The sequence below is a fragment of the Anolis carolinensis genome, chromosome 3 (genome assembly GCF_035594765.1).
Source record: "Anolis carolinensis isolate JA03-04 chromosome 3, rAnoCar3.1.pri, whole genome shotgun sequence".
Classification (NCBI taxonomy): domain Eukaryota; kingdom Metazoa; phylum Chordata; class Lepidosauria; order Squamata; family Dactyloidae; genus Anolis; species Anolis carolinensis.
The window spans coordinates 53,888,477-54,024,565 of NC_085843.1; the positions used below are offsets into that span (position 1 = coordinate 53,888,477).

The 136,089-nt window shown below is 39.6% G+C and overlaps 3 protein-coding genes and 1 long non-coding RNA gene across 14 annotated transcripts; 2 read left to right on the forward strand and 2 right to left on the reverse strand.

The window, feature by feature from the left end:
- Positions 1 to 7,036: 7,036 nt before the first annotated feature.
- Positions 7,037 to 57,382, reverse strand: dcaf6 (DDB1 and CUL4 associated factor 6). Of its 7 annotated transcripts, none has more exons than XM_062974926.1 (21): positions 56,917 to 57,382; positions 47,663 to 47,724; positions 45,846 to 45,938; positions 43,779 to 43,964; positions 42,709 to 42,822; positions 41,746 to 41,881; positions 39,049 to 39,263; positions 26,701 to 26,776; positions 26,116 to 26,235; positions 25,681 to 25,926; positions 22,704 to 22,871; positions 16,392 to 16,503; positions 15,494 to 15,609; positions 14,521 to 14,595; positions 13,849 to 14,167; positions 13,114 to 13,296; positions 9,666 to 9,804; positions 8,842 to 8,998; positions 8,433 to 8,521; positions 7,994 to 8,099; positions 7,037 to 7,473 (listed from the first exon to the last, which is right to left on the reverse strand). In XM_062974926.1, the coding sequence occupies exons 1-21, from the start codon at positions 57,008 to 57,010 to the stop codon at positions 7,409 to 7,411; spliced, it is 2,871 nt and encodes a 956-aa protein (XP_062830996.1). In that variant the 5' UTR covers positions 57,011 to 57,382; the 3' UTR covers positions 7,037 to 7,408. The 7 variants fall into 7 exon arrangements, 6 of the variants coding, with proteins under 6 accessions (XP_062830996.1, XP_062830995.1, XP_062830998.1 ...); XM_062974925.1 differs by having other exon boundaries at positions 26,683 to 26,776; XM_062974928.1 differs by lacking the exon at positions 56,917 to 57,382 and adding an exon at positions 48,014 to 48,134 and having other exon boundaries at positions 26,683 to 26,776.
- A 301-nt stretch (positions 57,383 to 57,683) lies between these two features.
- Positions 57,684 to 71,927, forward strand: mpc2 (mitochondrial pyruvate carrier 2). The gene is made up of 5 exons (XM_003219106.4): positions 57,684 to 57,968; positions 67,373 to 67,413; positions 68,709 to 68,793; positions 70,508 to 70,619; positions 71,663 to 71,927. The coding sequence occupies exons 1-5, from the start codon at positions 57,860 to 57,862 to the stop codon at positions 71,706 to 71,708; spliced, it is 393 nt and encodes a 130-aa protein (XP_003219154.1). The 5' UTR covers positions 57,684 to 57,859; the 3' UTR covers positions 71,709 to 71,927.
- A 2,157-nt stretch (positions 71,928 to 74,084) lies between these two features.
- Positions 74,085 to 107,220, reverse strand: LOC100564977 (myelin protein zero-like protein 1). Of its 5 annotated transcripts, none has more exons than XM_008107721.3 (6): positions 106,894 to 107,220; positions 92,250 to 92,410; positions 89,731 to 89,944; positions 87,805 to 87,937; positions 84,277 to 84,382; positions 74,085 to 79,398 (listed from the first exon to the last, which is right to left on the reverse strand). In XM_008107721.3, exons 1-6 carry the CDS (start codon positions 107,069 to 107,071, stop codon positions 79,297 to 79,299), a joined length of 894 nt encoding a protein of 297 aa, XP_008105928.1. In that variant the 5' UTR covers positions 107,072 to 107,220; the 3' UTR covers positions 74,085 to 79,296. The 5 variants fall into 5 exon arrangements, with proteins under 5 accessions (XP_008105928.1, XP_008105927.1, XP_016848023.1 ...); XM_008107720.3 differs by having other exon boundaries at positions 89,716 to 89,944; positions 106,894 to 107,212; XM_016992534.2 differs by lacking the exon at positions 84,277 to 84,382 and adding an exon at positions 86,381 to 86,454 and having other exon boundaries at positions 106,894 to 107,208.
- Positions 107,221 to 107,223: 3 nt separating this feature from the next.
- LOC103278390 (uncharacterized) lies at positions 107,224 to 110,307 on the forward strand. Its single transcript, XR_506015.2, has 2 exons — positions 107,224 to 107,544; positions 110,142 to 110,307. It is a non-coding gene; the product is annotated as an uncharacterized LOC103278390 (long non-coding RNA).
- The last annotated feature ends 25,782 nt before the right edge of the window (positions 110,308 to 136,089 follow it).

Below are 136,089 nucleotides of genomic sequence, written 5' to 3' on the forward strand. Positions count from 1 at the left end.
CTATGTGAGAACTGATGCACAAAGAAAACTGTAACCACCTTTGTTGAGAAAAGAAAGAAAATTCAATGTGTGAATTAGCTCCTCACTTTGATAATTCTATATATTAAAATAATTTTTAATGATTCCAGTAATGATGATGGATCATCAAGTGATGTTCATTTTTAATTAGGTGGTTAATAAAATGACTACAAACTACAGGTTGATTCTGCAATAGTTTCATCTGACCTTTTTTGGGGGGGGGAATAGAAAATAGTGCTGGAACATTATGTATCATTATAAGCTGCTGTTAGAGGAATGGTTAATCTTTTTGTTATACTAATTTCTAAGTTTCCTGTGCCATCAAATAAAAGCAAGTTAATGGACTGTGCTTATGATGGGTTAGTCATTGATTGATCTTGTTTTTCTCCTCTAAATACAAACAATTAAAACTGAACATCTGGCTTTGTACTGACATTAAAATGTTTTCTTAACTTTATCCCTTCACTTTTTACCCATGCAAAGCTCATAATGCTTAGGTTTTAAATATGACATAATAGACTGTCGTGGCTCAACAAACAGAAATACGTAGATCCAAACATCTATTGTTTTTCTTGGAGGCTAGGGGTGGGCAGAGAAATCTTATATCCATGAGAAATTGCTTAATATGTAGTTTCTCCCTGACCTAGGATGCAGGACAGGTGAACAATTTAAAAGCAAAGATGTTTAAAAAAATACATTTGAAGTAATCTGAAATGTAGTTGTTGTTGTTTATTTGTTCAGTCGCTTCCGACTCTTCGTGACCTCATGGACCAGCCCATGTCAGAAATGTCATAACTCTGAAATGTAGAGATATTTTAGAATACCACTCAGTTCAAAAAGCTATTCCGGGAGGAAAACACTTGAGATTACAGAATGACTAAAGCATTAGATATATGAATCAACAAACGTGATTAAGCAATTGCATTTGTGTCTCATATATTTCTGACTCAAAATCACCACCGCAATGGACTATGCTATCTCTATCTCCCCCATAACACTACTCCCAAACACCATTAATTTGTAAGACATAGGAAAGGCCTAGGGGGCTCTGCCATAGAAATTGCTTCTAAAAAGGGCTCTGTGAGTCAAAAAGGTTGGAAAGCACTGTACACTATCTGAACTTAATCTAGTAATCCCTTTGTATCCACAGATTCAACCCTCCATGGCTTGAAAACAACACCTCTCCAACAGACCTGTTGGAGCAGCCATGGGCAAACTTCGGCCTTGATTTTTGCCATTTCACCCAGTGGCTACCAAGGGCCTATTGTATACCAAGATATCAGAGGAGTCCTCTGAAGTATGTACTCATTGACTTACATAGCACAATTCATTTCCAAAGGATTTTACAAATAAGAGATGTGGTGCATCCCTTAGTCCTAGGAGTTTACCAACTAATAATAATAATCAGAAAATGTTGCATTTATAGAAAGACATTATTTTTGGCCATATAATTTATTTATTTTTATTTATTTCCAACATTTACATCCCGCCCTTCTCACCAGAAGGGACTTAGGGTGGCTTACAACAATTAGCAGAAATTCAATAGTACATACAATTAATTAAAACTATTAAAATACAATATAAAAAATTTAAAACATATGATTAGATTCATTCGTCCAAGAAACCTCATGCTTTAGCCATAAATCGGTCCATGTTGTCTATGTCATTTATTCATTAAAAGCCTGAGCACATGACCATGTTTTTAGAGCTCTTCTGAAGCCCAGGAGGCTTGGGGCTTGTTGAATATCTCTGGGGAGGGTGTTCCACAGCCAGGGAGCCACCACTGAGAAGGCCCTGTCCCTTGTTCCCACCAGCCGTGCTTGCGAGGCAGGTGGGACCAAGAGCAGGGCCTCACCAGATGATCTTAGGGATCTTGCTGGCTCATAGGAGGAGATACGTTCGGACAATTAGATTGGGCCAGAACTGTTTAGGGCTTTATAGGTTAAGACCAGCACTTTGAATTGGGCTCAGTAGCATATCGGCAGCCACTGGAGCTGGCCTAGCAGGGGGGTGATACGCTCCCTGTATGCCGCCCCAGTTATTAATCTGGCTGCAGCCCGTTGTAGTAATTGGAGCTTCCAGGCCGTCTTCAAAGGCAAACCCACGTAGAGAGCATTGCAGTAATCCAAGCAGGATGTAACCAGAGCGTGGACCACCATGGCCAAATCAGACTTCCCAAGGTACGGGTGTAGCTGGTGCACAAGTCTTAGTTGTGCAAATGCTCCTCTGGCCACCGCTGAGACCTGGGGCTCCAGGCTCAGCGATTAGTCCAGGAGAACACCCAGACTGTGAACCTGTGTCTTCAGGGGGAGTGCGACCCCGTCCAACACAGGCTGTAACCCTATAGCTTGTTCGGCCCTACGACTGACCAGGAGGACCTCTGTCTTGTCTGGATTCAATTTCAATTTGTTTGCCCTCATCCAATCCGACACAGCGACCAGACACCGGTTCAGGACCTGAACAGCCTCCTTAGTGACAGGTGGGAAGGAGTGACAGAGCTGAACATCATCTGCGTACAGATGACATCTCACCCCGAAACTCCGGATGATCTCTCCCAGCGGCTTCATGTATATGTTGAACAACATGGGGGACAATACTGACCCCTGTGGGACCCCACAAGACAATGGTTGTGGGGCCGAGCAGGTGTCCCCCAGTGACACCATCTGGGAATGCCCCTCCAGAATGGACAGGAGCCCTGCAAAACAGTATCTCTGAGACCCATCCCGGCAAGGCGCCCCAGAAGAATACTGTGATCGACGGTATCGAAGGCCGTTGAGAGGTCCAGCAGAACCAGCAGGGACACACTCCCCCTGTCCAGTTCCTGCCATAGATCATCGACTAAGGTGACCAAGGTTGTCTCGGTACCATGCCCCGGTCTAAAGCCAGACTGTGCCGGATCTAGAAAATCGTTGTCTACCAAGAATGCCTGGAGTTGTGCAGCCACCACACATTCCACGGCCTTGCCCAAAAAAGGGAGATTGGAACTAGGCCAATAGCTGTCCAATTGAGTGGGATCCAGTGATGGCTTCTTCAACAGCAGTTTGATCACAGCCAATTTAAGGCTCTGGCTTCTCTCACCAGCCAGGATGGGCAGGGGTCTAGGATGCATGTGGTAGCACTCACCTCTCTAAGCACCTTGTCCACATCCTCAGGCTGCACCAATAGAAAAGAATCCATCAAAATGGGACAAGCAGGTGCTCTTGCTACATCCTCTGAAGCTGCCGTTAATATGGTGTCAAAGCCAGAGCGGATCAAAGCGACTTTGTCCGCAAAGAATCGAGCAAATGCTCCACAGCGGGCTGCCGAGTTGTCAATGACCCCGTCTTGAGGGACGGGATATAACAAACCTCTGACAACTCAGAACAGCTTCGCCAGACGGTTCTTTGTGGACGCAATATTAGCTGCAAAGGAGTACTTTGCAGCATCTATTGCCGCAGCATATGTCCTAAGATCGGAACATAGCCGTGTTCGGTTTGACTCGTTTGGTTCTGAATGCCATACGCTCTCTAGTTCCCTCTTCTTTCGCTTCATCGCTGCCAGCTCCTCAGAAAACCAAAGAGATGGTTTAGCTCGGGTACTCGAGAGGGGACGTTCCGGAGCAATCGTGTCTATTGCCCTAGCCGGCTCCTTGTTCCAGAGGGCGATCAGAGCATCAACAGGGTCACCAGCCGAGCCGTTAGAAATCCATCCAGACCCATAAGCCTCCTGGGGCGGACCTTTTTAATAGGTTCTCGGCCTTTAGAACTACTTGAAAGGAGACTGCAGCTTCAGGTCCCTTTCCAGCTGGGCGCAGAACATTTCTTGCATTAGGAAATTTTTACAGACTTTACTATTTTGCCATTTTAGTATCTTTTAATCTAGCATTTTAGTATCTTTAATCATACAGTGAGAGCCATTTTTTATAAGGCACAAAGCACACGAGAACTGACCCATTTTGTTAGCCTGAGAATCTTTGAACCAGTAGGATGGTTTCTACAAGGGCCCAGCTACGTAAAGCCTCCACTATGAACACTGTGCCTAACCTAGTTCAGAAGTCAATTCTAGAATACTACGATCCAGCAAACACTGGGAAACAACCAGAAGCAAGTGAACACCAGCTGGATCATGAATTCATGAACTTGACTGCAATGGGCAGAGCGGGCACTTCAAAGACAATTTGTACCACAGCAGAGAAAATGGATGAGGACATGTCTAGTGCTGGAATAGGTTCTCCACCCCTGCGGGAGGTTGGGGGGCACAGTAAGTCTAAACCTGATCAGGTGATGGTCGGTCCATGGCAACGGAGCAATGGTAAGCTCCTCCACACCGCCACCTTCCTCCCATTCCTGGCAGAAAACCAAGTCATAAGTATTTGTGCTCATGAAATGAATTAACCACACAATAATAGTTCATTCATTTTCTCAGCACAAATCCTTATATGGCCAAACGAGACCCACCCACATACAAAAGAAGGGTATTATTCAGCATGGCGAAATGCAGGGTCCTACTAGACATGAAGGGAAAGCATATTTTCAATAATTAATATCTTTCTCCCTTAGAAAAGGATTTCTTTGGAGAAGGAATGGTGTGTGGGTGGAGTGGACCATCCATTAGAACAACCAGAAGAGATTCAACAAGTAAATATGCAGTCTGAATTTAAAACCACAGTAAAGACCTGTCTCTTCAGGCAAGCCTAACCAGATGATTTTGAAATTACACATCTTAAATTATAAATTATAAATGTTAAATTATGTGCGGTCTTTTAAAATATGTGTATGTTCTTTAGATGTTTTGACTGGGTTATATGTTCCAATTGGCTGTATATGTTGTATTTTTTATATGTTGGTGTTCACCACCTCGATCCATGGGGAGATGTGGGTATGAAATATTAACAACAGCAACAACAGCAACTAAAGATTAGCCACTATAACTACTAGCAGAAGCAATTCCCATTTGTAGCTCTATTTTACATAAGTAATCATGGCCCTGTATCACCCTAACTTAATCTTTGTCTTTCTATCTCTTTTATTTAGTCTACCAATTCCTTTGAAGTCATAGCAGCTGCATATTTTCATATATTAAAACAGGAGAAAGGAAATAATTTGGGCTAAGCAGTGTATTTTGCTTCTAAATCTACCATGCTTCCCCATTCTGCTATAGCAAGTCCAATCTTTTACTGATGAATTCATTTCATCCCTAAATCCCCTCCTTTATTTTCTGTATACCAGGCAGCATAGCTAATAGGCAGAGAGAAAACAAACACATGTTTTGGCACTACTATTTTAAAAGAAAATACGCTATTGGAATGTGTTGGGGGCCCTAATCTGGAGATGGCGTGTGAAACCCTACAGAAGAGTACGCTTCTTCCAGAGCTAAATCCTCGAGGCATTTTTTTTACTGCTGAATAAAAATGGATTAACGTGAACTGTGATTGTGAAGCGTTAGTGCCAGCTGCAACTGAATCTGACAACATAATCTTGGCATGTTACTAGGGAGACACAAATATATCTATGTACCAAATGCCCACCATTCTGCCAACAAGCAAGCTTAGCTTCAAATGCTTGGGAGAAAAAGGGCTCATTGGACATAGCTGTGCTGGCACTGTCCCCAGTAAGGACTGTTCCTTCTCACACAATGATTCCTTTAGTCCTGAATTTTCTACAATTGCACTGAAAATTGTTCATACCAAAAACTCTGTATTTGTCGTGTTCACACTATCTTGGTGACTTGAAAGCACACAGCAATAGCCATGACCTAAACAGCTTGGTGAAGTAATCAACATGGCTGAACAAACAATATTAATTGGGTGGGTGGGGGGAATGCACGAATAAACTGAAGTTTTATAAAATCTTGTGGTCACAGCATTCTGTGTGTCATACCTTTGGTTCTATATAGGGTAAAGGTAAAGGTTTTCCCTTGACATTAAGTCTAGTCGTGTCCGACTCTGGGGATTGGTGCTCATCTTTATTTCTAAGCCAAAGAGCCGGCGTTGTTCGTAGACACCTCCAAGATCATGTGGCCAGCATGACTGCATGGAGCACTGTTACCTTCCTACCTACTGATCTCACATTTGCATGTTTCCAAACTGCTAGGTTGGCAGAAACTGGGGCTAAGTTCACCCCGCTCCCGGATTCAAACTGTTGACCTTTTGGTCACCAAGTTCAGCAGCTCAGCGGTTTAATCTAACGGGGCTCCTTGGTTCCACATATATATATATATATATATATATATATATATATATATATATATATATATATACATACATACACACACACACACACATACACACACACACACACACACACACACACACACACACACACTACTGTTTACTCCAGAGCTTTCTAAATTGTGACACAATACGTTTGTATGTTGGCTGTAGTGTGTAGGTGTGCCATGGAACCTTGGAAATGTATGTTATTTTGCAAATCATATATATATTTAAAAATATAAACATACTTTTCTGAAGTCCAAAACTCCTGGAGGGCCAAAGTTAGCCCATGTCTGATCTAAAAACAACTTAAAAAGAAGTGTATACCTTCCTCCAGAGCTATAATTTTCACTTTGCAAGTATAATCTGCAAAGGAATGAGTTCAAAAGATGTATACAATCAACCTACTGAGACAGCAAACATGGGAATTTGCTCTAGCTTTTTACATTGAAGGCCACAAGGAATTATGGCATATGTATAGAGTAGAACTATTTCGTTGAAAAATAACTTAAAAGTAATCCTAATTAAGTAAATAATTCAAAAAAAATGGGGGAGGTAGTCAATGGAGGATTAGTTAGAAAAATTGATATTTTATAGATTGCTTTACAAATAAAACAATGTGATGGTCCCAATATAATTATATTTTTATAAGGCCAAATGTTTTAGACTATTTAAACTACAATCAGTTTCTAAATCCACAGGATCACTCAGTAATAGGATGTAATGAAATGTCCAGTTTTCACTGGAGAATGTGATGTCTTCAGCCAAATAAATAGGCTTGTAAGTTGATTGATCATTGCAGTCATAGTGAAAAGGCAGACACATATGTAAAACAACCACATCTTTTAATAGAAAGCAACAAACATGCAAATAGCAGGTATAGAAATTTATTTGAATCAATGTTTTCTCTATAAGGTAAGTTATATTAAACATCGATCCAACCTCCCATTTTTGCAAGTTAAGGGAAAATATTGCACTTTGCGTTTTCTAGCACCCCTCATCCATGACAAAACATTTTAAAAACGTTTTGCTTATTTTACTTGCACCCTTGCAAGTCATGCACACATTCATTCGAAATCGAAATGTTAGGTTACCCCAAAAGCAAAACCTTAAAATTGCACTAAAGCTTTGTAAGGAAAAATATAATTCATGACGTATACAAATTTCATGACGCCTAGGTGAATTCCATGGAAGAGCCAATCACTCTTCATCTTCATTCTCATTCTCTTGGCCAGACCCTTCAGAACGGTCGCCTTCCAGCCGGTCTGTAAGACACAGATACAATTTTAAAAGAGCCTTTAAACAAATTTCAACAAAAAAATTAAAGCATTTTTCCCACTTTAGAGTACAAAATTACAAAATACTCTGCTCCAACCACAATCCTACACATACTGCCTGGTAAAGGAATGAGTAGAAATACATAAAATGCATCAGGAATACTTTCTATGTAAGAGAAATATAACCAGACTAACAATATGAACTGCAATTACAAATTCTATGCTGAAGTAGCAGGGGACAGCAGCAAGTTAGTATAATTTAACACAGAAGAGAGGAACGTCAACTGAACTATTAATTTTTGAGGGTGGAAGAAAAGCTCACGAAAGATTTTCTTTCCTATGTGACAGTATTTAGACATGTATTTATACTGTGACAGTATTTAGACATGTATTTATACTGTTCTAAGAAGAAAATAGTTTTTTTAAAAGCTAGGAAAATGTAAAATGTGTAAAAATAATGTATTTTGTATTAGAAATCCAGCCACAAGTGGTACCAAAGTCTTCCTACCTGCCCTTATATGGTTCAAAGAGGCCAACATCCTTAACATAAAAGAAGCTGGAACAGTTATTGTGTTTCTGGTTTCTTCCAACATTAATTCATTTCGAGTTATAACCTAAAGCGGGAAAGATCAGAGTTGTTAGTGAGCAAATTTTAATACAGTGTTTCCCCCATTAATCATGTCCAAGTGAAACACTGTTCTTTTCTAAAAGATCAATTACACTTAATGGTGTTTCAAAACATGCCACATACATTTTATAACTAATAATAATGTTCTCTCTATAAACTAGTATTTTCATGATAGGAGATCCTTCCAACCCACACATAGATACTAGTGGTGTAAACAAAACATTAACTTTCTTAAAGTAATCTAAATGTCACCGGGATGACTATATGAAGAAGAAAAACCAGTTAAGAAACAAAAATCAAATGCAAAAGATCAATTTACCTCATCAGCAAGTTTCCGATTAAAAATCTTGGACTCTTCTAGTGGTGACCAAATTTTTATATCATAATCAATACCTGATGAAGCTAGAACTAAACAATAGATTAAAATGAATTAGAAAGCTGGTAAGCTCTACAAATGCAGTAACACTTGATGATTGACATTGTTTATTATATCCCCTCAATTTATCAAAATAATTTCATTTTTTAATTTATTATCATAACCAGCTAAGGACTTCCAATCACTGGCCTGAACCCAACTGCTAGTTTCAACTAGAACAGACTAATCTGAATCAAATGGCTGATTTTTAATGGCATATAATTTTGGTAGATCCTGTGTGAAGCATCCAACATTCAAAGATTTCTCTACAAACTATTTATCAAGATGTGTATTAAAATAGAAACAATCTCACTTGGGTCAAATGGATGTGGCTGCAGACAATTCACTACATGATTATCTGCTTCCAGCAGCATTAGATGTTCAGCAGTGTGCCGATCCCAGATGAAAATATGTCCACAATCGGAGCCACTCATAACAAAATTGGAACCCCAGAAATTGGCTTCTTTTATCTAGAGGAAAACATTTATTTTAAAATGAAAAAATATCTCAAACATATTTTTATTATGGTTGGCATCTATAATTGAGACATGGAAAGTAAGGCTTTCATATTATTTTTTGAAAGACACATTGATTATACTTGATCATAATTCTAGCATATCGATCAGCATGAAGGTGGGTGAAACATGGTCCTGTAGGCAGCACTGGGCTCCCCTCTAAATTCTTATAGCCTGAAAAAATGGGTCCAAAAAGGACAATTGTATTCTCTAAAGCAGTGGTTCCCAATTTTTAGCCCTTCTGATATTTTTGTCTTCTATTCTCAACATTTCTGACCACTGGCCAGACTCTGCAAGCTGGAAATATCTGCAACCTGGAAATCCAAAATATATGGAGATCCAAAGGTCACTTCTCCATTATTACACTATTATTATTCTTTCTTTTTCATTACAAGGATCTGAATCCAAGTGCTACATCCAACCACAACTGGCCCATTGAAACAACTCATGCATAGTCTAAGACAGCAATTACGTATATCACATGGATTCAGTGGGTCTACCCTGGTTGGAACTAGCAACGACATATAAACCAAAGTCAGCATATACTGCTCTCACCTAACCCAGTCCGTGTAACGCATGTTTAGCATAAACTATAATAAAACCTTTGTAACAAATAATTTACCATTGTCCTGGAGTTCCGATGACCTTTATAAACCATTTTTATTAAAGGGCGTCTAATATTCAGTGTTTCCAATTCCTCCATCTCTTTTCTCTCTTTTCTTCGCCTGAAAAGTTCCTGGATGCGAGCAACAGCAGATCGTCTATGGATTATGAATAGAAAGACCATAATTGTTAAAAAATATAATGTGGTCTGCAAACATGTGCACACTTTGCTTAAATCTCACTGAATTTGAGATTTTAGGAGCCTGGATGTGTGAAAAACATTAAAGATTCCTGTCTACCAAAGCAACATGTACCTTTCACACATTATGAAGCAAGTGATTCTATCCTCTCCTGTAAAAAGGGGGTGGATGCTGAGGGCAGAACATGCAGAAGTTTCGCTTTACATTAGGAGTAAGCAACTGAGTGAGCACAATGTTCTGCTTTGACATATTTTAATGCTGCACAGACTGGTGCTGCAGACTGGCAAAATATTTTTTAAAAAATCTAGAAGTGTCTGGAACTCCATTTCTGATTTGAAAAAAAATGTATTTTTTGATCTTGAGTGAAGCTTACAACTTATTTCAAATGTGAATTGCTGCTTAAAGCTTTTAGTAGGGAAAAAGAGTAGCCTATGGAGTTTGCATTAGTCAAGGGACACAAAACAGCCTCAGGTCCCACGGTTTGCCCACTCCTGCTTTAACTCTTACACAAAGTGCCAATAGCCCACTTCAGCATCAGCTAAAATGTGAGATAGCCTGAGCTGCTTTCAAGCACAGTTCTCCTATTAACTGTCTAAAATGTTATAGTTGCATTTACTGAAAATTATTATGATTAATTCTACAGAACCATATTTTTCACATAGAATTAGATATTCCTTCCTCATTTCAGGACTGAGCAGAAGTCAGACTAGAATCTTCTGATAACTCTCCAAATTTGATGTACAGTAATAAGGAATTGATTGCCAACTGTTGATAATGGCAACTACAAAATAACCCTTCCTTGCAATGTATACAACTGGATTTTTTTTTTAAAAATGGGGAAGGGAATGACTAGGAGTTCATTTTTGTGCTTGTATTAATTATATGTACCTTGGATTTATTACAGTAGGATATTGGGACTAGGATGTTGAGCCAAAGCCTTCACAGAAGAGGTGGAATTGTAGGAGAGATTTGGAAAAAAGAATCAAACGTCATTGTGTGAAGGAGTTCCAGGCATCCCACACAATGAGACAGAAAGTGCATAAGCATTTCAAGAAGCAGATGGCAGCTGAAAATGATCGAATTGGATAAGTGAAAGGTATCAGTATGACTGTGATGGGATAATAACAACCGAGAGATGAAGAGGCCAAGTCCATTAAATGCTTTGAAAGTGAGGATGAGAAACTGTGCAGGATTCTGACGTAGACAATATAAGAGTGAAGGGTTTTAAGGAGAGGAACATATGGTAAGAGTGAAAGGAGAGGTAAATAATTGTTGCAGCAACTTAAAAGAAAAACAGAAGCTCAGAAAGAAGAATATTGTACTTGTCAAAAATACAAATGGCCAAGACATACACCAAATTCTTTGCTAAGCAGATGGGAATAAATATCCATTTTTAAACAATGCTATAAAGAGGAAAACAATACATTCTAGTGATTAAATGAACATGTGTAGATAAGAGAAAGGAAGCGAAGTCAAGGAGAAAACAAAGGCTTCATGCCTTACCATAGGATGACTGGTGGCACTGTCCATGGAAGAGGAGAATACAATAGAACAAGGAGTGGAGGGCATTGGAGAAAAGATGAGAAACACAATCTTGGACATATTCAGCTTGAGGTGGTAATACGCATACAATTGGAATTACTTGTGGTGTTATAGGGAGAAAGTTCTGTGTTAAGAGAGACAGATGGGTGTCATCTGCTCGTAGATGATGTTGAAAGCCTAGGATGTGATGAATTACCCAGTGCATTTGCAAACAATAAAAGAGGACCAAGAATTGAGTCCTCCTAGACGCTGCTTCTAACTAAACATAAAGAGCTCTATTCAAATGTCTATGCTGGGATAGTAAACTTTTTTTTTACATAGAGTATAATCTGTATATTGAGAAACTTTCAAAGATGCAATCTTAATGTAAAAAAATTAGTGGTGTCTACTTTATGTGAGAAGACTATGAATGTTTATTCCTGAACAATATTTCTCAGATGATATGGCATATTTCTTAAATCAGAAGCTGGGAGGTTATTCTTGTTCACTATGATCTATGGACCTGTTTTAAACATGAATGTTTATATTATATACAAAGTAGCTTTGAACAAAAACCATGGAATACCTAAATGTTGTTTATTTTATCTTCATGCATGACATGAAAGTGGCTAATTAGGACCAACTGAAAAAGGACCAATATTGACTAATGTATATGTTATGTCTTGGAGTGGTGACAAGAAACCATGGAAGCGCTTATAAAGATGGAAAGGAAGCTTATTTATTATTATTTTTTAAAAATCCAGATTAGTTATTCAGACAGAAAGAAATAAATGGTTAAAAAAGCCCAACACAATATGATTCTAATGAAAGCAAAAAATACAGAAAGAACTGTAAACATTCCTTTTCTAGAGAGGCAAATGTCTAGAAGCATTCAGCTCTTGCTGAAGTACATGAAGTGGAGATTGTCATAATAGCAAACCCTCAATAAAAATATCAGACTGAAATACATCACTGGGGATAGTGAGTTGTCTTTCAATGACACTATTTCACTGACCTATTTGAACTGTTGTCAGCTATGTTCGACAAGCAACACTATTTGTATTTGCATGACTGAAGATGCACTATTTATATTTATATTAATAAACAAGTTGGCTCTATTCATTTTTTTAAAAGCCTATTTCCTGAATTGGACAACATTTGCACAATTACATGATCTAGGGAGAAAGTATACTCATATATCTATGTGATCTTGGAATTGTGTAAACTATTTGAAATAGTCCAAATTGTATAAAACAATATTATAAATAAAAGTGTATGGAGTACCGGGGGGGGGGGGGGGTGATGCCATTACCAACATTGTATCCTCAGTTTTTCTTTAACACATTTTCCCTCCCTTCATTCAAATTCACCATTTACTCCTCAATAACTTCACTCCACACTTGATAAACCTCTTGAAGAAAGTCTTCCGGACCATAAGTTATGAACTCAAAAAGGCCAAAATGTTGAGACTTCCTAATGATCCTGCTATGATGCTGAAAAAAGAACTAGGTTTTCAGTGAAAACACATGGCTTGTAAGTACGCTCTATGTAGGGTTGCCTTTGAAGACTGTTTGGAAGCTTCAAATGGTCCAACGGACGGCAGCCAAATTGCTCACTAGAGCGGCGTGCAGAGAGCATACAACTCCTTAGTTACACCAGCTCCACTGGCTGCTAGTCTGCTGTCGAGCACAATTCAAAGTGCTGATTTTAGCCTATAAAGCCCTAAACAGTTCTGGCTCAGCTTACCTGTCTGAACATATCTCTCCCTGTGAACCATCTCGGAGATTAAGATTGTCCGGGGGAGCCCTGCTTTCAGTCCTGCCCCCCTCGCAGGCACGACTGGTGGGAACAAGAGACAGGGCCTTCTCAGTGGTGGCCCCTTGGCTATGGAACTCCCTCCCCAGTGATATTAAATTAGCCCCCTCCTTCCTAGAAGAAAGATAAAAAACTTGGCTGTGGGATCAGGCTTTTAATCAATAGGGCAGTGCAGTAACAGATCTTGAAAATATGGAATGGACTATGGAAAGGCCTGGATTATGACTATGGATGGTGTGATTTTAATTGTAATTTTTAAAATGTTTAATATTGTCTGTTTTTAATTAATTTAATTTTAACATCTGTATTATATGTTTTAAGGCATTGAATAATTGTCTCCATGTAAGCTGCCTTGAGTCCCTTTCGGGGTAGAGAAAGGCAGGGTAGAAATAAAGCAAATAAATAAATAAATAAATAAATACATGGGTTAGGGAGCAGAATATTACCAGAATGCAGCTCTAAAAGCTTCCAAAGATCTCTGCACAGATGCAGAACAAACCATACATGCAATTCAATGAGACCAAAAAGAATTATCTGTTATATCTGTACTGAATGCAGGTCTCCAGAATTAGAATGCTTAAATGACTGAAACTGCAAGGTTTTCAATATTCTTCTTAAATAACATGAGCACCTGAAGGTAGGGGGAAAGAACAACATAATACTAACCTATGTCCTACTCCTCCACGAAACCGTGCCCCAGGTATAAGGACAGGATCATCATCACTATCATCAGTTTCTTGAAAGGCAGAACTTCTTGTCGATGATTCTTCATGAGAAGCAAGCCCTGAGGAATCAGGCTGGGACTGAAGTTCATTATTTGTATTATTTGGGTTGGCAGTAGACTCAGCACTTTGTTGACTCAAAGTTTCTTGCTCTTCCATATCTTTGTTTGACAAACCTTCCCCTGGAACCTGGCAGGTTAAGTCAAGATGAGGATAATTTCCTTCTTCGATATTACTTTCAGGTTGGTCAGACGTATCAACAACTGATAAAAAAAATAATGACATTAAGTCAATCACTACACAACACTTTATGCTTGAGAGTGTTATTAAAACTTTATGTAAGTGTGTAGGAACACTGCAGAGCTATGGACTGTTCATGAAGAGTTATATTCAAATATTTTGAGAAACTAAGGATAAAGTTTGCTACAGTCAAGTTTTGATTTCTATGCATTCATTTTCACAAATACATTGTATTCCAAGCAATTCACTGCCTAGATAAAATACTACAACAGCCATAATACATTTTAAACGCACTGCAACCAAACAGTGGTAAACAGAGAAGATTAACAGAATACCCTAGGATGGTCTGAAGGCTAACAGCAATTATTTTACATACCAGATTGCGGTGTTACGTTTTCATGTGCAGATGCCAATTCTTCATAATTTTCTTCTTGGGATTCCTCAGGGATTTCTAAAAGTCAAGAGTTTAAAATGTTACACAAATACTGAAGGTGGTCACCAGTAATATTTAGCTTCCTATCATGTAGTTCATTAGGCTTTAGAAAGCTATCTAAATCTGTTATATTTCATACACTGAGTAATAAATATAATGTATCAAAAATGCATCATACCCTGGTTGCAATCTTCAGTCTATTAATGAAGGACAATTTGCATGCACTACTGAAGATAGGAAAATATAGTTTCCTTATTTTGGCCACTTTGAATCTCATTTGGCAGAGGAAAAGCAGGGTATAAATACCAATACTAATACTAGTAATACTTCCTTTGTAGTTGTCATTCCAACAATGTGTTGTAATTGTATTAGAATTGCGTGGTTGGTGAATGAGTGTTTAGTTCAGTTGCAAAAATAAGATGTGAAATGGGAAAAATTAAAATCAAACAGTCACAAAATTATTTACATATCAGAAAAAAGATTTGATACCATTTTTGTACAATTATATTTTTTGGTATATTTAACACGTAAAAATTAACAAGAGATTAATATAAGATTGGTTTTCATATTTCATCCATGGTCTGGATTAACCACAGGATATATAAGACAGCATACAAAAAAATTGAAGACCATTTCTATTATTGAACCACAATTTCCATGTGATGTTTCAAACTAAGCATAATTTCAAAAGAAGGTTGTGCTATAAGAGAAACAGTGATAGTAATATCACTTGGCAAGCAAAAACATATTACATAAATCCTAAAACCTGAACATTTATGCTGATCTCCAGCATGGTGAGCTTTTTAAAACAAAAGCATGGCATGTGAGCCTTGGAGAACCATGAAAACAGATATCGTATGCTACAAAAAGATAAGACACAACCTAGCCACAATGGCAATACATTGCAACATCTTACTTGATTCTTCACTCTCTGGTGTGGGTGCTTCTGAACTCTGGGTTCTTAGGGATTCTTCTGGACCTTCGGTTTTACTGTAATTTCCACTCCCTCTGGAACTTGAAGCTGTGCTGCTCCTGATATAACAACAGGTAATAGATGCATATATGTGCCTTAGGTAATTTTATCTTACTGTTCAAAATTGTTTTTAAGTCAGTGTACAAAGTACAGTTAAAATCTAACTAAACAACTTACAATAACACAAATACAAAAACAAAGCTAAAATTATTAGACAATAAAGCAGAATAAAACACAAACAAGACTAAAAAGTCACAAATAAAATGTCAGTGGGAACAACAAGGGCATCAGTCAGAGCTTAAATCTTATCAGAGTTGGAGTCAGGCAAGATTCTAGAAGACTGCATTTTACAGATATGTTCCATCACAAAGATGGATTTCAAGGCCATGCCAAGAAACATATTTAATTTCCTGAATACTCACTGAATAAAGTGGGTTTTACTTCTGAGCAAACATGCATTAGATTGCAGAAGACATTATACTTATAAACTAATGTGGTTGCATTTGAATAGAAATTTGATGTAAACCTTCCATTATGTAATTAATTGCTTGATACGATTTTACTATATTTTTTGCCCACAATATTATTATTTTTACTTATAACACCTATCAAGGATTTAAAATAAAGTAAGCAATAAATATATAAAATTTAAATTGAAGTAATTCTCATATTTTAGTATAATTCTTTTCTGCACAGACAAGTTCTATTTTCTATAGTTTCTAAAAACAGCAATGTCATCACTATATATAAAGCAGAAAACTATGTGTAAGCTATAAAATTGTAAAATCTAATAGTGTTACAACTTAAGATAATTTACATAGGGAGGGAAAGGAACTCATACCATTCATCAGTGAAGTCCAACTTTATTGTGCTTGTAGTTGTCCCTTCCGTACTGTAATGTAAACTTAAAACGGGTTCACCTGTTCCTGCCCGTGGACTTGCCTTTTCATCATCTGAAAACCAAGTGTTGTTGAACATGAACACATCACATTATTCAGAGAGACTATCAGTGTGAAAGGGATTATCTTTATTCTAGCAACAGCTTCACTGAAAGTATCATTCAATACTAAAGACTGGATTATCCATGCTACTGTATCTCTAGTTTCTTTTTATGGCTGTGAAAGCTGGACAGTGGAGAAAGATGACATGAAGACAATCAATTCATTGAAATGTGCCAGAGAAGGTTTTATGGATACTATGAACTGCTAAAAAGACAAAGAAAATAGTTTCTAGAGCAAATCAAGCCTGAACTCTCCCTAAAAGCCAAGATTACTAAATTGAGATTGCCAGATTTAGGACATATCACAGTAAGACATGACTCACTAGAAAATACAACAGAGTGCTAAGTAGTAAAAATAGGAGAAAAGAATACAATTTAAAATATTTAGTTACTCAGATAATTCAAATGACCTACATGTATCTGGCTATTCTTTAAAAAGATAATTGAGGGCCTCCGATTGGAAATCTTAGAATCCTTAAGTTATGCACGCCGCAACTATGTTAAGGACTGTTCCAGTTGTATTAATCCCATTCTGGGAGGGAGGCATCTGGCATAAATTCCCATTTTTAAAAAGAAAAGGACAAAAATACCTTTTCATTTTTCAAGGCCTCTAAAAATTGCTTCAACCAGCTTCTTGGTGCTGTTTTTATTATGATTTTACCTTTGTTTTTTAATTACTGATGCTGCTTTAGTTGATTCTTTCAATTGCTAACACAGCTGCACTTGCCATCCTTACTTAAGGTAAGGATAATACCCTATATACTCATACATAAATCTAGAAATTTTAGTCAAAAAAATCACCTTGGTCAGCAGTCAATGAGAGTATTGTACCCTAACTCTTATTTAAAAAGGAATAAGCCCCTTCTTTGAGTACGGTGGCAAAAGGAAAGAGCGTAGTCCACTTCAGGAAACCTACCAGAAGCAATGAACCCTTCAACTGTGGCACTGCTTCTTCCTTTTTTGAATGTCTTGGTGGGGAAATAGGGGGTGGCCAGAGGTGGCTGGTTACCTAATATGACTTTGGTGCTTTCCACTCTCTGTGGAATGACCCTCGACTTATCCATGCATCATATCAATATCCATAATTCTTACTTTAAAATCTGTCCTAATGTATAAGCCAACTTATACACAAGTATATATGGTAAATATGAACAGAAGAGTTCACATGCTATTTTGAATTGTTAAATCAGATTTTAACATTACAAGCTAACTAGAAAAGACATCTAATCTAACTGATAAATATCAGGAAAGGGTTCTTATTAAAGAGGGAGAACAAATATAGAAAAAAGAAGCAATGGACCCTGGTGTTTATTCTTCCTCATACTCCCAAGTCTGTGCCCATATTCTGGTTAACTTAACTAAGTCTTCAGTTTCTGAATCAGACACCATCTTGCAGCTGGGTACCAGCTTGCAAATTAGATCTCGTTTTCTACTGCTTTAGAGACTAGGACCTGGTGTAACGGATTCAAATTGCAGGAAAAGAGATTCCATCTGAACATTAGGAAGAACTTCCAGACTACAAGAGCTTTTCAGCAGTGGAATATTCTGCCTCAGATTGTGGTGGAGTCACCTTCTCTGTATGCTTTTAAGCAGAGGCTGGGTGGCCATCTGTTAAGAGTGCTTTGTTTGTATTTTCCTACATGGCATTCCCTTCCAACTCTACGAGGTGGGACTTGGAGGTGGGATCCAAATCCAAGTTGACCAAACAGAGCTCCTATAAAAACCACAAGCCACAGGAATAAGCAGGAAGTTTTCCAAACATTCAGTCTGTTAGGGTTAGAACTACTGCAGAACAATCTCCCCGCCCATATACTAGCCAAATGCTCCATTAATGATAACATGGCTGAGGCTGATTAAATTGTTTTGAATGAATGAGAGGCTCACCAAAACCAACAGCGCACCCTGATCCTAATTCCCATCAGAGATATCTATGATGGTGATCAAAGTTGTTTCTGTTCCAAAAACAGGGGAAAAGATGGGGAAGAGTCCTAATATTCAGACTCATTCAAGAGGGTATAATGCTCCCTTGCTAATTACTCATTCTAGGAAGAGAATACTGGAAATTGGCTACAAATTGTGTTTTAAAAATCCCTTTTCCACCTGGATTCTGCTCCTTCTTCTGTGCTTATTTTTCCATCTGTAATTCAGTAACCTAGTCTTTTACTGCTATTAAAACTGTATCTCACTAACTGATTTTACCTATACTTTTCTCTACCTTCTCCATGAAGCATTAAAATGAATGCTAACTGACACAGTATTCTCACTGTGCTAAACATGTTGGAGAATACAGGGTAGTATCCAGCTTTTTGGACGCTACCAAATTTAACTTTCAATAAATGATTAAGAATTTATTTTAAAGTATTTTTGTTACACTATTTCAGACACATGTTCTTAAAAACAAGCCCCACAGAATTTAATAAGACATATTCCCAAGATACTGCACATAGGGTTGCAGTCATAAAGATGTTAAAACACTCTTTACATAAGTCATAGCAAAGAAGGTACTTTCAGTTTTCATTTTCCTAGGAGTGGAATGTTGATGTGTTAATAATTTCCATTTCACCAAGGGTGACAAAAATCCTTAAATGACAATGATCAAATAAGGATTTTTAAACATGAAATGCAAAGCACTTTCTCATACTGATCACACTATGCAAATGAAATAAAAATGAAATTCACAAACAAAGATAAACCTTAATAACAAAACTGGGTTGGAATACTAGCTTTACATTATGCCGTGATACAATATAAAAAGCCTAATTTACTTGTGGTATACACACGAATCAGTCCAAAGTTTGGTGATGTCACCCACATTCATATACAGCAAAGAAACCTCTCACACCTTAATGTAGTTTTTTATATATTCTCCACTGAACACCAGGAACACCTAAGATTTATGCAAATTATCAAAATCTCTCTGGTTTGGCGATTTCAAAGACTATTTCCTAACCTGAATTGTATCTGCCCTCAAGATTCACTTCTACTGCAATTGCACATAACTCTAACAGGGTACAGTAGAGTCTCGCTTATCCAACATAAATGGGCCGGCAGAACCTTGGATAAGCAAAAATGTTGGATAATAACGAGGGATTAAGGAAAAACCAATTAAATATCAAATTACGTTATGATTTTACAAATGAAGTACCAAAACAACAAATGGTTTACAACAAATGGACAGAAAAAGCAGGTCAATGTACACAGTAATGTTACGTAGTAATTACTGTATTTACAAATTTAGCACCAAAACATCGCAATGTATTGAAAACATTGACTACAAAAACATTGACTACTAAAAGGCAGACTGCATTGGATAATCCAGAAAGTTGGAAAAGCAAAGGTTGGATAAGCGAGACTCTACTGTATTTTGTATTTGCTGATAGTGAAGAAGAGATGTGCTTCCTTAATGTTTTGCTTCTCTTTTTTGCAAAAGAGAATTTTCAGTGAGGCCAAGAGTACCAAACATGTGTAACTGATTGTGAGAAGTATTTATTTCTGATAGAACTCAATTGCAATAGTCCACTGAACTAGTGTATTGTTGTCTTAATAACTTAATGTCGACCTAGATATGAGAAACACAAATCCCACCTATCTATACCGATGAAGACACTGTTATGCATAGAAAACTGACAACCGTACTTTAATATCCAAGATCTGGAAAACAATTATAAAATATTCCCATCAAATGGCTGGGCCGACCGGGCATTGGGGATATCCAGTTGCCAACCCTGGATGGCGAAGTGCTACGCCCGTCTTCACTAGTAAAGAGTCTGGGAGTCCTCTTGGACCCTTCATTGACGATGGAGGCCCAGGTCTCCGCCGTTACCAAAACTGCCTTTTTTCATCTTCGGCAGGCTAGACACTAGCCCCCTATCTATCTAGGGACAACCTGGCTACAGTGATCCAGGCTACAGTCATCTCGAGACTGGATTACTGTAATGCCCTTTACATTGGCCTTCCTGTGTCGGTGATCCGGAAGCTCAAATTGGTGCAAAATGCAGCTGCCCGGCTTCTTGCGGGAGTCCCGATAAGATGCCACATAACACCAATCTTACGGCAGCTGCACTGGTTACCAATTGAGCACCGGATCACTTTCAAAGTGATGGTGCTTACCTTCAAGGCCTTACATGGTCCAGGGCCGATGTACCTGAGGGACCGCCTCACCCCCTACAAACCCCAGAGATCCCTCTGTTCTGAGGACCAAGACCTGCTGGAAGTCCCCAGTTTTAAGACCTTGCGTCTAACTGCAACTAGACGCAGAGCCTTTTCAGTAGTGGCGCCATCTCTGTGGAACACCTTGCCACCTGAAGTCCGTGCCTTGCAGGACTTGTTGGCCTTCCGCAGGGCATGTAAGACACACCTGTTTCGGCAGGCTTTTGAGTTCTGTTGCTGATATTTTAAAAGGTGCTTTTAGGATGTTTTTAAGATTTTTTTAAAAGATGTTTTTAAAATGTTTTTTAAATTGTTGATTTTAGTCGGTTCTTGTAAGCCGCTCCGAGCCCTAGGGGAGTGGCGGCATATAAGTTTGGAAAAAAAAAATTAACCCTAAATGCATTGCCTTTTCTTCACCCATATGAAATTATACATTAGACCATACTATTCATGAAAGACTACAAATCAATGATATACAAATTTGATATATATTCAATGTTAAGCCATATTATTTAGATTATATGTTAAATGCTTTTCCGCTATAACCCCAAATAAGAAAGTTTGGAATTTAAGATGTGCAAATAAATATATGAACAAATAAATCAGAATGCCTCCAAAACAAGGCAATAAAATCTGCAATCCTGAATTTACCAGATAATGAGGCTTCTCAGTGGGTTCCTTCTTTATGCACATACTTACTGTGAATATTATCTGCATATTATTTTACACTGTGCACAGAAGAATACAGAGCAAGCCTTAAGCACACACCTACATCTTCCCCATGATCTCATGGCTCTTCAGCCATATACTGTACATACAAGTCCAACAAAAGTTGGCACTAAAACCACCGACCATTCATTTCCCATAGCATACAATTGAGAGCAGATCCTATCTGCATACTTTTTCACACATTCAGCATTTTAAAACAGTAAAAGCGGGATGGGGAACCTGTAAAATCTATAACCTGTGGCAGAGTAAGTGCCAAATGTCTTTGCTTCTTTTACTTCTGAGGGAAGATTTACATAGCTATGGTAAAGTTTTCTTTTTCACAATCATTACAATACGTTACTATGCTTTATGAACTCTCAGCATACTATTTAAAGAAATTATTTACATTGGCTATTAAAAGAAAAATACAAAGCATGAAGATAACAACTGTCGGGCTTCCTTTTCTTATGAATCAGCTTTTTCTAACAAGTTTGCTAAGCACCAATTTATACAGAAATACAGTTTAATGGACAGGAAGATGAGTTTTTGACTATGAACAAGATTTCCATTCCTGCACAATGGAAATGCTCATGATTTAAAATAATGTTACCTAGTGTAAAGTGAATTTGGTGCCAAAATATCAGATAACTAGAAGCCAAGATGTAGCATACCCATGGAATGATAAAAAGGGGTTGCAAAATATTTTCAGCTTTGGGTTATCTGAGCTCAAAAAACAGGATTATGAAGAAGGGGCCTCAAACCATACAACTATCCTACCCATACATTGCTCTACCAATAGAAAGGCCTCTTCCTTCTGACTAATGTAGAACAGCTGCTTAAAATGTCTCATTTCAGGCAAGACAAGGCAGTTTACTTTTCCTAGCAAAATTGCTAATATGGTTTTTAGACAGGCAAAGCATAGACACCTCCATCACAGGAAATGAATTAAAACCCAGTTAAAGATTGGGAACCACTAAATTAGTTAGTTCTTATAATGCCCTCAAGATGGACAGAATTAAAATCCATATTGCTACAGCTGAATATAAAAGAAGTCCATAATTTTGATTGGATTATATCATTCATTAACTACATTTAAGAAAAAAGTGTTAAGGAACTATTCAGCCAAATATTAGTTAATCTGTAACAGTGTGATGATAAACACCACCAGGTACAAAAAACAGGCAAGCAGCAACTGCATTCACCGTTTTGATCTTAGGGGGAAGCATCTCAGCAAACAATAGCAGCACAAACTATGTAACTACACCAGCTGCTTAATAAACCTTGACAAATGACAACCTGTAGGTTGAGGGTCCTGTGAGGAGCCCTTAGGGGAAGGCTGATCAGAGCTGCAGGACTGTTGTGCTGAACCCTCAGCTAGCTCTCGCTGTCTCTGCTGTTCAGCCTTCTTAAGCCTCAGGCGCTGCAGACCCCTACGGAGTATAGCTAACTCGGGCGCCATTAATTCTGACAGACAGGAAAAAAAGGGTGTAAAAAGAAACAGACATAGAACATAGGATAAAAAGAACATAAAGGCTAAAGTGTGAGGCAACAGATACCAAATAGAGGAATAAAAGCAGCAAATTTTCTTTTTTAAAAAAATAAAAAAACAGGTTACTAATATTCAGCTGGAATACAAAATGTGGGTTTAATTATAGGGATTGTGAAGTTCAATATTTAAGCTTCATAGTTCCACCCAATACACAATCATTTAAACAATTAAGTGAATAAAAATATAAATAAAAAAGCTAGGATGGTGTGAAACACAAGCACATGATGATTTCCTTAAGATCCAATGGATGGCACCTTCTTTTAAAATCTTTATTTGAATTAACTCACTGGTGTGGTAACAGAGAGGGGAGAGACCTGAAGCATGACTAGTAAAGTTCAAAAATGATAACTGATATCGCAGTCCTGTTTTTTTAATTCTAAAGGATAGATTTTCATATAAAAATGTGAATATATCCTCCTTACTTAATAATACAAAATATGTAGCATATAGAGAAGGAATGTATGAAATAAAATTGAAAGAAAGAAGTGATCTTAAGACAAATGCTCAAATAGGAAGCTTTTACACAAAAGTGTTAGGTGAGGGCTGCTTTCTTTCCCCCCAAATATAGGAACAGAAAGGGAGGAATAGGAAAAGTGAGAGAAGCGTCTACTAGCAGCTTATGTGTATACTGTAACTCATTATACAATTTCATTATGCAGAATAAGTACCTAGATTGGGCAATTGCTACACGGATAAGTGACTCAAGCTATACATCTGCAGCTTTCCATTCCACCATTCTTCTCTTGTGGGTACATTAAAACATTAACCCAAGAAGATTATTTTTTGTGGATGGTAGACGTAATGCAGGAAATGATTCAAAGGAAGAGAAATATTGCAGAAAATGAGTTATGCCCAATTTAATTTCCTTAAGTGGAAAATGCTCCTGATCATGCAATTTGAGGTACCCAAATTTTGTAACCATCCTTATCTGTACCAGATCTCTCTTTTAGTTTCAGCCCTCTGACATGTCCCATTCTGTTTCAGACTATCCCAAATCATGGCAGAAATATTTCAGCAGGGGTGAAGGGCCTAACTGCATAGGGATACAAATCACTAAAAACTAGGTGCATCAATTGTTGGATAAGAGAAAGCAAAACGATACAAGTTATTGTATCTCTTGATATAATCCAATATTTTAAACTAATAATCTTTTATTTCTCGCTTTTAAAAGCAGTAGGCTTCTTTAAAAGGTATTATTATTCATTTTACAGAAAACAATGTGATCTACTATATATACTTGCACTTTTGGGGTTTTGATAAACAAATCAAATGCTGCTTTCAGAAAGTATAGACTTAAAATAGTGGACAACAATATGTAGTAACAACTTAACATGTAGAAGTAGCAAGACTAAATGATGTATTTTAAGTTACTAATTTTAATATGCATTCAATTTCAGAGAAAACCAGTTGTTTGACTAACGTAGATATGTGTATGTATGTGTGTGTGTGTGTGTGTGTGTGTGTGTATGTGTATATATATATATATATATATATATATATATATATATATATATTGTTACTTGATTATATCTGCTATGATCTGTTGTTCTGTTATGTACCATAACTCTAATAAACCGTTTGCCTAAAACTTAACTAAAATTCTAACCTCTTTGAGTCTAATCAGGCAAAACAATTTAAGCAAATCTTAAGGACACATATTTTGAAAAGGAATTACTTATCTTTTTAGGAAAAGACTGCATATTATTCAGAAAAGTTTGACTCTAACAGCCACAACACACTGAAATGACTTATTTGAAAGGAATAAATAAAGCTAGAAAAGGAGGAGGGGTGTTTACATGGAGGTGGAACACAGAGAAGAAGTCTGCAATGGGAACAATACTGAACATTTGTGAATACTGAAAAGAGCCAGCTGTAGAACTTTCCAAAGATGATCTGAGTTGGCACAGAGTGCTATATGTGTAAGTCACAGAGACCACAAAGAACCATAACAAAGATAACAGCAATAGCCAAGATCCAAAAAACCAGAGAACTAGTTCTAGCTGTCCAAAGAACTTATGCTCAGATTTCTTAAACAACTATGTCTGCATTCTACATATAAGAAGCCCTAACTCCACTGAACATGCTTGAACCCTCTGAGCATATGTAGAACTGCTCTGATATACTGTTTTGGAATTCAATCAACCTTTCCACTTTCCCTGTAGTATTACAGAGTTTGCAATGTTAATCTCACAAATTTAAGTTATAAAATGAAGTTACTTCAGGTTTAAGAGATTTGATGTGCAAAATAAATCTAACAAAATATGCATGGTCAGGATAATTTCAAGGGATAGCTGTGGCCAAATATTTGGGAAAGAGACAAAAATCAGAACTGTTTTCCCATAACATCCAAAACGTATTTAAAAATTTAGAAAGAGGGGAGAAGAGAACTAAATATTTTGTCCCCTGCCATTTGAGAGACAGAACACAACAGATAACTGTGTTGTGGCAAGTTACAGCTAAACTCTGAGTTTGTTTTTAAAATGTAGTCTTAAAAACTACAAGATAAGTAATACCACTTCAGCTTCTCATCTGGGGATTTCTTAAGAGTCAAATAAACAGATTTGTTGCATATTTATTTGTTGCATTTGTGTGCCATCTAAGAGTGGAACCCAAGGTGGCTTCCAAAACAAGCAACATGCATTCAATTATAGCAAGCATATGACAAACCTATATATGTGAGATATCCAAGGGATACTAAAGGAGACACTTAATATTCTAGCATACCAGACTGTGAGAGTGTAGGTGGTGCAGGGGTCTCCAAGGAAGGTCTCTGTTCGTTATCAGGAGATGACAATAAGGAAGTAGAAGGAGGACTTTCTGTTGAGGAAGATGTTGAGGGAGCTTGAGCTGACACTGTAGATGACGATGACTGCAGCTGTTCAGGACCATCTACTTCCATCTGGGCAACTGCTTCAGCACTTTCCAAGACAGTACCAGAAGCAGCAGCGACATCCGATCTACTAGTTCCACCTTTTAACAAGAGCAGAATTTGCTTATGTTAATAATGAAGACCATTGTGGCATACTACTTCTTTGACTAAGTGTCTTTAGCACACCAGATTAAGAGAACATGACACTTCTAGGCTTGTAGCCTTACAAATATTTTATTATATAAAAATTCCCTTGGCATTTTCTTTTGAAGGCTCTTAAAAGCGTTCACCTCTAGAACGAGACCGTCCTCTTCCTCTGTTGCTCTGTGCAACTTCACTTGCTTCTTCAAACCATCTTGACAACATGTCAGACATCCTTTGCATTAATGAAACATTAGGGCTCTGTTCACCTATATACAAACAGAGAACTTAATGTTTTTATTGCAAAGCAGCACAGTACCTTTTTGCTTCTGCTATCTGAAATTTTGTATATTTATAACACAAAAGGAAAAACAAATATAATGACCCTAAATTGAAATACAGTTGGAGCTTCTAAAATAAAACTTCATCAACTATACTTATTTTAAGGTTTTGTAAACAATATGACATACTATCTCCTAAAACAATTACAACAGCATGGCAACGTGCTTCACTTAAGAACCTACTACCTCTTATACATTTTTCCTAATAGTAAAAAAGAAGGAAAAACACTATATTAAGCTGTGGCCAACTCCTGAACTGCAGAGTATTTCTAAAGAAAAAACCACAGCAGACCAATATAAAATTAATAAAACTGGACAAATCTAACATTCCTATGTATATCAGGAACTAACCCCCACCCCTCCAAAACACATTACCATCTCTCTCTCTCTCACTTTCAGGTCTTGCTCTTGGTCCAGTATCTGACCAGTCTCCTCTTAGTCGCAAACGTTTGACAGGTGGCTGCCGTAACTAGAAAAATAAAAGCAGGGAGTTTTAAAATGAAAGCATCACCACTGTCAGTCACCATCATCACCACAGCCACATTAATTCATCCAGACTTGTTCTCTGCATCTTACAAAAATTAAAACAGATACAGATAAAAGTTCATTTAACAAAAAAGACATAAAAATATTATTAAACTGGTGATTGAATTCAATTTAAAAGCTTTTAATTCAACATTTAAAAGCAGTAAACGTGGAGAATGTATCATTTTGCTGAACACCCTTTTCCCATAAACAGCCAGTTATCAAATACCAGACCAAGCAAAGAAGTCTTTGCTTGCTTTCAGAAGAACCCACTGTGAAGTCTATGCTAGACTCTCAAAGAAAAGATTTTCAGAGACTAGCAATCACATGTATCTGGGAGAGAAAAACTCAAATAGGGAAAACTATATGGTTCCTCAGAAAATCCAAACTTCAGTGCTATCAGTTTGCTCAAGTTGCAAACCTTTGTCTTTGTGGAGAGTCTAACGTCATCCAGCACAGATTGAATCCTCATTTCCCGATTTATTTGAGCATCTCTGTGTTTTCTGGATTAAATTTCAATTTGCTCAATCACATCTACTCCATTACTAATAACTAGTACTAGTTTAGAAATGAAACAATTGCTGGAGTAAGATGGAAATGACTAATGGGCTTGGGCTGTGGCGCAGGCTGGAGAGCAAGCCAGCTGTAACCAGCTGCAATGAATCACTCTGACCAGGAGGTCATGAGTTCGAGGCCCGCTCGGAGCCTATGTTTGTCTTGTCTTTGTTCTATGTTAAAAGGCATTGAATGTTTGCCTATATGTGTAATGTGATCCGCCCTGAGTCCCCTTCGGGGTGAGAAGGGCGGAATAAGAGCTGGCATTGTCCGTAGACTCCTCCAAGGTTATGTGCCATGACTACATGGAGCGCCGTTACCTTCCCACCGGAGCAGTACCTATTCATCTACTCTCATTTGCAAAAGCTGGGGCTAACAGTGGGGGCTCTCTCCGCTCCCCCAATTCAAACCTGTGACCTTTCAGTCCAGAAGTTCAGCAGCTCAGCAGTTTAACACACTGTGCCATCAGGGGATATTATTTCCTAAAGTTTGTGAATATACAATATTTCTGATTGGGGTTTTTTTTTGTCTGTTGGAGGCAAGTATGAATGCTGCAATTAGACAAAATTATTAGCATGTAATGGCCTTGCAGCTTTAAAGCCTGGCTGCTTACTCCCTGAGTGAATTTTTTGTTGGGAGGTATTAGCTGGTCCTGATTGTTTCCTGTCTGGAATTCCCTTGTTTTCAGAGTGGTGTTCTTTGAGATATTTTATGTGCTTCTACTGTCTGTGGCCCTCAGAAAACAGAGGATTTGTCAGACTTTGGTGATGGGAATACTTTGTTGGGAGGTGTTAGCTGGCCCCGATTGTTTCCTGTGTGGAATTCCCCTGTTTTCAGAGTGTTGTTCTTTATTTAGTGTTCTGATTTTAGAGATTGTACTGTTCTGTTTTATTATACCACAGTAATTTTTATATATTCTGATTTTAGTCTTTTTGAATACTTGGAGCCAGATTGTATTCATTTTCACGGTTCACAGCAACACAATAATAATAATAATAATAATAATAGTAATGATAGTAATAACAATAATGACTTTGGTAATACACACTGCTTCTCTCCCATCTGAGCTTCCTTTCTGGAAGAATCCTTTTTTGGGAGGTGTTAGCTGACCTTGATTGTTTCCTTTGTGGATTTCCCAATTTCCCTGCTATCAGAGTGTTCGTCTTTATTTACTGTCCTGGCTTTAGAGATCATATTGTTCTGTATTATTCTACCACAGTAATTATTTCATATTACAGTAGAATCTCACTTATCCAACATTCGCTTATCCAATGTTCTGGATTATCCAACACAGTCTGCCTTTTAGTAGTCAATGTTTTTGTAGTCTGTTTTAAATTCATTGTGATATTTTGGTGGCAAATTTGTAAATACAGTAATTACTACATAGCATTACTGCGCATGGAACTACTTTTTCTGTCAAATTTGTTGTATAACACAATGTTTTGGTGCTTAATTTGTATAATGATTACCTAATTTGATGTTTAATCAGCTTTTCCTGAATTTCTTATTATTATCCAACATATTCACTTATCCAACGTTCTGCCAGCCTGTTTATGTTGGATAAGTGAGACTCTACTGTATATTTATAATCTTATATTATCTGCTTAGAACTGGATTATATGAGGCCCCTTCTATACAGCTGTATAAAATGCACACTGAAGTGGATTATATGGCAGTGTGGAGTCAAGATAATCCAGTTCAAAGCAGATAATGTAAGATTATAAATGGGTTATATAGCTGTGTGGAAGGGCCTTGAGTCTATACTGCCCTATAATCCAGTTAAAATCAAATAATCTGTATTTTATAGGCAGTGTGGAAGAGGCCTAAGTGAGGTCTAACTCTGCCTGTCCCCTGGGTGAGCGGGTTACTAGGAGACCAAGTGTGCGGAGCTTAGCCTTCTAACTGGCAGCAATTGGATAAAAACAATTATTCATCTCCCTCTAATTAGGACTTTATTTTTCTTTTCTTTTTATTGTATGAACGTAGAGGCATGGATGAGGGGTTGTGCTGCCAAGTTTAGTGTTTCTGGGATGTGTAATTTTGTTGTTTTGTTCTAGGCTGAAATTTCATTACCTTTTTATATATATAGATTACTGAGTTTCCATGTGACTTCCTGTTGAGACTTGCCCTCTGGATCAAAAGATGAAATTAAAATATTCTAAACAAATAATAATTATTCACCAAACAATTTAATGAACTAATTCGTAAATGATACAGCCATCAAAATATCGCCCACTGTGTTAGGTAAAAATGAAGAAGAATGTGGGAAAAGTTAGTGCAAAGCGATGCATGACTATTCAAAAGGAAGCCCAAAGAATTCAGCAAAGTATAGCCAGATAGGTGATGTGATGACCCATGGGCCTTGTAGTCCTGCTCAGGACATTGTAATTCCTGATGAAGATGAAAACTTGGGTTTTTTACCTTCCCAGTCTGAACTGGATTCCTCTCAGCCAGATCTTTCCCAGGCAGATCTGGGAACCTTGCACCTGCAAGAAAGTTGTCTCCCAGAAGTATGTCAAACAAGCCCAGAGCCTACTTCTCCCGTATTCTTGCGCCGGGAGTTTTGTAAACAACAGAGAAGTTTGGATTCAGCTTCGCGCAGGAGTGCGAGGATTGCAGCTAAGAATGTGGCCAATTAAGACTGCTTCTCGTGAGAATCTTTGGGGAGTCTCACATCTGGTTTCAGAGTTAGCTTTCGGTTCTGATTCCCAGAGAACTGCTTCGGCGGGAAAGCTAGACTCTATTTAGGTGTTTTACCCGCGTAGTAACTTCGCGGAGTCAATTCGTCAGCCTACGGAGCGAGTTGTGTCTGGACAGCGCGCTCCGGTTCAAGCCTCGCTCCTGCTCAAGCCTTGCCTTGCTATCCAGCCTTCGCCTTGCTTCCCAGCCTTTGTTTATCTACGGACTTTGCCTTGTTTCCCAGGATCAATCCTTGCCTTGTTCCACGGATTTATCAAGTTATTCCACGGACCTTGTTCTTGTTCTTAGTTACCTTGTTCCACGTTCAAGCCTTGTTTCAAGTATCAAGTTATTTCCTAGCCTCGCTCAAGTTTCATGGACTAAAGGACCTTGTCATCTCCCCTCACTTTGCTTGGCAAAGTGAGTGTTTCGGTTATTGGATTACAACTTTGGACCTTAATATTTCTTATTGGACATTGCTTTTTTGGACTAATTCTGACCTTTCCTGAAAGGTCTAATTCTGGACTATTTTCTACACTTGTTTTTATTAACTTTAAATATTCCTACAATAAAGATATTAGATAGATTCTGGCCTCTGTGTATGGTTATTGGTGCTCTGCAGCCTGGGTCGTGACAGTTTGACTCCGCGCCCTAAGCACCAATTAACCTCGGCCAGAATGTCTACCGGAGTCGTACCTGGGCCGAGCGGCCAGCCGATTACCTACACCATCGACAAGGAAGAGGTGGACCGAATCCGTGATAAGCTCAATGCACAGGATGGAGAAATAAGGGGTTTGAAGGAACGCGGAGTTCGTCTTCCGGCCATGGCGTTGCCAACCAAGTTTACTGGAGAAGCTTCTAAGGTTCATGTCTTCCGTCGCCAATGTCAAGCTTATCTGGAGGCCCGTGCTGCCGAGTTTCCCCAAGAAGACATCAAAGTGGCATGGGTTTACAGTCTTCTAGACGGGCCAGCGGCCAGCTGGGCGACGGCACTGTTCGACCAAGCCTCTCCACACCTAAGATCAGCGCAACACTTCTTGGACCACCTCAAGGAGACTTGGGGAATCGAGGACAATTTGGAGGCAGCCGGTCACAAACTCCGTCGCCTTTTCCAAGGAGACAGACCTATGTCTCAGTATATAGCCGAGTTCCGAGTGCTGGCCCACAACACCGGCTGGAACGATGTAGCCCTCAGGGGACAATTCCGGGAGGGTCTCAACATTGAAATGCTGGAAGAAATCTCCAAGGTGGATCCTCCCCAGACCCTCGAGGCACTCATTGATCAATGTTTACGGGCTGAAGTCATGATTGCCAACAGGAAACAGTGGGTTCGAGGCCAGGGCAGTAGAGCCGGGGCAAAACCCCCCGCTCCCGCCAGCGTTCAGCCACGTCCGGTGTGGAGACCCCCACCGCCAACCCCATACCCCAGAGGAGGCGAGGAGGTGCCGATGCAGTTGGGCAATGTGCGTCCCAGACTAGATGCCGCCGAGAAGGCCCGTCGTCAACGCTTAAACCTCTGCTGGTACTGCGGGAACGGGGGCCACTTCGCCAGAGAGTGCCCAGCCAAAGGGAAGCCTGCCGCCCGTCTTGCGGCGGCGTCCTCCACGGAGACGAAGGCGTCTGAGCCGACTGGCACACAGCCGGCGGGGGAAGCCAACGACCGGGTGTAGAGAGGCTCGCCAACCCGGTCAAAAAATCCATCCAAGAGCCGCCAACCGGGGTCCTGTTCCTTCTCGTGGTCACATTATGGTCAGCAAAAAGGGGACCCGTCATGATCCACGCCATGATAGACTCTGGAGCTACCAACAATTTCATCGATAGAGAGTATGCCGACTCTCTGGGATTACAATATCATGATTTCAAGAATGCCCGTGTGGTGCAAGCCATAGACGGCCGTCCCCTCAAGACGGGCCCCGTAAGTCAGTGGTCGGAACCCACCAGGATGTGGATAAGGGAACATATGGAAGAGATTTCCTTCTTTGTTACCGAGGTTCCCCATTTCCCTGTGATTTTGGGAATTCCATGGCTGACTCTCCACGACCCTAACATCTCCTGGTCCAACAGAGAACTGCAGTTTGCTTCACCGTACTGCCAAAACCATTGCCTCGTAGCCAAGGTATGCCATGCCACAGACACCGAGCCCATCATCACCTTGCCAAAGAAGTACTCCGAGTATTGGGATGTATTCAATGAGAAAGAAGCCGAAAAATTACCCCCACATAGACCTTATGACTGTGCCATTGACTTGGTGGAGGGGGCCCCGATCCCGCGAGGGCATCTCTACTCCCTGACTGAACCAGAGCAAGAAGCTCTCAGGGAATTCCTAGAGACAAACCTTCGCAAGGGATTCATCAGACCCTCTCAATCCCCAGCCGCCTCCCCAGTGATGTTTGTGAAGAAGAAGTCAGGGGAACTACGCTTGGTGGTGGACTACAGAGCATTGAACAATATCACCAAGCGGAACAGCTATCCCCTGCCCTTAATCTCGGATCTACTGGATCGGCTTCGAGGAGCCAAGGTTTACACCAAGCTGGATCTTCGGGGGGCTTACAACTTAGTTCGCATCAGGGAAGGGGACGAGTGGAAGACCGCCTTCCAGACCAAATTCGGATTATTTGAGTCCCGAGTTATGAATTTCGGTTTATGCGGAGCCCCCGCAACGTTCCAGCATTTTGTCAATGACATTTTTCAGGACTATCTAGACAGGTTCTTGATAATCTACCTGGACGATTTTTTGGTGTTTTCCAGATCACAATCAGAACATGAGAACCACGTCAAAATGGTGTTACAACGATTGCGGGATCATGGACTTTATGCCAAGCTGGAAAAATGCGCTTTTGATCTACAAGAGGTAGATTTCCTTGGTTACCGCATCTCGCCTCTAGGGCTTTCCATGGATCCAGCCAAAGTTTCAGCAGTATTGGAATGGCGGGCGCCAACTAACAAGAAAGAGGTGCAGCGTTTCTTGGGGTTCGCGAACTACTACCGCAAGTTCATTCCAGATTTTGCCCGCTGGTCCGACCCCATCACTAGCTGCATCCGTGGAAAGCAGCCTTTCCGCTGGACTGATCAAGCAGAGAAAGGGTTCCAGCAACTAAAGAAACTATTCACCTCCCAGCCAATTCTACAGCACCCAAATCCTGGAACCCCTTTTGTGGTGCAAGCGGACGCCTCTGATGTGGCAATTGGGGCTGTACTCTTACAACCGGTGGGAGATCACCTCCACCCCTGTGCCTTTTATTCTCGTCAACTAACCACACCAGAGAGGAATTACACCATTTGGGAAAAAGAACTACTGGCCATAAAGGCAGCCTTTGAAACTTGGAGACATTGGCTAGAAGGGGCCAAATTTCCCATTGAAGTCCACACTGATCATCGTAATCTAGAACATCTAAGAACTGCCCGCAAACTAAATCAGAGGCAGCAACGTTGGGCTTTATTCTTTGAACGTTTCAACTTCCAGATCCATTATGTGACCCCAGCCCAAACCAAGCAAGCAGACGCCCTGTCACGTAAACCGGAATACGCTGCAGGACGCAAGGAGACCTTTGAATCCCAACTGCTACAACCTGAGAACTTTGCCACGCTCACGGTGGGGAACACCAAATCCATTCCCATTGGTTCAACTTCCCCTACTCCAGGACCCATCTGTGCTCAAGAAATCAGGGCTAGTCAGCAAGCAGATGCCTGGGCGCAGGACCAACTTCGCCAAGGTCTGCATTTCCCCTTTTCGCTTAAAGATGGGCTGCTCTGCTATAGAAATCATGTTTATATCCCACCCGGACCGGGCAGGGAAAAAGCGCTTCGTCTGTGTCATGACTGCAAACCAGCAGGACACTTCGGACTATTTAAAACTATGCATTTGATCCTAAGGGATTTTTGGTGGCCCAAGATCCGCAAGGATGTGGAAAAATATGTCAACACCTGCCCAGTATGCCAGCGCTCCAAGATACGAAGGGAGAAGCCCTCAGGGCTTTTACACCCCCTTCCTACCCCATCTCGCCCATGGGAAATAATTTCCGCGGATTTCATCACTGACCTACCACCTTCCTGTGGATTCACCACGATCTTAGTGGTGGTGGACCTATTCACCAAGTTAGCCCATTTCATTCCCTGCGAAGGCCTCCCCACGGCCAAGGAAACTGCGGATCTATTTCTTCAACATGTTTTCAGACTACATGGATTGCCCAAGAGTTTAGTCACAGACCGTGGATCTCAATTCACCTCTCGTTTTTAGAAGGCACTACAAAAACTATTGGGCATAGACTCTCGCTTATCTTCAGCTCATCATCCCCAAACAGATGGGCAAACGGAGCGCACCAATGCCACTTTGGAGCAGTATCTTCGCTGTTATGTAAACTATCAACAGGACAATTGGGCTTCTCTGTTACCACTGTCTGAGTTTGCCTACAACAATGGAGTTCAAGCTTCTACAAAAGAAACGCCGTTCTTTGCAAACTACGGCTTCCATCCACGTTTCTTTCCCCCTGTCATTGAAACTTCAGAGGTTCCCGCAGCAGAGGATTGGCTGCAGGAACTCACAGCGGTGCAACAACTTTTGCTCCAGCAACTGGACCAAGCCAAGGAGGACTATAAACGCCACGCTGACAAACATCGCCAGCCGGGCCCTGAAATCAAGGTAGGAGATCGGGTTTTCCTGTCCACTCGCTTCCTGCCCTCCCACCGCCCTTGCCGGAAGTTAGATGCCCGTTTCATTGGTCCCTATCCAGTGGTGGCGCAATTAAACCCCGTGACTTTCAAACTCCAACTTCCGCGTTCAATGCGCATTCACCCAGTGTTTCACCGTTCCCTGCTCCTTCCGGCGGATGGTGTGCGACCTGATACAGACCAACCGGCCCCCCCTCCTGTTTTGATGAATGGGGAGGAGGAGTTCGAGGGTGAGGACATTTTGGATTCTCGCTTTCACCGCCGCCGCCTACAATATCTCATTGACTGGGTGGGTTTTGGCCCTGAGGAACGCTCTTGGGAAGACGCCTCCACAGTCCATGCTCCTGATCTAACCCGTCGCTTTCATCAGACCTATCCCACCAAACCGCGACCTCGCGCCTCGGGGAGAGGGCCCCAGTTTGGGAGGGGCCTTGAGGAGGGGGATAGTGTGATGACCCATGGGCCTTGTAGTCCTGCTCAGGACATTGTAATTCCTGATGAAGATGAAAACTTGGGTTTTTTACCTTCCCAGTCTGAACTGGATTCCTCTCAGCCAGATCTTTCCCAGGCAGATCTGGGAACCTTGCACCTGCAAGAAAGTTGTCTCCCAGAAGTATGTCAAACAAGCCCAGAGCCTACTTCTCCCGTATTCTTGCGCCGGGAGTTTTGTAAACAACAGAGAAGTTTGGATTCAGCTTCGCGCAGGAGTGCGAGGATTGCAGCTAAGAATGTGGCCAATTAAGACTGCTTCTCGTGAGAATCTTTGGGGAGTCTCACATCTGGTTTCAGAGTTAGCTTTCGGTTCTGATTCCCAGAGAACTGCTTCGGCGGGAAAGCTAGACTCTATTTAGGTGTTTTACCCGCGTAGTAACTTCGCGGAGTCAATTCGTCAGCCTACGGAGCGAGTTGTGTCTGGACAGCGCGCTCCGGTTCAAGCCTCGCTCCTGCTCAAGCCTTGCCTTGCTATCCAGCCTTCGCCTTGCTTCCCAGCCTTTGTTTATCTACGGACTTTGCCTTGTTTCCCAGGATCAATCCTTGCCTTGTTCCACGGATTTATCAAGTTATTCCACGGACCTTGTTCTTGTTCTTAGTTACCTTGTTCCACGTTCAAGCCTTGTTTCAAGTATCAAGTTATTTCCTAGCCTCGCTCAAGTTTCATGGACTAAAGGACCTTGTCATCTCCCCTCACTTTGCTTGGCAAAGTGAGTGTTTCGGTTATTGGATTACAACTTTGGACCTTAATATTTCTTATTGGACATTGCTTTTTTGGACTAATTCTGACCTTTCCTGAAAGGTCTAATTCTGGACTATTTTCTACACTTGTTTTTATTAACTTTAAATATTCCTACAATAAAGATATTAGATAGATTCTGGCCTCTGTGTATGGTTATTGGTGCTCTGCAGCCTGGGTCGTGACAGGTGAGCATACGATTTCTTCCTTAATTCTGCTACTAAAATGTAGCAGCATGTGTTGAGGGGTTTCAGAACTGCCAAGAATAAATACATCTCTTTTCACAAGCCCAAATAACCTCTTTAGGTTCAGAGAACACATAGTAAGGAAGTGAACATGGCAACATCAAATATTTAATTTTTCCAAAGCTTTGAATATAGCTTTGTCTCATCTATAAAATTTTAAAGCACCTTTAAAACAGAATTTGCAACATGCCACAAGGGATTATATTTTAAAAATGTAAATTCTAAAAACATATGAATCCATGACTATTTGAATTCTAATCACTATCTCATTTCAATTTTGAGAGATAAAATGGGGATACAGTAGGAATACACATTTCGTATACAGAAAGATAAAATACAATATTTCTACATGAAGACTGTACATGTGTACACACATGCATATATTTATACACATGCAGATTGACTGACAATTGTAATAATAATAATAATAATAATAATAATACTTTATTTTTATATCCTGCCACCATCTCCCCGAAGGGGCTCAGGGCAGCTAACGTGGGGTCAGCCCGCCCCCCCCCCCCAAAAACAAGATTAAAAGCATATATGAACAACATCAATAAACAGATAAACTAAAGCAGATTAATGCACAATAAAATAATATAACACAGTCATGATAAAATAATATGATAAAATGACATACGGCAGCAGCACCACCAGAGGCGGTCCAACAATGAGGCGAATTAGGCAGTCGCCTGTGGCGCAAAACATAAGAGACTGCTTTTTCTGTTGATTTTTTTGTAAAACATGATGTTTTGGTGCTTAGTTTGTAAAATCTTAATGTAATTTGATGTTTAATAGGCTTTCCCTTAATCCCTCCTTATTATCTAACATTTTTGCTTATCCAACGCTTTTATTTTTCAGTGATTGGTTAGGGGGGGGGGCGCCAAAATTCTGTTCGCCTACACTTGAAAAATACCTAGGGCCGGCTCTGACCACCACTAATAGATAAAATGGGAAGGGGGCAGTCGAGACAAAGTGCCAATGTATATAGTTATAGGACCATTTTATAAAGTGCCAGGTCAAAGTGTTGAAGTGTTCTCTGCGAGAATTTGGGGTGGAATATAAGGTCAGGTTATTTCCAATACAGGAGCAGAATAAAGTGCAAGATAAATCAATTTTCCTTTAGGAGGGGGTCTATCATGGGGAATAATTATTCAAAGGCACACTGGAAGAGCCAGGTTTTTAACTGTTTTCTAAAGGCAGACACATATGAACACTGTGTGTGATATGTGTGTGATGTGTGAGTGTGGTGTGTGTTTACATGCAGGTTGTTCAAATCAGTCACCCTTCTTGGTCATATGCATGGCAGAATATATCTGGGTGAAGTAGTAGGAAGGGATTCTTAAAAATTGTGCCAGATGAACTCTTCATGTTGCTATTTCTGTCTTCAAGGAAACATTCTGTTATCGACACATGGCTGCTTCTAAATCTAGAGTAGAATTTTGTATTGGTGAACTGCTCCAGAAAGTTTCAGCAGCCTTGCCATGGAACCAACTGGCAGCCCTGGACAGCCAATTCACAAGTTAAGATATTTAAAATACACATATATCATGGCAATCTCAAACTTAATTGTCATCTGCACATGATTTATATGAAACAATTAGGGATTTTTTTTCTTATCTAATTTAAGGAGTCTTCTAATAATGATAGTGCGTTTTTACTGTTCTTTAAAACACAGAAGGCAAGCTAGTCATATCTCCCTTGCTGTTGATGAGAAACTGCACAGGCCACAATGTGTGTAAAAATGATTTTGGTTATCGTCATTAAAATATATCAGCTGCAAGGAAAATATGTGTTTAACACACTGTTAGTCAAGTATCTGTCAGGGATATTCTATAGGTTATTGAGATTCTTTGTGCTTTGGTTACAGGGAATCTGAAACAAAAAAACGCAGAAGCTGGAAGAATTATTCAGTTTGGACAATAACTAAACTTTTTATAACATTAAAGTACCAACATGCTACATCTTGTGGTTAAAAGATCTGTTCTATACATTGTGCTTTCATAAAACATATGTAATTACTCTTATCTTCTTATCTTATTCCTTTTCTTTCTTTTTTCTGGTTGTGGTAAAAATCAAGAGCTTAGTCTGTCCCAGGAAAATCTGAAAGAAGCACCAACTCCCTCTATTCTTTCTGCTGCAGAGCAATTTGTTGCCTTTTTGAAAGGCTTATCTCTCACCCTGGGCAAGGAAATGGTACCAGGTGGCAGCCAAGGACAGCTTGCCCCCTGGGGCAGCAGCATTGATGCTTTCCCTTCTCTGTGGAATGACCTTTGGTTTAACTATAGCTTCCATGATTTTGGCCCCCAAACCTTCCCCCGATATATACATGAGATTGACGTACACATGAGTATATACAGTAATTTGAAAGGAGTCACAACTCAGTAGCACTACTCTACCCATATAGTAGAATCCCCCATCTTGGTATGGAGCATTTCATGAGGCAGATTGAGAGTAAAGCCTGTCTGCACATACCAAGTTGAAAACATTACTTTATTGAAATATATTCTATACAATTCCACACTTTTCTCAGATGTTACTAAAATAATTTTCTGTAACCACGTGTGGTTAGCAGATTGATTTACCCCAGCTGGATTTTGGTAAGAATCTACGTACAATATTCCCAACCACCCAATCTGGAAAAGAAATATTGAAGGTATCAATCTTATGTTTTCAATTTTCTTTCACGCTTGGGGGTAAAAAAGCCATTAAAAACATGAATATATATATTACATACCATTTTAAAAATGAAAAGAAATTAACTAGATTCATTCTAGATTACATACATAATATTTGTTGCACTTAAACAAATTGCCACAGTCATCATGGAATACTCACTTCTTCTCTTCGCTCATCTGAAGAAGGAACTTTAAGTTCTCTAGCTGTGTCATCCTTGGGATCAAACAAGTATATGTAGTCTGAAGAATAGCTGACAAGAATTTCTTGTCCATCTTCACTGTAGCAGAGAGACGTTACCCTGCACGATTTGTTGTTAAGGTGAGGAGGAACAAAACGTGCCACCAATCCTGTAGTACCCCGGCCAGCATAATTACCTACACGGAAAAGGGGGGGGGGACTTATTTTGCTTTGTTTATAAAACCATAACAATAAGTATATGACTCCTAATGATCAGATCAAAGTCATAAATCGTCTAATACCTATTTGCAACGATTCCAAACCAGCTAATTGTGGAAAGCCAAAAGAAGGACATGAAGGCTACTGTCTCCTCAGCTGTCTCTCAAGCATCTGATATACAGAGAGATACTTGTTCTGACCATGGAGATAGTATGCTGCCATAAAAAGCAGAAGCTACTGATACCTTTATTCTATGTGAGATCCTTTAAGAACCATTTAAGAAAAGTGCTATGATAACTTGAGCAGAAAATTACACACATTAACCATGCAGCATATAAAAAAGTAGTTTCTTTTGTCTGACCTGAATCACCCATCATTTACCTCAATGGGTAATCTTGGGTTTGAAGGCAAGAGAAAACCATCTTTCTATTTACCTTCTTTAAATCCAACATAATTTTGTAAATTTCACTCATGATCACTGCTTTTCCAAAATGAGGACTACTGAATATTACTACCCCTAATAAATGTGACGAGGCATTTAAAGACATCTGTTTTGTGAACACAAAAAAATGCTTGGAAACATACAATGCAATACTGCACATCTTGTTTTAATTCTTCATATCACCCCGTTTCTTACTTGATTACAATCAATACCTGCAGGTACAGCATTTTAACAAAAATGTAGGCCTTTACATTCAGAAGATTAATATTACTGTAAGACCCATTCCATAAAGCTGTAGTAAATCCACACTGAACTGGATTATATGTCAGTATGGACTCAAGATAATCCAGTTCAAAGCAGATATTGTGGATTATCTGCCTTGATATTCTGGGTTATATGTGTGAAGGGCCTAATACTACAAATCTAAATATCCTTGACCTTGGAAGATAAGCAGTATCAGCACTGGTTAACATTTGGATGGAAGAATGTAGGGGAACACCAGGTGGTAGAAGCTATATTTCAGAGAAAGGCAATGGCAAACTACTAGAATATCCCTTGTCCAAGAAAACAATATGAAATTCATGGGGTCTCCATAACAAGCCATTTAAAGGCAGATATACACACACACAAGTATAAAATAATTTCATGGAACTCGAATTAACCTAATTATCCCTATGAAAACATCCTGTGCCATCTGCCTGTTTTCTTATTTCATGGCAATTCCTAAGACAGAGCAACACAAATGTCAGTAACCCTTTTCTGTGTTCTTTTGAACATTGTAATTCTTATTACACTCTGAAAAGTATAAACACTAAGATAATGGCATCATTAGTAATATTTTAAAGTACGCATATAGCTTCCGTGTTTATTTGCCACAGCTGTAAATTGAAGGAATTTATTAAGAATGAAATAAAATATCCTCCACAAGGGGACATAAATCTGAATGTTTTCAATTTGATGTATGTCTAAATCATAGTCTTTTGAAACATTAACATTATACAATTAACTGTATATTAATATACAGTATTTGGTGCAATTCTAGTAATTTAACTAGGAGTTTGGAAATTTGCTTTGTAAACTTAGTTATACTGCCATTGCTTCATAATGTACTTATGGCTGCATGTTGCAAAATTGCTTCCGGTGTGAGAGAATCAGCGGTCTACAAAGATGTTGCCCTGGGGATGTTGGGATGTGTCACAATCCTGCGGGGAGGCTTCTCTCATGCCCAAATGACTCACATTTTGAGAGTCCAAAAGTGGCAGGCTAAAACCCGGAACCTCAATCCACAGATGAGACCACATAAGAGACTCCCCCGGGCACACAGAAGACTGGGCAACATGGAAGGCACTGAACAGACTGTGCTCTGGCACGAGATGGGGCTACAAAGTGGAATATGCACATGCGAGTGTGAGGAAGAGCAAACCATAGACCACTTACTTCAATGTGGTCTGAGCATTGGAGGACCTTCTCACAGCGACACCAGAGGAACTCCAAGTGGCCACATTCTGGTCAAAGGACATTTAGTATAATGCCAAGTTTTTAAGTTTGTTTGTGTTTCTAAGTACATTACAACTGTACCCTCGGTTTCGCTTCTGATACGATAAATAAATAAATAAATAAATAAAGTACTTAGTTTCATGTGCAGCAGGTTTTTTTTTAAAGCCAGGACTTGAACCATGTGACATTCCTCCTCCTCAGTTTAGTGAAGCCATATTCCCATTAAATATAAAAGTAATAACAAGAGAATGTTTATTCTTCTCCTCCCAGTAAAATTACAATTGTCATGTAATATGGCCATGCCTCCACTAGTGGGGAAAGAAACTGATTCCAAATATTGTAAATTCCTACTTGTAATCCATTATTTCAAGTTCTGTTTCAGTCCTTGGAGCCATTATGATACAAGTTCTTATGAATATGGTAATAATTGCAAGCCACCTTATTTATTAAATGCCTAATTAAACGTTCACATCTTTAAATTATAAAGCTGTTTTATAATGCCATACAAACATTTATCTTACCTGTTGCTCTTGTACCAAGCATTCGTCGATCATATATTCTCACTGAACTATCAGAGCAACCTACTGCAAGGTAATATGGTATTGGGGGGCATATAGCTACAGAAGTGGCAGCCCTCCGGCAGTTTATTAAAATGTCCTGGAACAAAAGTAAAATACTGCATTTGTATAAGAAGTACATTAACACCTAAAATTAAATCCTATGAACTAATCACGTTTTAGAAAGAGCTAATCTGGTTCCTATTAGAACAGATTTAACCACTGGGAGTTCAAATGGCTATTTCAGAAGGCCCAAGAGGCAAAAAACATGGTTCATGAACATTAATTTAAAGGATAACTTGTATATGTAAACACAATATTTAATCTGACATTTTTTATTTCTTATAGAAATAGAGGTCAGGAGTTAGACGATGAGAGATAAGTATTGCCTAAGCGAGTTTAGAAGGATTGCATTAACAACTAATTGGATGTAAAGAGCAATTCAATCAGATTAGGAATTAAAAATAGCTACAATATAAAAAGGCACTAGCAATATAGCATATAATACTGAAAGCGCTATAAAAGCATATTTAATTGTCCATTTTCTAAAAGTTAAAAACAAGTATTAAGGATTATACTTATATAGAAATGTTGTACATTATCCTAATTCCTAATTCAAATGTTTTTATATCATAATTCAGATACTGTTCCCTAGCAGACTATTGTGGCACATATCATATAATTTCTGTAAAGTACAAATGTATCCAAGCTTTTCAAACCTTGAGTGGAAACTGCTTGATAATTCTTTAAATTATAATACATCATATAATCAAGATATGTAGAAATACTGTTATCTTTTCCATTTACATGGCTTTGTATTCTTGTATTTTGGTAACCACATTAAATCCTGAGCAGCAGCTTTCAATCAAGCCATGTCCTAAAAACAGTATTTCTCCTTATTCACTATCCTATACAGGTATCTCTTACATCTTTACAGTCTTCTTTTGTGCAACTTGTCTTGATTCTAGTATCAAACCATCGCACAGTGCCATCTTCTCCACAAGACAAAAAGGTATAGGGGTCATTTGGAACTGTCATGATCTGTGATATAAACAATTTGAACAATCAGATACAGCAACAACTATAATAGATTTTAACAATAAAGCCAGAATTCAAAGAACTGTACAGCAGGTTCTTTGTACCAAGAAAGGATGAAGTTTATTTTGTTCTTCAGCAGTAATCTTCACAATTCTGTGCTACACATCTGAATCAGCTTGTTCAATATGGAATAGCCAGAATACGATATTTGGAAAATTGTGTAGTATAATTATTTTATGGTGACTCTGAATCAATTATGCACATGGAGCAACGTAATAACTTGGATGTAGCTGTTTATATATAGCAGTGGTTCTCAACCTGTTTTGGCCTACAACTCCCAGAAATCCCATCCAGTTTACCAGCTGCTAGGATTTCTGGGAGTTGAAGACTAAAACATTTGGGGACCCACAAGTTGAGAACCACTAATATAAAGCATTAAAACTTGCTTATCCTAAAAATATCAGATCCTCTCTGACCTTGGAAGCTAAGCAGGATGAGTCTTAGTACTTCTGAATGAAAAATTATTCCACTTTCACAATTATTTCCCCCCTCCCTAAACAAAAACTGGAAGACACAAAGAGGGCTGATTGAAATGCACATGAGGAAAGAATAAGTATGACTATGACAGAAAAAAAAGGAAGGCTTTGGTCATTTTAACGATGACCCTGGCATTTTTTGGAAAAAGACCCAACCACAATCTGGGACAGAGCCCTAGAAGTTTAAGCTTAATGAGATATGATTCCTCAATGTGTTAAAAGGTTTCCCTTTTATGGTATAAATAATGAGGAAAACTATTTAAAATTGGTAATATTACATTGCAGTTGCCTTAAATCAAGGAAATGACTGTAAAACTGTGATATATTTGGTTCCAATTTTACAACATGTAATTACAGAGTAAAAATAGCTACGGATCAGCACTTTTGCTCTATAGTAATAAGAAATATATTGTATTGCAATACCTCATAAGTAGTTCCATAGTGGCATGTAAATTGGCACTGTCTGTTGGTTTCAGCATCTTGTTCAACATTAGTATAAAAAATGACACCATCTCCAGAACAAGACACAATCTGCTTATCATTGGTGCATGGTAAGAATTTTGCACTAAAAATATTTGCTCTGTGTCCTGAGCGAATGGTTGTTAAAACCTAAGAAAATAAAGTTATTAGTTCAACATTTTAAATTAATCTATATAAGAAAGAATAAATAAATTTCTTTCCCATCATAAAGATCAGGAACATTCTACTACTATCTTCATAATCCACTCTGAGATTGATTAGACAAAAAAAGTAATCAATTGCTTGTTCCTGTCCAGTTAACTTCATATCTGAAGCTGAATTAGAATGACTAATTTTTGGTAATAATCTAGAATTATTACTAGAGCATGTATGGGATAGGTGGAAAAGCCAAAAGAAATAGTTCATAATACCAAGGTATCTCCTTTACGTGGTACTGCTTGGATTGATGTATGTATTTTGTTGTGAATGAGTCTTCTGAGGCTGTGAGTGATAATGGAGGGATCAGGAGAGGAAGGAAGAACCCTAGTGAGGAGGTCTCGCTGGAAGATTTACACAGGAAGAGAATCAGGAAGATTGATGGGGAGTCTTCCGAGGAGGATTCATGTGGGGACTTGGGAGGGGATCTTGAGGTGGAAATGGATGCTGAGGAACCGGTGGTGACAGAGGAAGTTGGCACAGATTGGGCACGGGCTCCGGAGGATCTTGGGGAGGAATCTGGGTGCATGGATGCTGTGGATGCTGGAGAGGCTTGGGTATCTTCAGAAGCAGATCCCACATGGTCTGCCTGGAGGAATGAGGGTAGTTCCACAGGTGCGGACAGAGTTGGGTGTGGGCAGGATGATGTTGATTCTGATGAGGAGTTTGGGACGCCTGATCCTACGGCGTTGGCTGTTTGGAGCTCAGATTCTGATGAGGAACTTGGGACACCTGACCCTAGGGCGTTGGAAGTTTGGACGCCCAAGGAAACCTAAATAAATTGGGGATTTTTGGGCACTATTCTTTGCGTGTAGCAAGGTGTTGCTGGGCGCCATTGGGTTTCCTGTATGTGATTCTGAAGATTGGCTTGGGACTTTGCAACAGATATAAGTTTGATCCGAGTTATTCTTCAACGGAGGGCTGGAATTGTGTGGGTTTTCCTGGACTGCACTGTTATTACTATTTTGCATTAGCTGCTGTTCGCCTTCGTTGTCTTGGCTTTTTGTGCCATCCCATGACGTGGACCTTCTTGTGACGACTTCACCCTTTGGACCTTGGACTGAATCTTGACTTGACTTATCTCTTCACTCCCAAACTCGGCTTGGCATTGTTCTCATCTCCGTGGCTGACTACTGTTGCTGACTGCTGGCTTCGTTCCTGACCCTGACGCTGTTTCCTTATCCCGACTTGACTCCGCTTCAACGATACGCTCCTTTGGCTCCTGGCTTGGTTTGCGATTCTGCAGCGGCTTGCCACTAATTCCTCAGCGTTTTCCAGTTTCGTTTGTTTGTGCCGCTTACGGTGAAGAGCTTTTAGCCCGGTTTGGGTTTTTGCTTCAGTTTGGAATCGCTGCTGTACTCTTGGGTTTTTAGGAAGTTTTTGGGGCTTCGTAGCGATTTACCTTTGTTTGTTTTGCCATTTAAATCCCGTTTTGTGCCTTTGGGCTGAGTTCAAGTACTTTATGTTAAATCCGGATTATATCTCTGGTTAATCCGGATTATACGCCAGTTCATGTTTTTGGCGTTTTTTCTGTTTTAACTGCTTAATAACACTGAAGATTAAGTGTTTTAAGCCTCTGACAATTTGCTGAGCTGTTTTTGAGTTATTACTTAAATAAACTATATTTTGTTCTCAGTTGGCACCTGACCTTTGACATATTTTGTAGCAGCTCTCTTATGTTAGGCAGATACACTTTTTTAAAATCCATAACTAGGAGAGCCACAGATATACATGTATCGCAAAATAGAAAAATGTTTTTAGAAGTAACTTATTGAATGTCCAGAAGAATCAGTAAGAAAACAGAAATCATCTTACCTTTCTACTGTATGGATTAGTGATTGCAAGATTCGTATCATCAGACCCTGATAAAATATATTCTCCTGTATCATTCCAGCAAATTGTATTCACCTGTGGATATATATATATATATTTAAATTATAAAGAGCAGAAAAGGTTAAGCAATTGCAATTCGAACCAACTATCTAACCTGATATTCTAAACAGACTTAAACACTTTAGATAAGAATAAGAGTCATTATATTTTTTTAAAAAACAAAATTCCTATTATAACTACCCAAGAGAACCAAATTGATATATTTCTTCTCTTGGCCATGGCCCACATCTGCATGAAAACAACATATTCCTCTCATGCAAATATACAGCATTATATTTATATATCTATATATGTCAGAGAATAATACACTCTATATGTGGACAGATAGATGAACTCTTGTCACTACTATTTGCTTCAGCTCATCACCCAAAAGTAATGGTCCAGACCCAGGCATCTGTCCCTGCATCTTCTAGGCCAGAGGCTCCCAATCTTTGGTCCTTCAAGTGTTTTAGACTTCAACTCCCCAACATCCCAGTCATTTACTAGCTGTTAGGAATTGTAGGAGCTAAAGTCCAAAACACTTGGAGGAACAAAGGTTGCGAACCACTGTTCTAAACTGAAGCTTAATGAAATTAATTTATTTCACAAACTTCTTATTTTTTATTTTTCTTTGGCTCCACTATCATACAACATAGAGCTGTCCTGCTACCTAGTTTTCTATGCCTGGTGAACTTAAGAAGTCTTTATAGGAGATTGTGATGCCATTAGCAATATGCTCCTGTTTTTTAATATCCCTAAAGGACTGCTTGCAGTTATTTTGTGCCAGTTATTACCATTTTGTTTTCTTTATTTGAGCAAGCCTTCGAGTTCTTGAAGGTAGTCTTTTGTTTTTAACAGCTATACAGACACGGATTATTAACCATGTTATTGTCATTTTAGACTTTTACTACCCTGTTTCCCGAAAATAAGACAGTGTCTTATATTAATTTTTGCTCCCAAAGATGCGCTAGGTCTTATTTTCAGGGGATGTCTTATTTTTTCACAAAGATGAATTCACATTTATGGTTGAATTTTTAAAAATGAAAATTTATTATCTACTGTACAGTAGTTGTCATCACAAAACAGCATAACCAAACTGTGAATCCTTTCAGGAATTTCTATATTATATTTTATTGCTATACTGTTTTAAAATTACTGTTTTAAATTTCTGTTTGTATGTAAATTTATGTTGTTGTTGGGCTTATCCCTGTGTAAGCTGCCCTGAGTCCCTTCTGGGAGATGGAGGTGGGATACAAGAATAAAGTTATTATTATTATAATATTATTATTATTTCTTGTTACTACCTTTATTTCCATGTACAACAATCTATGGTATGTACATTTACCGATCCTGCACGCTTCTAAACAAAAACTTTACTAGGTCTTACTTTCGAGGGAGGCCTTATATTTAGCAATTCAGCAAAACCTCTACTAGGTCTTATTTTCTGGGGATGTCTTATTTTCAGGGAAACAGGGTACCTCTTGACCTGTTGTACAGATTTTAGCTAATCTTCTTTATTGAGGTTTTGGGTAACCCGCAAGCATTTTGATATCTAACCTAGACTTTTTCTTTCAACTTAACAGTCTCCTCAATTTACAGAAGTCTCATGCAAAGTGAAATACAACTGTCTTGAAGTTATATTTTGAGAATACTACATTTACATATACATTTCACCTTGAAAAGTACATTTCAAAACATTTAACTGCCTTTTCAAGCACCGTTTTTAAATATTACTCTTAAAAACGCAATGAATAACTTACACAGCCATCATGCACATTCAATGTTGCTTCAAGTTTTAATCTTTGGATAAATTCTCTTCTACCTAGAAAAAATAGCAAAAAGCTTTTGTTACTGACAGAGGAATAACATTTTAAGAACTGTTTCCATTTCTCTGATATTTCTACAGCTGCCGTTGCACTGCCTCTAGAGCTAAGATTTATATTGGGCAATGTGAATCTCCTTGATGGTCACAGGATTTTCTGAGCAACTGATGAGATTCTCTTCTGTTCTGTCCAGTCAAAAATGCACAGAAGGATTCAAATTAGGGTCCAAAAAGAAGAACCATAGTGTAACCATAACCCAAGTATTACAATGTCAGAGGCAATACGTACCCGCCCCCAAACTGGAGTAGACTGACCCACTGGCCTCAGCACTTAAAATGTCCTGGCTTTCCCTGGTGTCCCTTCCTTGGGGAATAGCACACCCCACATGCCCCTGATCCCTCCTGTAGTTTCATCTGCAAGGAAAAGAATGAACACTGCCAGATGAGTGATTTTTCTTTTGATTTAATAAAAACATCAAGTGAAATGAAGATTTGCTTTAGAGTACTATATAAGCGAAGCTGCATCTACCTGTAATAAGGATGAGCATTACATTTTTATCTCTCCAAAATTAGATTTTATGTGATTGTTTCAACTATTCTGTGATATTTAGGAGAAAATCCTTCAACCAAAACTCGCAAAATGATCCAAAAAGAAATAGTGATACACATATATTTTAGTTGATACAGTCATATGAAAGGGGTTTAAAATTTCTAATTTACACATACCAATCTATATTACATTTGAGAAATTCAATTACAGAAATATCATAGGTAAATTGTTTCCTACATAAACATACCCATATAACATAATAAAAACTGCAAATTACATAAATATTAGAGATTATTTGTACACATTTTAAATTCAGACTTAACTAAACCTTTTTCAGTTAAGAAACTAGAAGGGTCAATCACTGTAAATAAAGGAACTACCCATATCCTAGTTATTCTCACTTGTGCCTCAATTAATATAAGGCAACAATACAATGTATCTTAAATGTGTTATTGCAACTATATGTGGCTGGAATAGCTATGTGTATTTCCTTGTTAAAGGAAAGTATTAGATCTCTTGAGATCCAATCAAAACAGACAGGGTATCTAACTGTTGCTTTGCAAACCAGCCAGATGGCTGGCTCATATATACATTTACAGACCTTGCAAATAACCTGTACTGAGTCTTTCCACACAATACTGGTATATCACAACAATCATAATGGTGGAGCTGGAAAGTTCTTTTTAAATCTTCTGTAGAAGTTAATACAATAATAATTATAGTGATCAAAGATGTGCAGACTATCATTCTGGCTTCCCGCACCTCCAAAAATATAGTATAGATATGGCTCCATGTATTTCTTGGCCACTGGTTTTAGTAGGATCTTTTTGTCAACATTCCAACAGCATCCATTTTAAAGATAATTATTTAATTTGCTTTTGAGTTAGTTTTGCTTCAGCTGTTCCATTTCTTCTACTGTATCACTGTATCATTTGAACACATTACATGGTAATAAAAAACTATTTATAAACATGCTACTTTTACCTTGAAGTTCAGCATAACAGTTTCTTCTACAAGACAGGCATTCTAGTATGAATGCAAACTATTCCCACCTTTTATTATTTTGAGAAAACAGGTAAATGCGGATGACTGAAAGACATGATGCCTGTAATAAGGTTTATTGATTTCTTCAGATGCATCAGTATAAACTTGGTAAGTTCTAAAGCGTTTACACATTAAGGGCAGCTAAAAACAGCATTTCAAGGGAAATTTAGACTATAGCAATGTTGGCAAGTGATAGTTCTAAAACTTTAAATATCTTGAACATTGCAATCATTTTAACTATCAGTGGCCTAAAAATATTTTAAGTTCCTGAAGATAAACCAATCTAAGCCTCACTATCCATTTTAATTCCAACAGTTGGAATTTAGTTTGCTGTCATGTGGCCAAAAAAGGTCATGCATAAACACCCCAAGACCCATTCCTATTTTCTAAGGGCCCTTCCACACAGCCATATAACACAGAATATCAATGCAGAGTAACCCACAATATCTGCTTTGAACTGGAATATCTGAATCCACACTGCCATATATCCCAGTTCAAAGCAGATAATGTGGGATTTTATTCAGCTGTGTGGAAGTGGCCTCAGTTGATGGAATTTTGTTTTGTAGAAATCTTTAAGATGTCTTTATTTCAGTTTCAGATATACCACAAATCATAAATGACTCCATAGCTAAATATAACCTTTCCTATTCAGACACAGATAATGTTACAAGTGCTTGAGCGTTCAGCTGAAGTAAATGTCACAACAAACAAAATCAAAGTTTAAAAGTTTAATTCACAAGAAACATTTTTTCCAACATAAAGCCAATGCAAAACACATTCATAAAGTTAAATGGCTTTCAAAACAAATTTTGTATATTTTATTTTGCTTATAACCCATCTACAGAAGTATGAGGGCCCATAAGAGTTCATGTTCTCTATAGCAGATTAACGAGACCCAGGAACCTGAGACTAGTTTTCACTTGTGTCTAGATCTGTGTTTCTTATTCTTTCTGGGAACTTACAGAAACCTCTGAGAAGATAATAGAAGTGATGAAACCTGCTTCAGAAAAATGCACCTGAACACAATTTTCAAGATAAATGAGAAACTGAATTTTAAAAAAACACACACACCACCTTTTGAAGCCTATTCATGGTCCTCCAGAGACCCAGGCTAGGAACTCCTTGTCTAGAGATGATTGCATGTGTGAAGATCACATAATAGGATATGCTTCTACATTTTAAGAAAGGTCCCCCACATGGCAAAAAAGATGAGCTTTAGATTCGAGTAAATAGAGCAGTTAGTCTTAACAGTACCACGAAACCTCTCTTTCATCCTTCCTTTCTCTTTATATTTCTAGATATGTCACACATGGCATTGCTTTCTACCACATGCAGGATTGCAAGTTGAAAACACAGCATTATCCTATCCATCTATGATACCCTTCAAAAGAAATATTATCAGGATGTCTTATATGGCTCATTCAGCTATATTGGTCACCACAATATCTATTCAAGAAAGGGCTTTCTAAATCAACAAATTGCTGTAGATGTAATATTGCTTAACACAAAGGTTAACTACATTTTGTTAGGTAGTAATCATGAATAAAGTTGGAAAGTCCCGTAATATTCACCTGTTTCTTGAAAATTAACAAATTGTAAAAAAGTGGATTTTTCATCTGCTTTTGAAGGCCAAAAAAAATTAAAACTTAATTACTAGAAATATCATTTTACATTACCTATGGTCCAATGGATAAAGATCTAGCAACACATGCAATATTTGAAAAAATGGTGTATAAAGAAATTTACAAATTGACTCAATTTAGAAATTTGGTCAGTTTTTAAATAAATTTATGACTACAGCAGTTGGTTATTTTTCTTCTTTTTGTCTTTACTTTCTGGCTTTTGATATTCTGGATGGAAAAACATTTTTAAAAGGCTGATCATTGCAGAAAATTAAAATAGTACAAATGCTAATTTACTTTTTTGCAGTAAAAAAAGAAAAAAGAAATAAAATATTGGCTAATGTCGGGGAGAGATATATTGTGGATTAGCTCGTTTTCTAACAATCTTCATAACAATGGACTCAATCCAATATCAGGTCTCCTTAGAGCAGACTTAAGGAAATCATGAGAGTTAAGTTATTTGTGACTGGGTTATTTTTTAAAATTTTGTTTCAAATTTAAACGTCCTATACATTTCAGTGGATAGGGCTAATGTTGATTATAGCCTCACATCTTGTTAAGAATATTATCCACCACTACAAATGCAGCTCTACTGGGAAATATTAATTAAAATATGTGCTCACGCTAAAATGTTAATTCACAATTTGTTATTTTGAATACACTATTTTTTCTTTCAGATGCCAAACATTCAGTATCCTATAAGACATTTTTACCTACAATTGCACACAACTTTCTCTGCAAATGTAAAATGTGGATCATTCATCCAAAGTTGTCAGTGATACAAACTCTCTACTTCAATTTAAAGAAAAGGGCTAATATTTAGGTTCTTCTTCTCACAAATATAACACACAGTATTAGTAAAGAGAATGTCATTGCTTTTTTTGTTTTTTGTAAACTATCAAACATTTATTTTATTTCAATTTCAACAGAAAGGAGGAAACCATGAAAATGAACAAAATATAGCTACCGGTATTTAAAAAAACTTTAAAATCAGGACAGTAGATAAAGCACAACACTCAGAAAACAGGGGAATTCCAGACAGGAAGCAATCAGAGCCAGCTAACACCTCCCAACAAAGGATTCCCCCAAGCAGGAAGCAGCCAGGCTTTGAAGCTGCAAGGCCATTCAATGCTAATCAAGGTGGCCAACTGCAACATTCACACTTGCCTCAAACAGACAAGAGCTCTTTCGCCCACCCTGGACATTCCATAGATATATAAACCCCACTTGCCTAGTGTACAACAGACCTCACAACCTCTGAGGATGCCTGCCATAGATGTGGGCAAAACATGAGGAGTGAATGCTTCTGAAACATGGCCATATAGCCCAGAAAACTCACATCAACCCATTTATTTTATTTTCAGATTTTTAAACTTTTTGGCTGAACCCATCAGCAAAATGTTATGAAACCAAGTCTTAACTCTAGGATTTGATGTTCTCTGGGGGAAAGGTTTACAAACATGTCACTACAAAAGTACAGAAAAATTTCAGCAGCCTTTACTTACTTAACTTCATATTAATAAAAGCTTATTAGAGTTAGGTTATTTCAATTAACCCCATTACCCAATCAAAATGTCTTAAAACATTACATTTGAATGGCGATAGTTTTCATTTTGTAAGCAACTCCTTAATGAAAATCTATAGCAAAACTACCATGAGACTGTTGCTCAACTATACGATTTGTCATTGTATTATTTACCATTGATCCAGTGGAACAAAATCAGATTCAAAGGAATGACTTGAAATATGATACCCCTGAGAACTATCTCTTAAACCAAAAGCGACTTGCAGTATGTTCTCAAGTCGCTTTGACATGATAAAAAAGAACTATATAAAACATGTATATAAAACATGTATATAATAATATAATGTATATAATCTTAGCTCCTCACAAATCCTAATGCAGCTAAAATCTTCAGAGAAAACAATATAGCAAGATGTCATGATTCCCCCCCACCCCAAGTTTGTGATCTGTAGATCAAGGCTTAAATTCCATCCAGCCGTGGAAACTGACTAACTGACCTTGGGCTAGTTATACTCTCTCAGCATTAGAAGAAGGCAAAAGCAAGCTTTCTTTTAACAAAAACCCAGATAGGAGCTTAGTGTTACCATAATTTGGAAATGATTTAAAGGTACACAAGAACATGATTCCCTCGATTATTTTTAATAAAAGATCAAGAGTATTCTTTTCCTCCTATAATAACCATTTTCTTTTTCTTCTGTAACACCTTTCTCTTACCACAGTAATGAAGTTGCTTTCACATCCATCTTGTCAGATCTATTGACATATTACAATTACATCAGCAATTACATCCCCAATTACATCAATTAGTTGTTGTTGGGTGCCTTCAAGTTGTTTCTTACTTTGGGGGTGGGGGGGGGCATAAGGCTATGTAACTCACAAAGAAGACAAGGGAGAGGGATTAGTTAATAACTTATTTAAATTGCCTAATGACGTCACTTGGGGCCCTTCCACACAGCCCCGAATATCAAGGCAGAAATCCCACAATATCTGTTTTGAACTGGGTTATCTGAGTCAACACTGCCATATATTCTAGTTTAAAGCAGAAAATGTAGGATTTTATTCAGCTGTGTAGAAGGAGCCTAAGAAATTTGTTTCCAGATTGATTATTTATAAGGCTATGGTTGTACAATCATCTTTCCATATCCACAAATCCTGTATCCATGTATTCTGTCACCTGCAGCTTGAAAATTATGAAAAGTTCAAAAGTCACATTTTGATTTTGCTGTTTTATATAAGGGATACCATTTTGCTATACTACTGTATATAACAGGACTTGAGCATACATGAATTTTCATATCCACAGGGATCCTGTAACCAAGTCCCAGCAGATACCAAGTATACACTGAAATAGATTAGTAACACACTTTCACATTGAGCAAATTCAACAAAAATCAGATGCTTGGTTCAATGCCTTTAAGTTATGAATGCAAATGACTGTGACAGTTGCACTTATTTTACTATTTAACCCACTTTTCATACAAAATGCAATCTACATTCCAATGATAAATAGTTCAGCACATTCATAGCAAACTTTATTTGAATTATTTGAAGTTCTTCCAGATGAGGCAAAACAAACAAATAAAACAAAGCAATTAAGATTTGGACACCAAATCATATTAAAATAAGACAATTCTGTATTAGACAAGATGCAGATACACGCACCATATTAGGAAAATACTGGAAAATGCCTGCAAGATTTTTTCTTTTTCTCTACAATAAAACAACTATTCAATTTTATACCACTTCCCAATATGCATTATATGAAATAACCTATACACTATACATGTACAAAAGTATAGTACAGAGTGTGTCATTACTAGCAAAAATCATTAAACAAAATTTCCTACCAATCAATATTCTACATAATTTGTGCTATATTTCTCATCTGAGGGAGCCGAAAACAAATTATGACGTCTCAGTTAAATGCCTTCAAAAGTTTGGTAATTCTTGGACTTCTTTCATTCATGACAATGGTAGAATGGCTATGCCTTATTCTGATTCTCTCTTTCTCTCTTTTGTGTGTTTTCTTTTGTACAAACCTTTTAGAAAAATCAAAGCAATGGGAAACAAAACACAATTGTTGCTTGGCTCAACTATAAAATGAGCAACCAAAGCAGCACAACAATTTGCGAAGGATGGGGGAGAAAACATCAGTATAATTTTTATTCTTTGATAATAATAAATGCATTTGTTTATTTATAGGCAACGTCTTTGCAGATGGCCAATTCTCTCACACCAGAAGCGATTTGCAGTTTCTCAAGTTGCTTCTGACACAATTTTTTTTATAGGAATAGGTTAATCCTCCCCTGGAACACGCAATGAACCTGTAGGCATAACCACTGGACTAATGCACGCCGGGGGGGGGGGGGCAGGGGAGGTTCCAGACCGAGCACAATCCAAAGACCTCAACGGCGGACCAGGCGGAAGATAACATGGTACATACTTCAACGGCTGTGAAGGCGAAAGAAGACTGCAACAGACTGAGAAACCACGAATCGTCATATTAACCACGCCACTGGTTGGGATCCTCACTCTATGAAAACTGTGTGTTGATCGACTGTGCACTAACCTCCACACATTAAAAAAAAACTCACACACAGGTGTCTTCCAATAACTTGGAAGACCATCCTACTCAGACAACGAGGGACCGCTTAAGTGAGTAAATCCTCCATTCTTGGTGAAAACAGTGTGGAAACATGCTTTATGTGCCCCAAACACCCTTAACACCTTATAATTCTAGAATGTATATTAAAAAGTGGCAATCTCCCCTCCAATGCCAGAGAATTAACAAGAGAAACTTTCAAGTGAGGTTAACCACTCTGTGCATCTGACACAAAATAGCCATTTAAGATGGAATTTTGTAACACTTGGAGTAAAACGTCTAAGTAACATTTCTGCTTCAATAATAATAAATGCATTTCTTTATTTATAGGAAAGGGATAGCACTCCCCTCTTGGAGAAAAACTGAGTGGGATGGGATTTGTAACTTGGAGGAAAACACTGGCATAACATTTATTCTTCAATAATAACAAAGACATTTACAGGCAGTCCCCAACTTACAAACATCTGACTTACAAACGACTCATAGGGTTGCTGTGAGTTTTCTGTGCTGTATGGCCATGTTCCAGAAGCATTCTCTCCTGACATTTCACCCACATCTATAGCAGGCATCCTCAAAGATTGTGAGGTAAATTGGAAATTAGGCAAGGGAGGTTTATATATCTGTAGAAGGCCTGGGGTGGGAGAAAGAACTCTTGTCTGTTTGAGGCGAGTATGAATGTTGCAATTAATCACCTATGCGGTCAGTAGTTCCCTTGATGTATGGCAAGAACAATTTTCCTCTGGGTGAATCCTTATCTTTACTCTCATGGCTTTTTCTTGGCCTTGCAGCTCTTTTGATGTCTGTGATGGAGTATCCATTGGCCTGTAGAACCCAGTTTAGGTGGTTCCATTCAGAAAGGAAGAAACCATGAAAATGAACTAAATTTGACTACCAGTATTTAAAAAAATCTAAAATCAGGACAGTAAACAAAGAACAACACTCTGAAAACAGAGGAATTCCAGACATGAAAAAATCAGGGTCAGATAACACCTCCCAGCAAAGGATTTCCCCAGACAGGAATCAGCCAGGCTTTGGAGCTGCAAGACCATTCATTGCTAATCAATGTAATTAAGGTGGTTAAATTCCAACATTCACACTTGCCTCAAACAGACAAGAGTTCTATCTCCCATCCTAGACATTCCACAGATATACAAACCCCAACTGCCTAGTTTCCAACAGCCCGGAAAACTCACTGCAATCAAATGATTCCGGCCATGAAAGCTTTTGACAACACATTTATCACCAATCCTTGTTTCCACAACAAGCCAATTTTTCCAAGCTCCACAGGGGCAGAAGGAGAAATCTTGTGAACAGGGGCACAGACAGCAAAGGAGACCCTATACTTTTTTTTTTCGTGTCAGGAGCAACCGGAGTTGCTTCTGGAGTGAGAGAATTGGCCGTCTGCAAGGACGTTGCCCAGGGGACGCCCGGATGTTTTTTTTGATGTTTTATCATCCTTGTGGGAGGCTTCTCTCATGTCCCCGCATGGAGCTGGAGCTGATAGAGGGAGCTCATCCGCACTCTCCCCGGATGGGATTCGAACCTGGCAGCTTTCAGGTCAGCAACCCAACCTTCAAGTTACGAGGCTTTTATCCCCTTGGCCACCGGGGGCTCCTATACTAAAGCTTATGTATGTCTATACTAGGCATGGGCCCGCTTGGGCCCTCCAGGTGTTTTGGACTTCAACTCTCACCATTCCTAACAGCACCAGGCCCTTTTCTTTCCCCCCTCTGCCGCTTAAACTGGAGGGCCCAAGTTGGCCCATGCCTGGTGTACACACACCGGGCCGCTCCACCATTTTCTCCGGCCTCCTCCCTCCGCTCAGGCGCCGCCCTTCCCCTTCCCTCACCTAGGTACCGTCTCCTCAGCAGGCCGGGCTCCTCCAGCCCCAAACTCCGTTGCCTCACATCCCACAGCAGGTGGGGGCAGCAACCCCGGGACATGGCACCAGGAGGAAGAGGAGGGTCGCTTTTGCCGTCGCCGAAGAAGTAGAATTAGAAGGAGGAGGCATCAGCCGCGGCCCATTCCGCAGGCCGCCCGCGCGCGCTCCGCCACCTTCACCATGGAAACCCGCGGACGGGAGGGCGGGCGCGCGCCTGGCTGGCACGAACGCGCGGTCAAGGCAGAAAGGGCGGGGGAAGGGGGGCGCGCCGGGCCACAAACGAAACGACCCCTTCTTTCTTGCCCTCTCCACAAACAGGCAGGAGCCACAAGCGGCGGCAGGCTCCGCCCCCTTTCCCTTCACTACACTATGCTCGCGCGACGTCCTTCCATCCGAAACATCGCGAGAGTTCCCGCCGGCCCGTTCTGACAATTGGGAGAAAATGGCGTCAGGTGGTAGCGGTCGTTCCCTGCTGCCATGACCTTTCAAATAGCAGCATCTTTTTTTAAAAAAACTTCCCTCATTTCTGCTCAAAACTAATCCAAAACTTCTTGGACTGCCTAGTGTGTACTTCGCCGCGAACAAGGGTAGCGAAAAAAATGTTTATTTCCTCCGCCGTGAGAGAAAGAATAGCCTTCGTCGTCATCGGCTGTCGCCCCGCTCAATCCTGTAGTCATCAGAAGAGGACGCCCAGTCGACCGCGATGTTGTCATTGAGGCCGGGTGGGAAGCCGGCCCCGTCTGTCCAATAGTGTGGCGATCGGCTGTTGAAGCCCCGCCCCCGGCCTCTCTGGCGAGCCAATCGCCGAGAGGGAAAGCGGGATCATCCCACCACCTGGCTCTTCCCTCTCTCGGCTCACTCGAGGACGCGGCCGGGTCGAAGGAATCTCCGTCGCCACCGCCTCAGCAGGATGGCGGGCGCCGCCACCGCGGGGCTCCGCGCCTCCTACCACCGGTTCTTGGACCGGATTGAGCTCATGCTGCCGCCCCGGCTGCGCCCTCTGTACAACCACCCGGCAGGTAGGGGAATGGGGGGTTCTTCTTTCCTCGCTGGAGGTGACCCGGGTCAATGTATGTTGTGAGGAAGACTGAATGCCTCTGGTATCCACACGTAAAAGCAGAGGGCCCTCCTTTTTAACAATAAGAAGGCATTCGGCCCTGTCCTGGGACATCATTGCAGAAGAGGACCGTTATATTTGGCCATCCCTTCCCTCAGCCCATGTTTATAGTTTAAGGGAGCCGAAGTGAGGTGGTGGTTAGAGGGGAACCACTTACCTGGCCCACCTGTCGGGGGTGGGTTTGCAATCCCCACTCATCTGTGTGACCTTGGGCCAGGCATCTTCTCCCAGGGATGTTTTGTGATCATGACATTGATGGGTCATAATTATAACGGCGACAAATGCAAGATACTCCACTTACCGGTAGGCCGGGAAAAAAAATGAAATGCAAAGCTACAGAATGGGGGACGCCTGGCTGGACAGCAGTATGTGTGGAAAAGATTTTGGAGTCCTTGTGCACAACAAGTTAAACATGCGCCAACAATGTCACGCGGCAGCTTAAAAAGTCAATGGGATTTTGGCCTGCATAAGTAGGAGTCTAGTGTCTAGAACCAGGGAAGTCATACTACCTGTCTATTCTGCCGTAGTCAGACCACACCTGGAATATTGTGTCCAATTCTGGGCATCTCAATTGAAGGGAGATGTTGACAAGCTGGAATGTGTACAGAGGAGGGTCACTAAAATGATTAGTGGTCTGGAGAAGCCCTATGAGGAGCGGCTTAAAGAGTTGGGCATGTTTAGCCTGCAGAGGAGAAGACTAAGAGGAGACATGATGACGGCCATGTATAAATATGTGAGGGGGAAGTCAAAGAGAGAAGGGAGCAACTTGTTTTCCACTACCCTGGAGACTAGGACATGGAACAATGGCTTCAAATTACTGGAAAGGAGATTCCACCTGAATATTAAGCAGAGTTTCCTAACTGTGAGAGCTGTTCAGCAGTGGAACTCTCTGCCCCGGCGTGTGGCAGAGGCTCCTTCTTTAAGCAGAGGCTGGGTGGCCATCTGTTGTGGGTGTTTTGAATGGAATTTTCCTGCTTCTTGGTAGGGGGTTGGACTGGATGGCCCACAAGGTCTCTTCCAGTTCTAGGATTCAATTATTAATCTCTGTGACCTTGGAAAGGGAGGGAGCTGTTTTAATTTCTTTTGGGGGTGTATTCCACAGGGTCGGGGCGGCCACCGAAAATGCCTTCTCCCTCATCGATGTCAATCACATTTGTGATGGTAGTGGAAGTGAGAGTAGGCTTCACCAGATTATCTTAAAGTATGGGCCGGTTGGTATGAGGAGATGTGATCAGATAAGTAAGTTGGACCTGAACTGTTTAAGGCTTTAGAGGTCAAAACCATCACCTTGAATTGGACTCAGAAACAAATTGGCAGCCAGTGCAAGTGCTGTTGTAATGGGATTGTACGTTCTCTGGGTCCAGCACCTGTAAGTAACCTGGCTGCAGCTCTTTGAACTAATTAAACTTTTTGTGCACTCTTCCGGGGCAGCCCCACCTAGAGCCCATTACAGTCATCTTAGTTGGGATGTAGCCAAGGCATGGACCACAATGGCCAAATCTGGCTTCTCAAGGATCCATCCATCCAACCCCATACTGAGTCCCTATACCAGGAGAAAGACAGGATATTTAATAAATATACAAAAATTGTGTATGCATACATCCATACACACACATCACCTGACAAAATAACAGGATATAAGTATAGGATGTGTCTATACTGTAGAATTATTGCAGTTTTACACCACTTTAATGGTCATGGCTTTATGCTATAGGCTCCTGGGGGTTGTGCTTTGATGAGGCATCAGCACTCTTGGGTTGTGAAGGCTAAAGACCTTGTTAAACTAACTATGACTCCCTCAATTCCATAGCATTGAGACATAGCAGTGAAAATGGTGTCAAGCTGCATTCATTCTACAGTGTAGATGTACCCCCACGGACAGGGAATATTCTAAAAGCACCAAATTTTGACTCATTTTGGAGGCTAAGCAAGGTCAGTCCTGGATAGTACTTGGATGGGAGACCACCAACAAATATTAAGTGCTTTATTTCAGAGGACAAAATTGGTAAAACTACCTCTATATATTCCTTGTCTTAATACCATCCTATGAAATTTAAGTGGGTAACCATAAGTTGACAGGCACATATCCCATAAGAAATCATGAAAACTTTTTAAGTACGGTATATGGGGCTGGACATTTGTGAAGGGAATGGGTAGGATGAGAATCACAATGTCATTCTACATCCTACAGGAGAGCAGGCTTAACATGACCCTGAAGTTTTATAGTTCTTATGTGCTTTTCTATCTTCCTGTAGTTTTATTATAGTCTTATTGTTATTGTCAAAGGTGTGTAAAAGCTAGAGTTCTGTTCAGCTTCTCCATTGGCACAGATGCTTTTTTGTAAAAACATAAGCTCTTATCTCTGTGTCTCAGGAAAAGGAGAGGGTAATTTAGAAACAGGATTGCTTTGCAAGCAATAGCCACACAGAAAACGAGGTGGCATGTTTCGAACTGTGTCCTTCTGCACTTCTCCTAAAAATGTTAGATGTCTGTCCTTCACTGCAGACCAAGCTTTGTAACTCTTTTCTTCTGTCAATGTGTTTTGGGGCTTGTTTTATTTTTGTGTGTGAAAGAATGCTGCTTTGGTACACTATTGACTTAGAAGGTCACCTGTCCAGAAAAGGTTTACTGCAGACCTTTTGCCCAGAGCCCACCAAAAGTTGGAAGTTACCTGCATACTTTATTAAATAGTGTTTCTGTTATAAGACCTGGAAGAAATAAACAATTTCTTTGTCTTCCTATTATGACAAAAGAAAAAGAAAGAAAAGCTGCAAGGAACAACCTTTCTTTACCCCCCCCCCCCCCCCAAAGTTAATAAAATCGCTATTTCTATTGTGGTTTTTTTTTAACAGAGCATGCTTTCAGTGGAATGCTTCCTTGTTTTCTCTCGACAATTCTGAAATCATTCTAATACTTAATGTCTGTCAACTGCCAGTGAAATATTTTCATCTTAAAAGGAGAATGGGGAGGAGTGGGATAAAGGTGTTTAAAATTGTGCATAGTGTAGGGAAAGTAATAAACTGGATAAGGAGACTTTTTGCCTCTCATAACACTAATAGCTGTGTCATGAAATAATGCTGAAATGTATGAGATACAGAACAGATAAAATAAACTGCTTCTTCATACAATAAACAGTAAACCAGGAAATTCACTATTACAAGATCTAGTGATAGGCAACAACTTGGATAGCTTTAAAAGCAGATAATGAGAAATTCATAGAAAATAACATTGGTTACTAAACAGAATACATGCTACTGAGAATAACAGAAGGAAAGGTGCTATCATACTGCCATGGATCTCTTTATGTTCTCACTGCATATATTGACTATTGTATACAATAGAGTCTCACTTATCCAAGGTTCTGTATTATCAAAGGCAGTCTGCCTTTTAGTAGTCATTGTTTTTGTAGTAAATGTTGCAATGTTTTGGTGCTAAGTCTGTAAATACAGTAATTAGTATATAACATTACTGTGTATTGAACTGCTTTTTATTTCAATTTCTTGTAAGACATGATGTTTTGGTGCTTAATTTGTAAAATCACAATGTAATTTTATGTTAAATAGGCTTTTTTTCTTAATCCTTTCTTATTATCCAAGATTTCCGCTTATCCAATGTTCTGCCAGCCCGTTTATCTTGCATAAGTGAGACTCTACTATACCTTTGAATTTACTCACTGCAGAAAAGGAAAAACACTAACTAATCTTTAGTCTTTAACTATAATCCATTCTCAAACAAACTGCTTGTTATCTATCTTCTTTTATCTGAAACTTGCTTTCCTAGTTTTTGTATCTCTGCAGTATGCAGACTTCTGAGCCTTTTGACCTGGGCTATATTAAGAGAAGAATTCCGGCTTTCATTTTCTTTGCAAACCATGATAACCTGTAGTTGTCTTCTGCTGTTCTGAAGAATCTCACTTTTATTGAGAGGTTTATTACACAAAGGTTAACACAGTGTTATCCTGTTGTGCTGAGGAGAAGTTCCATGGCACAGTGTAGATGATAAATTAAAACTGAAAGCCTGATGTCAGATAGAAAATATGTTTTTGGTGAAATGTCAGTCCTATGACTTTATTGTGCTGTAGTGCTTCATTCAAATCACAGTCTAGTTACAAACTCTATAGATAGCCTTAGAGTAGCTGTTTGATTTGTTTCAGACTGTCACATTTTTCTATTCTATTCACCAAACTTTCTGAGGATCATTGACATAATACACATGAAACATATTTGTGAAATACGTATATGTACACATGCTATGTATTTTTATGAAGATTGTGAAATAAAATTAGGCAGGCAGCTAAGGAATGGCATTGAGAAGAAGCCAAACTTTGTTCAGATTTCTGTCTTTCATGTTATTACTTTTCTATACAAGTGTTTCATGCAATAATGATTTGCTGTTCATATATCTGAAAAAGTGAGTTCTACAAAATAGTGTTCGAAGACTTGTTGGCAAGTGTAAACTAGCCTGTGGAGGAAGGTTTTAGATTTTCTCTCTGTTGAATTCCCCTATCATTGAGGTTTATTCATATTTTTATGTCATGATACACACAAGTTCTGCCCTTCATTCAGGTCATTTTGATGACCTAATTTGATAAGTGACATTTGCCCTAGAACACCAAGTGCAGTATCTGAGACAAATCCCTTTACTTCTGGCATGTTAATCACTAACTGTAATTAACAACTTAAAATTGTTATTCTAATAGTTTCTCTCTGTCCTCAAACTATGTAAGATATGAACAGTTGCCAGCTCTTTAATTTGTGATATTTGTCATGTAGGGGAAATTTAGTGTTTGCAGCAGACGGACATAACTTGGTGCTTTCTATTTCTTCTTTGTAAAGCTCTGTCTAGAAGGCTTATTAGAATTTTCAGTGGCATCATGAATAACAATCACTGTCTTGAGATAAATCTGTATACTTATAAGAAGGATATTTGAGGAACATTTTAATATTTTAAAGAGTATTGCTTTAATTGTTGAAAGGAGTATGCACATTTATATGCACCAAGTGTGGTAGACCACAATCTGCTGGTAAATCTCTGGTTGATTTGTACTTCAGTATGGCTTTCACCATAGTGACAACAGAAACTTTTATTTCCATCCTAAATTTGGCTGTTGAAATAAAGAAGGTTTCATGCAGGGTCAAATAATAGGAATAGATTTGTGTATGAAAGGATTATGCTGGCTCTAGATGTGGAATTGAGAGAAAGTTACTGAGCATGTGGTTAGCATAGAATTTCCCTCAATTTCTTCTTATTCCACTTTCTTTCGCACCCATTGGGTATATATTATTCACATGACATGATGGGGATGGGATTTATAGAAGGTCTGACTTCTCAAGAGCTTGCTGTAAGAGCTCAATTTGTTCTTTGTTTCTTTCTCTGACTTGTTAAGAAGAAACAAAACCAAGAAGGGAACTTTGCATTGCGAGATGGCACATTAAACCAGTCACAGAACAAAGCTGCATGGTTTGCACTGATCAGTGTGCACTATCATGGTATTCACTCAAGACAAGCCAGGAGTCATACTGTGAGTTTTATATTGCTGAAATGCCTCTGAGATCAACACTGGGGACATATTCTACTTTCCCCATGAGGCTCCTGATTCTTTTCTTTTTGTTCTTCCAGGCAAGTGAAAAATACTTAAAGTTATAACTAGATTGGTGTAGTTTTGATAAACCAAAGTATTTAGGTGGAACGGTCAGTGTCAAAGTATTTAGCTTTAGTTTAACATAGGTATATCCCATGAATGGTATGAAATATTACCTTTATTGAACTTAATTAAGAGAACATATAATCAGAGTTGTACTACTTAGAAGTAGCAAATGCACTAGTCACGGGAATGTCAAACTCATTTCCACTGAGGGACACATCAGCCTTATGGTTACCTTCATAGGGCAATTTGTAAATATAAGACTGGATAAATGTAACAATGTTGCCCTAACATAAAAAGCTTCATGGACCACACAAAATAAGGTGATGGGCCTGATTTGACCTGTAGGCTTTACATATGACACATGTGCAATATGGTTCCTCTTGATTAGGAACCTGTTTTTGGCTTTTGAACAATCTAATATATCTAATGTACACAGCTGCAAGGATTCTGCATCCACAGATTCCACCACCCCAGTAGATAGCAAGAGCCTACTGCATTTCAGTTTTGAAAACAATTCTCTTTAAAGTGTTGTAGAATCTTTATTACTACAGATCTTGATGTAGATTCCTATATATAGTTATTTTATTAGCTAGATTTATAACAACTGCTAAATTTGAAATGAGTGAAACGGTACACTACAGATAAGTTATTAATTTTCATGGACTGAAATAGTTAAAGCAAATATTTGTTCCTTTCCCAATATGCAGCAGATCTCGGGGCTGCTACAGGACTTTTATGATTTCTTTCCACACCACAATATTTCTAGAATGAGACAATGGTCAATCTGATAGCTGCATTGCAAAGGTTATTTGGCAATTTGTTTAGTAACTTGTGAACATGGTACCTGTTCTACAGGTATCTTTGCCACTTGTGAAATATTGTACATCTAACCAACCTTTTTTAGGAAATTCTTTATTCAGTGGTCACATACATTTGTGTTATCAAAAGAAAATGAAAGGATGACAACTTCCAGTATATGAACATGTTCCGCTCCAGAAAGCAAAGCTTTCTCTCTGTTTTCATGGAAACTACTTTGAGAAGCATGGTCGTTATTGCAGATAATGAATAATAGAGCATCACATCACTGTAAAACATCCTGTGTAGCAAGTCTAGATTACAAGCACCAGGGGCCAAAATTTTGGATTCTCTCCACTGTCAGTGGAATAGCATCTGTCAAAATCTGAAATGTCAGTGGGTTGCAGGAAAAGGAAGTGATAGTTTACACAACATCCCCTGTTGCTGCCTGTGAGAAGGTAACAGGGACTGCCATGCTCCTCTCTTCCTTTTCCATAGTTTCTCATAGACTGAAAAAATTGTCAGTAGCGACAACCATTCAGAAGAAGTCAAGGAGTGGTGCAGATGATCAATCATTTAGCATCAAGTAATGCTAGAAACCCAGCAGAGGGTGGGGCAACCTAGCTCTAAAAGCCAGTGAGGAAGTAGGAGGAAGAATCTGTCAGAGAAGGTGTATTAGGCTTGTCTCCGAAGGGGAAGGCTACCATTGACTGGGGTGAAGGCAGAGGGATAAGAATTGCCCAGCATTTTTCAAAGACTATAAGGGCTTGCCTCAGGAGAAATGAGAGAAAACCAATGTGAAGTTCTACAGCAGGATTGTCTCAGTGGTTTGGCTCTCAACTTAATGAGCCACAACAGTGCTCGGGTTCCCACCCTCCTGAATAGCTTTCACGTTGCAAAGAGCTTCAGGCAAAGCTCTGTATCCTGGAGGGGCAACCTGGCTTGTCTGCTCCCCCAGACGTGGTGAGTGATCCTGATGGTCTCAAACTTCTCCTGCTTGGACCTGACTGCACAAAGACCTAACTAGAAAAGAGGCTATTTACCTCTTTACCTTGATTTGAGTGTAAATTAAAGATTGTTGGTTTCTGCCTCTAAAATCCCTGAAACAATAATACCTGAAAATAAGGATATCAGAGACACTCTTCTGACTTATGGCATACCATGAGATAGAAATAGATGGGATTTTATCTGGTGGAATTGTATCTTCTTAGCAGTTATTAAAGACTGAATGCCATAATGTGTTTCTCCCCATGGCGGTAGAGGGCACAATCATAATGCCTCACCTGGCCATGAAAAGAAGAGAAGTAGCTGAAACCCCACTGGATAGAATAATTAAAAGGAAAATAGAAATAGATAAAGGAATGACTGGGCTATTGTATGATGAATTAATCACCTTAACTTACGATACAAAAACAAACCTTACAGATAACTGGAAACAGGAAAAAAAACTTTACTGAGAAATTAATTGGGTCTTGGATTGACAATATTCATAAAATCAAACATATAAGGATTAAAGAAACCCAAAGGAAAATAATATCCAAATGGTACAGAACCCCACTCCAAGTAGCACATATAATGGGAAATACTTCAAATAAGTGTTGGGACAGCTGTGGGGAAATAGGTACATTTTCCCACATGTGGTGGGACTGTAGAAAAATTCAGAACTTTTATAGAAAAATAAAAAATTATGGAAGAAATAATAGGGAAAGAATTAATATGGGACAAAGCTAGATACATGTCTCTCACAATAAAGGTAAAGGAAGATAATAATTGGACAGAGATTCTAAAATATATGACAGCCGCAATACAAGCCACAATAGCCTGAGGATGGAGGGACGATACAAAATGGGATGTAGAAACCTGGTGAGCTTATATATCAGAATATATAATTAACGACTTCATCATTCAAAAGAAAAAATATATACAAATAGCCTAAAAGATCAAGACTGGTTAAGGAAATGGACTGTGCTAATCGACAAAATAGACGGAGACTAAAAATACAGCACCTTGAACCAGGTGTTCCACACGATTAAACTGATATATTGACAATATTTTGAATGGCTGTTCCAGGAGGGTGGGGGTATGGGGGGGGGAGGGCGGGGGGGGGAGGGTGATACATTTCTAAGGATTGTTTAAAATGTCATTTAAGGAATAGTTACCTTTGGAACAATGTATACTGAAATAAGTTATGTATGGCAAAAAATAGTTAATTGCTGGGAAGTATCAAAAAGAATAAAATATTTTTTTTTAAATCACAATGCCTCACCAATAATGGAGAGCCAGTGCACTCCTAGCCTTATTCCATACTCTTTTTCCATACATTTATCTTAGGACAATTACAGCAATATGTTGGTACTAGATAACAATTATTCATCCTGAGAGAATAATCATTGTTTTCTTCTTCTGATTTGGGAAAAGTGTTTTCCTTGCCATGAACTGAATTTCTATTTTGAAAGTTTTTGATGTATTTCATAAGTAAAGTATAGTCATAGTCTATGATATTCTATTCATCCTCCCTTTTGTTGTGGTTTTAACAACTTATATCTGGTTACTTCTTCAAGGCTGCTTTCTGTTTGGATAATTTGCATAATTCCGTGACTGATCAAGTTGTTGCAGACTGCACATAGATGCCTAAATTAAATGGCTAATCCCAACTAGAATAAACTCCTTGAATCAATTACTGAATGATAAATTAACTGTTATATAAATCCAGTTGTTTTAATGGGTTTCCACTAGTTAGGATTAGTGGTTGGATTTCAGCCAAAGTAGTCTACACTTATCTGATTTCTTTCCTGCCTGGCAGGTTTATTGTGTGTAATTCTAGTTAAGTAGCTTCATGATCTAACTGAAATAATCTCTTGCAGGTCCCAAAACAGTGTTTTTCTGGGCACCAATTATGAAATGGGTAAGCTAACTTTTGTATGTAATTTAATGTGTATGTAATGTGTCCGACTCTAGAAGTTTATGTAACCTAAAGATTTGCCTCTATGAAGTAACTATGAAGTATATTGTTTGAATGTGATTGACTCATAGATAATACAAGACAGTTACTTGTAATGCAAGATGCAACCATTTCTTTACCCAAGTTGAAAGTGACAGCTTACGAAAGTCAGCAGTCGGCTCCATATTCATCCACAGGTTCTGCATCTACAGATTGAATGAAACAAAGCTTTAAAAGATTCAGGAGGGTAATCCTAAAAAGAAACCTTGATTTTTCCATGCTTGAGCACAATGCTGATGTGAGGGCATATGCTGTTGTGTAACTTCCCCACTATTTCACAGTTCTTCAAACTCTTTCCGGCATTCATTTGAGTTGTTTGCCATTTTATATAAAGGACTCCATTTTATTACACTATTGTATGAGACTTGAACGTCTTTTTGGTATCCATGGCAGGTCCTGGAGCCAAAACCTGGGGGAAACCAAGGGCCTGCTGTATCTGTATTAATAATACTTTAAACATGATTACAACCCAAGAGGAAGTATTATTTAAGAACACCTCTTTTTAGTCAGTCTCCTGTAGTGACCATTTAAATTATTTGTCTGATTTACGCATTGCATGTCTTCTCTCCATTTCATTGCATCTGTGCTTCAAATAGTGGAGTTGGCTATTTCAAATAATAAGTTAGGTAGCAAGCATGTTCAATGGTCCAAGAGAATGCATCTAGCCACCTCTAAAATTACATTGGTATCGGAAATGATGGGTTTTAGATTATATATAAGTGTTACCTCTCATTTCTTTTAATGGTAATGTATAATCATGGTATTTTTATTGCTGTGGTCTTCAGATTGCTTGTGTTCCTTTAAAAATTTATATGCTGACCCCTCATTTTAAAGAATAGGAAAATCAGGCTTCTAGAGGCCTCCGATGCTGCAGCTAATTAAATGCAAATGTTAAATGAATGCTTTTTAAATGGATGCTTTTTAAATGGATGCTTTTTAAAGCTCTGTAACAGCCTTGAAAAAGTCTACAATACGGTGTACATGTATTGGCATAGTAGTGGATGATGAGACAGGTGTGGCCTTCAGATACCACTGTTACAACTCTCACTGTGCTTTAAGAAGCTAATTACGGGCACAAGTCTGTCTTACAGGCTACCTTGAAGCTTGAAATACTGACATAATTGACAACCTCTTTTTCATATATCCAATTTAAACTGTACAATATAATACTAAAGTAGGCTGCTTTTCCCCTTCTACAGGGTTTGGTATGTGCTGGAATGGCTGATATGGCCAGGCCAGCAGAAAAACTCAGTACGTCGCAATCTGCAGTCTTAATGGCTACAGGTATGTTTTTTCTCATTTTCTAAATGATCAGCTTTTATGGAAACAGTAAAATCAAAGCTAAAAGACAGAACTGAATTTGGAAACAATATTTCATTCTCTAGAAACCATGCACTTGCTGTTGTAAACATACAGTATTGAGAATCTAACTACTATTAAGCACTAACTTTTCTGCCTCTTACAGGACCTCTTGAAAGGGTTCTGTTTCAACTGGCGAGACATTGCTCTAAGAAATATACACTAATTATATAAAAATTGAATGATGAATTACAAAATAAAAACAAAACAATTTTGCTCATAGTACATAATACATGTTAAACTGCATTTTGTTGTAGCATGGCTTGCTGTATTGTAGCATACCCAAACAGTTCGGCAAATCTGTAAGCCAACTGTGATAATATCTGTGTAATGACCCAGATTTCTGCCTGTAGATGTTATTCCCTGCAAACATGGGTCCCCTTCTACTAGTTGGAGTATGAAGAACGCTCCATGGTCTGATGGTGCATTCATTATAAAACTCTTCAAGAACGTGGCATTTTCCAGACCCTATTCAGACAATAGGAAGCCTTGCCTACATTCCCAAGTCCATTGTACAGCATGTGCAGAGACATGCCTCATTCATTTTACTAGGGCTTGTTTTTATTTAATGCATTTTGCACCAGGATGCGTGTTCTACAAGTATCTTCCATTTCATAGAATCATAGAGTTGGAAGAGACTTCACAGGCCATCCAATCCAACCCCCTACTAAGAAGCAGTAAAATCACATTCAAAACACCCCTGACAGATGGCCATCCAGCCTCTGTTTAAAAGCTTCCACAGAAGGAGCATCCACCACACTCCGAGGCAGAGAGTTCCACTGCTGAACAGCTCTCACAGTTAGGAAGTTCTTCCTAATGTTCAGGTGGAATCTCTTTTCCTGTAGTTTGAAGCCATTGTTCTGCTTCCTAGTCTCCAGGGCAGCAGAAAACAAGCTTGCTCCCTCCTCCCTATGACTTCCCCTCACATATTTATACATGGCTATCATGTCTCCTCTCAGCCTTCTCTTCTGCAGACTAAACATGCCCAGCTCTTTAAGCCACTCCTCATAGGGCTTGTTCTCTTTTGTAAAAGTCAGCAATAAGGAAAAATATAATTGGTTCATAAATACAGGCAGTCTCCAAATTACAAACATCTGACTTACATATGACTCCTAGTTACAAACGGGAGTGAGATAAGAGGAAGTAAGAGAAATCTACCCTTAGGAAAGGAAATTTACTCTTGAAAGAGTTACCATTGGAAAAGGTTTCTCCACTGAGGCTTTATCACCAATACATGATTCCTCAACAAGCTGATTTTTTGAAAATTCAATTATCACAGAGACAGAAAGTGAAGTGAAATCTTCTAAACGGGCACAGACAGCAAAGCAAATGTTATTAGGGTATTAACCCTTCCCTATGTTATCCAAAATACTTTTAAAAAATGGCTGAAGTTACATTTAAAGTATCTATCTGTTCTGACTTACAAATACAACTTAAGAACAAACCTACATGACCTATCTTGTTCGTAACCAAGGAACAGCATGTACCTGAGAGCATTAACTCAAGTGCAATCAGATAGGCACATGAATGCAATTGAACACGTCTAGATACAACATATGGCTTCTCGTATGAACATCTGACACAAGTCGGTATAACTCCTTTAAGTGTTAACCTTGTTTCTTTCTTTATTATCCAACAGGCCTTATCTGGTCAAGATATTCTCTAGTTATTATTCCTAAAAACTGGGGCCTATTTACTGTTAACTTTTTTGTTGGCTGTGCTGGTGGTTCTCAACTCTACCGTATATGGAGGTAGGTATTACAAGTGAATAGGGAGGATTGAACTATGGTTTATTTCAGGATCTGTTTCTCAGGCCAGATGAGCCCCTGCCTGCACTTTAGGGTTGCCAGCTTTTCTTGATATAATGCGTTGGTTTTAATACTGCCTGGATCAGAACTTTTTATTACATTGAAAAGATGGTGAGAAAGAGAATTGAGAATTAAATTACCTTAAAGAATTTGGCAACTTCTCTCTGTTGGATTATTAGGACCATAGTCCTAGCTTTGATATTTGGTTGTTATGTCTTTAAACCTTATAAAATGGTAACTCCATCAAAAATGTATTTGTGCTGTGGGAGGCACAAGCTTTAGAAACCGTCCTAACTGTCTCTGCTTCCTTCCTCCTTTATCAGCAGTATCTCAAGATATAAGGAATCAAGGATAGAAAATTTGCACAAATTGCTTTGTTGCATATTTCATGTATGAGGAATTAACATTGTAAAAAAAATTGAATGTGACCAAATATAACTTTAATTTTAGATTTAAATTTAGGTTTCTCAGCTGGTAAACTTTCATATGTACCTTAATGAAATTTCTAAATTTTTAAAGGTTCAACATATTGGGAAGACTGCTTTATGTTGTTTCTCCCTGCTTCTTGATAACATTAAGACAGCAGATGTCTGGTTAATTTTGAGGTAGATGAGATTTCATATAATAGTATAGCTTTATTTCTCATTGTGCTATTGCACAGCAAAATTACACGCCTTCCCGCACACACATCACAAAACAACACATCCATTCCTCCACACCCCCACCAGCGCTTGGATTGTATAATGAAGCCAGCACATGGGTTGTACTGTCAGAACATTGAAAATCAGTGATCAGGTGGTTTTCTCCAAAGATTAACCATCCCACTCTTCATTTTTTATGTAGAATTCCTAAATGCTGAAGCAAATGAAAAATGTCCCCAAATTTCTGTTTAATTCAAACTTGTATATCTGTTGTGAGTTTTTTTGAAGATTTTAATCCACTGTAGTCATTGACTGATAATGATTTATCATCTTTCTTTCTGACAGGTATAACCAAGAGCTAAAAGCCAAGGCACTGGAGAAGCAGCAGTAGAAATTCTAACTCATCTCTTTACACCTCAGTTGTAAACATCTTCCCAAGGGACCTAGTTTTGATTTTGTTCCATTTTCTGGTGTAGATTTTTACTAAAATAAGTGGTGCATGTTTTTCTATACACAATAGAAAGCAGTCTCTCTACATTCAAATAAATCTTTCAATGAAACAAATACAGTAATTAAATTAAAAATATAATAAAGTGTCTTTTAAAAATTATGCCACAGCCAGTATTTTGCAGTTATTCTTATGTATGTAAGTAAACTCACTGCAATCAGATTCTACTAATCCAGTTTAGTTGAATCAAGTGGCCTGAACAGAAATTCAAGTAAAAAGTTGTATTTCCTAAATAGGGGTTTCCTTTGTAAATTCTATATCCATTTATGGCATAGGATAGACTCATTTTTAAAACTGAGTATCCATAGGATGCCAGTGATTCAGAAATATTTGAAACAGTGGGATCCTCAAGAGTATCCTATATATATGTATAGTTTCAAATTTTTCACTTTACCAAAAACTAGTAAAGCTGCATAGTTAAGTATTTTCTAAGAAATGTTGCTAAGATAAAAGGAATGTATATTGCAGAAAGGTAGACTAAAATAACAGGGCTAAGAAACTATCTGTTAGCATTCTGTTCAAGGTAGTGCAGCAGGTGGGAAGGAGAAATTGTACAGGTGCTGTTGGATTCAAGCCACTGAATGAAGTTGTTAGTATCACAACTCAGTTATGGCTAAGAGGTATCAGTTATTTGTAACAGAAAGACATTTCCTGTTTTACCCTTTCAAAGTTAAAAAATATACCTAGTTCATCTAAAGAACATTTTGCACGGTAAAATGCACCTGACCGATTTTGTCAACAGCGGTACCAATGTAATTGAAAATTAACCCAAGTTATGAAAAGGAGTCAGGTTTTGGATCTGGGAAACTGTTTGGCTTCTGTTGAGCTAATCTTCGTGGTCTAAATGTAATGGTCAGTTTCAGCTACAGTAAACATAGTGTAACTGCTAAACTACCATCCCACAACTGCTCTAGTGTGTTTACTACTCTTGGTGGAACTAATAATTCCATTTGTACCCTTGAAGTGAGGCATTACTGGCTGTTGAGGCTGAAACTTCACTCTTGTTATCTTTGCTGTGTAACAGGGCCTTTCACACAGGAGTTAAGATGAAACTGAACAACAGCTTTAAGCAGTACCCCATTAGATTCACTCCTTTCATTAATCAGAAGAAGCATTTTCTCATCTGAATAAGTGAAATACAAATTGAGGTCTCTACTATGGCTTTGTCCTGCTGTATCTTAAATAGAAAAGAGAACCTTTTGCTGTAGTGGCCTTGTTCATATATTTTGCAATAATGGATATCAGTGCCCTGCATTTTCTAACAAAAACATGTAGAACAAACACATATCTATACGTTACACAACCAAGCTGCGCTTCTCATTTTAAACATCCATTCTGTATATATGTATGTTTTTAAGTTGCCTGTTGACATAATAACCCATGAATTTCACAGGGTTTTCAGAGGAAAAGAACACTCTCAGTGGTTTTGCCAGTTCCTTCCAGCCGTCTATTTTATTTAGTGGTTTGAGTGGATATTTTTGTGCGGAAGAGTTAATCACACTGGGAACTTAGCTCCAAATGCCCATACAAAGGTTTTCCTCTCGTTCAAACTTACTAATACACTTCAGGACTTTTGTGCTGTAGCCAAAACACATACTTAGAATGTATATTAAAGATTTATCCATCCGAACAACTGTAGAGTTTTCAGTTGCCTTTATAGTTTATCTGCTTTAATATAAAGTACAAGTGTGAATGTCCATGCGATGTTCAAGTGTAGCTCCTGCTATTCCTCATGCAAGCTCAAGAACATCTGGATTGTTCCCCAACCTTGATGTAGAGCAGGCCTGCACAACCTGCAGCCCTCCAGATGTTTGGGCCTCCCAACTCCCAGAATCCTCAGCCAACCTGTGCAATTGCCAGGCATTCTGGGAGCTGAAGTCCAAATCACCTGGAGGGCCACATGTTGTGCGCAGGCCTGCTCTAGGGAGAAATTCAGTGCAGGGGGGATGGGGAGATCCAAACCCCAATTGATTTTAAGTAGAGGTATGTCTTTTTATCGCTCCTCCTACAGCCTTTTAAAACCCTGGATTTTAAGAACCACTCATCCTTTAATACTAAAGGGGACACTGAAGCAGCCTTGCTTGGGGTAGTAATGATTGTTTGTCATGGTTCCTTGACCTGCAGCTATGGATAAATGAAAATGAGAATAGTCTGGAACTGTCCTGTACGCCCTTCTGTTTCCATATTTGATGTGTGAGAAAGGTGAAGATATTTCAGTGTCCTTTGGCACTTGATAAATTATGACACACAACAAACAACTAATGGAAAAAGTGTATTAAAATATTCACAAGAGTACAATAGAAAACATGTAAATATCTGATGGGATGTGTGTTCAACTGAAAAGTTAGTACAAATTATATGTGACTGCCAGTTCCCAATTTAATGTTAGAGACCACATAGAACATACATTTACCCCAAATTATACACCTATTTTATAGGTGTTTACCTCTTTCTCCCCCACCCCTCCAATTTAGCAGCAGCATCATGTGGTGCCCCATAGTGGTGCTCTCCAGATAAGCCCACAGAGTCCTTTCTGCTCTATGCAGCAGTTGCTTGTGAGAAAGGGGGCAAAGGAAAAACTGTACAAGACAAATTCATTTCCAGTTTTTAAAAAGTGCAGAAACAAAGTAGAAAACATGTCAGTAGCTGCATTGTGTGGAGCTGTATAGAGCAAAGGGAGATCTTGAGAAGGTAGTCCAAGGTTTGGCGAGTTCAATTTCACAGCCGGGAGTCCTTTATTAGATCTTGATCGCCTTTCACAGAAAAGGGGCATTAAATACAGCACCATAGGAAAATTGCCCTTACACATGATTGAGGTGTTCTCCTGCATCTTAACTTGGAAACAGGATTTCATAAAAGGGACTAGTCCCACCAATCCAGTACAAATAAAACAACTGTGATTTTACAATGTTTTTAGACAGGCACAAGAATATGTAAACTATGAACAAGACTTTACAGATTTCAGGGCTCATCTGTAGATGACTGAACAACTGCTCACTTCACCAGGACTGTCTGGACACAAGGGAAAGCATTTAAACTGCATATACAGAGCAAGTTGCGAGACAGAGGTCACCTACATTTCAAAAAAGCTAAAACAAACAACTCAAGTTTTTCTAATCACACGTCACATGTTGATACGGCAGATGCACAAAGTACTCTAGCAAGAGACAAAGCCTCATACACAAATGATATAATTTATGAAGCTCTCTCTCAAACTTGGGATTGCACAAAACACTTTTCTTCATTATACAGGTGCTAATCTGCTGGTCATGCTTTGACATCTTCTCTCAACTTGTTAAATGACCACTGGTATGATCATAACTTACTGGCATTTTCTGTATTTCCAGTATTCAGCCCAGCATATAAATAAGTGTCTTGACTACTAAGGTGAAACTTCATGCATCTGATGAAGTGAGTTTCAATCCATGAAAAGTTAAGAAAAAGAAACAGGTCAATCTTTGAGGTGCCAATAAACAAGATTGGTTTTGTAGCAACAGACAAAAATGGCTACACTCCACTCTTGAAATTTTGAAAACTAGCCTTCTAATTGGTTTGCCTAAAATAGAGGAAAGGTGAATCTGGGCAAACTAAAATTAACAGGACTGAGTCTTTAAAACTAAGATACTATTTACAAAGGAGATCATGGCATACACTCACTACAGACAAATGAGCTAAAGGATGGTCAGGCCACTACTTTTATATGGTTTGAAGTATTATCAGAAAAAGCTATACCAATGATTAAGAGCCAGTAGTGAACATCCACTGACTGAAGAAGTTCCCCAAAATGCTTGGGAGAGGGTTGTTCAGAGAGGGAACTCTCCAGAGGCCTTGTATACTTCTTGTGCTTGCCAAGTGATCAACTACTCGGTTTTGAAGGTGGTAAAGGAATACTGATAGGAGGACATTTTAAAACAATGTTTGTTCCACACAGTGAACAGTATCCAGGCTCTACTGAAATTCTGGAGAACCGGCATGCATGCAGAAAACAAATGATCAGTTTTCATATTTTAAAAAAAATACCCAATGTATTACTTCAGAGATCCCCAAATTAGGAACTTAGTGCCAACCCAATTATTACTTTATTTTTATCCCCCTTTTCTCCTGATATAGAGACTCAAGGCTGATGGCAATGTAATAAAATAATGTCAAGGAAATGTCTATTGGATAAAGATTAAAACAACCAAGGTGCTGTATTTCCCAAGTAAAAGATGTTAGAATGAAAAGGATTTTTTAAAAAAATCTGTGATGTTATACAAAGACTTGAATAAGAAATTGTTCCACTGCAACTAAGTCTACAGTCTATTGTTCAAGTGCCTATGATTAGCACTGAATTATGTACATTAATGAATATAAGTTCAAACTGTTTGCATATATGAAACACTAATGTTCATGTGAAACATCCACCTTTAGGTTTTTGTTGCTCCTGGTAGTGACAATCTATTATCTTGTACTGGGGGACAGAGACACATATTTTTTTCCTTTGTGCAAAAAAGTATCTCTTACAAGAGGTAGCTCTAAAACAAGGGTGGCCTTTCTCATGTGCTCTACATTTTTGTTTACACAAGGTTCTAGTTATGTGTTTTATATTTATGAAGCAAGAGTACTTCATATCTCATAAAGTTAAGGCAAAGCTTATCTCTATTATGTGATTCTCTCAGTTAAGACTATGTGGTGTGCTCCTTCAGGCCAAATTTAATCGAAGCTGGGATTCTTTGTAAGAATCCCAGCAACCTTCCACTTGTTCAATGGTCTACCTGCAGTTTCTTACTGGTCTGTTAATTGATAGAAGCCTACCTTCTATACATTCCTGCTCTAAAGAGAACAAGCAAACTAAGAATGACCTGAGCAGTTCACATGAAGCTTTTAAAAGCATCTTAATTTTTAATATTTTCTCAAATGAATAAAGAAGAGTGACAGAAGAGAAAATGCAGAAGGTTGCATTCCATAAAGAAACATTTTTAATATTAAGAATAGCTTCATAAGCTCTCTAAAATGGGTGGCCCGATTGGTGCACTGAGATTATTGGCATTACTGTTGAATTTATATTTCTCTGTCATTATCCTTGAATTAATCTTCACTACATTCTCATTCATGTTTACTCCTGTAATGTTAATGTTGGGGAATGGATTCTAGGATTACTGATTTCTCAAAATGCACTTCTGTTACCCCTATTATTGTATAACATAATGTTATACAATGCATAAAAACCTGTGGGGTGGACGCTTGGTATAAGGAAGATGTGAAAAATTCATCATGATGCAGCATTTCTGGTAAAACAAAAATATGACAAGCACATCTAATGCATCTGCAATGTACTTATGTACAAATGCAAATATTCACCATTTCACAATAAAAAGAGAAAGTCTTATAACAATGGAGCATCAAGAGACTGGCTAGAATAAGAGGCAGTAGAAGAATTCTCTCTAGCCAAGTTAAATCATGAGGTACAAACTCTGAAACAGACCCCAGGAAAGTTAAACCAGAGGAACACAGGAAATAGCAGATGCTATAACACAAATTTTGCCATGACTTTGTTGTGACAGCAGGCTACATGAAATAAGACCACATAGATGAATCTTTGAAGTTGCTCCAATAAGCAAGTGTCACAGTTAAAGAGTTCAAAAGAGAGAAAAGGAACTGAAGGGTTGTTTCATTTATATCATTTATGTGTCATTGATGACCACTTGCTGTAACCAATCTTTGCTACAAATTTAGATAAAGCTACTAACAGTAGTTCTCTAATTCAGGCTTCTTGAAGAAGCCTTCAGTTAAATTAGGCTAGAAGCATCATTTCTTATTTCAAGATAAAATAACCCCTCAGAAGAAGCATTTTCATAAACCAAAGTTGACAAAAGAAGTACAACCCTATTCGTATTTATTAAAAAGCAAGACCGATTAATGGAATTTACTTCCATGGTAAAGGGGCTCAGGGTTGCAGCCAAATTTCATTACTGAGATGACAAGGTAGAACATTAAACCAGCCACAGAATAACATATTAATCAACCATTCTTGCTGAATTTGTAAAAGATATTTTGAAAACCAATATATTAAGGACACACACAACTTAAGATAAAATCTGATAGAGCCTGCCAGGGGAAAAATTATTTCCCTCTAAGCTTCATCAAATCCTTAGTGGTACTTGGTCACACCATGATTTAGCCAAGAAGAAATCCCCACTCAGAACATTTAATGCTATACTTTAAAAAAGGTTGCTGAGAAAATGCATAAGCAGAAAAACATGCAAGATGACCAAAATAGCAGCAGACCACCTGCCTGAAACACTGGTGGGGTGAAAGGAGAAAATAAATGTGGGTTCAGAGGCTTAATGTCATCATAAAACAAAGGCAGGGATGCACAGCTCATCCCACAGCAAAGAAACAACAGCCATTCTTGTTTTAAGGTAAAACTGTATTTAGTCAAAGAACTAGTGTCAGAAGGACCTTGACCCTGTCCTTTGGAAGCTCACGCTTAATATCCCATCATACTTCATGCCTTCCATGAAGTGCCCCCTTATGGCAGTGGAATAAAACAGCAGAAAAGGATTACTGAGAATTCTAGCTATTTCTTCTTGAAATAGCAACATCTGATAAGCTTTTTAAAATTTACCAGTAGCAGACAAATGCAAGAACTTCAAGTAAGTCTTACTAGGATCAAACTGAAGATCCACTTAGCACTTCGTTACCCTATTTTTGTTCAAAAATAATGGATTTAATTTTTATTGCAGAAATCCCACTAGACCCAGAAGAACTTGCATTTAGAACTATAAAGGAGAAAGAGTAAAGTAAAAGGGGGGCTTTATTAGTATTTCATTATTAGAATTGCCTACTGAAAATTCATAAAGTTAAAAAAGCCATTTCATTTATAGCTTTACATTAAAACTGGACAAAGGTTTGTCAGTGTCCTGAAATAAAACCTTGGCTCTAGCCAAGAGGAAACCATGCTGGAAGTTGAAGGCAGGTAAGAGCTTTTCCCTTTGCAAAACAAGGGTGTTGGAACGAAAGGACAAGAGTGAAGTATAATCGAGTGTAAAAAGCACCAAATTAGGAAAAGGAATCATGCAGAAACAGTTCTAATGTCCATTTCAATAAAAAGGAAAGAATCTGTAAAAAACAAAATATCAAATGCACTAGAATATCCAGGAATTTTCCAGTTTTTCCACAGAACAAAGACACATTACCTAAAGGTGTAAAATGAATATTTGCTTTCTTCCCCTTATCCTAAATATAAAAAAAATATTGGCAATTTATAAGCAGAGTTCTTATCATAGTTCAACATGCAACATTGGTCTCATTTCTGTACGATTAAATAAGACTATTTACACACAATACATATATAATCTCTTTCTCTCTGTATACACATGCATTGGTCCTAGCCTAGGCGTCAAAGGCCACATGTGAGTTCTCTGGGTCAACTTTATTCAAGCGATTCCAGTTTGAATTTTTGTTTAGCTTTGGGTAGGCTGGGATCTTCTCAGTTTTTCCGAATATCAGCATAGACCACAGATTCTGACTTGATGATCTTGTCACTGCAATGCCCTCCGGAGTGATCTAACTGTGCATAAATTACTGGGCCCTAAAAACAGGGAAAAAAGAAACAAAGTAAGCACATGGGAAGATAACACACTTCTTTTACCACACTGCTGGGAGGCAGAATCCATAAAAAAAACAAGTTATCTATAACATGATTAGCTAAATATGGGAGTCTCTGACACATTTACCTTAAAAAGGATTTATATAGAAAATATTCCAGGTTAGATGGACTTTTAAAAATTACCAATCGGCTGAAAGAAAGCACATGTAAATTGCTTTTTAAAATGTTGTCTCATGGAAGTCTGGCTTTTAATTCTCCAGGCCTTGTTCACAATGTCCTCAAATGTGATGCAATAACAAAAATTCTTGAGGAAAAATACCTGTCTAGCAACATGTACTCCACTAGATGGCAACAGTTTTCATGATTATTACAAGACAAGGCAGAGGATCTGAAGAGTAAGCCATGAGTATTTACATTTAAAAAAGGTTATGTAATCCAAAAGAGATCAAGTCTATTGAGGCATGTTCATGATAACCTTTGAACCTAGAATTACAATCACCAAGTTTCAGTTGGTCACCTCCCCAGAGTCTGAGCAATGTATTTGTCAAAAACAGTCCATATAGGAATACAAGATAAAAAGGAAAATAGCCCTAAAATGTTCCCTTTAGGTAAAACACTGTAGTAGAGTTTTGCTTAATGAATCAACAGTGCATATGAGTTTTTAAAGGGAGCTGGTAGCTAAGAATAGACAGGTTATGGAAATAGATATTTTTCAGTTGAAACCAAAGGGGAAAGACATATCAAGAAAACAATAGTATTGTTTTTGAAGTGGAACAAAATAGACAGCTCTAGGTATCTCCCACTAGCTACTCAGCTCACCAATGGCTTTCAAAACCATTTTCAAACCACACCTCACAAAGCCTCTTGTAGAAGTCATATAGGAAGTCATTGTCTGCAAATGAATCACTCATTTTGCTTTACAAATAAGTTTGGTTTTCTTTTATATATCACTGTGAATTTCTCCCAGACACTATTTCAGTCTTTCTTCTGTTTCAGAACCCTTTAAAAAGTGTTTATCTAGGACTTCTTCAAGTCTTTTTGAAGCACTCCATTAGTTCCTCTTGAATTACAGTATGAATAGAAAAATATATATTTATTTATTCACATAATAGACATCTATTTGTAACATGAGATCACCATCACTCTCATCCAGGAATTTAGCAGAGCTACTTAAAATGGTGGTCAGTAGACCTAATGCATGAGCTAGGAATTGTCAGTCTACAGTGAGACAATAAAGTAAGAAATAGTTGTAATTAAAAAGCACAAATACAGTGCTGATCCCTGTCACACTAGGAAAGAAGCCGTGCCAGTCCTTCACATCAGATAAAATGGAAAGCATTGATACAGAGCATTTATGAATCCATCTGTAACTATATTAATTCAGCATCCATTGTTTTTAATTCAAACTCATCAACAATATTAATCTGGAAACATCCAATTGAAAACTACTGAGAACATCTTATATTTAATTTTTGATGCACTGTTAATTTTTAGGAACTATGTAGCCTTAATTTCAACAGTAAGACAATAAGGAGATTTTAGTGGATGTTCCACACAAGAAAGTGTGCAATGTTATGTAAATGTACTTGCATCACAGAAAAGAAATAGCATGTATGTTTGCCTTCAGAATTTATGAGCAGAATGTTTTACTGTCAATATTCCATTTATCAAACGAGAAGCCTGGCTTCAGCAAGCCTCCGTTCAGCATTCAAACATTATCTCTGGAATACTACATAATTGGGATACAATCTTCAAATCTGTCTGATAAGCATAAAGAAAACCAGATAACCAGTCAGGTCAGCACTAAACTGGAACATACCCACAATTATCACAATCAAAGTGAACAAATGCTGTACAGCCAGATAGACTAGAGAGAGGAATGCAAACCACTGAGACATTCTGCATCAGGCAGACATGCATTGTGATATGCTGATGCCTCAAATGTACTGATAAGGACAAAAGTGAAAGCAAGTTTGATGAGTAGTTAGCAAGCCTGAACATTAAATGAATCCAATGAGATGTAGATAACATGCATGCTGTTTGAAACACATCTTTTGGCAACAAACTTCTTACTTTCCTAACAGGCAACATTAACTTAGAGAAAGATAATAGGATAATAGAAGACTGTGGTCAAGAAATTTGCAAGTTGTGGCTCTGCCTGCTCTAGTGAAAAGTAATTTCTTCTTTGTTTTTAAAATTTCTATCATAATCTTAACAACATTAACATCTTGGTTCTGTGGGAAACTGTCAATGTCATTCGAATTCCATTTCATGTTTGCCTTGAGGATTATTATTAGATAGTGCCCTTACTCTAAAATATCGCACAAGAATATTGTGACAGTAGGAAGAAAATAGAAGCCTGTGTATGAAAGTCATTATCCTATTTTTTTTAAAAATGGCATCACTGAAAAATCCTTTGTAGCAGCACATACCCTAGACAGATTAACATTGCCCAAACACATTAATGTAGTCATTCATATTAATCTTTGTTAATTCTTGATTAAGTTAGAAGAAAATAATAGTTTCTACTCTCACACTTAATAGATTATGGTTCTTTTCATGTTTCTTAAAATAACTTAAGAGATGACCCATAAAAAACATGGTGAGATGGAAGGATCATGCACACACAAGTTCCTTATAAAAAAGGACATGCACACACTTGTTTTCAGTAAGAAGTAGGCATGGGGTAAATGACTGTATGAAAACCTGCAGACTTAAGTATACAAAGAAGCCCTGAAGAAGTTGTTAATTGTATGCCTTCCCTTTCACAGATAAATACAATCTCCAGACTCACAACTACTTTACACAAAAGCAAAATACTTGACTATCCACCACTCAGCAACAACAGAAATCAATTGCTTCCATTCCATTCAAGGGGCATCTAACAATCCAGCCTTGCTTTAAGAACTTATCATACAGCCTCAGACAACAAGGAATTGAACTCCAGGCAGATAAGGGAAGGGGATGTTTAATCTGTGCCCAACACTAAAATCAATGGGCTACTGTAGGTTGGATGAATTTCTGTCCCTCCTCTGCCTGACTTCTCAAAAATTAATCTTCAGCGTTAGTAAAGGATGTAATGAGAAACTTCAACCAAGCAGAGTGCTACAAGGAATAAGCTAGATCTTGAAACCCAAGAGCAGCAGTTCCAAAAAACATTCCTTTACTAGATCTACATGCCAATTTGCATAATAATGCCAAGCTGCCACAAAACTAAATCTACACAGCCATTTAGCTGCCTCCTCATATTGAAAAAGAATTTCATGTCTTGTGAAAGTTTACTTTGCCAAGACATTTTTCAAGTCTTGCTTAAACATCTCCCCGTCAACAAAGAGGTTTTACTTTCAATCAATTTGTGTAGCTTTGAAAAAAGAAAACTTATCTTGATACAATTTGAAGGGAAAGTTGCTTCTGTTACATAATACTCCCAACTCAATGTTTCACATCAAACAACTGAATAAAAAAGGAAAGAAACCTGGCTATTTTGTTTCCCATCTCAGGCAACATTTGGTATTTCACTAAGATTTCCATGAAACATCATGTGTATGAGAGGTGAGCAATTGACAGGGGTAGAGGGCTGCATTGCCCTCACTCCTGATTTTGGAGGGCCACAAATCCTTGTCCCTAAATACCACCGGGGGCATGAGGGGCAATTTTGTCATTTTTCTTTATTTGTTTGGCTAACTCTGGGCTGTTTTAAGCACAGGAGATGCTTTTTCTGGTCGTTTCTTACATAAAAGGTCCAGGAGGCTCCAAATACAGTAGAGTCTCACTTATCCAAGCCTCGTTTATCCAAGTTTCTGGATTATCCAAGCCATTTTTGTAGTCAATGTTTTCAATATATTGTGATATTTTGGTGCTAAATTCGTAAATACAGTAATTACAACATAACATTACTGCATACTGAACTGCTTTTTCTGTCAAATTTGTTGTAAAACATGATGTTTGGATGCTTAATTTGTAAAATTATAACCTAATTTGATGCTTAATAGGCTTTTCCTTAAATCCCTCCTTATTATCCAAGATATTCGCTTATCCAAGGTTCCGCCGGCCCGTTTAGCTTGGATAAGTGAGACTCTACTGTACAAGAAAAGTGCACCCCCTATAGGCAGCATTTGAGGGCAAATATGTATTTTTTAACATTTTCAATAATGTTGGGGCCTGCAAATGACAAAAGTAGTGCTGAGAACCAAACGCACTGTCCATTTTCTCAAACACATCACATAATTGTCAAAAACAGCATCTAGTTCGTGATGCACAATATTCCAGAACTGATATATCCAAACAGCAGAATAATACTCGTTGTTCTTTTAAGTGATAAATACATGTAATGGGAGGGAGAGACAACAACATGCAAAAGGTTGGCTCTGGAAAAGCTCATTGTAAGAGTAATTCATATTAAATACTTAGCATGAATAAAATGATAGGATGACAGCTGAAGGAATTAAAGGGCTATCTGGTGAAAACCTGAGCCACAAAGATGGACAATCTTTTAAATTCTCTACAGATTAATCAGCACGAGACCAATAACTCTGCAGGATTCAAAAGCCATGTACAAGTAAGCTATTATGACATAATAAATGCTCTCACTGCAACGATTCTACATTTACCAAGACTAACTAGTAGCCGTATTCAAGTCTCTTCTGTTTTTCTTTTAAAAAATCAAAGCCAACAATTATATCTGCGAAATACTAGAGTCCTAGCACTTCACCTTCATTTGGCTGGGGATCTTTCCTGTACCAGTACTATGCTCAATGTTTTCCTCTGTAAAATCTCTCCCTCCCCTCAACAAGAACAGCACCTCTCCTGATGCCTACATGGTCTCCATGTTAGTTCTCAAAGCAGCATGATGCCATTTACCTGGTGTGATCGGGTGGGCACGCTGTTTACCAGACTCTCTGTGTCAGAGGGGGACTTCCGTGGAGCCTGCTTAACTGGAGACACCAAGCTCTCAGAGGTACTGCAGCTGATGAGGTGGCAGAGCAGAGTTTGCAGGACAATGTTCAAGAGTAAACACAAAACAGAACAAAACAAAAACAAATGCAAATGATGGCAGGATGATATGGCATCTTAGGCCAAAATAAAGGGTGATCTCAGTGAGTGACAGACAGCTCGTACATCCTCTCCATACTTCTGTTCAACACAGGCATCTCTTCTTCCCTCACAAGTGTGTCCAATATAACTTTTCAGTGAGCTTCTAATCTCTACTACATTAGTGACCCTGCCAGGATCCATGGAAACAATTCCCTGTAATATGTGTCTGAGGCACCAGCATTCACTTCCATGTAACCGCATCATTAAAGACTATTTCTTTTCTAAACAATCATTTCCATGGGCTTCAACCTATGTTACAGGAGCCAAAATACAAGTCCTCAACAAGATATCACCTCTAAACTGCTATGGAACTCTCTTTACAAAGAGGTTTGTCTGTGCACAACATATGGTGTCAGTTCAGACATTTTTAATCTCTCGAACATTTATGTCTTTTAGGTACTGAAAGGATGCTGTATTTTAGACTCATAAAATAACATTTTCAATCATGTTTATTTGTTTTATATTTTATTACTGCTATTTGTTTTTTATTTGTGTTGGGAAACCCTTAGAATAAATATTACAAAGAATAGCGTGCTAAATTAATGAATGAAACCTCATGTACTTAAAAGGGATTTCATGGAGGATGCCTTACTCAATGCAGTCTTAAATCCTTTAAACAAGTGGAATAAGAATCTGCTTTCATGTATCGGATATACTAATGTTCCTGTTCAGAAAGTGGCCACTGTGATAAATATCTAGCTTTACGCCAAGATGGGGGTAAAAACCCTGACTCGGTTAGCTGCCTCTGCTGAGATCAACCTTTCACCAACATGTTATACAGTTGGCCTTCTGTATTCACAAGGGATTGGTTCCAGGACTCTCCATGAACATCAAAATCCACAGATGATCAAGTCCCATCATACAAAATGGTGAAGGAACAAAATGCAAGGCTGGAAACAGACTGATCAACTATGAAATGGTGGAAATCATGCATTTTCACCAAGCACTAGGCTTGGATTCCTGCCATTTCACAGATCCTCAGTCTCTCTCCAACTTCATGCTTATTGTGTTGTGTATTTTGAATCCATCATTGGTTGAATTTGCAGACTGAATCTGCAGATGCAAAGTCTGCAGCTACAGAAAGCCAACTGTGTTCCAGAGGTTTTGGAATACACCCAGTACCTGTCCCAGTTAACAAACACAATGGTCCTCATGAATGGGAACTGTAATCCAAAATGTCTGGAGATCATACATTGAAGAAAGCTGCACCTACTTTTTTTCTCCTACACAACACATTCGTAACATGTATAAAAACACACATGGATAATGACAGTATGACAATGACATAAGCAGAACATGGTTCTCTGCAAGCCATTATTTTCTCTTGTCCAAAAGGCATATTTAAACATTATTTAAAAAGCAGATACATGAGATATGCAGCAGTACAAAGGGAACTACAGTACTGAGAAAAAAAGATATGTCAGTATCAGTAAATGAAATTCCATTCTTACTGGGACTGAACATAAAGATGTCAGAAAATAAAATGCTTGGAGGTCTTTCTAAGATTTCATGAATGTTTGTACGTATCTCAAAACATATAGGACTTTCAATTATTTACTTAACACGAAGTGAGTTTCTTCTCTCACAATGTACACAGTCCAAATCCCCTCCCCCTTTCATGCATGTGAGTTTGTTGCCAAGCAATGGGGTACTGATTCTGGCAAATAGCACTGTTGCCACAATTGACAAAATGAAACAACAAATTCAAGCAAGTAGATGAAATGAGCTGCCCCTTCACCAACAGTCTACAAAACAGAATTCCAGCACAAGTGATGGAGTTATGTTAGGCGGGTAGTCAGCAAGGGAGGCAGAAATGTGCACACTCATACACACAAAGTATCAAAGAGCAACTACCAATTTGATTAGTTACCATGATATATAGTGGGACTGGAAGAGGAGACCCAGCCCTGTTACATTCCCAATCTTGCGTCTATATCGGGATCTCTGTAAGGAGAGGAAGATAAGAACAGGATCCGATCCCAGTACACAAAAGAAGAAAGGAAAAAACCAAAATTTCAGAGCAAGAACAGAAGTTGTGATACTGCCATGCAAGGGTTCCCATCTCCACCCAAATCAGTCCATTAAACCGATAGTGTTAGTTTCATTTAGCAATTAAAAGTAAAAATTGTAATTACAGGATAGACACATCTTTTCATTTAGTAACCAACAGGAATATTAATATTATTTTAATGTTGACACTGCTGGGGAAACAATAACAGCAATAGAATAATTTAGTGCATGTATATTATTGTTCCAAACCCTTCAAGTATTTTTCAACAGTGAAGCATGGACAGAAAGTTAAATACTCATGTTAGATTTAGGGATCCAAATGTGCCGATCAGAGTAAACTGCCTTCAAGCCATTATGGAAAGAGCGCATGCAGAAAGAAAACTAAGCTTTCCACATGGGACTCTTTAGTTTATGTAGCAGACCACTGCACTCACTCAGTCATACTACTAACCTCTGCTGCAACCCCTCTCTATGATCTTCAGCTGAAAAGAAGGTATAGTGGGAAAATTGCCAATTAAACACACCTATCAAGAACTCGATTTTTAAAGGCTTCGTTGATCAATGGATCTACAAAGGTCTGGAAAGAGTTGGGCAGTGAAATGACAAATCCCTGATGTGTGTTCTATTTTTGTTCATAAGGATACACTTCTGTTTGAATAAGGTGATAAAGAAAAGAAGATAAAGACCCACCACCACACCACAAAAGAAACCCATCACAAAAAAATTAATAGCATTCCAAAAGCTCTGGATCAAATGTCTACAGTATAAAAGCTCCTCAAAATGAAATTAAGTGCAGGGGGGAAAAGAAGTCATGCAAATGGTGAAGCCAGTGAAAAGAGTAGAGGAACTGCTTTTCCCAAAGCTGGAGTTGGAAACCTCTGGCAAGCAGACTGTTGTCAAGGAGTTGGCAGCAATACTCCAAACTGAGAAATGAAGTTGTGCAATCCAAAATGTAGAAAGTGTCCAGCAATTTACCTTTATCCCGGGAGTTTCAAAAGCTCCTTATTTTTGCATGGGGGAGAGGGTAGGACTGCCTCTCCAGACAGTTTATACAATACCCTTCCAATTCCATGAATACAATAATATCTAGCAGAACTGTACGAATGTAAAGGGGCAAAGTATATGGACAACAAAGCTGAAATTTATTTGTTTTGAGGGAGAAGTGTGTCCCAGCTGTTATAATACACTTAGTAATGAAAACAAAAATGAGCAAACAAAAATAAATAAATCTAACTCTAACCTTTTTTTATTAAAAAATAAGCAACAAGTAGAAAAATATCTTACCCAGAGTAATGTTTTTTAGAATTCTTCTTTCTGTACACGACACACACAATAAGAATGATGAGTAAACCTAAACCCAGAACTCCACCAATGCTTATTCCCGCCACAAGGGTAGGGGTAAACAGAGGCAAGTTTCCTGAGTAGGAAAGAAAAGTTAGATTCAGTTTGGTCCATTTTGAAATTGGTAAACACTTTTAAGTGGATGTAAGCCATTATTCTTTTTTGGATGTTAAATTCATGCATTAAACATGTATCAGCTACTGTATGTCTTTGGCTCTTTTTGTGTTGTGTACTAGATCTGAAGTACAAAAACACAGTATCGTCAACACAAAACAAAGAGAAAAGTCCAAAACGAATCCTGTCTAGATGTCAAAGTGACAGGATCTGTAGTATGACTAAAGTCCTAAGACAGAGCCTGCAAACTTGAAAGATCAGATTGAAGTGTGTTAGTACCAGTTTATTCTTAAGGTTTTAGAAATCTAAGTGTGTTTTCAGACTGTAGACCAGTGGTTCTCAATCTGTGGGTCCCCAGATGTTTTGGCCTTCAACTCCCAGAAATCCTAACAGCTGGTAAACTGACTGGGATTTCTGGGAGTTGTACGTCAAAACACCTGGGGACCTACAGGTTGAGAACCATTGAGGTAGACCCTCCAATGGGCTGCACTAAGTCCCACACATAGCCCTCCAATCAGAAAAATTAAAACTGCAAGGGGGCACCAGTCTCCTCCTGCTTTATTTTTATATTTTACACTTCCAGGTCTTTTCAAGGCCCTCTGGTCCAACAAAACTACTATTCATTTTCCCCACTTCTGCACTAGACAAAACACTGCCAGATAATCAGTTAGGTCTTTCAACTTCAAATCTGAAGCGAAATTAAGAAGCATGCTCTAAAATGTATGTTCCTCTCTTTTTGTTAAATTTTAATTCTCTTTTCCAACATGTAAAGTATTTGCATGCTGATGGTAACTTTATGAGGAAAAAAAGAAAATCAGGTTGACTGGTTTAAGGCCCCCTCAATGAAGCCATTTCATGCTTCAACATTCTGTTGTCTCCTGTGAATAAGGCAGTGTAAAATATACAAGCCTCCAATAAAGTGTGAAGGGCACATGTACATGCAACATAGTACAGGTACCTTGAAATACTCAGAAACATCAGGAAAAAAATTAAGCCATTGTTTCCAAATAATCTTATGAAGCATATGGCACATTTTACATGTATATCCATTGTAGTTGAAAGTTAGCTCCATTGCATTATCATGAAAGACGGTTAACCAGAAGACAGGGAATGACATAGCAAATACAGGATACATGAAACTTTTGGTATCTGTACCAGAGGAATATATACATACACACATACACACACACACACACACACACACACACACACACACACATGTGCACAATAGGCAAGTAATAGCACTAAAATATGGCAGGGAACTATTTTGGGCTGGGAGCCAGACTGCCTCTTGGGACACTCCCCGTGTTGAATAACATCCCTTCCCATTTGAAATCTGACAACTTCCTTAAAGTCAGACACTGCTATCTGACATTGTCAGAGTCCCACCTTTATCCGACACAATTAGTGCTCCTTTTCTACATCTCAGTTTGGAGATAAAAGCCTTTTCATAGATTCATAAAAAAACAAAGGGGAAAATGGGACACTTCGAAAAGATGCATATTCATGCTGTTGTTAAGGGAATTTCTTAAACACACTGGGCTTGTGCTTTCGACTGAGGATAAAGTTTCTATTTTTTTCCACTCGCTCTTCAATTGACAACAAAATAATTTCAATACAAGGCATCTAAAATTATTCTAGAACAACCACAACAACACATAAGTGAAGTCTAAGAAAGAGCAATTTCAGTGAAATAATGACACAGAAAATTGCCTCAGCCATTGTTACACACACTCTTACCAGGGACTACTGTACCTCTCTCCACAACTCTGACTTTGATTTCTCCTGGAGTGACAACTATATCTGGAGGGTTCTTGACATCACAGATGTAAGTTCCATTGTCTTGAAACTGCATGTTTGCTATATTGATAGATGCATCTTTCTTGTTCAGGTCTCCAGCCCAGCTGCTTCTGTCTTTAAATTGTGTACTTTTCCCAGGGTATGCCTTCCCATTGGAATAGTAGAAGAACTGTTATCAAGAACAGAAAACATTATGCAGTGATAAAGCCTTATTTTTAAAAGTATGCAGTTAATTATATCACATTATCATGTTTGCTAAACTTTTCCAACACCCAAACTCCAGACCGTATGTAACAATCCCAAGATTGGACTGAATCATCCACACAGATACTATTATTTATTATTTATTTATTTACAGCATTTATATTCCGCCCTTCTCACCCCGAAGGGGACTCAGGGCGGATCACATTGCACACAAAAAGGCAAACATTCAATGACATGACACAGAACAGAGACAGAGACAAGACGCAGGCACCAGGCTGGCCTCGAACTCATGACCTCTTGGTCAGAGTGAGTTGTTGATTTGGCTTGCTTTCCAGCCTGCGCCACAGCCCGGTCCTAATTTTACAAATACTAATTTTCCTTTGTAAAGAAATAGACCTTATGTGTGACAAAATTTGTATTCTCTGCATCTGTTTGTGTTAAATATGGTGGGGAAAAAACAGACTCTGACAGAGATAAACAGCCACAGAAAGTAAAAGGCTCTTTAAATTGAAGCTTCTGGCTGATAGAGATACACAGTTTATAGGTGAATGACTTACTGGGCTTTGACTTAGTTGTTTAGCCTATTTTACTTTATAGTGGAAGAAAAGGTCCAAACAGGTGATATCTGGTTATGGGGGGGGGGGGGTCAGTTCATTTCAATCTGATTGGATACTGGATTAAGGGCTGTCTGTTTGGGGCCAAATAGAGATGGAGTTCAAGCAAGTGACAGCTGATGAAGAAACCAGGCTGTGGGAAGAGTTCAGAACAAAGTGGAGAATTGGACTGAGGGCAGAAGGAAGCTGAAAGTAGCCAGCCTCAAGTTAAAATCATACTTCTAAATTAATTGGGGTAGTTTACTAGGAGAAATGGCAATTCTGACAGTATGAACTAGAACTATTCTTCAAAATAGCAATTACAAACAGCTTTAATAACTAACATTTGTGAAATATATATTAGAAATTAGAAAAAGAAGCAAATGTAACTGAATAAATGCATTTTAGATAATACATTAATGTTTGTTTGTATAAAGATATGAGATCAGCCCAGAACATTTGCAGGTTTTGTGGTTTTGATTATTCACATATTTGATTAATATGTGTTCTCTAGGAATCTAGGATCTAGGATTCCTACATTATTTGATGATCAACTGCAGCCACAGAGTTCTGCTAGGGGACCTAGAGATTACTAGAGATATTCCTGACTCTTTGATCAACAGCCATGGGCATAGAGATTTGTAGAGAAGTGTTCTTTCAGGTTTAATTTGTGTGCTTTTTCACATTTGTGGGGGTCCTCTGCCCCAACCGCAGCAAATGTGGAGAGTCAACTCCACATTTTAAATCCACACACACATGCACTTTTTTGTCCTGCACTTGCCAAACTTAAGCAGTTGGGTCTAGCTGCAGGACAAAAAAAAACCCTTAAGAAATGGGGTTACAAAGTAGAGTCCATGACATGCGAGTGTGGGGAAGAGCAAACCACAGACCATCTATTACAATGGAGTCTGAGCCCTGCCACATGCACTATGGAGGATCTTTTTCAGAAACACCAGAGGCACTCCAAGTGGCCAGCTAAAGGACATTTAGTATAATGCCAAGTTGTTGTCATTGTTGTGTATTTTTTTTTACTTTGTGTTTTCAAATACATTAAATCTTGTACCCTTGGTTCACTTCTGACACGATAAATAACCCAACTGCTCAAGGCAGGGCTATCGTATGGTAATAGCAATAAAGTCGCTAGAAGTGACTCAGTAGTGAAGCAAGCCAGGAGTAAAGATAAATATACCACATAATTAGAGATAGGGAGGGCTGATTTCTAGTCCTTTGAAAAAACCAAGAGTAATACATGGGGAACTCTGAAAGTAGTTACAAGTATACATGGTAAGATACACCTCATTTCAGACCATTGTTCCTCTTACAAGTCTCTTTTGGACATATAACTTCCACCACAGAAAAGATCTGTTGGCATACATTTTGAGGCCTGCCCTAACTAGCTATGAGAACACAATGCTTAATCCATCACAAGGAACCCTGGTTCAAACAAGCTCTCATCCAAACTCGTCTTTTGCTAGCAATATACACAGAAGTACAATCCTTGAAGGCAAGAAGAAAAGGATGCACGTTGTGATGTAATTCTAAAGCAGTATTCAACACACACATTCTTACTAGTTAATGATAGAGAGCAGGACGAAAAAGGCAGGAAAATATGGAATGGCTTGAATAATCAATAAACTCTTATGCAGATGTAGTTTTATTTCTATCACTGTCTCTTACCGACACAGAAGTAGTTGATCCCTCTGCTTGAAAACTCCAGGTAACAGAAGCCGCACTGCTGATCACTTCTGATGATGCAAAGGTGCAAGGAAGTTTTGCCTCTGTTCCATTCTCCACAGAAAGTTCTGCTGGTGTGTGTACATCCACAGCTGAAACCTGGGCTATCAAGAACACCATAAGCATCAGAAGATTTGATCCTTATTAATCAGTGCAAAAAGAAAACTTTTATTTAGAGAGCAAATCATATATGTGGACATGTACAATATGACAAGCACTTATTAGTGATATAGACAAAATTCATACTTACACTTTCCAATTTGTTAACACTGCAGACCGTACCTTGTCATTTTAATCACTACGATAGCTCTACATTATCAAAGAGGTGTCTATATAAAGTTGTCTGGGAAAGGAATTCCTCCATTTGCAAGGAAATAGATAGTATTCATATAGGTTAATGCAGAGTGTGGGAATTTGCATGCTAAATGTGGTTGTCAACTCAAAGCCCCTCAGGAATCTAAAAAAAAAAAAAAAAATAGGGGAAGACAACCTCACAATGCCTCTTATAACCCTCTAACCTCGAGCAGTTTCCCAATTTCTGGTTTAAAGGAATCAGTTGGAGCTAGCATCATTTTATGACGGGAGAAGTGGAAGCTAGAACACTAGAACACTTCTCAAGCCTACTCAAAATTGGTCCCTTAAATCCCTAACAATGTACACCCAGTCATATTTCCATTTCCTGTCCAATCACCTGTGTGGTCAAGATCAGTAAACAAACTTTACAGAATGTTCTCTTGATAATTACTGAAATATAGTTGGCCATCCACACTGGTGGGCTTCATTTTTGCATATATTTTATTATTTGTGAATATAAGTAATATGTTCTCTCTAGGCATCTCTAGGAAATCTGTCAAAATTTGATCATAGGTATTAAAAAGTTGGTTTTTTTTATTCATAGTTTTTTTTCACAGTCATGGAGGTCTTGCACACCTAAACTGAAGAAGCAGCTATAAAACTTTCTAGTATAGACTTCCTTCAGATTTATCACAATGCACGAAGGGATAAGAGCAACAATAGAGCTCCTGGAGAGGCCATGTCAAGAAAGCCTGAAAGCAGCATTCAATCCTCTCTCTGCTGCAACCAGGAAGCCACAACAAAACTGCAATCACTGACAATTTTTTAATACAGGGTGTTTGAAAAAGAACTCCTGGGTTTTAAGTTAAAACACATTAAAACTAGGGAGTTCTTTTTCAAACACCCTGTATATTACAAAGGTCCAGAAAGCACACAGTGAGCTGTGTGTAAGTCAACTGAGGTTTACAGGGTCCAAAAACAGCCTTCTTCTATTATTTCTACTTAGATATTGCAAAAAAAAAAAACCTCCATTGTATAAGAATATACTGTCATTTCAAAAATGTTGGAGACTGGTCTAGTAGGCTAATGAAGAAATGAACTTTTCTTTTCAATATTGTATGCAAAAATATGCTGGTTGGAATTAATAGACTTAACTCTATAGACTTTCATTTAAACTTTCCATTAGGCTAGAATGTAGCAGTTTTATTGAAAAAAAAATTATTGGAGCAGGTTGTGATCACAGCAACTGTTCAAATGTATTTTGATATACCAGTGTTAATATGATGAAAAGTATGATAAAATAAATGAGATATATTGGGCTACAGGACATAATGCTATACCATAGATTAATATTATGGCTGATTTTCTCTCCAGGCTGACCATGCAATTCTAACTCTTGGACTTCTATCACTAACTTTGTTTTTCTATCCTTATGATCATTCCCTGGATTTCAGACCCTAAAGTAATAACTACGTTGGACAGGCAAATGTGTTTATTGCTGGGCCAATTACCAACATTAATTCTAAAATGAAAACAGAGAAATTCAGAAAACATAACAGTAAAACTCTATTGTATAGCATATTAAACATCTAGTTTCCCCTGACCTCACAGCTATCATCAATCCAAAATTCTTATCAGATCTATAATGATCACTATCAACCTTTCCTATTTATTCCTATCTTGAATTCTCTCTGGACCCATCTTGTGCCTGTCCTGAGCATCTCCAGTCTTACCTGTTCAGTATCCCTATCTCTAACTGTTCCTATTTGACAGGTTCGATTATCTTAGCTCACACTAGAACTGGACGCAGCTACAATTCCCCTGATGTAGGACCACAATTTGTATGTACACCTGGGTTCAACCCTGAGTCTAGAACACTGGTTCCCAATCTTTTTTGACCAGGGAACACTTTGATTTTTTTGTTGTTAGCAGGGACCACAAGGTTCAAGAATAATAAACCATGTTAATCTAAAAATAAACTTTAATTAAAACTTTTAACATATTCATTAAACTTAATAGTAACATGAATTAACAGTACTGTTATAATATTAAAAAGAACATTTTAATAGAAAATTAAATTTGGTTTGCATCAATGTGATTTTTGAGCTTGCATCTTCTTTACAAGTTGGGTAATCCTGGGGCTAATATATTGCTCAAAGCTACACACATATCATCACTTACTTTCAATAGATTCCTGGACTTGTTTTCAATTACTAGAAAAACAGAAAATCCTTGTTTGCATAAATAAGTTGTGGAGGAGAGCGTAAGATAGAACAAGGCAATTCCTCAAATTTTAGTATAAAAATTGCTTTTTTACACCAAAGCTCCTCAAAAGAATCAGATTAAAAAAAGTTTGGGAACCACTGCTCCAAACCCACTGAACCCCAGATGGTGAGCAGGAGAGAGCACTGTTGGAAGGGGCCATGTTTGTTGGGGGGTCCCTCCTAATCCTCAGGTGACATGAGGAGACTGGTAAAGGCAAGGCAAAAGAAAGTAAACGAAGAGAAGAGAAAAAGGAAGGAGAAAGGAAGGACAGGAGAAAAGAAGGCAAAGGGAAGGAAGGAAGAGACGAGAAGAGAAAAAGGAAGGAAGGAAGACTAGAGCTTCAGGTTTTTGCAGTGGACAGAAGTGCTTTTGCACAGCTAAGGCTTGTGCATCACTTGTACCCTTTCCTAGAAATGTCTGATCTGATTGCAGGTCTTAGTTTCGGCAAGTCACTCGATGTGGGATTATTTTTGAAAAGTGTATGGAAATGTCAGCAGGTCCCAAAAGCTGCAGACCTTTGGTAGCCACTGGGATTTGATTCCAACCCGCATGGATACCAAAATCCGTGGAAGTTCAAGCCCCATTATATACAATGGTGTAGCACAATGATATCCCTCATATATAACAGTGAAATCAACGTTTCTTTTGGATTTTTTCTTTTTTAATATTTTCAAGCCACTGAAGGTTGAATCCATGGATAAAAAGAACTACCTAGCGCTAGTTACAGGGAACAGAGATTTCCCTTGCTACTACAGTTGGACTGATTATTCTAGGCACTGTTAAATGTCCTAACTATGACCTATAACTGTGGCTTGGATCCAGGTTATCTGAAGGAAGATGTTCTCCTGGATAAGCCTGTCTGAATTTTGAGATCTTCAAAAAGGTTCTTCCTTTTGTCCGCCACCCTTAAGTAAACCCAGTGGGAGCACAGGATAGGGCCTTTTTCCTGGCTGCTCCTAGGCTCTGGTACTTCCTTTCTAGAAAGGTGATCTCTATGGTGTCCTTCTAGCAACAAGCAAAGATTTGGTTGTTTTGTTTGTTTCTAAAGGCCTTTAGGAATTGATTGCTCATGAAGAAAGAGTTTTTAATAATATGTTGCATTGTTCTGTATTTTGTAATGGCTATGTTTTTGAATTGTCTGCCAGTTAACTTCAGGTCTAAATTCAAGGTACCAGTGATGACATTTGAAGATCTAAAGACTTGGGATCTCAGTACCTGAAGGAGTAACACTCTATGCATATCTCTGCCAGGGGATGGTGTCCCATCAGTAGGGGCAGCATGATGTGGAATAACATGGGAGAGGTATATCCAAATTATAGAATTCCCTAGCCATGGGGGTCCAATTACTGCTAACATTAGCTTCTTTTTGGTGTCAAATCAAGACATGGCATTATATTAAAGCTTTATGGCTTAATTTTGCTTAATTGTGCATGCATATGTTTTGAACTACTGTAACTTTAAAACTGTCGTAGCTTATTGTTATATTTAAGATGTTTTTATCCTGCTTCAGATATATTCTTTTTTTCTCAAAGAAAACCTGTACACTATCACAATAAAAGATGGGATATAAACATTTTAATTTAAAAAGCTTTTAATGATTTAATTATAGTTTGTGATTTAGTGATACAACCTTATTACCGATATCTATTTTAATTTCTGTAGGTCATCTTGAACCCCAAGGCTATGAAAAAGTTACGAATAGTGTAGTGGGTTAAATACCCTAAATGTACCAGATGCCATCTGCTCTTACAAGCTAAGCAGAGTCAGCTCTGGTGAGGATTTGGATGAGAAACTTCCAACAAATACAAGGTGCTGTAGGTTACACTTCAGAGGAAGGAACTGGCAAAACTATATTTGAATATTCCTTGCCTAATATTCCTTGCCTAACTGTATGAAATTCATAGGAGCACCATGAGTCAACAAGAAACTTGAAGGCCCATACACACATAGAAACAGAAGTAACAGTAAATTACACTTGTCCTCTAAACTTAATTAGTCAAAATATTATAAAAGGAAGAACGACTTCCATTCCTTAGATACTGTGCAATAACTTAGTAGGCCCTTGCTATCCACTGGGATTTGGTTCCAGGAACCCCTGTGGATTCCAAAATCCATGGATGCTCAAGTCCCATTATATACAACAACATAAAAAAATAGTGTTCCTTATATAAAATTGCAACATCAAGTTTGCTTTTTAGAACTTATTTTTATATTTTTAGGGTGTTGACAGGTTGACCATAGTATTACAGTATAAGGTTACTGTACAGCATTAGCCATTTAGGTTTCCCACATATTTTGTGCCTTGGAACTCTGGTGTACTGATTAACACAGTGAAAGTGTTTGGCTACTGCTCACCAACACGAGATGGACTAGACTTGTACCAGCTCCAAGAAACTGTGGGATCTCACAGTAAATGTAATTTATTACAAGTGAAGCCACAATTCAAAAAATTGAAAGAGTCTTTAAGCAGAAATGTTAACTTAATTTGAAAAGAGCAAACTTGGCTCTGAATGATCTGTGGAGATGTTCAAGAATTGTCCAAGTTGGGCATCAGCCAAAGATGCAACTAAACACAGCTCCTCCATAAACACATTGAAAGGAGATATTTCTGACTTAATGTTTTCTAGTAAAATCAGAAAACCCCATCACGTCCAAGCAGAAGAGACTTATTTCTAAGTTGACAGAAAATATAAGATGGTGGGCATACATCCTAAATGAGTAAGTGATATTTCATATATAAACTTTGATCAAGATAATTAACATGCTAGAGGTTCAAAGAAAGTGAATATCTTTTTTCTACATCAACACTCACTGAAATAAATTCTGGAATAGATTCTGATACATGGGATGGGAATACACATCCTCAGAATAAACAGCCTACCATTTGTGTCCTTAAAACACCTGCACTTCACAATGTCCTCAAAATATTTCACACAAATAGCTTGCTTGAAGAAATCCTGTGGATCTCAGAGACAAAACTGGATATGCTAAAAGATGGCGAACATCCAAAAGCAGGCTACCATTCATTAGTTTATGATGTGGAGCTATGTTGCTGACATGAGATGTAAGCTGCAACAATGAAAGTGGTGCACTGAGCAGGATGTTATGTTGCAAATCAGTGTTGAGATGCACCTGCATGTTTGTAGTAAACAATGCAATAAAGGTTGAGCTGGGAAAGAATGGAAGTCTACTTTAGATGATCCTATCAAGGGTGTGCATGTCTTATTTCAATATACATAATACCAAAAGTAACTAATGCTTAAATGACATTTTAAATGATCCTTTGAAATGTATCACCCACCCCCTACCCTCCCCCCGTTTCCCCCTCCCCCCTGGAACAGCAATTCAATATATTATCATTGTATCATTTTAACCGTGTGGAACGCCTGGTTCAAGGTGGTGTATCTTTCGTCTCCATCGCAAAAAAATGTTGTTAATTGTTGGAATGTATCAAATTTTTAAAAGTATTTTAAAAAGATGATCCTATCAAGTGGCCCTATATTCTTATACAAGGATCTTAAAAAGCCATTAAGAATTTGAAAAAAAGAATGGACCAACATGATAGGCTATCTTATACCACATTGTATGAGTCTATGTGCTGTGTCAGTCCTGTTGATCTCTCCAACTAGCCATTAAACTGAAGAATCTCTGTTTGGTCAAATTAGCTGCCAGTGGAAATCTCTTTCACCACGTTTCTTTGCCTTCCAAATTAACATAGTTAACTACACCGGCATACTGGAAAACAGTAGGTATAAAAGAGAGGCAACTGCAATCAATGATAAATCAATGAAACACAAGAAGCTGGTATACACAGATTCAGACCAAAAACCCGTCTAGCTTTCCATGTCTCAGATCAACTGGATTTTCAATTCTACGATCACACTGTAGTTAAATCAAGTTTGAATTAAGCCCTGCTACACTTGGCCTAATGGCCCTTTCTAGCACACTGCAAACACGATCAAAGCAACCTGCTTCTCAGTCCAAGTTAGCATAATTAAAGATAGTAGTTTGAAATTAAATCGTAGAACTGTCAAGGAAAACATCACTCTTATTGCTTAAAGCTTTTTGCCTAGCACCCAGCAATCTGGTGCTTAGTTGGGCCCATATAGCCCAATATCGCCCACTTAAGCACCCTGAAATCCACACAAACAGGAGTCAAGATCCTAAAGAGACTACATTTGTCTAAACCAAAGAGCTTTTAAAGCAAATTAGAACTAAATAGTCAAGTGCTTGAATAATTCCTGTTTGTTTTTATCCCTAGAACCTAGGGGGGAGTACAAATAATCAGCATTTATGTTTCTAATCAAAATATAAAAGCCAGCTTCTAAATGTGATTATTGTTATAAAGGAAACAGGAAGCCTGCTCCTAAGTAAAAAGAGAAACATGTCTATTGGGGATCTTTTCTTTTTAAGCCAAAACATTTTCTCTCAGCAGACAGTTGCTAGGGACCTGTCACCAACCTCCTTCTCGCCTTGCCACTTCTTCCCTCTTTTACATTCATTCACACAGCTTTTGTTCTACTATTTACTTTTCTTCTATTCACTCCTGCCATGTTCACAAATATATTTCCTCTTTATCATTTAGTTTAAACTGAATAGCAAAGAACAGAAATGCAAATCCCATAGCAAGAACACACCATGTTTCATGGAGACAGATTGTGAATTATATATATTGATACCTGTAGCTCCAGAGTTCCAATATTTTATAATCATAACAATAAATGAACTGTGAGACATGGATAGTGACAAGGAATACCTCTGTCCTCAGAGATTTTCACTGAACTGTAGTAATGAAGATGAGAAAACAAAAAGTGGAATACAATTGTAAGTGGACATGTTTACCATTCAGTGTAGTGAGGGGCTGCAATTCTCTCTCATGAATTTGTTTCAAATGTTTAATTTAGGGATTCTCGGTTATTTTGGGCTTCTCTACCTAACCTGCTTCTCTATCTAACCTGCTTCCTATATGCCAAGCCTAGTCTTCCCACTCTTTATTTATTTGCCCCCAGCTGCCCTCTATTATTTCTTGTGACAATAAAAGAGATCCACCTCACTTTGAGCAGGAGACTAGGAATACAACAAAGCAAAGCACTACTTTTCAGCTACCCACTTTTTTAACTTCTATTTGGGCACAGTGCCTATCCCTAGTTTTACCTGACCTCACCAAAAGTCTAAATGAAGGAAGTCGGTCAAGAAAGAAAAAGGCAGTATATAAATAATCATAATCATAGACACATAGAATCATAGAGTTGGAAGAGGCTTCGTGGGCCATCCAATCCAACCCCTTGCCAAGAAGCAGGAAAATCGCATTCAAAGCACATCATCATCATCATCATCATCCTCTTCTTCTTCGGATGGTAGTAATAGTTTAGGGCTATTTCCCCTTGGAAAAGTCAAAACAGAAATCCTGGCTAACAGCTACGAAAATAGTCCACAGTGAAATAAAATTGTCTTATAAATTGTCCACATGCAAGTATTTCTTTTTTATGGGCTTATTTCTTTAAAGAACCACATCCAATACCAATAATTATTTACACTTATATTGAGCTTTAAAAATAGTATGGTAAAATATATCAATCAGTGAGCTATTTATGCTGTATCTGCTAAAAGCCATACAGTATTCTTTTGAGCTTTTATTGTAAAATTGTGGAAGATGCTTCAATATTGCAACAGTCTAGTGCAGCATTGAAAATGGCAAATGAAAACATGATCACAATGGGCAGGCATGTAGCCAGGGTGGGGGGGGGGGGGGCTTGAGGGGCTTCACACACCCCCCCCCCCCCGAAATTCTCAGGGTGGTCCACGAGAACGCCTTACATTTATTATTTAAACTGTTATGTTTATTCATATCATGATCTGATCACCATGTTCAATATATCCCATATGCATGGGGGTATTGGGATAACGATACAAAAGGTTTGCTAGGGTAGATCCTCTCTCAGCCCCCCCCCCCCCAAATCAAAATCCTGGCTACGGGCCTCACAATGGGGCAGCTTTACATAAGCAAAATTGACTGCAGTTTGCAACAATGTTACAAAACATGTTGACTTCCACATATATAGGTAAAGAGTCACTATCAGAAGCTATTTTTTTCATAGCAAAACAGAGGGCATCGTTCCTTCAAGCTATTTAAACCTTACTTGGGTCTCAGAAGAACTTTATCTGGACAAGCATCAATGTATGATTCACTCTAATATAGCCTTCCTTTTAACTGCTGATCTTTACAACTAAATTTGCAAGCCATTCTTTTCTGTGCCCTGCTTAAGCTATAACCCATCTTTGCGAACTGTTCTGTAAGAACAATACATACTACGGACTCCCAGGCCAAACAGCAACAACATCAACAATCCATTTAACATAATTCTAGCATTCACCACCTTCTGATAACCAGTCATTCAGACAGGCAGCTATCATCAGTGTTCATTTAATCATCGATTCAGTTCTTCCACAATTCGCAGAATCAACAGAAGACGAAAGGACTTTTTTTTTTCTCTGCAATCCAAATGATAGACTAGCAGATAGATATATAGAAAAAGATGTGTGCATGTGCAAACATATCTTAATTGTTGCTTTGTGGACAATGTCTCTTCACCTGTCTCAACATGTGTACTACTTGTACCTTATGTTTCTAAGGAAAACTTACATTTAGGTAATAAGTATGAAGTGTGGTTAAAAAAGGAAATTATATTAATGGATCCAAACATTGTTCATAGAATGTACTGAACAAGGAACACAAAAGATTGCTACTTGCTCTTCATTAAAACCTATGTGTAAACAAGCTCTCTGTTATTTTCTTCCATTAAACTGAAATTGGGCTATAACAAATCAGTTCTGCAACTATGCCCTAGCAGGGGGACATTCTTCTTATCCTTATTCTATTATATTTTAGAAATGCTCAGTTTAATGAGAGAAAAGTACAGTATCTTTGTATCTAGTTGGCTCAGTAATGATAGCGAGACCATTTTCCTATACAGTCAGCCTTCCATACCAACTATTTTGCCATCCATAGATTCAACCATCCAGAGCTTGAAAATATCCCCCTCACCTCCCAAAAATTCAAAAAGCTAAACTTGATTTTGCCATTTTCTATGAAGGACACTATTTTACAACACTATTGTATATAATGGGACTTGAGCATCCATGGAATTTGGTATCCACAGGGGCCCTAGAACCAAATCTCAGTGGATATCAAGGGCTCATTTAAATCATTTCACAGAAGCTAAGAAACAGAACTTGTTCATGACTGGGATACTTCAGGTCCCAGTCTTGTTGGGGAAAACAAGATATCAATATTTATTTATTTATTTACAGCATTTATATTCCGCCCTTCTCACCCCGAAGGGGACTCAGGGCGGATCACATTACACATATAGGCAAACATTCAATGCCTTTTAACATAGAACAAAGACAAGACAAACATAGGCTCCGAGCGGGCCTCGAACTCATGACCTCCTGGTCAGAGTGATTCATTGCAGCTGGTTGCAGCTGGCTTGCTCTCCAGCCTGCACCACAGCCCGGGCCTATCACAGTGTCTTCAAGTTACCTGTTGTCTTATGGAATCCCCAGCAATTTAAAAAGGGTTTCTTACATAAGGAATGTTCAGAAGTGCTACTTTACAACAAAAGTAGGGCTTAAAGTGTCATATATGCTAGAACTGTTTGTTTTGCTGTAACAATGGAGAGTAACAAAAAGCTTCAAGCTAACAATGTTAGTGAAGGCCAGACTGTATACAAGCCAAAAGCATAGTCCTTTATAGAAACAACACATATATACTTCATAAAGAATTCTTCTACTTAGCTAATGAATAGACTAAACTTATATCAATAGTGCTTTAAAATAGTAGCACATAATATGATAAGCCTGCATAGCCATTTTACCATCAGTAAATTTTACACACATCATTCATCCCATACAAGAAGAAAGACATGGTGAAGGAAGGATCTATATCTGTAGAAGAAACAATTCATACAGACAAGGAAATAAAAGTCTACACCCTATTGTTAATGTCACTGAAACACTAACTACTGAATCAACAGTAACTTGCTAAGTTTTCACATGATACAATGAATTTAGTTGGGACTAACAGTTGGATTTAGATTTTAAACATGGAAAAATAGAATTATGAAGAGATCAATGAAAAAATGACATTATTTTTCACCATCATTCTCAGATTAACCAGCCAAACAAAGCCTTACAGTTAACCTTCCATTTATATGGATTTTGTACCCATGGATTCAAGCATCCATGGCTTGAAAATATTCAAAAAATAATTCCAAAAAGCAAACCTTGGTATTTGCCATTTTCTATAAGGGACACAACACCGTTTTACTATGTCACCATATATAAGGGGATTTGAGTATCCACAGATTCTGGAATGGGGGAGGCTGGAACCAAATCTCAGCCCACTGCATTTGCATTAGAAAAACAGCTGTGAATTTGCACATACCAACTCCCAAAAGCCATTTTCATGTTCATATTTTATAATGAAGCCTGGTATAAGATGTACAGTTTGGACTTGGTATAGCAAACAATACAATTGTATTGGTCAATACACATTTTGATCAGGTCACAGTAGCCCCAAATCCGCCTCATATACAAGATGGCCAGGGTTCCCCATCACCACAATTTGGACACTGCTTACCAAAGGAAAGGAGTGCCCAGTTTGGTGAGGCACCTGCACTATTGATCAAAGAAGGCTAAAGACCTTGGGTGCATCGAGACTGTGGAATGAATGAACGGTATTCATCCTACAGTCTAATAAGATGCACTCCACGTTGAACTGTAATCCCGACTCCACAGCATAGAGCCATGGGAGTAAAAGCGATGTCCAGATAATGGCGACCAAAATGACTGAAAGTTTGGAAAGCAATCCCTATGAGAAGTGGCTGAGGGAGCTTGGAGAAAAGAAGCCTGAGAGGGAACATAATATCAATATTTAAAAGGATGTCACATTGAGGAGCGGGGGAGGCTTGTTTTCTGCTACTCTGGAGACTAGGGCAGGGAGTAATGGCTTCAAACTGCAAGGAAGGAGATTCCACTTGGACATTAGGAAGAACTTCCTGGTGGGAGAGGAATACGCTGCCTCCTCAGAGTAGTAGGGCCTCTTTCTCTGGAGCAGTGGTTCTCAACCCCAGATGTTTTAGCCTTTAACTCCCAGAAATCTTAACAGCTGGTAAACTGGTAGAGATTTCTGGGAGTTGTAGGCCAAAACACTTGGAGACCCACAAGTTGAGAACCACTGCTCTGGAGGGTTTAAAGCCGAGGCTAGATCCCTATCTGTCAGGTGTACATTGGCTGTGTCTTCCTGCATGGGGTTGGACTGGAAGGCCATTGTGCTCTCATCCAGCTCTATGACACAGAATATATCTTCTTCTATCTATACACATACACATAATACATAAAAGTGAAAATTTTTATGTGTGTTTGTGACGGAGATGTCCATTTACACAAACAGCCTCCTGCCTTCACAAACAGCTACAAATCAGTTCTGAGGAGCCACCAAAGCCCTCCTTATAAGGACATTGCAGGTTACAGAGAGCCACATCCCAGTGTTACTTTCACTTTCCATTGGTATGGAATTTGCATGACCCCACCCACTGGCATACAGCAACTGAACATACTAGAGAGAGGTTTGCGGAGAATTCACCATGATTTATAGGAGGTGTAGAGACTGGGATGTATAGTTCACCTGCAATCTAAGAGCACTCTGGACTCCACCAACGATGGACCTGGAACTAACCTGCCACACAGACCCACCACGGTCAACTTTGCATACTGACGGGGTTTGGGGATGATTGACCTTGACACCCAGGAATTCATCCGTATTCAGAGAACATGGAACCCATCTGATGATGATCTAGACAAAACTTGGCACACAAATTCAACATAGCCAACTGGCAACATTGGTGGACGTTGGAGGTGACTAACCTTTAACTCTGGGAGTTATAGTTCGCCTGCATTCCATGAGCCATCTGAACCCACCAAAAACAGATCTGGACCAAGCTTGGCACACAGACCCAACATTACCAAGTGTGCCTACTGGCAGGGTTTGAAGAGAGTTGACCTTGGAATCCGGGAATTGTAGTTTACCCTTATCCAGAGAACACTGAACCCAGCCGACAATGTATCTTGGTCAAACTTGGCACACATAGAATCATAGAATTGGAACAGACCTCACAGGCCATCCAGTCCAACCCCCTGCCAAGAAGCAGGAAAATCGCATTCAAAGCACCCCCGACAGATGGCCATCCAGCCTCTGTTTAAAACCCTCCAAAGGTGCCTTCACCACAGCCCAGGGCTGAGAGTTCCACTGCTGAACAGCTCTCACAGTTAGGAAGTTCTTTCTAATGTTCAGGTGGAATCGCCTTTCCTGTAGTTTGAAGCCATTGTTCCACATCCTAGCCTCCAGGGCAGCAGAAAACCACCTTGCTCCCTCCTCATGACTTCCCCTCACATATACATACATGGCCCTCATCATGCTCCTCTCAGCCTTCTCTTCTGCAGGCTAAACATGCCCAGCTCCTCCTAGGGCTTGTTCTCCAGATCCTTGATCATTTGAGTCGCCCTCCTCTGGACACATTCCAGCTTGTCAACATCTCCCTTCAATTGTGGTGCCCAGAACTGGACACAGTATTCCAGGTGTGGTCTGACCAAGGCAGAATAGACAGACCCAACATGGCCAACTGTGCATACAGGTGGGGTTTGGAAGTGACTGACATTGGCATCAGGGAGTTAGTTCACCCGCATTCTGAGAACACTGAACCCATCTGATGACAGATCTGGACCGAATTTGGCACACAGACCCAACATGGCCAACTGCACATACAGGTGGGGTTTTGGGGTGATTGACATTGGCATCAGGGAGTTATGGTTCACCTGTATTCAGAGAACACTGAACCCATCTGATGACAGATCTGGACTAAATTTAGCACACAGACCCAACATGGCCAACTGTGCATACAGGTGGGGTTTGGGGGTGATTGACATCAGCATCAGGGAGTTATAGTTCACCTGTAATCAGGAAACACTGAACCCATCTGATGACGGATTTGGACTAAATTTGGCACACAGACCCAACATGGCCAACTGTGAATACTGGCAGGGTTTGGGGAGGATTGACCAACGATTCTGGAAATTGTAATTCACCCACATCCTTATATATTTTCAAATAGAAGCATTAATTAAAAACGAAATCAAAGATTGGCTTTATCCTAATAAATAGTGTTATGAATTAACTAAATGATATTACCTAACACCCCAAAACAAACAATGCCCTTTTCAAATAAATGGGCTCCTCCGGGTACCCAAGCTTAATATATATATCTCACACACACATGCATACTGTGTCACAGAATATAATACATATATATTCTATATTATATTGCAATATAGAATATAATATAAATCATATTCTCTGACACAATATGTGTATGTATGTATATATATAATACATATAACTCATTGTATATAATGATATATTATATTATAACCTATAATAAATATAATATATATTATATTTTCTATGACATAGTGTATATACATATGTGTGTATGCATGTATGTATATGTGTGTGTGTGTGTGTGTGTGTATGCATATACACACAAGAAGTAATCGTCCACCACTATTAGGATGCAAGGTCCCTGCGGCTTATCTTCCTCTGTGTGTGTGTGTATGTGTCTGCCTCTCCTGGGTCAGCGCTTATCATCCCCGTTATCTTTGGTGTCTGAGAGGGAAGGAGGGAGGGGAGGAGGAGGAGGGGAATCACCTCCTTCGGGGACGGTTTTGTAACGCGATTCACACGTACGGCACAGCCACCATCATGACACGTACGTTTAACCCACACCCACCACCTTTCGCCTCCACAGGGAAGCATCGCTGAGGGGAAAGAGGCGGACATGAGGGGGCCTGACCCCGCCAATGCCTTCATAAACCCCTCACAAAGGCCGCCTTCCTGTTCCTGCCTGAGGAGAAAGAGGAAGGCAAAAGGGCGGCTTCCCTTCCCCTTTCCCTCTTCCCCCTCGCCACTCACCCAGGCACACCACCGAGGCCGCCACCAACAGCGCCGGGAAGCAGGCGCCTCTTCTCCCCGCTGCCGTCGCTCCCGCTGCCATTTTCCTCCCGGGGCTTCCACCTCCTTTTCCTCCCATTGTTCCCTCCCCGCCCATGGCTGGAGAAAGCCAGGGGGACGGGAACCTCCGCGCGAGCATTGGGCCCAGGCGACGTCAATCAACGCACACCTCCTGAATCGCGGCGTTTCCTTTTCCACGGGTCCCGCCCTCGGCCTCTCCGAGGGGAGAGCGATTGGAAGCGGCGCCGGTCATTCACCCAGGATGGGCCATTAACGAAGGAGTAGGACGCCCCGCCTCTTTTTTCCCGGGCACGTGACGGGGAGCTTTCCCTCCGGGCTGGAAGCGCCAGGGCGGGGCGGGCTTGGGAGGGAGAGCGCGCGCGCGCGGGCTTGTTGTTTGTGTGGGGCTGCGGCGCCTGTGCGCCCTCCTTCCTTCTGTGTTGCCATTCGTCACAATCGCAGCACCAAACCATAGCCTGCCGCTGCCATGGGTCCTGTTCATGATGGCCCCCCGCATGTACCAAAAGCCTTTGCACACCTCCCAACAAAGGCTTCCCTCAGGCAGGAAGCAGCCAGGCTTGGAATATGCAAGGCCATTCAATGCTAATTAAGGTAAGCAATTGCACCAAATGCAATATTCACACTTGCCTCCAACAGACAAGAGTTCTTCCTCCCAACCTGGAAGCAGCCAGACGTTGAAGCTGAAAGGGCAGCCAATGCTAATCAAGGTGGCCAAATGCAATATTCACACTTGCCTCCAACAGACCAGAGTTCTTCCTCCCAACCTAGAAGCAGTCAGACGTTGAAGCTGAAAGGCCAGTCAATGCTAATCAAGGTGGCCAAATACAATATTCACACTTGCCTCCAACAGACCAGAGTTCTTCCTCCCAATCTGGAAGCAGCCAGACCTTGAAGCTGAAAGGTTATTCAGTGCTAATCAAGGTAGCCAGTTGCAGCATTCAGCCTGGAAAACTCACAGCAACCCAGTGATTCCAGCCATGAAAGCCTTCAACAACACATATAATAATATTAATTATTATTATTATCATTTCTTACCCACCTCTCCTGAAGGCGGAGTGCAGCAAAGGGGCATCTACACTGCAAAATCAATGCAGCCTAGCACCACCTTTTGCTGCTATGGAATCATGAGAGTTGTAGTTTGGTGAGGCACCTGCGCTCTTTGGCAGAGAATGTTCAAGACCCTGTAGAAATTTGTATGTGCAAATTTCAGCCCTCCAGGTGCTTTGGACTTCAACGCCCACAATTCTTAACAGCCAGTAGGCTGTTAGGAATTGTGGGCGTTGGAAGTCCAAAACACCTGGGGCGCCCAAGTTGGCCCATGCCTGCTGTAGAGCAGTGTCATGATCACTCATGCCAATACAGCTATCAGCTCCCCAGTACTGACATACAACACATGGCCAATACCCAAAAGGGAGGACAGGATGTTGCAAGGACACACAAACCAGCCATAAAAGTCCATTGCCCTGAGGTATGAGAAGGTGGACTCTAGTATGTGGGAAAGGGCAGGTATAAGAGGTTTGGGGTGATTTATGACTTTGTAGCTAAGGCCCTACATAGATGGGCAGTAGGGCTGTAGCCAAGGGGGGGGGGGGGGGGTAGGGGTTCAAACACCCCCGCCCCAAATTTTTCAGATTTTTTAAAAAACCTGATTTACTCACGAGTTTTAACTGGTTAACCAAATCCCCATAAGTGTCCACTGAAGTTTATCTGTCTTGCGTGTCCACTGAAGTTTATCGGTGGAGCCTGATTTCTAAATTATTTTATGTTATGGAACTACTCCGTGATTCGCTAAAAAAAATTCACCTCCCCCCATTTTTTTTCTGGCCATGGCCCTGGCAGTAGTGTTAGAGTCTGCTATTCCGAACAATAAAGATGTATGGTATCTTCAGCCCCTGTGCGTCTTGGCATATTTTTTCAAGAGAAGACTAAACCCAGAGCAACTGAGCATAGAACCATTATAAGCAGGTATGGGCAAACTTCAGCCTACCAGGTGTTTTGGACTTCAACTCCCACAATTCCTAACTGCCGGTCCAAAACACCTGGAAAGCCCAAGTTTGCCCATGCCTGTAAGCGTGACTACTGCTCCCTATGATTCCATAGCATTGAGCCATGACAGTTCGACTGGTGTCAATCAAATTGCATTCATTCTACTGTCTAGATCAGGGCCCTGATACATTTTTATGCAACCTCAGATATATAGGTATATATAATAGGAATTAAAAATCAAACATTTACTGCAAGGCTGCTAAATAGGCAGTGGTCTAGAGATGTAACCCTTGTTTACATTTCGTGGGAAACAGGCATGTATACTGGCTTCCCATTAGGCATTTCCCTCAAGGAAACTAGAAAGTTAACACGAAGGTTGGGTTTTTAAAAAAAAGAGAATAACCATTGATTTGTTTTCCTGTGTGAAACCACAAGGTATATAGAAAGCCTTTTTGAAAACTTATTTTCAGATCTAGATTTCAGTATGAAACATGACCACACACATGCAGGGTGTGAAAGCCTGTAAGGCGAACTATACAAAGTCAATGTGATATATTCTCAATGTTTCATTGCACCAAAATTCTGGCAGGGGATTCAGCACCTCATGGCAGTGAGTGAGATGTCATGAAGACAGCTTGCTAAGTATAGGAATAGGGCAACACTGTTGTATGCTAAAAATTTCTTTTGGATTTGATAAAGTGTCACAACTGTTCAGGCACACTCCTAAAAAGAAAGCAATTGCCTCCAGCATCCCTCAATCATAGAGACGTCCTATGAATTTACTCACTATAGTTCAGAGGGAACTAATATAATCTTGTCACAAGACCAAGATATTAATATTTAATTACTGAAATCAATGGATTTTTTTCTGAATACTGAATCAGGCTGCTATTATTAGGCAAGGTAGGTGCAACTGAATGCACTAGCTTTTATTCAGAGCATTTTTGTGCCAGTAGACCAATAAAATTAGTATGAGACTCAAGGATTTAATTCAATACAGCCTATGTATGATCTAAGCAAGAGATTAGATCTGTAGTAGGATATCATTCAATTAAAAGCCTTGAAGGAGATCAGATGAGAATTTTACTGCTAATGTAGAATATTTTTAATCATAGTTCCATGTCAGTTTAATTTCTAGTAAGAACTGGAAAGCCTCAGGTAAACACCATTTGTTTGATTTATATCTTTCTCTTCCCTCATAGAAACATCCAAGGAAACACACTTTACAGTTCCAAATACAGTGATGAACTATATATGCTGAAAGAGTTAAATATGAAGAACAACTTTTGCTGAGAAAAATCTGCATGTTGTCCAGCAGGCAGGTCTACCCAGCCAATTTTAAATAATGAAATTTAATTTTATACTCCATTAGTACTAGTGTTTTAATCTTTATCCTGTGTATTTAATGTATGTTTTGACTGTGTTGCACTCTGCCTTGAACCGTAAGGAGAGGCGGATAAGAAATAATATCTTTCAGAAATAACTTTTGAAAATAGTTTGAAAGTGCCAGAGAGACACACACTGAACTGGTGATCCAAAAGTGACAAATATTCTGATTTCAAGGAGTTCAAAGGCAAATATTGGGATGATATTGGGACATTTGCCCTATACCAGTCACTCTTAACATGTGACCCGTGGACCACCAGTGGTACCTAAGAACTTAAATATGGTCCACGACCTCACTGTTACTACACCGTTGCAACAAGAGCGTCTGGTCTCACAAAATCCTCTTATAGTGCCGAGTTAATGAGCATGTCGGGAGGGGAGAGACCAACTACCCACGAAAGGCACGACAACGGGCCTCCTGACTGCTGCTTCTCCTCCTCCTCCATCCCCCTGAGCGGAGTCTTTCCATGTGGTGCCTAGAAGCGGGGACGCCTTGGTGTCTTTGTTATTAGGCCTGTTCCTGGGGTTATTTGGAGTGCTTATTCAGAAAATTGCATTGGATAGACCACATTAGCTCTAGATTATTAAATATGGTTTTCTGTGGGCAAGCAGATGGCTACTACTGGATGGCATATGTTCTGTATGAGAAACTAGAGCTGATGTGGTCTATCCAATGCTATTTTCTGAATCAGTACCCCAAGTAACCAAGCCGAATCTGAAGTTGGCCAAAACTGATTCGTAATCCTTTTGGTACTAATATTGGAGAGTGGTCCCTGGTCAAAGTAGTCCCTGGTCAAAAAAAGGTTGGGAACCACTGGCCTATACTATTATTCATGATCATATTCTATAGCATCCTTAGATTGGCAGTTTAGGAAGAGGATTCTAGTGCCAGGACCTAGATAACCCATCTGATTTTGGAAGCTAAGCAGGGTTAACCCTGGTCAATCTACAGCACCTGATAATTCTTGCGTGCCAACCAATAACATATGCTGTAGACTATATTTCAGAGGAAGGAACTGGCGAAACCACCCCTGAGCATTCCTTGCCTAAGAAAACTGTACGAATTCATGAGATGAGCTGAAGACACACACACACACACACATTCCTCACCAAACTATAAACTCCAAGATACCATGGGATAAAGCTATATCAGACAAAATAGAATAACAGCACTATAATTGTGTAGTGTGAATGTATTTGTGATAGCCATGCAAAAAGAACAAGTGTCTTATAGACTGACAGGAACTGAAAGGAAATAAGAAGTGATCAGAATTTACACAGAATTCCAAACTGTTGAAAAACCACCTCCCAAAGAATCTCTCCAAGCAGAGTAAGATAACAAAGCAGCATGTAGAACACACATAGAGACAAAATCACCAAATACCATGGGAGCCGTGGTGGCGAAATGGGTTAAACCCTTGTGCTGGCTGAACTGCCGACCTGAAGGTTGGCGGTTCGAATTGGGGTAGCTCCCGTCTGTCAGCCCTAGCTTGCGGGTACATGAGAGAAGCCTCTCAGCAGGATGGTAACTTGTAGTATGTTCTCAATTCACTTCTGATACAATAAAAAACCACCATATGGTCTCTAATAAGATACAAATCACCCTCCTGACCATTCGACATTGTCTTATTTGTGTTCTTGGCATTAACCCAATTTAAATCAAATTGAAGTTCAACACTGGTCTGATTCCAGTAAGGTACTGGTCTGGTTTGATTTCACGTCGATTTCATATGTACATATTAGCGCTCACCTCTTATTCTGTGAAGTCTATCCAAAACCAGCTGGCTATTTCTATAATATAAAAATGCACTATAAAATAAAGGATAGGAGTGTGACCACATATTTGGCTGGGCATATTGATAGTGCTGCAATGATTGGGAAACTTGATTTTTCAGCATTGCAGACCATGAGGGGTTTTCAGACTTTTGTGCTCAACACACACAAGTCTATGGCACTACTGGGTTCATGAGGTTACCAAGCAGTGGGGCTTATTTATTCCCATCACTCATTTTCATGATTCCAAGCAAATACCTGAATCTGTTGTTGTATGTCTTCAAGATACGTCCAACCTACGGTGACCCTACCATGGTTTTGTTTTTTTTTGGCATTATTCATTTAGCTTTGTTCACTTTCTGAGCTTCAGAGAAAGGCAAATATCTTCTAGACAAATCTTATCAGGAAACTCTGTGATAGGATTAGCACAAGTTGAAAATAACTTGAAGACACACTAACTACCTGCCCCAATAATTCATCTGTTTCACAAGGCATTTCAATACTGTATGTTAAATTATAGATTGTATATTTCTCTGTTATTTATAGCATATGTTTCCTTAATGTTGTATACCTTTTCAGAATATTGTATGTCATTTTAAAAATTCCAACAAGGAAACAAGCAGCTCCAGCATAGCTTCACGGCATAATGGCTAAAATGTGTTTCTATATGTATGCATTCAAACACAAATCCTGATTCTTAGGAAACAGCTATTTATTTGAAAACCACATCCTGTTCTTTTCAGAAGTGTATACATAGTTCCCATTTCTTACATTTTGCTATCTCATTAATTCTTTTGAAAAGGCCTGTGTCTCCTTTTCCATCCTCCTCCTTTTTCGCATTATTTTACAGAACCAAAATTTCCTGTGCTATCTTCCTTCCACTGTCTTATTCTGACAGTCCAAAAGAATGTCCTGGATGCTTTCTAACTCAAGAGTGTGGCAGAATTGTGATGTATAGGTAGTACAATATGATGAGAAAGCATATTTGTGCTCTTTGCTTGTTTTTGATAGCCATTAGGTAATACATAGCGACAGTATAATTAACTAAATGAGGAACTTGGACTATCAGCAGACTGCAACAGAAGGAATGAGGAGGGCCTTACTAGAGGAAATGTTTTCTGCCCAGGCATTTCTCCATTTCTCAAACAGATAGGAAAGGAAACACAACGTACTCAGCAGCTAAATAGTGAGAAGATCCTATGTCTGTTGATTAAGCTAAAATTACACAACACAGCACAATTGTGAACCTTGTCGGTGTAACATAGCATGTTTTCCTTACCTGAAAAAACAAAAACAGAATGTTTACTTGTCAATTTACACTGCAATTCAATGTGCTTTTACTGAGAGATAAGGGTTACTGTCTTTAATCGGCCTTCCTTTTCTAGTTGTTGTCATCAAGTCAACTTTGGCTTATCGTGACCCAATGTGAGAGATTTCCAAGTGACCTTGTAATTAAATGTTTTGCAAACTTGGGACTTTAGCCTCTGTTACTGAGACAATCCACCTGTTACATGGTTTTCCTCTTTTCCTACAATCTTCCACTTTACCAAAAATTATCATCTTTTCCAATGAGTCATCTCATCTAATCCAAAGTACAATAGCCTCAGTTTAGTACAGTGGTTCTCAACCTGGGGTCACCAGATGTTTTTGGCCTACAAGTCCCAGAAATCCCAGATAGCTTACCATCTGTTAGGATTTCTGGGAGTTGAAGGCCAAAAACATCTGAGGACCCCAGGTTGAGAACCACTGGTTTAGTCATTTTTGTTGCTAGGGAGAATTCTGACTCAATTTGCTCTTGAACATTTCTCCTTTTGGTGGTTTCATAACCCATAATAACATTGGGTTGTTGTATGTTTTTCGGGCTGTATGGCCATGTTTCAGAAGTATTCTCTCCTGACGTTTCTCCCACATCTATGGCAGGCATCCTCAGACAACCTCAGAGGATGCCTGCCGTAGATGTGGGCGAAATGTCAGGACAGAATACTTCTGGAACATGGCCATACAGCCCGGAAAACATACAACAACCCTGTGATCCCGGCCATGAAAGCCTTCGACAACACATAATAACATTGTTGCCTGGAAATGTTGGATGTCCAGCATGTTGAGGACTGTCAAGTTGGGAAAAGTTATCTCAAAGCCACATATTTTGCATGAGTTATTTATTAGCTTCATGATTTAATAAACAAGTTAATTCCAAGCTCTGTTGTATCTGAATCAGACAGGATTTCGGAGTTATCTGAATCCAAAGCACAACCATAGGTTAAACTATTACAAAGCTCAACAATAATTGAGGCATTGGTTTTATGGCAAAATACCCTTTCAGATATACATCTCTACATTGAAAATACAAATGTTAAACATACCTAATGTATATAATGATGGCTGAGATCTCCTGGGCCATTGTTCCATCTCAACTTGTGGTTTTCTAGTTAGTTTTTATATTCCTGCACATACAATGTCGGCATAACAATTGTGGCTCACTTTATGCATGCATGTGAATATAAAGTTACTATGGAAACCTGAACATGTTATTTTCAGAGCTGGAAGAAAACATGATTTTCTGTTAAGCGAGAACAGTTAGTGAAGTTTAGAATACTGCATATTTTACTTTTGCTATTCAAATCTTGTTACAGTATTTCCCATATATTCCCGTATATGACAATTTCATGTCTGGGATAAGTGGCTGGCATCATGTTGCCTTAAGTGTCAAGTCACCAAGAAGCTATGCAGGCATCTTTCTCCAGGAATGGTCAGCAGAACAGAAGATGGTACCGGAAATTCAAGTTCTAGAGTGAAAACTAGGAAGGAAAGTAGAAAAGGGCAGACATCAGCGCTGGCAGAACAGACTCTATAGGTAAAGGACAGTTGTTAGGTTTACCAGTGTTTCTAGACCAACTATATTTTAAGAATGATGAGCAAAACGTTTGAAGTCTTCACTAAGTGACTAAGTGTTTTTTGAGAGACAGAAAGTGTGGATATAGAAATGGCGTACATCTATGTAATTTGAGACCCTGAACTTCTGCTTTCCCCGCCACATTAGGAGACAATGTTTATTAGTGTAGTTGGGAAACACTGAGCAAATATGTCTTTTCTTCCGTGCTATTTAATCCTTCATCACTGTTGAAAGTTAAGTAACTTTATTTAAGGCATCAATGCTCAGGCAATGGGGAAATGGCAATAGAAACAAATAGCTACAAGTTAAACATCCCTTATCCAGGAATCCAAATTACTCCAAAATTGCCCACAGGAGTGGCAAAATAGTGACACCTTTGCTTTTTTGGTGGTTCACTGTATACACACTTTGTTTCAAAATTATTAAAAATATTGTTGTATTTTGTTTTTCAGCAGCCAAAATGCATTTGTGAGCTAAAAAAGAACCCCGAGTTTCACTTTTCAACCAATTCTACTTTCCAACAGTGTTGTGGTTCCTAACTCGTCAAATAAGTCGGAGCTTCCTGTACTTAATAATGCAACAATGTTTAGTAGTAAAGAGTCAAGGATGCCTCTGAGAAGACACTAGTACTGTGATAGATATTTTGAGTGACCCAAAGTATCCCTCCTCGTAGTCTACAATTCTGACTCCTCTTTAATGTAAATTGATACTCTTAGGTATGTTTTCCCACCTTTTCTCTTCTCACTAGTCCTCTCTCAGCAGTGGATTAGATCAGCACCCTGATCTCTATCATTTTTTAATTGACTTTCTAAAATAAGAAACATATTTTCTCCCTTTTTCTACTTTACTACAAGCATCCAGACCAGTTACTCCTGTTTTAAAGCATTCACCTGATAGGACCTGTGGGCTAAATTGTTATGTTGTGTGCCTTCAAGTTGACCCTAAGGCAACCCTGTCATGAGGGTTTCTTGGCAATGTTTGCTCATCACCCGGTGGTTATTTGGATGAAGCCTAGGCTGCAGGCTCTTAATTCCAATGCTGATGTCGAAAATGGATGCAAAATGACAGTTCTGGGTGTAATATTACTTGGAAATGATTTTATCTTCATCATATGTGCTTCTACAAGCAAAGATGAGGAGCAGTAGGGTATGTTTGCGACAATACACATTTTAGCTTCTTTTTACTCTCAGTACTCTAAGAACAAATGTATACTATGGGAATAAAGTATTTGCTACACATTCTCCATATATTTACAAGAAAGGAAAATAGATGTTTAGCATTGTGTATGAAAAGCCACATCAGCAAGCTGCAGTCTGAGAAACTGTCTGACTCAATGTTAAATTTAAACTTATAGTTTGTCAAACAACAACTAACTGTAGTTTTAAAATACCATAGCTCGGTAATGTATTTTCATGAGTATGAATAAATTCTGAGGTTATTTTATACTGTCAGAATGGGAAATTAAGTACAGATAATAACATACCACAAGTCTTTACAGTACCCATGAACTTGTATATGGTGTATTTTTGAAAAGGATATCTTGTATTTTATGAGCTAGGGGCTCTTCTAGACTTTATATTTTACATACCAGTGCATTCCTGTAGTTTGGATATGAACAGTTGTGTGTGATTATCAGAATTTGGGCATATAGTACAGGGTGCTACTATACACCCATGCATTTTTCTATGTATGTGGACACATATGTTCAGTATGTTGTTTAAAGTGTGAAAGGAGAACAGAAAGTCACTTCAATGCAGGCAATTAATACTTTTTAAAAAAGAAATCAGGAGCCCCTGGTAGCGCAGCGGATTCAGTTTGCTGAACTTGCTGACTGAAAGGCCAGTGATTTGAATTCAGGGAGTGAGGTGAGCTCCCGCTGTTAGCCTCAGCTTCTGCCAACCTAACACTTTGAAAACATGCAAATGTATCGCTTCCGCGGGAAGGTAACAGCGCTCAATGCAGTCATGCTGGCCACATGACCTTGGAGATGTCTATGAACAATGCTGGCTCTTCGGCTTAGAAATGGGGATGAGCACCAACCTTCAGAGTCGGACATGACTAGACTTGGACATGACTAGACTCAATGTCAGGGGAAAACCTTTACCTAAAAAAAGAAATCAGGTACTGTGACTGGATGGTCTAAACAATTGGGCATTTTTGCAACCCTATTCCAATATCTGTTTGGACTCAGATCCAGACACTTGACAACCTGCCTACTGGTCAATGATCTCTGCTAACCCAGCCCACTTATTGGGACCAACCTCAAGTGACAGAAATTGGATCCCCCACAGGTGATAGCCACTTTATGGATCCTCTGCTACCTGAGGGTGAGGTTGGGACCTCTATCCCCAAACTGAACAAGATTCATGTTTCCTGTACTCCCAAGACCGCTTTTTGGGATTCCCCAAATGAATGTAATGGAAACACAGGCCCTGCTTCCTCAAAAATGGTTCCAGCCAGTTGCAAAACTTCCCAATTCATGACAAGAGAATAATTGTTGGAAAACTCGTAACAATGCCATGTAGATTGAGGCAGGGTGGGTAGGAAAAAGAAGAAGCAAGAATGAGGCAGAGTGTCAAAGGGGAATGCTTTTATGCTATCCAAACAGGCCTGTCTGCCTGGGAAAGTCCTCCATTAATGAACAAGGATGTATTTCTATTGGCTGGATTTTCCCGCATGCCAAGAAACCTGTACCTCCAAGACAATATGGCCAGCCTTTGCTTTTCTCCTCCCAGGTGTGAGTGCAAAACAAGCCTCAAGTCTAGAGTGCTTTTATAGATGTTTTTAGGATGTTTCTTTTAGCCACAATGCAGATCTGTCAGTGTTAGCCCCATAAAAATTCACAGATTCATACATATCAGGCAGAAAAATGGAAATGGAATATTTGATGCAACAATCATTTATGCTATCATGATTTCAGGTTCCCAAATACAGTTGTCACAAAAGCACAGAACAATACAGCATAAGGAATGCCTATTTGCAGCTGCAGCATTTTGACACTCCTCAGTGCAACCACAAAACAGTAGCTTATTACACCCTGTGAAGCTTCAGGGTGTGTTGTCTCATGTAGCCTATTATCACAGGCCGGATTGTGAAATCATGGAGTTGGAAGGGACTGCAAGGGCCATGTAACCCTATCCCCCACCATACAGATATGCACAAAAAAGCACTCCAAAAAGATATCCATCCAGACTCTGTTTAAAAACTTTCAAAGAAGGAGGGTCTCCTCACACCTGGCAGTCAATATGGTTCTGTGTCTGGAATCATTGCTTTATTTTTTTACATTGTTTTCCATCCCTGTTATTTCGTAGACATATTACAATGCAATGACTTAATTTTTTAAAATACAATTGTAGTGTTTTCTAATAGTATGATTGTTTTAAAATAAGTGAGAAAAGTGTGCTACTAGATAGCCAGTTTGGCCCCCAGTGCCTCTCTTTAAACCCCATATATATATTAAAAAACATGACCCTAAAATTGGTCCCTCATTTGACATCACCCAAAGTCTGTGGAGTAAATGATCTGCCACACCTTGGACTATACACAGATATATATTCTTTCCTTTCCTTACTTAATTTATCCATACCTCACAACCTCTGAGGATGCCTGCCATAGATGTGGGCGAAACGTCAGGAGAGAATACTTCTGGAACATGGCCACACAGCCCGAAAGACCTACAACAACCCTGATCTGCCATTTCTTTATATTTCTTCCCATGGCAGGTATTCAGATTGGCAAAGATCCTTGCGCAGTGGGTTAAACCCTTGTGCTGGCAGGACTACTAACTTGAAGTTTGGGTTGTTGACCTGAAGGTTGCCAGTTTGAATCCGGGGAGAGCACGGATGAGCTCCCTCTACCAGCTCCAGTTTCCCATATGGGGACATGAAAGAAGCATCCCACAAGGATGGTAAAAACATCAAAAAAAAAAAAAACCATCCAGGCATCCCCTGGGCAACGTCCTTGCAGACAGCCAATTCTCTCACACCAGAAGCAACTTGCAGTTTCTCAAGTCGCTCCTTAGACAAAAAAAAAAAAAAGAATCTAGAAGAACAGCTAATGTCCTAAAACTACGTATTTTGTGTGTTATCCAAGGCTTTCATGGCCAGAATCACTGAGTTATTGTGAGTTTTCCGGGTTGCATAGACATGTTCCAGAAGCGTTCAGTCCTGATGTTTCGCCCACCCCTATGGCAAGCAGCCACAGAGGTTGTGAAGTCTGCTGGAAACTAGGCAAGTGGGGTTTATATATCTGTGGAAGGTCCAGGGTGGGAGAAAGAACTCTTATCTGTTGGGGACCAGTGTGAATGTTGTAATTAATCTCACTTTAAAAAATTGTAAAATCAGAACAGTAAATAAAGAACAACACTCTGAAAACAGGAATTCCAGACATAAATCAATCAGGGGCAGCTAACACCTACAAACAAAGCATTCCCCCAGGCAGGAATGAAGCTGGCAAGGCCATCAATGCTAATCAAGGTGATTAATTACAACATTCACACTGGCCTCCAATAGACAAGAGTTCTTTCTCCCATCCTGGACCTTCCACAGATATATAAACCTCCCTTGCTTAGTTTTCCAGTATACCTCACAACTTCTGAGGATGCTTGCCATAGATGTGGGTGAAACGTCAGGAGAGAATGCTTCTGGAACATGGCCATGCAGCCTGGAAAACTCACTACTATGTATTTTGTATTTGCATGACTTCTTTCTAAACAACAACAAAAACCAGGCTTTGTTGCATAATACATATTATAAGGTATTAATACAGTCCAGCGTTTCAAAAGACCCACTTTTGAGTACAGTAGATTAGAATCTTCACTCAGGTTTTTAAAATCCCTTTCCTGCTTTTGTCAAGCAAATGTTTTGCTGAGAGAAGAAAATCTCCCATGTCTTCTGTCCTATTAGCAGTGTTCTGTCTTCACAAGTCATAGTGTATTATGTGAGATTAAAGCATACTCAGTATGACAGGCACAGAACCTCTAATTATTAAAAAAGAACAGCTTGAAGAATACATTGGGTTTCTTGCACACTGCACAGTTATAGCACGTTGGCACTACTTACACAGCCATGGCTGCATCCTTAGGAATCCAGTAATAGTTGTATGCAGTTTCATTAGGTATTTAGAATATTTCATCTAACTCTTCTGCCTCACCAAACTGTAGATCCCAGGACTCCTGGGATTCAGTCACGGCAGTTAAAGTGGTACAATTGTGCTGTAATTGCGTAGTGTCACAAGAGGTCTGAATCTTTATGCTGTTCATGTCGCATGATAGTTACATGGCTAGTAGCTGTATTTACAGTACGCCCACTGTATCCATGGGGGTTCAGTTCCAGAACACACACACACACACACACAAAAACCACCCATGACCACACTAGATATTATTAAATGACTGCAATGTGAAAGTGCATGCTTCAGCACATCTACATTCATTTAATAATATGGGGCATGGTGATCCATGGTCTATAGCAGGGTTCCTCAAACTTTTAAAGCAGAGGGCCGGTCCACGATCCTTCAGACTGTTGAGGGGCCGAATTATCATTTGGAAAAAAAAACCCAACAAATTCCTATGCACACTGCACATGTCTTATTTGTAGTGCAAAACAACAACAACAATGAAAGAACAATACAATATTTAAAAATGAAAACAATTGTAACCAACATAAACCTATCAGGATTTCAATGGGAAGTGTGGGCCTGCTTCTGGCCAATGAGATAGGTTAATTAGGATTGTTGTTGTTGTGTGCCTTCAAGTCATTTCAGACTTTGGGCGAACCTAAGTCTAAAATTATTTATTTATTCATTTACTACATTTATTTATTACATTTATATCCCGCCTTTCTCACCCTGAAAGGGACTCAGACCAGCTGTATGTACATACAATATATTATATTATTAGCATAGCACAATATTAGCATTATATATTACTATATTGAACCACTATACTGTAATACTATATGTAATATATATCATATAATTAATATTATTATATGGTATTATTAGTATTATATTTGTAGGAGCCTCCGGTGGCCTAGGGGATAAAAGCCTCATGACTTGAAGGTTGGGTTGCTGACCTGAAAGCTGCCAGGTTCGAATCCCATCCGGGGAGAGTGCGGATGAGCTCCCTCTATCAGCTCCAGCTCCATGCGGGGACATGAGAGAAGCCTCCCACAAGGATGGTAAAACATCAAAAACATCCAGGCGTCCCCTGGGCAATGTCCTTGCAGACAGCCAATTCTCTCACTCCAGAAGCAATTCCGGTTGCTCCTGACACGAAAAAAAAGTATTATATTGTATAACATTATAATATTATTATCAATATTATATGTATATACATTATATTATATTATTTAAAATGATATAAAAATATTATATTATAAAACTGAGGGTGGGGGCCAGGTAAATGACCTTGGAGGGCCGCATCCGGCCCCTGGGCCTTAGTTTGGGGACCCCTGGTCTATAGAAATCATAGATCCAGAGCCTGTGGACCTGGAGGGTCACTGTATTTACAACTTAAAGGAAAATTGAGCCAATATCTTTTGCTGACGTAGTCCCCAGCAGCATTCCACACACACCCATTGACGCCTTCAGGTGCAGATTATGGAAAAGATATGCAAGAAACCTGTTGGTTAGTGACCTAACACAGGCCTCCCAGGTAACATGAGTGTTGCTGCAAACAGAAAGGGGAAGGATATTGCTCCCTTCCCTTAATGTTCCAATCTTCTCAAAAGACAGGAAAAATGCAACTACGGAAAGGACGTGTTGCTTTCCCAACAACTCAAGCTTCTACAAGTTGAGTTTGCCCTATCTGGAAATCTGAAACCCAAAATGACCAGTCATGAAGGAGTGCAAGATTGTGAAATCTGGAGCAGAGGGACCCTCCTATCTGCTTCAATAAAGGCTTGGGCTTCTTGGAAGCTAGTTTCTACAGGAGAATATTTTGCAAAAGCACATTTTCCTTGGTATCCCATTTAAGTAGTTTCTCCCCTGCTCCCTAAACTTACATATAAAAAATAATTCCAAAGGAAAGTCCTCAGCTCAGTTTTTTCCCACTGGTATGCTATATTTCAAACAGCAGGGAAGCTGTTGCTTTTGGCTTTTTAATTATTTTTGCATGTATTCTCTTTCACTTTTTGACATTATGTTACAGCATAGTGATTAAGATTTACATATTGCATGGGTTTAAAGAAAAAAAAAATCAGCTATAAACTAAATCACTGAAAGAAAGCTAGCCAGTAGTTCTCAACCTGAGGTCCCCAGATGCTTTTGGCCTTTAACTCCCAGAAATCCTAACAGCTGGTAAACTGGCTGGGATTTCTGGAAGTTGTAGGCCAAAAACATCTGGGCACCCCAGGTTGAGAACCACTGAGCTAGGTGAATGCAATAAATCATATTTTTCCTCAAATTACTATGTCAAAATCAACCATCCTTGCGAAGGTCTAGTCAGGAAAACTGGGCATTTAAGAAGATCAATTATTTGGGCGAAATTCTTCTGAGACAGGAAGTTCAGACTGGCTATTAGATCCTTCCAAGGACGACCTAAAAGTCAATCTGAGTGAACAAAATCAATTTAGACCCAGATTATTATTTCAACAGGAAGCCACAATTATGCAATTCATTTAATATGGAAACAGTCAGCAGTTCTTGATAAATGAACACAGGGTCTCTTTCAACCGAAAGCATCTCAGAACATTGTGGGAACAGACATTTGACTTTTGATTATAATCTTATCTACAGTTAAATTCTATTGAACTCAGCAGGACTTAACCGTTAATATGTTTAGGATGGACTGTTAAGATTGCAGTGAGATCCAAGATTGTGTGGTGGTTGTGATTCATCTCGACATCACCTCCAATTTATACAGATCCTATCCTAGGGTTTTCTTTGCATGATTTAATCAAGAGTTTTGATATTGCCTTCCCATTGAATCTGATTTTCCCAAGGTCACCCTAGAGTTTCATGCCAGTGTGGGAATTCAAACCCCAGTCTCAGAGTTGTTGATCAAGTACAATATGTTGGTTCTTCCACTGGAGAATTCTACATATTGGCTTTATGGTTTTTCACATATATTTTACTATTTTATCACTGTAAACCACACACAAAACTTTATTAGTGGGCACCATATACATGTGGAAAATAATAATAATAATAATAATAATAATAATAATAATAATAATAATAATAATAATAGAACTTCAAAGACTCTGGCAGAAACCAGTGCAGGTGGTCCCGGTGGTGATGGGCACATTGGGTGCCGTGCCAAAAGATCTCAGCCGGCATTTGGAAACAATAGACATTGACAAAATTACGATCTGTCAACTGCGAAAGGCCAGCCTACTGGGATGTGCACGCATCATTCGAAAATACATCACACTAGACACTTGGGAAGTGTTCGACTTCTGATTTTGTGAAACGAAATCCAACATATCTATCTTGTTTGAAGTGTCATACAATAAAATAATAATAATAATAATAATAATAATAATAATAATAATAATAATCAGCTGATGACCCAAAATGCAGACTGTGCAAGGAAACAGACGAAACCATTAATCATATCCTCAGCTGCTGTAAGAAAATCGCACAGACAGACTACAAACAGACTACATATGTGGCCCAAATGATTCATTGGAACTTATGCCTCAAGTACCACCTCCCAGCAGTAAAGAACTGGTGGGATCACAAACCTGCAAAAGTATTGGAAAATGAGCACGCAAAGATACTGTGGGACTTCCGAATCCAGACTGACAAAGTTCTGGAACACAACACACCAGACATCACAGTTGTGGAAAAGAACAAGGTTTGGATAATTGATGTTGCCATCCCAGGTGACAGTCGCATTGACGAAAAACAACAGAAAGTGTTCGACTTGTGATACGAAATCCAGCATATCTATCTTGTTTGCTGTGTCATAAAATTAAATAATAATAATAACACATATATGTTTTTAGGTAACAACAATGGTTTGGATCCCTGTATTGGTCCACATGTGGCCCTTATGGTCTATCCCAATTCTATGATTCTAACAGAATTTCTAACTTCCTCCAGGCCTTTCCAACTACAATGTTGAAAGGATTAATGTAAGGATTAAACAGCAAGATTTAATCACAGCAAGTTGCCTTTGCCTTTCTCTCAGTCTGAGAGGGTGTGATTTGTCAAAGGTGACTGAGGGTGGAAATACATTGTAGAATTAATGCATTTTGACACCACTTTAGCTGCCATACTATGGAATACTGGATTTGTAGTTTGCCCAGCCATTGGCACTCTTGGGCATAAAAGGCCAAATCTATATCTATATTGGCCGGCCGGAATATGGGCCAGCTCTGATTGGCCGCCACTTTCACAGGCCACTGGGATCGCTGAGGGAAAAACTACTACCAACTGGCTTCGTTCGGCCTACTTCTCTCCTCAGAACGATGCTAGCTTTGGGAGAGTTAACAGCCTTGGCCTACACTTTGGTAATCCAAAACACCACTGCCACCACCAGAAAGGCCGGACCTGGACCAAACCTGACACACATCACCCCATGAACCCACTGACAACGGATGGCCCCCTTTGGCCCCTCTGCTGACATGTTTAAGGCCTTCCAGGCTGGCCCCTCGCTGCTAGGCCGAAAAGGAAGACGCCATCTTGCCTCAGCTTTCAACTTCTTTGTAAGGCCCTACTTTCCTCAAAAGACAGCAGAGAACATTGTTATTATCTTTTTAACGATATGCTTATGAACACTTCTAGCCCCCCAAAGCCCCAATCCAAGCCTCCTTTGATCATTTTGCTAACACGTTTCAGGCCTTGCAGCCTGGCTCCACTGTGCTAGGCCGCAAAAGAGGCAGCCATCTTCCCTGTTCCCCATGGTTCCAAACAGAGCAGCTTTTGCCTGTGTCTTTTGGATACAGCACTCTCCTTCAACAAGGTAAGGCGGCAGTACATAAATACTATTCACAGCAGACTAAAGAGAAAATAATGACTATCTTTTTATTCTTTCCTTTTAAGGATCGTTTACTCCCCCCCCCCCCCCCCCCCAGTTTTTACTGAGGCAAAAAACTACCACAGAGCAGGCTTTGGCCTACTCACTCTAACAGGCCTGACACATACAGTCTCCATGGCCTACTATACATCCAGGCCCTGTTTGGAGTGGGATGGACCATGGATGATGGACTTGCATATGGGAGTTGTAGTTCACCTGCCCCACTGAACCCTACTATTTCTTATTTATACTACTATTGCTTGACATTACTTTTATGTTTTATTTATATGGTGGATGTTAGCACGTGGCTTAATGACCTTGCAAGCCACTTTGGGTCCATTGCAGAAAGGCGGGGGAGAAATATCAGAATTAAATAAATACATAAATAAATAAATGTCTCAATGGTATGTATGGTTGGAATGACCTTCTGTCGGGAGGGCTTGAATGGTCTCTTCCTTTGTGGCAGAAGGGGCTGGACTGGATGACCTTCAAAGACCCCTTTCAAATCTAGGACTCTATCTATCTCCCAATCGTATGTATGACTGGATGGCCATCTGTCAGGCGGGCTTGGATGGTGTCTTCCTTTACAGCAGAAGGGGCTGGACTGGATGACCTTCAGAGACCCCTTTCAAATCTAGGACTCTCTCTATCTCCCAATCGTATTTATGACTGGATGGCCATCTGTCGGGAAGGCTTGGATGGTGTCTTCCTCCATGGCAGAAAGGGGTTCGACTAGATGGCCTTTGGGGCCCCCTTCTAACTCTAGGATTGTATGGAAGCCTTTAAACCAGGCATGGGCCAACTTGGGCAGGTGTTTTGGACTCCAACTCCCACAATTCCAGAGAGCCTACCCCATGATGCGCTTTATGTCCTGGTGCCGTTTGCAGGATGATGGACCATGGGTGATGGGATATGTAGTACTTTCAATCGCTACGATTCCCACAGACCACTGCGATGCCCACCAGTGACGGAACTGGACCAAATTTGGCACACAGATGGGACATGCAGTACCTTCACTCGCTTCTTGAGACCACAGCAACTGCTACATATGACAGAACTGAACCAAATCTGGTATATATATCCCAAATGACACACTTTATATGTTGCAGCAGTTTGGGGGAGGATGGACCAAGGACGATGGGATTTGCAGTACCTTCATCCAATTCACCTCCCACAGGCCACTGTGATTCCCATGAATGATGTAACTTTACCATACTTGACACACAGGTGCAATGTGGCCCCCTTTACGCCCTGGTCCAGTTTGGCGCAGGGTGGGCCATGGATGATGGGATTTGCAGTACCCTCACCCAATTCACCTCCCATGGACCACTGTGATACCCATGAAAGATGAAACAGTACCATACTTGACACACAGGTGCAATGTGACACAATTTATGTCCTGGTGTGGTTTGCAGGAGAATGCACCAAGGATGATGGGATTTCCAGTACCTTCATCCAATTCACCTCCCACAGACCACTGTGATGCCCATGAATGATGAAACTGTACCAAACTTGACACACAAGTGCAATGTGGCCAGCTTTAAGTCCTCCTGCGGTTTGAGGAAACAACTGACCAGGGAAGATGGGATTTACAGTACCTTCACTCACTTCCTCAGACCACTGCAACCCACACCAATGACTGATCAAGATCAAACTTGACACATTGCGTCTCCATGACCTACTTTACATCCTGGCTCTATTTGGAGGGAGATGGACCATGGACTTACATATGGGAGTTGTAGTTCACCCATACCAATTGAAGACAACTGACACTGGATCGAGACTAAACTTGGAACAAAGGCAAACAATTCCATTCTCAAATAACCCGGGCACCGCCAGGCCCCCAAGCTAGTACCCTATAAAACTATAACTCCAATGACCCTATAGCACTGAGCCATGACAGTTGAAGTAATGTCAAATTGGATTCATTCCACAGGAAGGTGCATCCTCAATGGGGCTCTATGGCTGAGGAGGATTCAAGACAGGTCTCCGGAGTAATAGTCCAATTGTCACGACCCAGGCTGCAGAGCACCAATAACCATACACAGAGGCCAGAATCTATCTAATATCTTTATTAAGGAAATATGTAAAGTCAATAAAAGTAAATGTAGAATATAGTTCAGAAGATGACCTTTCAGGAAAGGTCAAATATAGTCCAGAAAAACAATGTCCAATATGAATTAGTAAGGTCCAAAGTTGTAATCCAATAACCGAAACACTCACTTGCCAAGCAGAGTGAGGGGAGATGACAAGGTCCTTTAATCCATGAACTTAAGCAAGGCTAGGAAGTAAACTTGATTCTTGGAACACAAAGCTTGATTCAAGGCAACAAGGAACGTGGAGCAAGGACAGGATCCGTGGTAAGTTCGTGGCGAGGTCCAAAAGCAAGGCAAGGTCCGTGGAGCAAGGCAAGGTCCTGGGAAGCAAGACAGGGCTGGAAACAGGAGCAAGAACTCGACCGCGGGAGTAGCGTAGTCCACACACAACCTACTCCCGTAGCTGACGAATTGACTCCGCAAGACTCCTTCGTGGGCAAAACACCTAAGTAGGGTCTCGGTTTCCCGCCAAGAGCAGATTCTCTGGGGAACCAAAAGCGAAAGCCATTCTCTGGGTCCAGATGCATGACTCCCTAAAGTTTCTCATGGGAAGCAGGCTTAATCAACTGAATGCCTGGCAGCGATCCTAGCGCTCCTGCGAGAGGCCTCCTGAGCGCCTTTTTGTTGTTTATAATAATCGCGGCGAGAAAATGGGGGAGATATCGGCTCAGGGTTTGTTTGGCAAACTTCTGGAAGGCAAATCTCCTGCAGGTGCAAGGGTTCCAGTTCTGGCTGAGAAAGTTCCAATTCTGACTGAAACGGAGGAAAACCTAAGTTTTCCTCCTCATCTGTCACAACAGCGTTAGGGACGGGACTACATGGCCCATGAGTCATCACACTATCTCCCTCCTCAAGCCCCCTCTCAAAAATGGGCCCCCTCCCCGAGGTGCGGGCCGCGGCTTAGCAGGGTAGGCCTGATGGAAGCGGCGGGCTAAATCGGGGGCATGTACTGTGGAAGCGTCTTCCCAAGAGCGTTCTTCGGGGCCAAAACCCACCCAGTCAATGAGATACTGGAGGCGGCGGCGATGAAAGCGAGAATCCAAAATGTCCTGAACCTCGAATTCCTCCTCCCCATCCACCAAAACAGGAGTGGGGGCCGGCCGGTCCGCATCAGGGCGCACACCGTCCGCCGGAAGGAGCAGGGAGCGATGGAACACTGGATGAATGCGCATAGAGCGCGGAAGTTGGAGTTTGAAATTCACGGGGTTAAGTTGCGCCACCACTGGATATGGACCAATGAAACGGGCATCTAGCTTCCGGCAGGGACGGTGGGAGGGCAAAAAGCGGGTGGACAATAGGACCCGGTCTCCTACCTTGATTTCGGGGCCCGGCTGGCGATGACTGTCAGCGTGGCGTTTATAGTCCTCCTTGGCTTGATCTAGTTGCTGGAGCAAAAGTTGTTGCACCGCTGTGAGTTCTTGCAGCCAGTCCTCCGCTGCGGGAACTTCTGAGGTTTCAATAACAGAAGGAAAGAAACGTGGATGAAAGCCGTAGTTTGCAAAGAACGGGGATTCTTTAGTTGAAGCCTGGACACTATTGTTGTAGGCAAACTCTGACAGCGGCAACAGGGAAGCCCAATTGTCCTGCTGATAGTTTAGATAACAGCGAAGGTATTGTTCCAAAGTGGCATTGGTGCGCTCAGTTTGCCCATCCGTTTGGGGATGGTGAGCCGAAGATAAACGAGAGTCTATGCCCAATAGGTTTTGTAGTGCTTTCCAGAAACGTGAGGTGAATTGGGACCCACGGTCTGTGACCAAGCTTTTGGGCAAACCATGTAATCTGAAAACATGCTGAAGGAATAAATCTGCAGTCTCTTTGGCCGTAGGGAGGCCATCGCAGGGAATGAAATGGACTAACTTGGTAAAAAGGTCCACCACCACTAGGATCGTGGTGAATCCAAGGGAAGGTGGTAGGTCAGTGATAAAATCCGCAGAAATTATCTCCCATGGACGAGATGGGGTAGGAAGGGGATGCAGTAGCCCCGAGGGCTTCTCCCTTCTTGTCTTGGAACGCTGGCATACTGGGCAGGTATAGACATATTTTTCCACATCCTTGCGGATCTTGGGCCACCAGAAGTCTCTTAGGATCAAATGCATGGTTTTAAATAGTCCGAAATGTCCTGCTGGCTTGCAATCATGACACAGACGTAGTGCCTTTTCCCTGCCCGGTCCTGGAGGAATGTAGACATGATTTCTATAGCAAAGTAACCCATCCTTAAGCGAGAAGGGAAAATGTAGTCCTTGGCGAAGTTGATCTTGAGCCCAGGCATCCGCCTGTTGACTGGCCCTGATTTCCTGAGCACAAAGGGGCCCTGGAGTAGAGGAAGTAGATTCAATTGGAGTGGATTTGGTATTTCCCACTGTGAGTGTGGCAAAGTTCTCGGGCTGCAGCAATTGGGATTCAAAGGTCTCTTTGCGCCCTGCAGCATATTCTGGTTTTCTTGATAGAGCATCTGCTTGCTTGGTCTGAGCTGGGGTTACATAATGGATCTGGAAGTCAAAACGCTCAAAGAATAAAGCCCAGCGTTGTTGCCTCTGATTTAATTTGCGGGCAGTTCTTAGATGTTCTAGATTCCGATGATGAGTATGGACCTCAATGGGAAATTTGGCCCCTTCTAACCAATGTCTCCAAGTTTCAAAGGCTGCCTTTATGGCCAAAAGTTCTTTTTCCCAAATAGTATAATTCCTCTCTGGGGCGGTTAGTTGACGGGAGTAAAAAGCACAAGGGTGAAGATGATCTCCCACTGGTTGCAAAAGTACAGCCCCAATTGCCACATCGGAGGCGTCAGCCTGTACAACAAAAGGGGTTTGAGAATCTGGGTGCTGAAGGATTGGCTGGGACGTGAATAATTTCTTTAGTTGCTGGAATCCTTTCTCTGCTTGCTCCGTCCAGCGGAAAGGCTGTTTCCCACGGATGCAGCTGGTGATTGGATCAGACCAGCGGGCAAAGTCTGGAATGAACTTACGGTAATAGTTCGCGAACCCCAAGAAACGCTGCACCTCTTTCTTGTTGGTTGGCGCCCGCCATTCCAATACTGCTGAAACCTTTGCCGGGTCCATGGAGAGTCCTAGTGGCGAGACACGGTATCCCAGAAAATCTACCTCTTGTAGATCAAAAGCGCATTTTTCCAGCTTGGCATAAAGTCCATGATCCCGCAATCGTTGTAACACCATTCTGACGTGGTTCTCATGTTCTGATTGTGATCTAGAAAACACCAATAAATCGTCCAAGTAGATGATCAAGAACCGATCTAGATAATCCTGAAAGATATCATTGACAAAATGCTGGAACGTTGCGGGAGCTCCACATAAACCGAAATTCATGACCAGGGACTCGAATAATCCGAATTTAGTCTGGAAGGCGGTCTTCCATTCGTCCCCTTCCCTAATGCGAACTAGATTATAAGCCCCTCAAAGATCCAGCTTGGTGTAAACCTTGGCCCCTCGAAGCCGGTCTAATAGGTCCGAGATCAAAGGCAGGGGATAGCGGTTCCGCTTGGTGATATTGTTCAATGCCCTATAGTCTACCACCAAGCGTAGGTCCCCTGACTTCTTTTTCACAAACATCACTGGAGAAGCGGCTGGGGATTGAGAGGGTCTGATGAACCCCTTGCGGAGGTTTGTCTCTATGAACTCCCTGAGAGCTTCTTGCTCTGGTTCAGTCAAGGAGTAGAGGTGTCCTCGCGGAATCGGGGCCCCCTCCACCAAGTCAATGGCACAGTCATAAGGTCTATGCGGGGGTAGTCTCTCGGCTTCTTTCTCATTGAAAACATCCCAGAAGTCTGAGTATTTCTTGGGCAAGGTGATGATGGATTCAGCGTCTGTAGCGTGGCAAACCTTGGCTACAAGACAATGGTTTTGGCAATATTTGGACGCAAACTGCAGTTCTCTGTTGGTCCAAGAGATGCTGGGGTCGTGGAGTGTCAGCCATGGGATTCCCAAAATCACAGGGAAGTGGGGAACCTCGGTAACAAAGAAGGAAATCTCTTCCATGTGCTCCCTTATCCAGACCATTGGCTTACTGGACCTGTCTTGAGGGGGCGGCCATCTATGGCTTGCACCACACGGGCGTTCTTGAAATCGTGATATTGTAGTCCCAGAGAGTCGGCATACTCTCTATCAATGAAATTGTTTGTGGCTCCAGAGTCTATCATGGCATGGATCATGACGGGTCCTTTTTTGGCTGACCACAAGGTGACCACTAGGAGAAATAGGACCCCGGTTGGCGGCTCTTGAGTGGGGTTTTTGACCGGGTTGGCGAGCCTCTCTACGCCCGGTCGCTGGCTTCCCCCGCCGGCTTTGCGCCCGCCGCCTCGGACGTTTTCGTCTCCACGGAGGACGCCGCCGCCAGACGAGCAGCGGGCTTCCCCTTGGCTGGACACTCTCTGGCAAAGTGGCCCCGTTTCCGCAGTACCAACAGAGGTTTAGACGTTGGCGGCGGGCCTTCTCGGCAGCATCTAATCTGGGACGCACATTGCCCAACTGCATCGGCACCTCCTCACTTCCTCTGGGGTATGGGGCTGGTGGCGGGGGTCTCCACACTGGACGCGGCTGGATGCCGGTGGGAGCGGGAGGTTTTGCTCCAGCTCTTCCACTCTGGCCTCGGATCCACTGTTTTCTGTTGGCAAGCATGACTTCGGCCCGTAAACATTGATCAATGAGTCCTTCAAGAGAGTTTGGAGGATCCACCTTGGAGATTTCCTCCAACATCTCGATGCTGAGACCCTCCCGAAACTGTCCCCTGAGGGCTATGTCATTCCAGCCGGTGTTATGGGCCAGCACTCGGAACTCGGCTATGTACTGGGACAAAGGCCTGTCCCCTTGGGAAAGGCGTCGGAGTTTGTGGCCGGCCGCCTCTAAATTGTCCTCGATCCCCCAAGTTGCCTTAAGGTGATCCAAGAAGTTTTGCGCGGAACTTAGGTGTGGGGAGGCTTGATCGAACAGCGCCGTCGCCCAGTTGGCCGCTGGCCCGTCTAGGAGACTATAAATCCACGCCACCTTGATGTCTTCTTGGGGAAACTCGGCATTACGGGCCTCTAGGTACGCCTGGCATTGGCGACGGAAAACATGAACCTTGGAAGCTTCCCCAGAAAACTTGGTTGGCAACGCCAGGGCAGGGACACGGGCTCCGCGGTCTTTCAAGCCCCGTATCTCTCCCGCCTGTGTGTTGAGCATATCCCGGATTCGGTCCACTTCATCCTTGTCGATGGTGTAGCTGAGTGGCTGGTCGCCCAGCCCGGCTCCGGTAGACATTCTGGCCTAGGTTAATTGGTGCTTAAGGTGGCGGAGTCAAACTGTCACGACCCAGGCTGCAGAGCACCAATAACCATACACAGACGCCAGAATCTATCTAATATCTTTATTAAGGAAATATGTAAAGTCAATAAAAGTAAATGTAGAATATAGTTCAGAAGATGACCTTTCAGGAAAGGTCAAATATAGTCCAGAAAAACAATGTCCAATATGAATTAGTAAGGTCCAAAGTTGTAATCCAATAACCGAAACACTCACTTGCCAAGCAGAGTGAGGGGAGATGACAAGGTCCTTTAATCCATGAACTTAAGCAAGGCTAGGAAGTAAACTTGATTCTTGGAACACAAAGCTTGATTCAAGACAACAAGGAACGTGGAGCAAGGACAGGATCCGTGGTAAGTTCGTGGCGAGGTCCAAAAGCAAGGCAAGGTCCGTGGAGCAAGGCAAGGTCCTGGGAAGCAAGACAGGGCTGGAAACAGGAGCAAGAACTCGACCGCGGGAGTAGCGTAGTCCACACACAACCTACTCCCGTAGCTGACGAATTGACTCCGCAAGACTCCTTCGTGGGCAAAACACCTAAGTAGGGTCTCGGTTTCCCGCCAAGAGCAGATTCTCTGGGGAACCAAAAGCGAAAGCCATTCTCTGGGTCCAGATGCATGACTCCCTAAAGTTTCTCATGGGAAGCAGGCTTAATCAACTGAATGCCTGGCAGCGATCCTAGCGCTCCTGCGAGAGGCCTCCTGAGCGCCTTTTTGTTGTTTATAATAATCGCGGCGAGAAAATGGGGGAGATATCGGCTCAGGGTTTGTTTGGCAAACTTCTGGAAGGCAAATCTCCTGCAGGTGCAAGGGTTCCAGTTCTGGCTGAGAAAGTTCCAATTCTGACTGAAACGGAGGAAAACCTAAGTTTTCCTCCTCATCTGTCACAACAGCGTTAGGGACGGGACTACATGGCCCATGAGTCATCACACCAATGTTCAAACCACCATATCATGTTGACTCTTGATACTATATCTTAAAATCTGAATTTCCCATAGAAAAACACCCCTCAATGTCCTAAACCAAAGCAGGAAGTCCTATTCCTAAGCATTTCATGGTACTCTGATCACACTGAAAACTGACAGTGTACTGCAGCAATCCTTTAAACGTTTTGACGGTGCTGTCTACATTTTATCTATTCAGTGTATCTAATTTAGAAAGGCATGTTTAAAAAAAACATGTTGACACTATTCTCAGACAGAGCCTCCTCCACATGAAAATATTATCTAAAAGGAAGACTACAATGACTTCTTTAGTAACTACAGTAGAGTCTCACTTATCCAACATAAACGGGCCGGCAGAATGTTGGATAAGCGAATATGTTGGATAATAAGGAGGCATTAAGGAAAAACCTATTAAACATCAAATTAGGTTATGATTTTACAAATTAAGCACTAAAACATCATGTTAGACAACAAATTTGGCAGAAAAAGTAGTTCAATACGCAGTAATGCTATGTAGTAATTACTGTATTTATGAATTTAGCACCAAAATATCACGATATATTGAAAACATTGACTACAAAAATGCGTTGGATAATCCAGAACGTTGGATAAGCAAGTGTTGGATAAGTGAGACTCTACTGTAGTTCAATATTTCAGTGGAAGAATGCATTTTGGTGAACTACTTGATATTTCAGTTAGGTAATAACTTACAAATTTATCAAGTTGACTAAAATGTACCAAAAGTGTACTCTCTCATTGAAATAGCAAGCACGTTCTTCATTAAGTAAATCCTAATAGAGGTAATATTTCACCTGAAAAATCCTTGACGTCAGAATATTTACTTCATACACTCACATGAAACCCAGAAGTATTCACCTCTCTTCACACAAGGCAAGTAAATCCTAATTACAGCAGGATATAGTTCCTTTTCTATTGCTCTCCAAGAGAGAGATCATTGGAAAGTGTTTATTTTACAAAAAGAAGTTCACAGAAGTTTGGTGTTTGTAAAACCAAGGGTTTCCAAACCATCTTCCAGAAGAACAACAGAGGAGGAACAATGCTATGTGGTGAGTCCCAGGCAAAATGTGAATTTCAATATACTGTACCTGCCTTGTGTGATAGGCTTCTTATATAGCAACGCAGAAATCTTTTCCATTTCCTTATACACAATGTAATTATAACATTCTTACTCCACTGTAACTGCTACAGTGGGCATTATAGTTTGATGAGGCACCAACGCTCATCAAACTATGACCTTGCTAAACTGGAAATCCCAATATTTCATAGGATGGAATCATGGCAATTAAACTGGAATCATGTGTCTATCTATCTATCTATCTATCTATCTATCTATCTATCTATCTATCTATCTATCTATCTATCTATCTATCTAAAAGGATAAAAAAATGGCCTAGGACAAAACAACAAAACTACACATCCCAGAAACACTAAACTTGGCAACACAACCCCTCATCCATGCCTCTACGTTCATACAACAAAAAGAAAAGAAAAATAAAGTCCTAATTAGAGGGAGAGGAATAATCATTTTTTATCCAATTGCTGCTAGTTAGAAGGCTAAACTCTGCCCACTTGGTCTCCTAGCAACCTACTCAGCCCAGGGGACAGGCACAGTTAGGCCTCAGGCCTCTTCCACACTGCCTATAAGATACAGATTATCTGATTTGAACTGGATTATATGGCAGTGTAGACTCAAGGCCCTTCCACACAGCTATATTACCCATTTATAATCTTATATTATCTGCTTTGAACTGGATTATTTTGAGTCCACACTGCCAGATAATTCACATCAGTGTGCATTTTATACAGCTGTGTAGAAGGGGCTTCATATAATCCAGTTCTAAGCAGATAATATAAGATTATAAATATATAGTAGAGTCTCACTTATCCAACATAAACAGGCCGGCAGAACATTGGATAAGTGAATATGTTGGATAATAAGAAGGGATTCAGGAAAAGCCGATTAAACATCAAATTAGGTTCCTTCTACCATGCAGGACGACACAAACCAAGCACTCCTGACAGATGACCATCCAAGATCTGCACAGTAATAATACAAATCGAATCATCGAATCAGACAGTTAGGAGACCCTTAAAGGCCATCCAGTCCAACCCAACTCTGCCACTGGACGATACAATCCAAGCACTCCCAACAGATGGCCAGCCAGCCTCTAAATAAGAATAAGAATATCATACAATCCAAAGGTTAGCAGATACCCGTAAGGATCATCCAGTTCAACTTCCTTATATCATGCAGGAGGATACAATCCAACCACTCCTGACAGATGGCCATCCAATATCTGCACAATAATAATACACATCGAATCACAGCATCAGACACCCCTAAAGGCCATCCAGTCCAACCCAATTCTGCCATGCAGGACACAATCCAAGCACTCCCAACAGATGGCCACCCAGCCTCTCAATACTAATACTACTACTAATAATAACAACAACAACAACAACAACAACATACAATCCTAAGGTTTGGAGTGACCACTAAGGATCATCCAGATCAACTTCCTTCTACCATGCAGGAGGACACAATCCAAGCACTCCTGACAGATGGCCATCCAGTCTCTACATAATAATGATGATGATGAAGATGATGATGATAATAAAAATAATAATAATAGAAGCATAGAATCCAAGAGTTTGGAGAGACCCCTAAGGGCCATCCAGCCCAACCCTTTCTACTATGCAGCAGGACACAATCCAAGCATTCACAACACATGGACAACATATAAATACTATACAATACTACACAGGGACATAGACCCCCTCTA

Bases quoted from the DNA above. Each gene is read 5' to 3' on its own strand.
- dcaf6 (XM_062974925.1), bottom strand. From the start codon at position 57,010: ATGTCCCGGGGTTGCTGCCCCCACCTGCTGTGGGATGTGAGGCAACGG. The intron at 42,823-43,778 runs GTATTGCAATAC...TTTATATCACAG, and splicing joins ACTATGGAACTACTTATGAG to ATCATGACAGTTCCAAATGA. The intron at 14,596-15,493 runs GTAAGATGTTGC...CTTGACTTTTAG, and splicing joins ACCAGAGAGTGAAGAATCAA to AAATCCCTGAGGAATCCCAA.
- mpc2 (XM_003219106.4), top strand. From the start codon at position 57,860: ATGGCGGGCGCCGCCACCGCGGGGCTCCGCGCCTCCTACCACCGGTTC. The intron at 67,414-68,708 runs GTAAGCTAACTT...CCCCTTCTACAG, and splicing joins GGGCACCAATTATGAAATGG to GGTTTGGTATGTGCTGGAAT. The intron at 68,794-70,507 runs GTATGTTTTTTC...ATTATCCAACAG, and splicing joins TGCAGTCTTAATGGCTACAG to GCCTTATCTGGTCAAGATAT.
- LOC100564977 (XM_008107720.3), bottom strand. From the start codon at position 107,071: ATGCTCGCGCGGAGGTTCCCGTCCCCCTGGCTTTCTCCAGCCATGGGC. The intron at 87,938-89,715 runs GTAAGAGTGTGT...TTTCCTACTCAG, and splicing joins GAGAGGTACAGTAGTCCCTG to GAAACTTGCCTCTGTTTACC. The intron at 79,399-84,276 runs GTAAATGGCATC...CCCTGTTTTTAG, and splicing joins TGCCCACCCGATCACACCAG to GGCCCAGTAATTTATGCACA.